Source organism: Amblyomma mixtum, chromosome 2 (genome assembly GCF_055824585.1).
Source record: "Amblyomma mixtum isolate Tamu chromosome 2, ASM5582458v1, whole genome shotgun sequence".
Taxonomy (NCBI): Eukaryota; Metazoa; Arthropoda; class Arachnida; order Ixodida; family Ixodidae; genus Amblyomma; species Amblyomma mixtum.
This window is the reverse complement of record NC_143013.1, coordinates 266062415-266204950: the sequence shown is the minus strand read 5'-3', so window position 1 is coordinate 266204950 and position 142536 is coordinate 266062415. Positions and strand designations below refer to the sequence as shown.

The following is a 142536-nucleotide window of genomic DNA, read 5'->3' as shown; positions in this document are numbered from 1 at the left end:
GCATTCATTACTGTTGCCGTTCACACTGCCGATGGCCCAGGCGATTTCATTGCTTCCTCACAGCGTTCGTTTTGGGACGCCATGTAGACCCAGGAGCGGTCAGTCCCGATGATGTGCTGTATCGACGTTGGAGTAGTCGGTGACACTAAATGGCCATTTGTAGAACTCGTTGCCGGGAGAGCATGTGCCCTTTCAAGTTCCGAGTACTGCATATTAGTGCGAAAGCATTATTCCGATTGGTAAGCACTGATCAAGATCTTGCGGCATTTGTATGCTTGCGGTGTTTGTGGGTTTGTATAGAGTGAAATAAATGAAATAGCTGCGACTGGGGTTCGAACCCGCAGCAGCGCGAACAGAAGTTTGGCTGGCCACTGCGGGAGAGTACCATGCTATCGCCGCATCCGAACACGCTTCATCTTAACCCTTTCAGGCGGCATTTTTTGTTTTTCGAACGTGAAAGACAAGCAGGTAAGTTTTTACAACGATGTGGAGAATTTCGTTCTAAGTGCCAGATTTGTTAGAAATAGTAAAGTCGAAATGTTCTCGTGTGTCAGGTAAACATCCTAGGGATCGTGGAATCACTTTGTGTTTTGAAGATTCACATTACGCTCGAAATTGAGCAAAAACAATCGATGTTGTCACTCGCAGCACAATCTGTCTGCACAAAAACGGCAGACAAAGTGCTACCTAGCTCACTGTTATGAAATATTTTCTGCATTCGCTACATGGCACAAAAAAGCAACTTATCTGCAACAAGAAGGGTGCTCAATTTGACTGAAATAATGTATTCACTGTTGAGTGCTGCAGTTTCCCAGAAAAAGCTAAGTTTGCCGCTTACACAATTGTGTACAAAGCGCCTGAAAGGGTTAAACTGCGACAGACACTCGCGCTGTACATTGCACATTGTCGTCTTCATCAACTAATACTGCTATCAAACTAATATGGCGGTAGTGACAGATGTGCGCTGCATGCGTTGGTGTGGACAACGCATGCGGCAAAAACAGGGCACTAGAGCAATACGCCTTGGTGTTGACAGCATTGCTGCAGGAATGTGCTACTGGAGCATAGGCCGCCGGCGTACGTTGGGTGAATTGGCACTGACGATGAAAAAGTTGAATACGCGCATAACTGCCTCCTTTTGTCAGTGGAAGCCTCAACTGAGCTTTTAGGTACATGACGGTGGTGTCCACTTGCAGAAAACTGATTTCGCACAATATTTCGTGCTTAGCAATGTTAAACCACCCGCGGTTTTTTTCCAACCATTCTAACTTGCTCCAGTCACTGCCCGTGTAGCCTGCAAAATCAGAGAACTTGGTTAGCGCTTCCGCATGTTCTATATAGCCAAGTTTTCGAAGTATTCGGGTTTGATATATCCTGGCTGGACTGTATAGTAAAGGACGCGGATATAGCCTGCCAGCCAAAATTTCCATATCGATGAGCTTTTCTGGATTTCGTTTCCTAATGACGATGACGAACAACGCCAGAGGGAGAGAGAGATGAGGGCGGGTAAAGATAAATGATATACCAAAGCAACTCCGAAAGGGAACCTGCTCTGGCATATCATACAGTCACTAGGGCTCACAACGCTAAACAACCCGAGCGACCACACACGCATGGGTAACAGTGTATGTGTAGACACATCTCCAGACTTATCCCTCTCTAAAAACGTCAAGGACGCAAAGTGGGTCAACGCCGGGCAAAACCCACGACAAAACTTAAAAACAAAGCAAAATAAATACGAACCACGGATTGGGACAAGTTCAGGCAACTTCGCAACAAAACAGCTCCAAAGGAGATCTCTAACCTTAGCGACAGGGTTATCTCCCTGAATGAGGATGTCAGCTCCACTAGCGTTGTGGTGCCAGTTGAGAAGGAGGAGCAGATTGCAGACTCAAAACTCTTACACCTGTGGCAGGCACAAAAAGGCCTCCAAAAACGCTGGAAGAAGCAAAAACACAACAAGCGACTACGCAAAAAGATCGCTGAAATCGAGAGGCGAATCGAGGAACATACACTTACTCTCCAAACACAACATTTATGTGAAAGCGTCAATGGACAGCTCGGAAATAAGAAGACATGGCATCTTCTAAGACACCTGATCGACCCAGAACAAACACGTCCCGTGCAACAAAGTCAACTGTACAGACTCATACATAAATATGAGGGTACAACTAAAGACCTAATCAAAGAGCTAGCAGAACGTTATCTAAACACGGATGATGGTACCACACAACCAGACTACCGGGGGACTCCTAATCCAAATTTAGACGCAGACATCACAGACGCAGAGGTCTGGTACGCAATTGGAAAACTGCGGACATCTGCGGCAGGACCAGAAAAAGTAACAAATAAGACTCTCAGGAACTTAGACGCAACGTCGATCGCGGCGGTTACAGACCTTATGAACAAATACTGGCATGCAGGCAACATACCACAAGAGTGGAAACACGCTAAAATCACTTTTATTCCTAAAGCGGGTAAGAAACTCAGCACTGAGAATCTACGCCCAATTTCATTAACATCATGCCTAGGCAAACTCATGGAGCATGTCATCCTCAACAGGCTCCAAACCTATGAGGAGGACATGAACCTCCTACCTGAAACAATGTTACGATTCAGGGCCCAACTATCTACCCAGGACATACTCTTGCAGCTTAACAAGGACATAATTGAAGCTGACGAGGGAACAGGAACGAAATCAATATTGAGTTTAGACCTTGTTAAAGCTTTCGACAACGTCACCCACAAAGCCATTTTGACAAACTTGTCAGAAATCAACCCCGGAGAAAGGACGTACAACTACATCCGATCCTTCCTCACTAACAGAACAGAAGTGATAACGGTCGGAACACTAGAGTCTGCCCCAATCACACTAGGAAGTAAAGGAACGCCACAGGGCTCCGTCCTGTCCCCTTTCCTTTTTAACCTCTTCCTCATCAAAATTCCCCCCAAACTGGCACAAATACCAGACCTACATCACATGTTCTATGCAGATGACATCACACTTTGGGTAACCAAAGGATGCGAAGGCTACATAGATGACACACTCCAAGCAGCAGTGGACATCATTGAGGCATGCGCATGGGAATCCGGCCTCACTTGTTCTGAGCAAAAATCTGAACTCTTCGTGATCCGTCGTAAACAAAGAGGTAGGCGTACCACGACATCCCCCCCGCAAATAAACGTCTATGTTAATGGACGATCTGTCAAAGAGGTACACACCATGAGAATACTGGGGTTGTATTCACAAACAAATGGAAAGAATACTGACACACTCACTGAGCTAAAACGCACGGTAGAAGCGACGGCGCGATTAATCCGCCGCATAGCTAACCGCAGACAAAGGGTGAGGGAAAGAGATTTATGCCGACTAGTGCAGGCCTTTGCGCTAAGCACTCTATGCCACCCCTTATCTCAAATTTTAGAAAGCAGAAAAGGACAAATTGGATAGCATGATACGGCAGGCCTATAAGGCTGCGTTAGGACTCCCACTAAATGCCTCAACCGAAAGGCTTATGAGGTTAGGAATACATAACACCTACAATGAACTGAAAGAAGCCCATTTAATGGCTCAAACAGCGCGATTAGCCAATTCCAGAACTGGCAGGAGTATTCTTACCAGGCTCGGAATTAACTTTCAACCTACGAATAACGATGCTAAAGTAGACTTACCCCGCGACTATCGGACGGCCCTACTAATCAAACCACTCCCCAAAAACATGCACCCCTTACACCATGAGGGTAGAAGACAAGCACGAGCCAAATCATTACATAACAAATACAGACAGTGCGCTGGAACACTTTATGTAGATGCGGCAGAATACAAACATACCAATGCCTTTGCAATTGTGGTTGTGAACGAGAACGGTGACCACATCGTCTCGGCAACAATCAAAACGAAATCCTCTGAAACGGCAGAAGAGGCGGCTATCAATAATTTCGCTAAAGGGCGAATTACAAACACCTCCCTTAGAATCCTTAACGCAACCAAATTCTCGCCAAATTATTCCGAATTGATATGGGTCCCAGCCCATTCGGGGAATCCGGGGAACGATGCAGCCCACAATAAAGCCCGAGGTTTCGTCGACCGGGCAGTGGATGAGTCTGGCTCCCTGAATTTCACTACGGACTCCATGATCACATATCATGATCTCACCAATCATTTTAAACTAGAGAGGAGAATTTTCCCCCCTCCAGACAAAAGACTTACTAAAGAACAAGAGGTTACGTGGCGTTGTCTACAGAAGAGATCGATACGCACCCCATCACTCCTCGCGCACATTTATCCAGATCTTTACGACCCAAACTGCAAACACTGTGGCCAACGAGCCACCTACGATCACATCCTGTAGGACTGCAAAATAGAGCCATCTCCGGGTGATCTAGTTACAGCTCCTTCTCTCGAGCGGTGGGAGACCGTGCTGGCTAGCTCTGACCCCAGAACGCAAGTTTTGGCGGTGGAGTGGGCTGACAAAGTCGTCAACGGCTATGTACAGTCTTTGTCAAAAGTTTAGAGCCCAGGGGGTTCACTTCCAAGCTTTATACTGGGACTCCAGGAGCATTCAGGGAAGTCCTACCTATTGCAGGAGGCAGTACCAGAAATCTTCTCATGCCCAAGAAATTTGCAGGGCTAGAGATTCATTAAGAACGACACAGTGTGGCTCAAGAGAAAACCCCCTGGGCTCCAAACTTTTGACAAAGGCTGTACTTTCGACCACTTAACGCGACTACTTAAACGTGGCACTGGACCAGTACCCGGGATCGCAACCAACCGCGGCGGCCGCGTTTTGAAGGAGGTGAAACAAAAAAGGAGCCCGCGTGCTGTGCGATGTCAGCGCACATTAAAGATCCCCAGGTGGCCAAAGTTATCTGGGACCTCCACTACGGCACCTCTTTCGTCCTTTCATCTCTCAATCTCTTCGTTATTCCTTTCCTTAGGCGCGGTTCGGGTGTCCACTGAGATATGTGGGACAGTTACTGCGTCATTCCCTTCCCTCAAAACCAACTGAAAATTGGTTTTGAGGGAAGGGAATGACGTACCAGCAGAGGTGGCTCAGCTGTTAGAGCGCTCGGCTACTGAGCCGCAGTACCCAGGTTCGAACCCTACCGCGGCGACCGCATTTCGATGGAGGTGAAATGCAAAAAGAGAGGAAGAAGCGAGGGCCAGTAGCTGTTAGCACGGAGAACGATGCAAAAGTGACCGATGTGTCACTGCCTCAATTAAGCGAAGCTTCACCCCAGAGAAGAGCCCGCTCCTAGGCAAGGGAACGCGTGAAAGCCTGCCTGCGCATAACTTTTCCTACGCCAAAGCGGACCTATGGCTGCTGGCGAAGCGCGCGCGCCCATGAACACACTCCCGACAGCGTCGTCGAGGCTTGTTTCTGTCGGACTCCCGCACCTCGCCTACACGCAACGAATACCCAGACAAGCACCAGGCGCCAGAGGGGCCGAAAGAATTCGCTGTAGGCTTCGGCAAAGCCGAACGCCAGTCACTCCCCTTTCGTAGCGAAAGCTACACTAGGCTAGCTGAAGCGCTTTTCGCGGAGCCTGGCAAAGGCCACTATACTGCGCATGCGCCGTTACCATGGCAACCAGTTGCGCTGGAGAGAGAAGTGTGCGCTGCGCGCCGTCGCTCCGCCGCAGCCGCTGCACCGAGTTCTGATTACTTCGCTATGCGCCGCACTGCGCATGAGCAGAGTCTCGCCGCGCATCCGGAAGCGATGCGCTCGCTCCTCAGGCGCGCACCATGGTAGAAGGAGAGCGGCAGTACAGACTGCGTGAAACCGAGTCTTCCTATCCGGAAGTCGTCGCATGGTACAAGGCCGGCCGACAGCGTGAAAACGAGGCGAGAAAGGCTAAGCAGCGGTCGGCCGAGACGCCCGATGAACGAGAGGAACGTAACGCGAAGAGACGCCGCCAAGCTGAACGACAACGATGGCGTGTCGCTACCGAAATGTCAGTAGACAAAACTGCTTTCGCTACGTATATCCTGGCCTGGCTGAGCTAAGCCACTGCCATTTTTTTTAAGCGAAGCCAAACGCCGTCGAGTTTCAGCTTTCGCGGGGATAGGGTAGTATGCGTTCAACAGCGGCAGGAGAAAGAAAGCGAAGATCGCTGAACGACGTGCCAGACGAGGGAGTAAACTATCCAGTTTTCGAGATGCAGGTTTTATAAGGCAGCATTGATTTCGGAATCCGTTCGTTTTATGACGGAGTGCGACGTTCGAAGCGGCGAGAGCTGCTGGTTCAGCGGTCTCGTAGCGAGGCAAGCCGCGACACAAGGTTAGGCTTAGACGCTAAGCCTCGTACGCGCACATCGAAATACGGCGAAAAAAAATTCTCCGCCAACACTGCCTCATAGTTCGACTTAAGAGCGTTAGCTACGGGAGCTTCAGGTGTTTACATCGGTGTGCTCAGCAAACGGTGAGAAGACAAATCCAAACATCCGCGGATGTTTCCTTTCCGGAAACACTCCTTCTGGATACTCCCAAGCATATACAGTAACTCTACTCCCAAGGCACGAGCAGCGCCATCTAACTAATCGATTTTGCACTACTATTGCTCAGTTCTGACTCGGACACGCAGATCCGGGTTGTGACAAGAGCGCTAGAAGTCGCCGAACGCCACGGGCTCAAGGACACTCGATGGGGCGATAACCCCACAATATCTCATACTTTTGTCGGCGGAAGTAAAGTTTATCCTACTCCTCCTGCACTACTATTGCGATTTACATCCACCTAGCCGGTATATTTCCTCGTTAAGGAAAATCATGTGCATCACAAAACGGAGAATCGTTTCACACCATTCAGAACCCCCTGTGGCAAACGGTTCAGCCGTAATGGGCGTATGAAGGTCCTCGGAATGCACGGTTGTGGGGTGGGAAGGTCGTCGGTGCGAATCCCACACATATTTTGGGCTTCATCTCAACTAGTACTTTTATCCTCAGGAACATGCCAAGTCATTTGACATCACTTCGAACCTTCTGCGTCAGATGGGTAGCCCCCAAATTTTATGCAAATTGTGACGGGGGGGGGGGGGGGGTCCCATTTCGATGCCCGCTTTACTGGCATATATATAACGCATCGAATATATATATATATATTAAGTGAGGCGCTACGCGCCCACTGTTGCTGTGTGATAGAGTGACAGTGTTCACGTAGTGGTTGTTTTGGTGGTGGTGGTGAAAAACATTTACTGTCTACTAAATTTTGACAGAGAGGTGATTGTCGTTGGGCCGTTTTGGCCCTTTTCCCTAACAATGCTACGTGGAGCCCTTTTCCGGGGCCCCATTGGCAAGCAACGCTGCCCGCGACCTTTGAACCAAGGCCTTTTGGGTCTTTAGGTCCTGACAGCCAAGCAGGGCCGCCGCCCAGTAATCTCTGGTGGGGTTTGGAGGTTGGGGGTATAGGAGGGTTTGATTGGCATGCCCAAACAATGCGGAAGGTGTCAGCCACCTCCCCACAGAACTGGCACGTGCCATCAAAGGATGTGTTGAGTTGTTTAAGCTGTGAGGGGAAAAGGCCCCCAGCAGGTTCGAGCGTCCTCCGAGGTGGGGCCCTGGAGGATCCAGAAAATCGTCCCAGACCGAGCACGTCTGTAGATGTAACAAAAATGCATGGTTTTACTTAAAACGGAATAGCAGTCACTGATTGGTAGGGAGCTGTGCGGCCGAGGGTCGAGGAGTGGCTCCGGTGTGAGATCCCGCTGCCCGTCGCCAGAAAGGCGCCGGGACCAAGTACCTCCGCAGGAATGTTCTCCCTGCGGCCGGAAGTCGGGCGCGGAGCACCAGCACCAGTGGCCCTGACGACGCACCAGAGAGGAGACAGCCGCCCAGGTCTGGACACCTGGGAACGGCCAGGAAGGCACCCTTTCTCAGCAGGGGGTTCCAGCCACGAGACGGCAGGCACGACCCGACAGCAAGGCCGGCAGGATCTCCGGGCAGGCAGCACCTGTCTGTGCCCGGCACGGCGCCCGCTCTCCGAGGCAGCGAGAGGCAGGCAGGAGACAGGAGACAGCAGGCTCCTGGTGGCGCGGAACTAGGCGAGGATGGCTTCCCCAGGCCTGGTCACCCGGGTTCCAGAAGCCGTTCAGCCGTGACCTCGCCTGCTCCGTTGCCCAAGCTCGTCTCCTCGCGCCGCTTGCGCCACGCCCCGCGTCTCTCTTCTTTTTCCTCTCCTTCCGTCTCTTTCCTAAGAGAGCGTCAGGCCGCCGCTAGTGCTGAAGGGCGCTGGTGGCGCATCACAAAGCACAGCCGGCCACAGTACAGTGTTAGTGCGTATTTTGATGAGGAGGCGCTCGTCAGCGCGATCCAGTTCCTTACAAGCGGCCGGGTTGCGCCGGTGCTCCTCCTTGTAATAATCGGTGATGTGTTTGAATGTAAGGGCCAGATTGTCTGATTGGTCATCATCGTGTTTGCGCAGGTGCAAGTAGGGGGTCCAGTAGAGGATTCTACTCGTTACGAAAACATGGGCAAGCCGCAGTGCATCCTTATTTCGTAATCCTACCCGCTTGTTGGAGACCCAGCGGACCATGCGACCCTGCGTGGGTGGTGTATAAAGAGGCCAAGGACGCGGATCTTCTTGGCCTCCCGGATCGGTCCCGAGGGGAGACATGAGCAGCGGAGTTGTGTCCCGAGAGGAGGGACGTACGTGCACAAATTCAGATTTAGCTGGGGCGCACTGGAGTCCGCAGTAGGCCGCGTAGTCGTCGACTAGGGTCGCTGCTGCTTGCAGGCAGGATTCCATGTGGCACTGGTTACCTTGCGTGGCCCAGATTGTAATGTCATCCGCATAAAGAGCGTGATATATACCGGCAGAGAAAACAATTTGGAGGGAAGATGAAGGATTGCCAATGTGAAGAGGAGGGTAGATAGGACCGCGCCTTGAGGTGTTCCCCTCGAGCTGTCTTAAATGCTGTTCGGATCATGGCATCCAGGATGGAGATTTCCCCGGCTTGGCGTTTCAGGTAGGGGAGCGTGAAGATACAGCAGCTGTCACTTCGGAGGAGGCCGAAGAGGCCTTCATTGCCCTGGCCATCACACGCACTGAGGCCCGATATGTACTATCTGATTCTACGTGGCCTGGACACATGCGCGTAATGTGAGGGCTGTGCGGTGGCCCTGAGACCTTGCACGGTGCAAACTCGCTTGCTTAATAAAGTTTTCCATCCATCCATCCATCTAAAACTGCCATACTAAATTTTGCTCGCGGGAGAGGTCACGTCCCTGCATTTCGCATACTGAACTACCTCGCCGCACACCCGCCCCGCCACGTGGAACTGATATGGGTGCCTGCCCACCCCGGGAATCCCGGAAACGAGGCCGACAACGCTTTAGCCCAAGGTTCTCTCAACCGGGCACCGGCGGCCTCCGATCTGGGGTTTTGAATCGCGCATGCACTCACTCATTCAGTGAAATGACGCAGGACCGCAAAGCCGAGCGTCGACTCCACCCCCCAATCCATCCGTCCCTCGACAATTACCATCAGACACTTTGGGGGCGACTCCAAACATGCACTTCACCCTCCCTTCCCCCTTCCTTATATACGCTCGCGCTATCACCAAGTCCACACAAACCCCTCCTGTACCCTCTGCCACCACCCCAAAGCCACTCTCGACCATATCCTTTCCCTCCGCCCGGCGGATCCTCCCCCGTGGGGCCTGGGGCACCTTACCACTTGGGAGGCATGGGAGACCCTACTGCGCTCCGAGGACCCGGCCAAGCAAGCAATCGCCGTAGGCCGGGCTGCCAGCGTCATGAGCCTCCGGGACCTGAACGTTGGAGTGCTGTGGGGCCGTGCGGGGGCCCAAGGATCTACGTGTCCCAAACCCCCATTTTCAGATATAGTTTTCAGCCCCATCACCTCGAGCCGATGGTGTATGGCCCGTGTTCCGCCTCTTGTATGCGTGTGTAGGCTTGACGGTCTAAAGAAATGGGCTTATGTTATGGAATGTTTTGTGACCATAGTTGATCCATTTGACCTTCATTTCATGAATTCAAGGCATGAAATGAAGGCGTGCTGTGTTATTGTTACTGACGCTTTGAAAGCGTGTGGAGACTGAAGCACTGGAAGCGGAGATGCTGAAACGGCTGCGACTACAAAAATACGAGCTTCTTTACACGGTAACGCGGCTACACCGACGCGGTCATGGAGCCGAAGCGTCTTTGGCACTGTGTGTTCATGCCAAGGTAAGGAACGCTCGAAAGTGGACTGACTTTTTTGCAAACCGTACGAAATTTTCACGCGTATGGAGCGGAATTATTTTGAATCTCATGTTCTACAGTAATACTTCAGACAATGTTCATATATCACGATACCTTGATCAGAAAACAGTCGTAGTATTGCTTGGAGAACGAAGAGAATTCAGTATGTTGTTGTTAGTGGCTATTTGTTGTTAAGAAAAATAAAAAAAATAAAAATAAATATGGAGGGAACAGATGTTGCTAGCCGCGGCATCAGCCATCAAAACCTGAAGCAACTGAGCTGCGGCTAGCGGGAATAAAACGTCACGTAGAGGACAGGGAGAGGGATAGAAAGGGGGGGGGGGGGGAGCGGTAGGAAGAAAGGCTAGGGGTATGGCGGCAATATACACTATGTACAAATACAGGATATAAGAATAGGTTTTCGGTTTGAGGAAAGGAAATGCAGCAGTAACTGTCTCGCATATCTCGGTGGGCACTCGAACTGTGCCGTAAGGGAAGGGATGAAGGAGGAAGTGAAAGAAGAAAATTTGGAGGACGCTTAAGTTTGCCTTTACTATGTACAGGTGAATAGCAATATTTACCTCCCGATTCTTGGCCGATCCCCCAGTGTGGGTATGTGCCATTCTATCAAAGGCTACAACAACAAGTTCGCCTTAAGTTCGCTGCTCTCTGTAGAATTTACTTGGAGATCCCCCTCGCACGACTCGGGCTTCCTCTAAATATTCCAATTCTCCTATCCTTCGGGGCAAGCGCCAAGGGATATGCCCTGAAACCAGTGTTCGATTGTATTGATGATTATATAATTTCATCTGGTAGATTCCTCTGCTAGAATGTGAATTCACTACTTTTTCTTTTCTGTATTTTTTATTTTGTACTAATTCTAGATCTAAGTCCCAAAATTATGCTGGCACGAAAGATGCGGATTCGATTCCTGCCGCGGCGGCCAAATTTCGATGAAGGTGAAATTCTAGGGGCCCGTGTGCTGTGCGATGTCAGCGCACGTTAAAGAGCCCCAGGTGGTCGAAATTTCCGGAGCCCTTCACTACGGCGTCCCTCATAGCCTCTTGAAATATACCTGCGCTTAAAAGACACGGACTGAAAGACTGTGTCTCTATCTTTCAGTCCGTGTCTTTTAAGCGCAGGTATATTTCAATATGGTAAACCAACTCGCCCAACAAACCACTCTGCTCATAGCCTCAGTTGCTTTGGGACGTTAAACCCCAATAAACCAAACCAAACCAATCAGAATACTCCACTCCTTGTACATGTGCGCATTTGTATCCGCTTTGCACCCTGGCCAATCTCCTGCCGTGGGTATGTCCTTAAGCCTGAGGACATCATCATCATCATCAAGTTCGGTTGGTTTGGTCTATGGGGTTTAACGTCCCAAAGCGGCTCAGGCTATGAGAGACGCCGTAGTGGAAGGCTCCGGAAATTTCGACCATCTGGGGTTTTTTAACGTGCACTGACATCGCACAGTACACGGGCCTCTAGAATTTCTCCTCCAAAGAAATTGAACAGCCGCGGATGAATTTCTTTTACGCCTTTTAAGAGTGTAACGCGACAGCGTCTTACCAGCGTCTTACGCGGCAGCGCTGACAAGTAATGCACGGAACGCCATCGCCCGTTCGGCGCGACGTCTTGCCCGTTGGAAACAGCTTTGCACGCAACATCGAATTTTTGAGGAAAGGAAATGCTCAGTATTGTCTCACATATCTCGGTGGACACCCGAACCGCACCGTGAGGGAAGGGAGGAAGGTTGGAGTGAAAGGAGAAAGATGTGCCAGAATGAAGGAAACAAAAATATGACTTGAGGGAAGGAAATGACGCAGTAACTGTCTCAGATATCTCGGGGGTCGTGCAGCCCCCATTATAGGTCGTCGGTTCAAATCCCTACCGCAAGCTAGGCTCTGGCTTAGAGTGCGCACTTTGGCGAATGTACTTATGTTACGCCGTTTAGCTGTGCTAGAGTGCACTTTTAGCAAGTGACTCTCTTCGTTAGTGCACTTTATTTTGCGCGCTTGACAGGGGCATTAAATATTAAGTTTATGTTGTGCGAAACGCTAAATCGTGTGCCAGCAAACGGAAAATTCTTTATTCCTTATTCAAACTGCGGCAAACGGTTGGCGTGATACGGTTTTTTTCCGACGCGTGTTGCTCACAACTACATCTACTACTACTACGACGTCTTTTGGACCGAACGAGATGTGCACGCTGTGTAATATCCGTCCGTTTCCTCTATAGGACGCCGTGTAGATACCATGCTAGCGGCGGCATTCTTGGGTTGTGCTTGGTTCATTTGGTTCATTGAAGTTTAACGTTCCAAAGCGACTCAGGCTATGAGGGAATCCATAGTGAAGGGTTCCTTCGACCACCTTCATGGGATTCTTTACCTGACATCGCACAGTAGACGGGCCTCTAGAATTTCGCCTCCATCGAAATTGGACCGCCGCGGCCGAGATCGAAGCCGCGTCTTTTGGGTCAGCAGCCGAGCGTCATAACCATCGCAGCGGCGCTTATCGCGTTGATGTCATCTATGGTGCTATATATACAGTATATGAGCTTTGCTTGTAGGTCCGTCGTGTGTCAGTGTCTTGTTTAGGGGATCTTCGAAGCACGGAGTTCAAACCGAAGATAGGAAATGGCTCTCGGAACAGTTTGCAAAAGATGCATTTCACTGCAGGGCATTTAGTACTGATTTTAATCCCACCAGACCTTGCCACTTCTATGAGAGAATATGTAAGCATGTGTCAGTCGCCAGCTGTACACAGCTGGCAATGGCCGATCGCATCCGCAGAATTATCCGTACTGCGCCGACTATCTGTGAACAGCATTTGCAAAGAGGAAAAAGAACATCCCCCCTTCACGTGGTCCAGGCTCGCGCCGGCGCAAATCCACGCGCCTTTTCCCTAGCCCGCAGCCTATTCGCAACGCCGCTCCTTCAAGACCGCCCGCCGAAGGGACAGCTGAACCAGCCATGTTCCACCTTCTGGGGAGCTTGGCCAAGCTTTTCAAGCTGCACAGGGTGCACATCGATGGCAGCGTTTTCCGCCTGCACACCGGCGCCACTGTGGCCTTCCTGATGGCATTCTGCATGCTCCTCACCGCCAAGGAGTACGTTGGCACGCCCATCGAGTGCTACTGCCCGACGCTGCCCAAGAGCGTAGTGAACTCCTTCTGCTGGGTCGAGTCTACGTTCAGCCTGCGAGCTCTGTTCAACGCCTCCTACAACGGCAGTGTCGTCTACCCTGGAGCGGGCCCCGGCAGGGGAGACCGCAAGTACCACACCTACTACCAGTGGGTCTGCTTTCTGATGTTCGCCCAGGCCCTCTGCTTCTATGCGCCGCGCTGGCTTTGGAAGGCCTGGGAAGGCGGCAAGGTACCGGCCATTGTGGACGCCCTCGACATACGCTCGTCGATCACGAAGGACCGGGCAGACCTTCGGTCGCAGATGGTAGACTTCCTCGTGGCCAACATGAATCACAACCGTTGCTACCTGATGAAGTACCTGTTCTGCGAGGCGCTTAGCGTCTTCAACGTCGTAGCTCAGGTGGGCTTCACGGACTACGTGCTGGGAGGATCGTTCCTCACCTACGGCTGGGACCTTGTCCGCTGGCATCGCGGCGAGGGACGCGAGTTCGTCAGCCCCGCGGTGATGGCCTTCCCCCGGATCGCCATGTGCTCGTTCTTCAAGTACGGAGACTCTGGCGCACTCGAGAACCGCGAGGCCGTCTGCGTCCTCCCCCTGAACATCCTCAACGAGAAGCTGTTCGCCTTCCTGTGGTTCTGGTACGCGCTCCTTCTGGTTGCCGGCGCCCTGGTGGTGATCTACCGCGTGCTGCTACTGCTGAGCGCTCCCCTCAGGCGTCGACTGCTGGGCTGGCGTTACCCGGACAATGCTCGCATCTCGGCCGTAGTGTCGGCCATGTCAGCTGGCGACGTCTTCCTCCTCAGCCTTGTAGGGCAGAATGTGGACTCTCTCGTCTTCAGCCAACTGGTTAACGAACTCTCACGAAGGCTGGTCAAGGCGGCACCTGCTGTGCCATCAGCTCCACCACCCATTTGAAAAGAAATTAGAGCAAGACAAACATTGGCTTCCCTATTTTCCAAGCGCTGCTGCGCAAATACATTTCTCTCCATATTAATCCTGTTTCGAGAATTTCTCTTCCTCTTATTTTTCTCTAGACGCCGAACGGGCCGGAACTCGGCCACTGTCATGCTTTGGTTTTGGTTTCAAGAATTCTTTCTCTCAATATCAGTGTTCGTTGACTGGGCGGACTGTACCTTGAATGTTCTAAGTGAAAGGCAGGCACAGCGAAAACTTAAGTCGTCATTCCGGTTCATCTCTTTTTCTAGGCTTCAAACCATCTTTTTCTAGGCGTCCTTACAAGTATCCGCTTGCTAACTGAGAGCTAATTCGGCCAGGTGCAAAAAAATTGGCTGTGGTTTGACCAATGGCCATCCCGAGTAGAACTGCGGAAGCAACGGCGACGGCATCTCAGGGGGCCCTTTTAACTGTCTGAAGTGCGTAGAGGCGAAAGCGTTTTCCGCACCACTTTGACTGCCTGTGTGGCACTGGTTACGTCACCACTGGATGACGTCACACAGAAATAAGTACTAAGTACTGACAAATTACTAATTGATGGTGGAACGCGAGGGCGTGTTGTAGCGCTGTCAGGGATGGATGGAAAACTTTATTAAGCAAGTGAGTTTGGACCGTACAAGGTCTCAGGGCCACCGCACAGCCCTCACATTACGCGCATGTGTCCAGGCCACGTAGGGCCATGGCACTGGCACCCCGGTTCACACAGCGAAGTTGCGCGTCCGGGTCCTGCGACGCAAGGAGGGCCTCCCATTCCTCCCATGTACCGATGGCGGGCTGTCCCTGCGGGGGAGGATCGGCAGGGCAGCCGAAGAGGATGTGGTCAAGGGTGGCGTGCGGTTCTCCGCAGAGACTGCACTCTGGGGAAACATGGTGGAAGTAGGATAGAAGCTGAGGGGTAGGAAGAGTTCGGGTCTGGAGTCGCCTCCAGAGGATTTGTTGGGAGTGGGATAGGCGGGGGTGGGGAGGGGGATAGAGTCGACGGGCAAGGCGTGCTTGTTGAGTCAGTTCTGAGAACGTGTGTGCCCGCTCCCTCGAGAAATCCCGGCTGGGGTCGCCATTTGCCCGGCAAATAAGTCCTCGGGCTATGTTATCGGCGGCCTCATTTCCGGGATTGCCAGAGTGAGCCGGCACCCACACGAGCTCAATACGCCTATCGGGATTTAGGGTGCACATTCTCAATATCTGCCACGCGGGGGGATGGACGCGTCCGCGGGCGAAGTTAAGAATGGCTGTTTTGGAATCGCTTAGTATATAAGCCGCATTGGTTTGGGCAATGGCTATTGCTATAGCTGCTTCCTCTGCTTCTTCCGGGGTACAAGGTGGGTCTATGAAATGGGTAAATGGGGGGGGCTGCTGGATGATAAGCCACAGCTACTGAACGGTCTGGACCACTCGCAGCGTCCACCCAGCGCACATCCTCTAAAGTGCCATATTCTTTATGGAGAGCTTTGGCTCGCGCGACTCGGCGGGATTGATGGTATTCAGGGTGGACATTCTTCGGAAGTGGTTTCAGGATAAGCGCGGTGTGTATGGCGCGAGGGAGAGAGATGAAGTCGGTCGTGTGTGCCGGTATGCGAATTCCCAGAGAATCCAGTATATATCGTCCAGTTTCCGTCCCAGCCAGACGAAGGTACTGTGTGTAGCGATGTGCATCTATAAGCTCTTGTATAGTGTTGTGCATTCCTAATTTTAAGAGTCTGTCCGTGCTAGTGCTCTTTGGTAGGTTTAGCGCTGCTTTCGTAGCCATGCGGATAAGAGCATTGATCTTGTCTTTATCCGAACAGGAGAGGTTCAGGTAAGGAGTGGCGTAAAGAATGCGGCTAAGCACAAAGGCATGCAGCACCTTGAGATTATCGGCTTCGTCTAAACCGGCTCGTGAATGTGAAACCCTTCTAAGAAGATGGATGACGGAGTAAGTGGACTGTTTTAGTGCTTTTAGGGTAAGGTTGTTTTTCCCCGTGTCCTGTAAATGCAGGCCAAGAATGCGGAGGGTAGGTGTTTGCGGTATGGGAGTGTCATGCAGGTAGATCGTGATGGGGGAGGTAGGGACGCGCCGCGGGCGGATTATGAGGAGTGCTGACTTTGTGGGGGAGCATTCAAGCCCAATGTTTGCCGCGTGAGTAGCGATAGTTGTAGCGGCTTCCTGAAGGGTCGATTCTATGTCACCATCCGAGCCGTATGTGGTCCAAACCGTTATATCATCCGCGTAAAGTGTGTGTCCTAAGTGCGGGATGCGGCTGAGAGCCTTGGCCAGGGGGATGAGGGTGAGGTTGAAGAGGAAGGGAGATAACACCGCCCCTTGCGGGGTACCAATGTTACCAAGCGTGAAGGGGGGGGGGGGTCTGTATATCATCTATATGCAGTGAGGCTGTGCGACCGTTTAAGAAGGCCCGTATATAGTTGTAGGTCTTAGGCCCCAACTGCAGCTCTTGGATGCCCTGCAGGATGGCGCTGTGCGTAACTTTGTCGAATGCTTTGGTGAGATCGACTGCCAGGATTGCTCTGGTGTGATGTAACATGTCACTGAGGATAGCGTGTGAAATCTGCAGTAGGGCGTCCTGTGCCGAGAGGTGGGATCGAAATCCTACCATAGTATGTGGATATAGTCCATGGGATTCCATGTGTTGCGTGAGACGGGTGAGGATGACATGCTCAAACAGTTTGCCCAAGCACGAAGTCAGCGAAATGGGACGGAGGTTTTGGGCGTTAATGGGCTTATTTGGTTTAGGAATGAAAATTATTTTCCCGTGCTTCCATTCAGCAGGTAGCGCCCCCATATCCCAGCACTCATTGAAGTAGTCGGTGAGAAGGGAAATTGAACGGTCATCTAGATTTCTGAGCATGACATTTGTGATTTGGTCCTCCCCAGGGGTTGAGTTTCGAAGCTTGATAAGGGCTGCTCTGACTTCAACCTCCATAATGGGGGCGTCGAGGGAGGGTTGATCGGGGCCTACATAGTCGGGATATGATACAGCTTGGCCCACAGTGGTATAAGTTGATTGGAGTTGGCGTAACAGTGCTTGATGATTTTGACGATTTTTATGAGTAAGTCTTTTTAGTGTGAGCCGAGTTTGCTTTTTAGCTTGAGTGGGGTCTATCATATGTCGCAAAAGATGCCAGGCCCTGGTGGAGGAGAGATTACCTCGTAATCCGTCACATAATTGGTGCCAGTTAGATTTACTGAGTGCGGCACTGTGTTCTTCTATTTGTTTCTGTAGTTGCGCTAATTTTAGCTTAAGTTTCCGATTTTGCTTCTGGGTTTTCCAGCGTGTGAGGATACTGTTCTGAGCTTGGAGTAGGTGCGCTAAGCGACTGTCTGCAACGGGAGTCTCGGGGGTGGCGTCTAATGTTTGCGTGAATGCCTGGACATCCTGTTTCAGCTCTGCCATCCATGTGTGGAGGTTAAAGGGGGATTCTAATGTTTTGGCCTCTCTGTGCTTCCGAAGATTATCCCAGCTGGTAATTCGGACACGGTAGTTTTTAGCTTTTTTGGCGAAATCAAGCTGTATAGTTATGATATAATGATCACTGCCCAGGGCCTGATTTGAGTTTGTCCACACCGGTGTGGGAAGGTTGCGACCAAAAGTAAGATCTGGGCTTGTGTCGGCAGTGACACTATTGCCGATTCTTGTAGGTGTGCTCAGGTCATTATATATGGACAGGCCGTACATCTGAAGGGTGTTGCGCAATTCCGCTCCTCTCTTGTTAGTGCGTGTGTACCCCCAGTCTACATGTGCGCAGTTGAAATCCCCTAATATAATGAGGGGGTCCTTTTTTGCAGCGTTGGAGGCGGCTTTAATTAGAGAGATTAAATCTGAGACCGGTTGCCTCGGAAGGAGGTAACAGTTGAGGATGAAAAGGGGTTGAGATCTGTGAGTGGAGGGGATTAATTCTAGGAATGTGTGAGCTACCGGCGAGGTTAGTACATGACAAGTGTATGGTACGAAATGTTGGAGATACGTGGTAACCTTGGGGTTTGGAGTGGTGTCGGAGGGTACCAGAGCGTATCCTGGCAGCGATAAATTTGTGCCAGCATCCTGAAGTGCTACTATATCAGGGGGTGTGGAGGAAGCAGAGAGGAGCTGCTGCAGGGGGTCTCGTTTCCGACGAAACCCCCTGCAGTTCCATTGTAGGATGCTTAATTGGAGATTATTGCCCGTCAACTGGGCCATGCTGGAGGGTGGGGGGGCGGAGGATGGGAGCAGCTATGGGGTTGCTAGCTGGGATATGTGAAGACATTTCAGCAATTATTTGTGGAATTTGTTGTAGAATAGCAGAAGTTACCTGACTGATAATAGTTTCTGTAAGCTTAGTGATGGCGGCTTCAATGTAATTTTGAGTCTGAGCCAGAATACTGGCTTCGAGCTGTTGGGCAAAGTTTTGTAATTTAGAATCCATGTCTGGAATGTCTTCTGGTCTGCGTTTCTTTTGTGGAGGGGGTGTGGAGGGTTGGGGTGTAGGCGAAGAGGTTTGGGGTGTTGGTGAAGGAGTGGGTGGAGAAACGGTAGGAGGGATGGAATTAATGGCTGCCCTAAGATGCCTTACCTCTTCCCGCAGGAGAGCTATCTCTTCCTCCCGCTGTGAGGTTTGGGGTGCACTGGTGGGTTTGGTCCAGGCTCGCTGGTGATCTTGATGAGGCACTAGCGGTGGAAAGTCCTTTGGCGTGGGCACTGGTTGCTTGAGTTTCGGCGCGGTCTGTCTACGAGGTGGAGGGGTCCTGGCTTTGCACGAGCCGGTACCGGTAAGATGGGAACCACCACAAAGAATGCAGCTTGGCGTGCATGGGGTCTCTTGAGGGGTGTGCTTCACGCCACACCGCGGGCAGAGTCCAGCCTTCGGGAGAGGGCACACGTCGTACCTGTGTCCAGGCTTCCTGCAGTTTGTGCAGGCATCGGGGCTTCCCTTGTATTTGGTGCAGCGGTGTACCACACACATATATTTAATTGTGTGAGGCACGGGACCTGAGGCAAAAGTTATTAAGATGGACGTTGTTTTACCCATGCGTCGGGCAGCTATAATGTTAGCGTCCGGGTTTCTGTACTGTAAGTCAGTTAGGATTTGTTCTGGTGTCTCGTTCCAGTAGGCCCGGGAAATGACGCCCTTGACTGCCGCTGGAGGGGCCGCGATGTACGCGGCTACCGGGTACTGTAGTCCATCTAAGGTAATTTGTTGAATTTTCACCAATGCCAGAGCTGTTGCCTCCGCTACCGTCGCCACTGTGAAGGTGTTGTTAGTTGGGTGGATTCTTATGTGCAACTCGCCAATCACTGAGCAGCTGAGCGTCGAGTGAAGTGCCTGCAGGATACTGGGAGCCGGAATCTTCTCCAGGGAGAGGCCGCCTCGCGGGCGAAAGACGACTCTGATGGTACCCGCCGGCAGTGCGGCGAGTTGCTTGCTTCTATGGACGACGGCGCGCGTCAGGCGTAGGAGCTGCGGCGTCTCCTTGAACGCGCTTCGGGTGTTCCCAGATGCAGCGTCCGGTGGCGCGCCGGCGTTGCTGGCGCTTGGTTTAGGTTGAACGGTGGCCGATACCGGGTGTTTTGGGGGCGAATTGGAATCCGTGGTCCGATTACGGTATGCATGGAGCACAGTTTTCCACTCACCAGGGTGGCAGTCCAATGGGTTCAAGGTCTCTCCATCCACGGGCTCCTCCATGGCTGTTGGGGAGTGAGGAACGCGGCGCGCCGGCGAGGCTCGCCTCGATGAGGCGAGGCTTAGCGCAGCGGCGTGGCTGCCAGAGACATTTTCAACAGGTAGCTCACCGAGGTCATTGGGCACATCCAAAAGATGGTAGCGATTGGGGTCTGTGAACCTTCCAGGATCCGTTGAGGGCCTTGGTGGGTCCTAGAAAGGACTTAGCTGGGCACAGGAACCAGAAATTGGCGGAGCCGATAATAAACGCGTCCGCTCACTCGGGCCCCCTAGCGGCCAAAAAAAAACCTGTCAGGGAGTCCACGGAACGTCACCACCCTTTCGGCGCGAGGCCTTGCCCTTTGAACGCAACGCTTTTTGAGGAAAGTAAATGGTGCAGTAATTCTCTGTCATCTCGGTGGACACCTCAACCGCACCGTACAGGAAGGGAAGAAGTCGGAGTGAAAGAAGAAAGAGGGGCCGTAATGAATAAAATGAAAATTGTAATTGAGGAAAGGAAATTAGGAAGTAACTGTCTCACATATCTTGCTGCACACCCTTCGTCAGTTTGTAGAGGAATAGAGGAAGTTTGAGTGAAAGAAGAAAGAGAAAGAGGGGCCGTAATGAAGAAAATGAAAATTGTAATTGAGGAAAGGAAATTAGGAAGTAACTGTCTCACATATCTTGCTGCACACCCTTCGTCCGTTTGTAGAGGAATAGAGGAAGTTTGAGTGAAAGAAGAAAGAGAAAGAGGGGCCGTAATGAAGAAAATTAAAATTGTATTTGAGGAAAGGAAATTACGCAGTAACTGTCTCACACTCGCTCCTCGCGCATGCGCAGTTGGGGCTCTCCGGGGCTCCGCGAAATCACTCACCCCTAGCGTAGTGTTGCTTCCGCAACAAACGTTATTCCACCACACAAGGGGATGACAAAAATGGAGTGACCACCGCTGGAGAAGAAAACCACCGTCGAGGGTGGTTTTCTTTTCCAGCGGTGGATGCGATATCCGGTGGTGGTGGTGGTGAAAAACTTTAATCAAAGAGAGCTTGAGGTTTAAAAAAAAAAATAAATAACCCTGCTGCATGGTCGGTATCCTTAGTCCGGGACACCGCATGACGAGGCCCCGTCTCGCGCCCGCTTGACCAGAGCCCTTTGGGACTCCAGTGTGGAGCAGTTGAGGAGGGCAGTCTCCCATGCCTCTCGGGTGGGGGTGGGGGAGGGGGGAAGTGAGGATTCTGAGTACATGCCCACACCATGTGAAAGATATCGCAGATCTCTCCACAGTGCGGGCAGCGCCCATCTGTGTTCGGATCGAAGTGTTTTGCTATTGCAGGACAGAGAAGGGTTCCTGTCTGCAGTCGCCGCAGAGTTCGCTCCTCCGCCTTACTCAGCCCCTTGGCAGGTGCCGGGTAGAGGCGGTGGCTGTCGCAATAATAAATTAGGATTTCGCGGAACCGCAGAAGCGGTTTATGAGCTTCTGAGCCATGAGAGCTAGGATGAGGAGCCCGGTGTGTGAGCGCTCGGGCGGCCGCATCAGCGGCCTCATTGCCTCGTAGACCCTGGTGGCCAGGAGCCCAGATCACTTTTGTGCGAGTTGGATCGGCGAGAGCGCGTCTTAGAATTTGCGAGGCCAGAGGTGATATTTCGCCTGCAAGATAATGTTCACAGGCCCGGCGAGAGTCTGTAATAACCGTTTTCGATTTTGGATCGGCGGCAGCGAGAGCTATTGCGACTTCCTCCGCTCGTGTTGAATTTGGGGCCCGAAAAGATAGCCCATCGACATTCATTCCCCGGTGGACTACGGCAGCCGTGAAGAATCCCGCGGGCGACGGCCCTGTGATGTCCACGTAATAGACGCCCTCTTTATACCCATATTGCCTCTCAAGCGTGCGAACCCGCGCTTGTCGTCTGCCTTCATGTGAAGCCATGTCCATGTTACGCGGGAGCGGAGCGACCAAGAGCATGTGGCGCCACAGCACCGGGATGTTCTCCGTCCCCTCTGGTATGCATGTGTGTTGGATGTGTAAGCGGTTTAGCAGGCGGCGCCCAGGCACCGTCTGCGATAGCCGCGTATATTGGTTCACGAGGTGGGCCTCCCGCAACTCCTGATAGGAGTTTACCACTCCCAACGCCTTCAGTTTGGCGTTGGAGGTAGCCACCGGAAGGTCCAGTGCTCGCTTTGTTGCCTTCCTGATGATGGCGTCAATGCGCTCGTCTTGTTGTTTGGTGGTGCGTAGGTACGGCACGGCGTAGAGGATCCGGCTGGTCACGAAGGCATAGGCGAGCCGTAGCGCGTCCCTGCCCCGCAGACCACCCCGCTTGTTGGAAACACGGCGGATCATGCGCCCTACCTGTTCACCTATGCTCTTGAGTTTCGCTATAGTAGAGTCCGGCCTAAGTTTGTTATTGATGAACAGACCCAGGATCCGGAGCTCCGCCACTTCTCTGATGGGACCGCCTGACAGAGATATGTGTAGAGACGTGTTGTCCTTGTGGTTTGTCCTGACGTGTAGAAGCTCTGATTTGGCGGGAGCACATTGGAGACCACAGTCGGCAGCATATGCTTCGACGATGGTGGCGGCCTGCTGAAGGCGGTCCTCTATCTCCCCAAGGCTCCCCTCGGTGGTCCAGATTGTAATGTCGTCTGCGTAGAGAGCGTGTTTTATGCCATCTACCTGAGCCAGTCGGCCGGGCAGGTGCATCATGGCGATGTTGAAAAGGAGCGGTGATAACACCGCCCCCTGTGGTGTACCTCGTGTACCCATAGAGTACGGGCCGTACTCCTCGTCCTCGATCCGGAGGAGTGCCTGACGCGCAGAGAGGTAGTCTCTGACATAGGCGAAGACCTTCGCCCCGCAGTTAGTGGTGTTCAAGTTAGAGAGTATGGTGGCATGTTTAACATTGTCAAACGCCCCCTTAAGATCGAGGGCGAGCATGGCCTTGTCGTTTTGTTGCATGGCTGTGGGTCGTATTATGTCCCTGTGTAGTTGGAGTAGGACATCCTGTGCAGACATGTGCGGGCGGAACCCGAACATAGTGTCTGCAAAGAGGCCCTTACCCTCCATGTATGGAGAGAGGCGATCCCGAACCATCGTCTCCATGAGCTTTCCCACACACGAGGTTAATGAGATGGGTCTCAAGTTGTCCGTAGTCAAGGCTTTACCTGCTTTGGGGATGAACGTTACAAGGGATGTTTTCCATTCGAGTGGGAGCGGACACCCATCCCAGATCTGATTTATGTATTGTAGCAAATGGAGATATGCACAGTCGGAGAGGTTCGCCAACAGTTTCACTGTTATGCGATCCCGACCCGGTGCCCCACCTCGGCGCATTTTAGCCAGGGCCGCCTTAAGGTCATGCAACTCAAAAGGGGCGTCTAAATCCTGATTTGGCTTGCCGGAGTACGTGTACTCGGGCCCAACCGGGTCGTTTGTGCGGCAGAGATACCTGTCGCACAAAGTGTCCGCAAGTTGCGCCGTCGTACCTTGGTACCCGTGCAGAGCCCGCCGGAGCTGTTTTTGCGTCTCCCCTTTCGTTTGAGAAGGGTCGATGAGGCTGCGCAAGAGACGCCAAGTCCCCTTCGAGCTCATCTGACGCGCTGCCGAGTTGCAGCGTTCTATCCAATTGGTGTCTGTGAGCTGGGCGGCATATGCCGCAACCTGCTCCGTAAGTTGTGCAATACGAGCTCTAAGCTTGCGATTCGTCTTGTGTTTCTTCTATCGTTTTGTTAAGCTCCGGCGCGCCTCCCACAGATGCAGGAGGTGATTGTCCACTGCGGGGTTCTCGTCGGTGGTATGAAGTGTTTGCGTGTGTTGTTTCTGTATGTTGGTGACCTGTGTTGCCCACTCCGCATAGCCGTCAGAGAATAGTACCGGAGGGACGTCCTGAATTCGAAATTGGTGCCAATTGGTGATTTTCGCCTGGCCCCATTTTTTACGGGCTGCCTTCGCCAAAAGCGTGATGCGGAGAAGGCAGTGGTCGCTGCCCAGGGTATCCCCCAGGTTCTCCCATGTGGCGTTTGTAGTGTTCCTAACCAGAGATAAGTCAGGACACGTGTCACGGGTGACCGAGTTGCCCACACGTGTGGGGCAAGACGGATCCGTGAGCAACGTAAGACGAAGGGTGGAGATGAGCTCCGCCAGCTTGCGTCCCCTGGATTTCTCGAAGTGATAGCCCCAATGTAGACTGGGTGCGTTGAAATCCCCAATGATCACCAGGGGTTCATTGTCAGCCGACTTGAGAGCACGATAGAAAATTTCGCTGAAAGTAACACGCGGCTTATGCGGGGGGCAATGCACATTAAGCACATGTATTGACGGGTCGCGGCGCCTGAGAGGCAGAACCCTCACCATGGTGTATTCTTGCTCAGTCTCCAGATCAAGATCGACCTGAATCGCGGTGTATGCTTTATGCACCAGGATGCAGGTCGAGGGGCCCCCCTGAAACGAGCTATACCCAGAGAATTTAGCATCATTGCCGGGCTCTTGCAAAGCAAGAAGCGCCGGCATGTCACCAAGGGACTGCAGGTAGAGCTGGAGATGTGACCGTTTTTTGCAGGCTCTGAAACCCCTGCAGTTCTATTGAATGATTTCGAATTGGTCTAATTTTTTAGCTTTCTGAGAAGGTTTGCCAGCCATATTGATGTTTTTATTTTACAGTGCTGGGTAGCCACTCGGTTCGGAGGCCGGCGCAGCCCCAGGTAGGGGTTGCATCAACGCCGCGGCTATCGGCCCGGAACCGCTTTCTTCCGCTGCCTGTCGAGGGGCTATTTTACGTTTTAGCTGCGGGGAGTCGCAGGAGAGATAATTTTTTATTTGGGAGCTGACCCAGGGCTGCACCGCCTTAAGGACAGAGTCAGTCACCTGGGCCGCAATGTCGGGAAGCATTGTAGCAAATGCGGAACTGAACATGTCCTGAAAGGACTCGCGGACCGCAATCATAATTTGGTTCGGGAGCGCTGCCACCCGCTCCTCCAACTGCTCGGCTTTACGCTCCAGGGCCTCGAAGCGGCCGGCGTCCGCGGGGGCCGAATCGACCACCGTGTCCGCGGTTTGCCGCGAGACGCTAGTTAGGCAAGATGATACTGAGGATCCGTCATCACTATCCTCGGGCTCAGCGTTCTGCATGGGCTCGGACTGCCCGGCCTGCTTAGCTTCTAATTCTTGAATTTTACGGGCGAGAATTTGATTTTGGCGCCTGAGCTCCTCTACCTGCCGCTGTAGGGCGGATTCGGTGGGGGAGGGAGGGGGGGTGGGCCCAGAGACTAACCCACTCCAACTGCTCACCTGATTTTGGCGCGGTACCAGAGGTGGGAAATCCTCGGCTTTCAGGACCGGTGGCCTCGTCGGGTTCCCGGACTTCACAAATTTTGGCGGCCCGGACTGGGCCTTCTTGGGTTCGGGCTTGGGCCCCGGGGCCTGCTTGGGTCCGGCCGTGGGCGTCTGGGCCTTTTTGGGTCCCGGCGTCTGCTTCTGCTTTGGGGTGTGTGGGCGTCCCGGCTTGACGACCTTGAGGTACTTGCCCGCGCAGCCAGGCGCTCCGGTGGGATGGCTGCCTCCGCAGATGAGGCAGCACGGGGAGCATTGATGTTCAGCTGGGCCACCGTCAGGAGCAGCAGCAACCTGAGCCCCGCAGCGTTCACAGCGTCCAGGCTGCGGCCGCGGGCAGGCGTCGGCCCGATGCCCCACCGTGCCACAGCGAGGGCAGGCAGGGATCGTTTTCTTATAGAAGCGGACGGGGAGACGCTCGCAACTATAAAGCACGGTCCGCGGCACCCTTGTCCCCACAAAGGTGACCACAGCAACCTGCGTTTTGCCCAGTTTGCGCACGGATAGTACGTTGGGGTCCTCACTGAGTTTTTTCTTGACAGTCTCAGATGTCTCGTCCGGGGAGACGGTGATGACGCCCTTGCAGAATTCGCCGGAGAGCTTAGGGTGGCCCCGGAATAGCAGCGTGCGGCCTCCGACCGGCAGCATGACGTCCCGGAGCAGCTTCTCCGCAGCTTCCACTGATTTCAGTGTGCACACGAGCACATTTTGCTCCCACACGGGCCACACTGCAAGCCCCACACTTGCGGCGTCCCCGAGGATGCTGCGAACGGCAGCGCCGACTTGTCCGGGACCTAAGGCGGCCTTCAGGTCGATGGTTTCTCGTGGCTTAAGCACCACAATGATTTCGTCTTTCCCGATGCGGGGCGTCGGGAAAGACGAAATCATTGTGGTGCTTAAGCCACGAGAAACCATCGACCTGAAGGCCGCCTTAGGTCCCGGACAAGCCGGCGCTGCCGTTCGCAGCATCCTCGGGGACGCCGCAAGTGTGGGGCTTGCAGTGTGGCCCGTGTGGGAGCAAAATGTGCTCGTGTGCACACTGAAATCAGTGGAAGCTGCGGAGCAGCTGCTCCGGGACGTCATGCTGCCGGTCGGAGGCCGCACGCTGCTATTCCGGGGCCACCCTAAGCTCTCCGGCGAATTCTGCAAGGGCGTCATCACCGTCTCCCCGGACGAGACATCTGAGACTGTCATGAAAAAACTCAGTGAGGACCCCAACGTACTATCCGTGCGCAAACTGGGCAAAACGCAGGTTGCTGTGGTCACCTTTGTGGGGACAAGGGTGCCGCGGACCGTGCTTTATAGGCGCAGTGGACCATATGCCAGGTTCCCTCAGTTCATGAATGGCAGCTTACGAGTATCCTTCAAGAGAAAAGTAACAGCTGTATCGTACCGGTACTCACCTATGGGGCAGAAACGTGGAAATGAAAATGATAGGTGCAACGTTAAGACTCCGGAAGAAGGCGGAGTGTGTGATGGAACAAACACAGGTTAATGACATCCTAGTCGAAATCAAGAGGAAGGAATGGGCTCGGGCAGGGCATGTAATCTGAAGGCAAGGTAACCGATGGCTAAACGTAACTGAGTGGATTCGAAGAGAAGCCAAGCGTAGCAGGTGGCGGCAGAAAGTTAGGTGGGTGGATGAGATTAAGAAATTTGCGGAGATAGGATCGCTGCAGCTGGCACAGGACTAGGCTAATTGGAGGTATATTAAAGATGTCTTTGTCCTGTAGTGGGCATAGTCAGGCTGATGATGATGATGATGGCCAGTGGTTGTGGACGGGTGTTTAGGCGGCGCCCCCGCATTCTCACACCAGATGATAGACCATCGAAGGGCGGGCACAGAATCTTCAGTTGCGTTTGCAGTAATGAACCCCGGCCATGGTGACGGCATTTTAATGTAGGCGGAATACAAATCAGCCAGAATGGTGTGCGGTGTCGGTGCGTGGTAAACCCGTGTGTTCGAAACGAATCCGGAGCACATCACGACAGCGAATCTTTCTCTCCTTTCACACCTTCTTTCATCTCTTCTTTCCTGGCGCGTTTCAAGTTCTCACGCTGCGTAACAGCTACACCGCCTTTTTCATAACCACCATAACTCCCACCACATCATGACTGCCGAGGAGCAGCAACCAAACGTCACCGATGAAACCGACGAAGCGTTGGCGTCAGCTAAAGTATGTGGGCGCCAGAGAGCGAAGAAGATTTTACGCCCGCCGTGAAGGATGCTGTGGAGCAGGTAGCTGCAATCAAGTTTACAAAGGAGCCAGACTACGTGAAGCGACGTCATGTGCGGCATGCCAAGTACCATTGAAGATACTCGATATGAGAGTACTTGCAGTGGAGGTAAGTCACTAAAGATAAACTAAAGAGAGCGCTGCGACGATTGTACAGGGTGGGAGACGGCAAGAACAGAAACATCAAGTGCGCGGTGAAAAGCAGGCGTGGCAAAAAAAGTTATTTTCTTCCAATTTGGGTACTGTCGGCTCTTTCTGTCGCCTACTATGAGCGACTATGCAGTGCAGCTGAGGGTACGATCAAGCACGAGAATTTGAGCTAGCTCAAATAGCATTTCGATGAAAAATAGCTGAAACATCCAAGAGACGGCTGCACTGTCCTGGACATAATCTCCTTATCTCTGCTGACGACGGCCGCCACTGTGCGGCTCTTACGAGCAGGAAATTCATGGCATGCATAATAATCTGGCGGCATCCACTTTTTGCATCAGTGATTGCAGGACACACCATGAGGGTCGCCGTTGCAGTGAAACTTTAATTTAGCATGCCTCACCCCTCCATCCTGCAATGCTACTTGGGATAATAACCCCCTCTCCCCCCCCCCCCCCCCCCCCCCCCCCTCCCAAAAAGAAATGAAAATTTGTTCTTGAGAGAAGGAATGACGCAGTAATTGTCTCACATATCTCGGTGGACACCCGAGCCGCGCCGTAAGGGAAGGTATAAAGGAAGGAGTGAAAGAAGAAAGAAAGAAAGAGGTGCCGTAGTGGACGTCTTGGGAAAAATTTCGACCACCAGCACACGGGCGCCTTTTGCGTTTCACCTCTATCGAAACGTGGCCGCCGTATTCGGTTTTGAACCCGGGTACTACGGCTCAGTAGACGGGCGCCTTAATTACTTAGCCACCGCGGCGGGTGTTAAACAGAACGCCGTATTTGTTTTCTTGATAGAGATAACTTTGCTGACCATGGGATTTGGGACGCTTAGGTCCTTGGGTCCCCGCACGACCCCACTGCAGCATACGTTCATGAGGTCATGGAGTTCCATGACGTGGGCGGCCCGGTCAGTGGCGATCTTCTGCCTGGCCGGGTCCGATGAGCGCAGCAGGACCTCCCATTCCTCCGAAGTAGGAGCTCCGGGCCCCGCGGGGGACGGTCCGCAGATCATTCAAGGAGAATGGGATTGAGAGTAGCGCAGGGGTGGATGCACTGTATACAGGAGGGTATGTATGCTCCAAGGTGGATGCGGGAGAGAGCAATAGAGGGAGGGAAAGGTGCGGGTCTGTTGATAGGACCTCGGGCGGGGTGATTGGGCGGCTTCATTGCCGGGGTTCCCAGAGTGCGCAGGCACCCAGATGAGCTCCACATGGCGGGGCGGATTTACGGCGGGCCAGCTGAGTTTACGGAAAGCAATCTCATGAACTCGCCCTCGTGCAAAATTTAAGAGCGCAGTTTATGAGTCGGTAAGGATATACCGGGAATTAGTGTATGTAAGGGCAAGAGCTATTGCCGCCTCTTTCGAGGATTCCAGGATGGATGTAGCAGGAAGGTGAAAAGTGGCGATGGGTTGGAGTGTGTGGTCAACGACTGCAATTGCCGCGCCTTCGCCCGTGCAGGATGCGTCCACCGATACGGCGTCGGCTTCCGAACCGTAGTATTTGTGGAGAGCCGTTTACACAGGCTATGGGGCGGGCCAAGTGATAGGTGGCGTGAATGTTTCGAGGGAGAGGTTTTACTTGGAGTTGTGTGTATGGAGCGGAGGACTGGCAGTAGTTTGGAGTCGGCTGCTGGTATGCGAATTTGAAGGGTGTCAAGTATGTGACGTCCTGTGAAAGACTGAGCTGGGCGAGTGTATTGCGCTTGTCTGTGGGCCTCTGTGAGTTCGTGCGTAGTGTTTTGGGGGTAAGCTGGAGAAGTTTAGCAGTTTTGTGTGTTAGGGGGAAGGCGTAGGGCCCCCTTGTAAGCTTTACGGAGCATAGCATCAAGGGTGGCACTTTCTTCTTGTCGGTGTCGGAGGCATGGGACTGTAAAGCGGAATCGACTGAGTATGAACGCATGAATGAGGCGGCACAAATCATGCTCCTTCATGACATAGTGTTTGCCGGAAACTCTACGGATGAGGTACGAGAGCGCTTCCGTCACCTGCTCGAGATAGAGAAGCCTGTCATTTTCTCCTAGTTTTGGCGTCAAAACCACCTTTCCTTTGCGCAATAAATCGTTGTTGGAAGTTAGCGTTGTGTGTGTGTGTGTGTCCTCTCTGTCCGTGACTTGGTCGTGCTACATTTTTTTTCGTATCGGTGTCAAGACCCCCCTTTTCAAGTTAGGTCCCCCACTGCTGTGCAGCCCCTCACTACTGTATAAAACAGAAGGCACGTCGCCCCCATATCAAGGTGCTCCCTTCCCTTTGCCAGTTCACCTTGTCGTGGCTTGCATGTGGAAACTCGCGCAAAACATTTGAGGTAGGTGCCAAGATCAAGCACCGATACCAGACGTATCCTTCTGGCCTGTTAAGAGGTCGGCAACACGCTACAATACGATCTTTACGTTGTGGTTCTCTTTCTGGAGTCGTTTTCTGTTGCGGCAGTTGGCATTGCATTGTTATGGCACAGCACTAAGCCAAGGACTAAAAAAAGTAGAGACGAAGCTCTGTAATGGAAGGCATGCTGTTTTCGTCTCTACTTCTTTTATCACTTCTCTTTGTGCGCTGACAGAACTATCTGGAGACCGAATGTGGTGACAATGACCTAGACGATACAGATTATTTGCCCATTTGCCAGATAGGGCGCAGACACCATCAGTGCCAGGTGGCTAGAATTGCCTTGTAAGACGCAACACAAAGGCATCGTCCGCACAGAAGATTTCCTTGGGCATGAGGACGCCAAAGCAATAATTCGTTTGGCACAACTGCAGTTGCCGGTAAAAAGAGGCTCTAGGTTCATTTACGCGCCTCACAGAGTTGCTGGAAAGCAAATGATAACACGAAGAGCTCGCATTGCTATAAAGGACTTGTCTGCACCGAAAATTTATAAACAATTTTGCCGCAAAGACCCGCACAAATCTGTGTTCCTGAGTCCTAACAAAACAGGCGTTGAGCAGCAAAACATCATGTAATAAAGGAGTAATTACTCATTGGCATCCAGCCTAGCGCAGCCATACGGCTACAAAGGAAAACATCCCCGAAGAACAATTGAAAAACATTAGTATCTTTGTATATTAGTGGCAGGGGCTGCATAAGTGTATACTGCCCTTCCTGCACAGTTAAATTTCGCCAGCAGAAATGATAATTGAAAAAATTCTTGCCCCTAGCTGACTTGCATCGTTGATAACTCTTTTTCAGGCGCAAACAAGCACGTCTCCGATTACCAGGGGCTCTTCTAAAGGCCGGCAACTTGCTTGTTGTACTCCTTCACTCTGAAGCTTCAGACAGCAGCATCATTCGTTATCTTGACCTTGTCGCGCAAATCCAAGAGCCGCTGGAAGAGCGCCTTATACTGGTACGTGGCGATACCACCGTCTTGCCCATCGTTCATGCTCGAACCGGTTAGATGCAGCCGCTGTTTGACCGCTCTTTCGTACAGGTGGTAAAACTGCGGGAAGTGCTTCAAGATTTCCTGCCTCAGAGGTTGCGGACACAACGCGGTTCCCTGCAGACAGGCGTCGACGGTGTCGCACACAGCCACTCTGATGGTCTCGTGCTGGAGGACATCGTTGTAGCAGATCTTGTCGCTAAGCCAGGTCCCCACGGCCGGTAGAACTCCGAACGGCGACCCTTTCGCTATGGGATCGTTGGTAAGCAGGGACTTGAAAGCCAACAAAAGGCTTCCGATGCATTGGGCTGCGCTCCACTGAGGCCCATCCCAGGTTCCCAGGAGGCCCAGGCATACTTTGCCGTTTTCGTAGAGATTCGGGCCGAACCGTACCCGGCCTGCATCCGTAGTCATGAGGCGTGCACGTGGTGGGCTGATCGGGTAGTCTGACGGGCACTTGATCAGGAAGTGGAAAAAGCCGCCTTCGTACGGGGTGCCAGAGGGTCCCAGGATGAGGGCGTGCACATTGGTGAGGTCGTCTTCATCCGGTGCGACGAACAGTCCCAGAGGTCTGTAGTTCTCTATCTCCCTGATGTCGTGCTTGACCCTTCGCACACAATCAGCGCTCACTTGCTCGTGTTGGTACGAGAGAGGATCCCAGAAATCTGGCGGCTGCGTGGCGGACTTGCTCCGTCTGGGACTGGTGGCGACAGCTGCTTGCTGCACCGACATGCCGTCAATTTTTCTGCTGATGGGCACCAACCAATTTCAAGCCAGAGCGACTTTCCTGCTGGCCATTAACAGGATGCGATCTTCTTCCTCATTTCATTGCAGCCGGGTATCCGCATGCCATTGCTGGCTCTTCGTCGGTACAGGAGAGAGAGAGACTCTTGAATGAAATACAGAGAATTTATCCGGCGTTTAAAAATCGCTGGCATGCTACTCTGCGTAGGGAGGGGAATTTGGGAGATAAAGGCAGAAGTAGAGCAGTGTGGAAGAGGTAAAAAAAACGAAGATAAAATGCAGCCATGAAATGGGTACTAAGGATGCAACGGCGAGTATTGATGTAACCTATGGAATGATGGAGTGCATAGTCCGACAAATGGGCTGACGAAGTTCACTGCATGAAGAATGCATGAAGGTAACGTGCAAGTGAATATAAAGCTTATCAAGATGTCCAATGTCTTTTAAATATGTAAATAGAAAGTTCATTGCAAGTCTCTGTTGCCTAAGGCAGGCTAAGGGACCTAAAACTTTGTCCATTGTTAGGGGCACTGGGCAGAGCTTCTGCATGCAATGTTCATAGTACGCACACTCGTTAGCATACGCAGGGCACTCAAGCAGGATATGTTCCACAGTTTCTATCGAGGCACAGTTGTCACAATGCGGACTGTTCATTTGTACAAAACGGTATCGCAAGCCGTTTGTATATGCAGCATTCAGACGAAGTCGGTGATAAAGTGTTTCCAGATGGCGAGGAATTCTGGGTGAGAGTCTTGATCTAAGATGTGGGTCGACTGAGTCAAGAAATTGGTACTGATGTGTCGGCAAACTCCAAAGCCGATACGTTTCTTCGGAAGCAAAACTTTTAGCCATTTGGTACGCATCAGATTTCGTGAAAAAAGTTCGAATGTATACAGGCTATGCTACAAACAGTATTCAAGACGCGCACTATATTGGAGCGGATAACATCGCCGCAGGCGCCAAGAACCATAACCATGGCAAATTTTACCTGTATTAGGGGAAAGAAAAAGAGAGGGAAGCAACATAATAAAAAGAGATATATACAACGGATTGGAGGAGCATGCATATCCCTGGAACTTGTTTTTTACGCGCAGCATACGTGAGACGCCAGTGACATCATTTGGCGCCTTATTTTGTGGTCAAACAGCCGTGCATTTATAAGTTAACAGCACCAAATATTTCCTCTTGGTTTGAGATATACCGGGCGTCTCACCTAACACTTGACACAATTTTTAAACATAAGCGTTTTCAGTTAGAAGAGCCCTTTTTTCGGCATAGCATTGTCAGCGGTGTAGTACATGAATATAGCTAAGACGAACTAACTAGCAAACTTGTTAACTAATATTGAATAGTTAACTTTTTAAGTATTGCCGTTAGGCTCCTTAATTATTGAGAGGCGTGTAGCCCAGCGTGATTAATATCCGTATCAATTTTTAGAATTTCAAAAACGTGATTATCCTCAGCGCTTTGGCCCAACGAATTCTGGCTACATCGCGCCAAAATGCATGCGCTTTCGATAAGCTTGCAGGCAAAGCAACCCCCCCTCCCCCTGGGGCGCGCCGGTTGCTAAGGAGGGGAGGAGGTTGCGATTTTACTCACCTGTCTTTTCCCTTTCGTCGGACTTCTTTATGTTAATAATCCCACACACAAAACTTGGAAGGGTATCAACATCCTTCCTGTGTTTTTTCGCAACTCTGCTGACTATTCGGCAATGAAATCGAGAGAAGCGGAATCAACATGAACAAGCGATATGAAGTGGTTCTGTTTTACGAAGACGTCATCGTCATGTGGTCACTTAAAGGACAACTGCATAGGTTTTAAAAATCTACGAGCTTAAAGGGGTCGAATGTGTGAAACTTCCAGGTAAAGCTTGCGAAGTCATTGTGGGCTAGCATCTGAAATGATGACGTAATCGACGATTAAAATTGCAGCGACCTCCAAGCTTCTCCGCAGCGCACAGCGCCCAGTGGGGGGGCGCATGATGACGTCAACGACGGTACCGGTAAGTTTTCAACGCCTAAATTCTTGCTCCGAAGAAAAAAAAACAACGCCACCGAGGGCAAAGACCGCCAAGCGATGTTTGGTAGCACCCAACGAGGCACGGCAGGGTGTGGTTGATGGCAGCGGAAATTTAATCGTCGATTACGCCATTCTTTTAAATGCTAGCTCAAAAGCACTTCGCATGCTTTACATACTACCTATATATATTTGAATCCTTTAATGGAACGAAATTCTCAAAAAGTGGTGCAGTTGCCCTTTAACTGACTTACACGTTTCGCTTGTATGCGCTCCCCTGATAGCTGCAAGTTGCGAGAGAGAAAAAAAACATGTTTGATGCTAGCTTTCTCGCACAAGACGACGGCTCTTGGTGAAGTCGACTGGAAGCCTGCCGGTGAGACATTTACGAGGATTCTCGTGATATTCAGCGGGATTTCAGTAGGTTTTTAATGACACAGTAAATACAACAAATTAGAGGAAATGTGTTGGCTCGGTGGGATCCACTGAAACAAACGGTCCAATGAGTTGATGAGTCCGATTGGACTGAACGAGCGGTATACAGGCCAATTCGAAACCATGAGTGAAGATACACATTCAAATGGGGCTGGGCAACCAGCCGCCTTGCTACTGCATTACTTTTACCGACATGGAAGACCACAGATTACCTTTGCTCGTACAGGTTGCTTCGAGCGATCACGGTGCACTCAGACCCACACAAGATCCGCCAGCATTTTCCAGAATGCAACCTCCAGGAATCATGCACGTTTCTGAGACCTTTGTTTGCTGCTTTCTGCGCGTGTGTGTTAGTTTGTAGATTGATGGCACATAAACAAAAGCTGGTGTACAAGTTCTCAGTTCGGTGAACTACACATTCCTGCCTCATCTTTATCACCCGCCACAACGGGTAACGTGGCTATTGTAATGTGCGTGTCATGAGCCAAATGCTAAACTTACACTGGGATGTAGATGAGGTCTCATCAGTGATGCTAGAAGAAACTGCTGGTTTCATATTTTAACAGTTCGCAAAACGGCGCGGGAAACACACTCTGGGCGCTGACGTTACTGCCACCTTCAGTAAGTAAAATGAATGAGTCGCATCTTGTCTTCCAGCTCGTACAATCTGTCACTTCTGTACACACTTCATAAACATCTCCGGCGTCCCTCACAGCTCGCGTGCATGCCGCCTCAGGATTTTAAATCCCACATATCGCATAACCCTCCGCCATTAGCCCCATACCTATATAAGCGCTCGCGGTGAACCATGTATTTAATGTTCTTTTTCTGAACCAGTCCCTGCGCTTTCACGTCGCTTCGATTAAATGGCATCCCACTACGAGTCTTTTAGACTACTTCGTTCACTTCCCCGACGCTTAAGGGGCACTGAGGGAAATTCCGTACAACTTTCGTTCTCAGTAAAAACCAATCCTGAAGCTCTTTCTGTCTGTGCTGATATTTTTCCTGTAGCAAAACACTTTTTTTCATTACTGAGAAAATAACATATATTTTTTTCTCGCGTCTTCATTCAAGCTCGTGACGTTTACACCAAAAATGACTTCGTGATCAATATTCCGAAGTCCACTGTGCCAACGCATGCAGTTTAGTTGCAGAACTGGCCGGCGACGGCGACACTTGTATTTCAGTTTTTTTAGTGCGAAAGCATCACTTAACACGGTTCCAACCAAATAAATATCTAGTGTGAAGCCTCGGAGTAACTCGGGTAAGTTCGGGTTAGTTCGGAGGAGCGTCGCGCAAGCTGTAGACAATGGCAAGAACGTGGGGTAAGTTCGGAAGAGCGTCTTGCAAGCTGCAGCCAATGGGAGGAAGCTGGGGTTAAGTTCGGAGGAGCGTAGCGCCAGCTGTAGCCTATGGGAGAGTGACCTTGAGTGTGACCTTGACACCCGCAAGGTCCATTGCTTTCGCACGTCTGCTAGGCTTAACTGCATTAAAACCCGACGACTTTTTTTTCTTTTTTCTAGCTCATAAAAGTTTCGATTGGAGTGAAAGTAGAGCCTTCATGATTAGAATGCGGAATGCTATCGATACAGGTCGACTTCACTTTGCCTTCAGTGTCCAGTCAACTCTCCTCTTGAGACAAGCAGTTCCCACTCTACCCAAAAACCATCCTTTTTGTCTTCCATACGCAGTACTTCGCTGTAGTGCTAAGCATTCATTAACAACAACTACCCACATTATTTGAGAAACAAAACGAAGCCCAACAACAGTAATAAAATGTACGCACAGTCACATCCGTGACCGTGAACGCCGATTGACCCTCGTGCTGGCGCGAACACTGCCCTGTCTAACATCAACGAGTTTCCTGCCTGTGCTAGAACAATCCTAAGATGAACTGAGAGCTATAGCCTCATTTCACGACAGCCTAAATGCCACGTGACAAATGCGTGGCATAAGGGGCGGCCATTAGGGCACTGCTAAGAACAAGTGGTGTCACTGTGACTTATGGACTGGACATACCCGCTAGCTCGACCCAGGGAGAAGTCGTAGCAAATTATAAGGCCCAGCACAACAATCGAGATAGGCTCTGCTCTGAGCTACCTCAACGCACGGAAAGTAACAAGCTTTGGTCCACGTTCATCTCACTACAAGTACATAAGAAGGATGTGGTGCATCGCTGGGCACTTTTCGACGTTGTCCCGTCGGTCGCGAAAACAACACACAGAGCGGTGACATCGGTTACTGTCAGTGTCACGTCACAGACGAAAAGCGTGACGTCACCGTTCAACGGCCGCCAGAATTCGGGGAGGGACGTCACTCGAAGGATGGAAAAGGACAGCGTCTCCACGAGGCGCACTCGGAGCGCTCTGGGGGCGCTCTGAGAACGCTTCCCTGGTGGGGGCATCTTGCTTTCTCGGTCAGGTTGCAGAGAAGCGCATCTTCTTAGTCCCAGAGGGAACATTTCTTCTCGGGGTTCATGTAGCTCCCCAGCGGGCAACTGAAGGCCTTCGCGAATTCATCGAAGTTCTGCAAGGCACCGTTGGACCTGCGACAACATGTCGTTAATGGTAAACAAACGCAAACCCGGATCTTACCCAAATCTGTATTGAAACGTTTTGAAAAAAGTTTTCTTCTTCAGACTGTGATTAGTAGGGAGTTCACTTAAGAGGTATATTACTTCAAGTACATGCATTCCTTTCATACGCAACGTAAGGCATTAGTGAAAGGCATGAACCTATTGCGTTCGGTTAGACCGCTTTGAGAAAGAGGACTCAAATTGGCATCTAGACTTCCTGGTCCTCCTCACTTTTATTCTGAAGACGCAGCTGCAGTGAGAACACTTCCGGTTCGTTACGACATAAAAAAAAGCGGAAAAGGAGCATACATAGGCCCGACACTGCTGGGCCTTTGCTGTGAGGGGCTTCGTCGCGTGTCCTTTACAGGCTCCCCACTGTGAACATATATACCGGTTGGAATCTATTTCTCAAAATCTCCTTCTTTTTCTATTTACTCTCTATTCATCTTCCCTTGCTATGCTTTAGGAAGGAAGTTCTAGATTGCCGGCAGAGATTACTCTCCAAGCTCTCCAAGAAAAAAGATCCGTTGTAAAGCCTGTTATTCCAGCGCATACTGACCTGTACTTGCCAGGACTGTGCGTCTCAGCCTCGTACTTCTTGTAGCCTTCATTGCTCACGACTTCGCACCAGATCTGCTCTTGCAACAGTGCGTCGAAGAATGGCGGATTCATGCGAAGAGGAATCAAAGAAAAAGCATACGTTGAAGAGTTCCCCCCAGAGGACCACCTACTCGTTCTCAAATTCACTGTGGTAATTAAGGAGAAATTACTCATCAGCATCCACCCGAGCGCAGCCAGACGGCTACAAAGGAAAGCTATACAGCTTCCACAGAAACTTCGTAGTTAACGAAAAATTCGTCCTGGTCCGAGGTTCGAACCGGAGGACACCGACTGACCGAGACAGTAGTTCTACCTAATGAGCTAACCGGGACGGCAAACATATGGTAGGGAAAGCGTGAACTGATCAGTAGCTCGGAGTGGGAAAGGTGTTGGTCCAATTCTTAGGGGAATCCCCCAAGGTGGGGTAGGTTTGTAATAAAGGAGAAATTGCTCATTAGCATCCACTCAAGCATAGCCAGAAGGCTACAAAGGAAAGCTCTAGAGCTTCTACAGAAACCTTGTAGTTAAAGAAACTCGCCCGGGTCCGAGGTTCTAACCCGGGACCACTGATTCACAGGGGCAGTCATTCTACCAATAGAGCTAACCGGGGCAGCTAGCATATGGTAGGGCGAGAGCGAATCGCAACCGCAACCGCGAGAAACGCCGTAAACGTCAGTCGAACATCAGAATATGACTACATTGCAAACACGTTCAGACACGAAGGCATCTCTGAGCATCATAATTTCTAGTCCGGGATATCGTATTTCTAGTGCATAATGAGACAGCTAGTCAGCAACTTTTTTTAGGAGCTCTTCTGATTGCCTTAAGAGTGCACCCATCACACGCAAAAAAAAAAAAAAATGACCAGTGTCTTTTAAAGCAGTCCGTATTTCGCAACTCTGCAACAATCAGGACGTGCGAAACTGCAGTACAGTCGGCGAAGCAGTACAACTGTAATACTCCACTGTAGGGCTATGGCAGATATTTTTCACCCACTTTGGGAGTCCAAGAATGCGAGTTATAGATAAGAAAAACGCACCCTTAAGGGTGCAATTTTGTTTAGAAAGCATATCCGCTTAACTTTGCCAAGCTTGACCCATAAATTTTTCGCAAGAGATATCTTCTATTCAGTGTACAGAAGCATGTGGAATATTTTGCTTCGTAGTCTTTTAAAAATGGGCCATGTATGGTTCCTGATCGTCCTTGCATTGTCGAGTTTCCCAAACTTTGAACCGACGTAATGGGATTGCTCCAACACGAAAGTTTCCGACGCCTAAACAAACCTGGGCGTATTGAACAAAGAAAACTTGTTCATTGGTCAGCCCCAGGCCAGGTAGACGCGGCTCTTGCCCGTGCTTTGCGGCCCAGCTCTTGTACGCCTGCAGTACAAAGGAAACAAAAGTAAATCATTTTAATACGCAATAAAGCATGCAGCAGCAATATTACAAGTAGCAACTTTACTAGCGGCATTTGTTGTACAGAGCAGCGCCCTTGTCGAGAAAATGAAACGCCACCGCGGGCAACATGACTAGTCCTGCTACCGAGGGCCTGTTGCCGGCAAAGCAGAGAAATTACTTCATTGCTGCTATAGTACTATCAGGGATCACCACGCTTAACCTTCTGAACTTTGTTTTTATTTTATTTTTTGAGTGATGGACAGCGCAGCGGGCTATGGCAAACATCTCGAATAATAAAAAAAAGTATGGAAAGCAAAATGATGGGTGTAACTTTGAGAGATAGGAAAGAGCGGAATGGATCAGGGAACATATGCGTGTACCAAGAATAAGAAATAGGCATGGGCAGGGCATGTAATGCGAGGCAAGATAACCGATAGTCCCTTAAGGCATTGGAGTGGATTCCAAGAGAAGGCAAGTGTAACAGGCGGCGTCAGAGAGTCAGGTTGTGAAAATTTGCGGGGGACAAACTGGCCGCAGTTGGCACAGGACAGGGTTAATTGAAGGGGCATGGAAGATTTGTTTGTCCAGCAGGTGACGTAGTTACGCTCATGATGATGATGATGATGATGATGATGATGATGATGGGATCGAAAGATGTTACACTGACACGTGTGTTTCAACAGGGCCAGCGTCTCTGCATAAGAGAGACTGGACCGTTTCGCGACGGTTCAGTCTCCGCTCGAGTGCACCTGTGCACAGGATAAGCGTAGGTGCAGAGCAACGGTGGATCGACAGGTGCGCATACAGGTGCACCTGAGTTGACGTACGAAGTGACGGGCAGACAAAATGAGAGGACACGGGAGAGTCCATGTGTAACTGTATAATGCATTTCATGAATGCCTGAGAAACGCCCGCAACCTGAGCGGCCGTAGTGACTGGTCCTTCCTGAAATCGAGTGCTTTCTCTCAGCGTGCTTCGCTCGCGTTTGTGTTTTTCCTCTAATCATATATAGTATCTTGTAAATCAGACAATCACTCAGAAATTTTTTGGTATATTGAAGCGAAAGATTCATTACGGGACCTCAGGCTTCAGTCGCGGACCGTGTAAATTTGAGCTTCAGCTGAGTTGGAGGTCAAACCATCAAAAAGAGAAAGAGAAATTGATTCAATATCCATGAATGGGAGTCGAACCCGCGGCTGCGCGAACAAATCTCTTTTAAGGGCCACTCAGCGAGACCACCAGGCTAGAAAACACGCCTCGTGTTAAACTGCACCACACACTCGCGCTGTGCATTGGAGAACGCCGTCTTCGTCAACTTCCATCTGCTCCGTCCCGCGGCACTGACTGCTCACCGTCGTCTTCTACGCAGCACAAATCCGTGCTTTCGCTCCGATTGGAATGTATTAAAAATTCTGTGTAGTTTTTATTCCTATGGTTTCGCGTGCTAACATGAAGACAGACACAATTAAGGCAAAGGATTAGGGAAGGGGACCATGCCGCTGACTTCCACCAGAAGAAGCATACGCTTGCGTAAAAAGCGAGAGAAGGGAAAGGGTGCAGTAAGAGAGAGAAGGAGGGACTCGCAACGAGAGCAGAAAAGAACAGGTCGGATCGCGCTCATCGCTGGAGCGAGTTATGGAGACTCACGTAGTATGCTTGCTTTACTGCCGTCGAGTCACAGATGTTCTCTTCCAACGTCATGTTGCCGTTCACCTGTTCAGAAACAAACAATGGTCGCGGCGTTTCAAGAAAGGCGCAAAAAGGAGCAAACCGCGCTAGTAGATTTGCTGTTATCGGATACCGATAACCTAATTTCTAACTGACCCCTAAAAACAAATCGGCGAACGGCGCTTAAATTGGCAAGAATTTCTAAAGTCGTACAAGTGGGGAACTGAAAGTTTATACACCGCTCAACTGTCACCCAGCTGAAACCACTCCAAAACTTGACAAGTTTTAGTGATAATGCCGCATATGAATCGTACTCCTTCTAAAAATTCGATATTTTTTTCTTAAAGGTGCCGCCTGGCATTTTTTTCTTTGGAAGTATTTCTGCATGTTTTACATTTGTGGTTGGTGGAGCAACTTACAAGTGAAGCTGCTGACGTTAGAGAGCGAAACAAAGATATAACAGTGCGAAGATACATTAATCAGTGTCTGTTCTGGTGCTTTCATCTAGTTCGGGAATAGCGAACGCTTCATGAACACCTTGCCAAGCGTTTTAATGTGGGTATGAGACAAACCTAAAAGAAAGCAGAGAGGAGGACGCAGAGGTACACGGAATTATGGCCACCATATTATTTCTTGCATACTTCCTAATCTCATTTTTTTTTCTTTTTCATTTGCTGATGTTTTGCCAAAGACTGCGCCCAGCGATTCATATTGGCCTACAAAATCTATCCGTAAATATTAACGCAGATAAACATTTGGCAGTCATGGTCAGTGCGAGAGTGTACACTCTAAACACGAATACGCTTACATGGGTGTAAAAAGGGAGCAAGCTGTTCTCTAGCACACTCCCTTTTATAGAACACAGTGTGTTCTATAAAGGGACAACTTTACTCCCTTTTTACTCCTTTCTGTTTAGAGTGTAGGATGGAGCTCTTGCATTGCTTTCGGCCACAGAATACAGAGTCCACACTTTGCCACTACACAAAGACTCACGTAGAGGCCGGAGTCCCAAAGGGGGAACTGCGAAAACTGGTCCACGAAGCAGCTCGCGCGTTGCCGCAGCTGCTCCAATGCGTCGTCGGGCCACCAGTTGCTGAAGTTTCCGTGCTTGTCGAACTTCTTGCCTGCGTCATTCCGGGACATTCCGCTTATTATAACCGTACGCCCGCCGCTTTAAAGACAGCACCTTCGCTCCTCTGGCTGCACCTTCTACTTTGTTGAAACACCTGTGAGCTGCGAATGCGTCACTCGGGCCACAATGGCAAATGCAGGCAGTTCACCAAAGACCCCGAGTCACCAGCATCCTAGCTCTGTAAACGCTAAATACGCTGTTTCAGACTTCTACGCGCAGATCTCGTCAGACATTCCTTACTGATCTTTACGTACCCTCCGGGCAGTTCATTGAAGAGTGAAACATGATAAGCTGCATTTTAAACATATTCTATATATCTGAAAGGTGATAATGATAGAGATGACGTATAGGCCAGTCCGTTTGCAACGGATGTACAGCCTTTGTCAAAAGTTTGGAGCCCAAGGGGTTTTGTTTTGAGCCATGCTGTGTCGTTCTTAATGGATCTCTAGCGCTCCATGTTTCCTGGACATGAGAAGATTTCTGGTACTGCCTCCTGCAATAGGTAGGACTTCCATGAATGCTCCTGGTGTCCCAGCATAAAGCTTGGAAGTAAACCCCCTGGGCTATAAACGTTTGACAAAGACTGTACATGCGCGACCATCGGTTGCAGAGGGTGCAGCATAAGATTTCTGTGCCTTCCGGAGCCTTTTTTAAACAAAACACGCTAGAAGGGCACTGATGGGTTCCAAGAACAAGTAGTGACTTCTTTCGGCAGCGTTTTGTGCCCCTTGTTGAGTCCTTGCCACTGTGGTGCCCGATGAAGGAGTAAAAGCAAGTTTGGGGCAATAGTATACGCGAGAAAAGAAAGTTCTTAGGGAAAACGGGTATCCTGCTTCCGATACCATGCATGTTTCGTACCACGAAAGTTCATAATCTCGAGTCAACAAGACTGACGTGAGCAGACCGAAAATGGTCACTTTGCGGTACACGATTTCGCGAAGCAATTGTTGTCCAGACAGCAATTAAAATTATTCGTTACGACTTTTGAGCTTCAGAGACATGCGATTTTGAAAATGAATAACTTTACTCACGATAGCAGACCGGCACGAGGGCACGCACAGCCTACATGAAGGCATGCAAGGAACGTAGAAAGCGAACCATGCTTACCAAAACCAGCAAAGCCATGCGTAATCTCGTGTCCGATGACGACGCCTATGGTGCCAAAGTTCAGGTACCTGTAATAACATGGCACGAAACACATGGACTAAATGTCAAGCGCTAAAAAAGAATTTAATAATGAGAGAATAGCCAACCACTAGTCTGCTCTAGACCTCTATAGGAGCTCAGCTTAAACTTTAATGCTTATGTAAACGACTGACAGTTGTGCTGACCAAAAAACGGTGAAAACGAACGGATGAATGCAAATAATTCTCACTCACTGCGGTCTGTCGAGGATGAGCATGGGGGAACGCAAGATCCCAGCTGGGTAAACTGCAAGCATATGGGGAAAATATGAGTTATACACTTACATCTGCCCACACCATGCACGAAGTAAATCTTTTGTGATAACGTCCCGGCAATTCATCAATCATGCTCGATGTAGGGTCGAACAGTAAGACCATATGAAGCATTGATTCATTCAGAGGGTAAACGAGAAACGCGAATTTGCCATGAGATTGCCGTGTGTAGGGTCGAACTGGAATACTATCTGAAACATTGATTTATGCAGAAAGTAAACGTAAAAACGCCACTTTGTCATGAGAGTGCCGTGTTTGCTGAGCATTTCGCACTTATTGGCACTGTGCAGTGGCTTTTGAGAATGCCACTTGATGTTAATTAACCCAGTAGTACTGTTTTATTTTCCCTATAGGCGTACTTTACCATAGTGTCTTCGAACTGTAATGAAAAAGAACAACATGGGAAGAAGAAGAATAGGTGTATATTGATCGTACTCACTAGCGTAGTTGCCTCGGATGTCATAGAACGCGTTTACGATCAGGGGATTTGTCGCCCACTCCCTATGAGGGGAAAAAAGAACAACAGTGAGAGCGAATGAAAAAATAATCGCACGCAATGACAGTGAGAAGAATTTGATTCACCTATTTCTCTCGGCAATATAATATCTCTCTGGCTCTTTCTGGCAATGTTGATGTTTGTCCATCCCCCCAAAAAGGCATTAATGGCTAAGACAATTGAATTTTAAAAGATTCCTGTCACTCGATTCGAACTCGTGAAGCCTACATCGAAAAGAACTGCTGATTGCCGTTTTGAGGTGAATGGGGGCCTCTGAGATCCGGGTCGAAAAATTCAATGTCGACGCCTGCAGTTTATTTGCAAAATCGGCCGGGGATGGCGGCACCTGCGCTCCGTTTGTTTGTCTTTTCTAGGTTACAAAAACTTCGTTTTTGGTTAGATTAAAGGTGCACTGAAGAGGAATCTGAACTTGTCTTTTTGCCGCGGGAACTCGATCTACACGTTCCAAGCTTTCTTAGAAACTGCGATTCACTGCCCTGTGTGGCCGATTTCCCCAATTAAATCGAATTAACGTCCGGCTCCCGCCTTTTTTTTTTAATTCTGCCTCGTACGGTGGGCGGAGTCGACCAACGCGTGGAGCGCCTTTCACCCAGTCCCGTGGCGGCTTGCCGCTCTGCCATCGGCGGAGTAATACGTAGTAGTCCGTAGTAGCAAATAGCCCGCGCGTATTTTTATTTCTTCGGGCTTATTTTGCGGCTATACTATCTGCGAATGAAACTATTTATTCATAGAAACCTAAAAAACAAAATAAAGCGAAAGAAAAGCCTCCACGGGACTGGCTGAAAGGCGCTCCACGCGTTAGTCGACTCCGCCCACCGTACGAGGCAGAATTTAAAAAAAAAAGGCGGGAGCCGGACGTTAATTCGTTTTAATTGGGGAAATCGGCCACACAGGGCAATAAGTCACTGTTTCTAAGAATGCTAGGAACGTGTGGATCGAGTTTCCGCGGCAAAAAGACGTGTTCAGAATCCTCTTCAGTGCACCTTTAATGTGTTATTGGAAGGCGCGACGCCCTGTTAATACAGGCCAACTTATATTTCTCGCCAGTGTCCATTTTAACACCGAAAACACAACTTTGAAGTTATTTAGGAACATAAGCTGAAGGCACGTGGCAGTTTTTAACAATACAGTGCGAATAATATCTAGCAAGAGCTTACTTTTCTTTGTCGACAGGCTTCGTAATCTTGGAGAAGTCTCTGGCAAACTCAAAGCGTCGCACCTTGAGAATGTTCACGAGAAAGTGGTCGTCGTCTATTTCAAGCTGCAAATGAAAACAAAAGTCGGTTAACGTAACATAAATGCGCATGAACATTACATTGCAAAGCAGCATCAGTCAATATGTGTGTGTCCTCCTAATACGAACGTGGTTTTTTGCGCAGTTGCTATGACTGAAACTGTGCGTTGTTTGCCTGCGTTTAGAGGTTACGCTACACTGACGTGTAACCCTCGAGTGGATTAACGTCTTGGCTATAGAATGAGATAAGCAGCAGCGCCGACTCGAAAGCGCCTTAATGCATTTGACACACGCCGATAATGCTACGCTGCGTCACGCGATCAGCGTTTCTCAGTGCTCTTACACTGTCATGTTAGCTCGCCTCACGTCTTTGAGCCCACTTTCCTGTCTTTTATTACCCTCTTCTCAGACGCAGCAGAGACAGCTGAAGACCCCGTTTCAGTTGGTTCCAGTGACTTTAGAGAGAGCTAAGTCGAAGCGCCGCCTGTCGACCCTTTTGCAAAACGAAACGCAGCGGAGAGTGGTGGTCGGGGAGGAAGCGACGTTCTGCGCCCAATCCACACCTTTAGTGAATTGCAAAGAGTCATGGGAGGTTTTGCTACGCAGCCAGGACCTCTAAGAACAAAAAGAGATCATCAGATATGCCTTCGAAGCCGCCCGGTCCCAGGGGATCTCGGCCGTCTGACAAGGACGGGATGGCGAGGCCGCCGTCCTGATTATCTGATGTAATAAAGTTTGTCTAAGCCTAACGTTCTACCGACCCGTTGAATAAGTCGTGCCGCCCTCTATCGGATGTGCAACGAAACTCCATCCCTATGAAGCCCCAGTCGATTCACTTGCAGCGTCTGCTCTCCTGTCTGTTTCGCTCCGTGGTCTTGTCATTGCGGTGTGAGTCTTTTCTGCAACAAGCTGTTTCCACCCGTGCTATGGGAAGCTACTTTTATAGTTTGTGGCAACTTTTAAAAAGGTCAGTATCTTAGAAGCGCCATCTTCATACCAAATGCAGTAACAGCAATTTGCATTCAAATGTGAACACTGTCTCCATACCTATGCGTCCACACCGATGAACTCTCTGAGAAAATGGCTGCTAACAAAAAGCACTTAATTACAGTACACCGGGAAGACACTCTGATGCCTTTACAGAGCCGCGAGTTTGTTTAGCCAAGTGACAGAAACAAAATGGCGCTTACGTCATGGTATTCTTTGTCCAACTCAACCGGATCCAGGATGAACTTCGGGAAGCCTACTTTCTGTCCCATGGCGGCCACCTACGAGTAGGAACACGTTCGCAGTTAAAAGGTGTTCTACGTCAGGTATGCTGGAATAAACCATTACGCTCGTTATCTTCGAAACTGAGAAAGGCGTTAAAGAGATCTCGAAAGGTCGCACCTTCTCCCGACATAGCTCCTTGGTCTTCTCGTCGAGAAAATGCTGCCTCGGAAAGGTTTCCACGTAGGTGTTCTTGATCTCGTCGATCAGCAGCCCTACCTGCGCAAAACATGAGGAGTCATAATTGCAGGCGCCTGTAAGGTTCAAAAATGAAAATTTATTGCCAGCACAGTAAAAAGTGATTCACTGAATAATTAATTGATTGATTGATTGACTTACTGACTGACTGACTGACTGACTGACTTATTGATTGATTGATTAATTGATTTAAATACCTTTATTTTTTAGAGCAAGGCGCAAGGCCACTGCGGAGATAAATGAGGAAAGAACGTAAGTCGGACTCGAGGTCCGAATCTGTGTGTTGTCCATTTTGTTATGGCTGGATCCGATCACAAGGGCTTAAGTCGGCACCCCTGCACCGCCCTGATTAGGCCGCTTTGGAGCCAGAGAAGACAGTAAAGACGCAATGACTGTCTTATCTTTAGGTCGAGATCTCAACCGGGAATGATCGGTTGCCAGGAATTGAAAGGCGCGGTATATATCTGTCTCACATCTAGGTGGACACCTCAACCGCGCAGTGAGAGAAGAGAGGAAAGCGGGCGCTAAAGAAGAAAGAGAGAAACAAATGTCATCGTCGAGGGCTCAAGAAAAATTTTAACGACCTGTGCAACAGCCTGATCTAAGAGCCTCAACGACAACGAGTCTAGAAGCACCTATATTATTGTTGCTTTTTTCTGTCTCGCATCACCGTAGGAACCGTTCAGATGCTGAAACCGAAACTTAAAAGAAATTCAATTGTATACTTTTTACCGGGTTTAGGCGAGTTCCACATGACGATTTTTATTTACTGTTGTCTTGCGTATTATTGTAAAGAAATAACGCACAGCCAAAATGTGGTGTCTGTATTTCTTCAAAGATTAGCTGTCGGTCCGTTTAAGTTTCGTTTCAGGCGCTTTTCAGGGAAAGTGTTTCAGGCACTCCTCAGTGTTGATCTCAGCAGTGGCTCTGTGGTGACGCATCTACCTTCACATGCGGGGAATGCTGGGCTTGAATCCCGGTACTCTATGGAATCCGCTCATTCAGTCATCATTCAACTCGTTCCATCTAATTCCTCCTCCAAGCCGTACAAGGGTTCTCGACTCACCTGATTGTCGGTTTGCATGGCGAAGTCCTGTCGGACGAACAGCGCGGCCAGGGGCATGCTGAAGCTGTCGCTGAGCAGGCGCACGCATTCCTTCCAGCGGGACAGGTAGGTGCGCTCCTCGTGGGGCCGGGGGACGCGCCGCCGGAAGTCCAGGTACAGCCGCCGGAAGTGGACATCCAGGTACGGCATGTAGGCCATCACGAACCGCCACGACAGGTAGTTGGCCAACGTCCTGCGCGCGACGCCATTTAGGGCTAGTTAATGCGACGACAGGCCTATATTGCACCGTGCACCGCGACATTCTGCTGCGCTATGTCCCGTGCGCGCTAAAAAGCCACGGGTAATCGGAATGCGCCTTTTTCATAAGATGTGGCGCCTTCTGGGGAGTGGCGAAAATTCGTCTGCTACTGGTTGAAAACAAACGCATGTGGGAGACGCAGACTCGATCTGGTTCCACGAGGACGCCTCCGAAGCAGCCCGTATGTGCTTGACAGCTGCTTCCATCTGTCGCATGCGCCTGTCACTAACATGAACTGCGTATGCGTAGTACAACCCTACTGAAAAAAAGGTCTATGGTGCAATAACCTCATAGAGGCTTCATCATAGAATATCATGCAATTTTTATGATATATCATACAATTTGTATGGTATTCTGTGACATCTCTATGATGACTGTGTGACTTTACAGAAATGTATGACATTTCTATGATAATTTTCTATGATTTGTATGATAAGTATATGATATTTGTATGACAAACTGTATGAGTTTATTGCATCATACAACTTTTTCCAGCAGGGAAGCAGGCGTTTCTTTTTTTTTTTTAAGCAATGGAACTACAGAAGAGGCGCGCCTGCGCAGAGCGGCCCTGTGAAAAAGGCGGATTTAATTCGGATCCTTCATGGGATCCTTCCACTCCGGCGCTTCTTTCTCTCTTTCACTTCCTTCTTGATCCCTTCCCTTATCGCGCGGTTGAGGTGCCCACCGAGAAATGCGATAGTTAAACTGCGCCATTTTGTTTCCTCAAAAACCAATTTTCACGCCGCGGTGGCTCATTGGTCATGGTGCTCGGCTGCTAACCTGGAAGACGCGAGTTCAATTCCGGCCGCTGCGGTCGCATTTCGATTGAGGCGAAATGTTAGAGTCCCATTTACTGTGCAGTCAGTGCACGTTAAGGAACCTCAGGGGGTCTAAATTATCCGGAGCCCTCCACTAAGGTGCCCCTCATATACTGCTTCGGTACGTTAAAGCCCATGAACCAAGCCATCTTTCCCTCTATCCTTATTCCTATGTGTATCCCTCTCTACGCCCCTTTCTTTTCCTTTTGCGTCGTCATTTGGTGCCTCGTAATTAACAGGGTGAGTAAGTTGCCAAAAGCTCAAATGCGCCAGTGAGCCAGTGAATGAGTCAAGGTGCAAGTTATCAAGAGAGCCAACAGTTGAGAGGAAGATTAAATGGATGAATAAATTTTCGAAAGAATGTGAGAAATACATGAACTCTGAATGGGAAAGAAACTAGGTTATCGTTATTTATGGGTCCTTTTCAAACGCTACATGTGCTCAGGATGCAAGGACTCTCGGTTCGATCACGGGATATGAATTCTTAGTCAAACGTCTTCAGGCCATATAGAGGTGCTTTTCAGCTATGTAGTATGTAGCTTATGGCAACCCTGCAGCTATAAATATCTACAAGGGGAGCAGGAACAATTGTCATCACATTTTAAGTCACTTCAAGCTTGAGGGATGCCCTAAGGGCTCCACTATACGCCTCAAAAGCAAACCACATGGCCCGAAGACTTTTGAGCAAAGCTGTATACCCTCTCATCCTCCTCCACCCCCCCCCCCCCCCCCCCCCCCCGTGCAGGGTAGCAAACTAGTTTATTCTCCTGGTTAACCTCCCTGCCTTTCCTTCTTCTTCTCCTCCTCCTTCTCTCCCTGTATAAGCTCACCTGGGACTGGTCCTGTTCAGGAGGTCGAACAGTCGACGCATGTAGTTGCTGTCGTTCTCGATGGTCAAGTTGAGGCTGGACTCGTCGGTATTCTGCAGACCGGCGTAGTCCATCACTCTCCGAAGGAGAGAGGTCCAGTTCAGCTGCGCAACAAACACGGCAAGACGCGGCGTGAGCGACGAAGTCGACATGACCGTCTTTTAGACCGAAAAGACTATACGCACAGCAGTCGTATCTAGCACCAATAAAAAGCAGAAGTGGAAAGTCGGGGGGATTAAGCGCGGAATAAAAACCCCTGCGGCGTCATAATGTATACGTCCAAGAACGTTTGCACAAAACTATGCACCAACTACATGCTGCTTCAACAAGAGCTGAAATCTGTTTAAACAGAACATTTTCATACTTTCCAGCGTCCTCATTATAAAACGTTGCAGAAATTCTGGCACCACTTATCGTCATGTGATTTGAAAAGGTAGTTGTTGCCAGGCCAGTACGCCTTTTCTTTTGTTCTCAGTGTGAAGTACGGCTGGCTATTACAAGGCGTTACCAAAATGGCAGCCACTACGGCTATCTAGAACTTAGAAAGGGTGTAGGTGGGATTGCAGCCTCCGCTTTTGATCTAGAGTGTCAGTATGCTACTATATTGACTCCGTGTGGGAGGACGCGACACAATACGCAATGCTTAGTGCGTTCCAGCCATAGCGTCAGAAGTGCGTCACGGAGCAGCTAAAGCGCCTGAATGCATAGAGGAACCCAGGCCTTGAATGACATAAACTGAGAAGTTTCTGAACACTGCGAAAACAGCTTAGCGCGAACAGACGCAGGGGGTAGTCATTTACGTTAGAATGATAACGATGCCAGCTCTGTGGGTAGTAATGTGTACTCAATAAACTTTATTTGATTTGATTGATTTGATAAAACAGTGCATGCGAGCGTACTGCACCATCAATAGAAAATTTACAAAGGGCAAAGCACTTGTGACATAAACATGTGAATTTTTGCATTATTTTTCATAACATTACCTGATAAAACCTGGTAACCAGCAACGCGAACAACTATAGATGCTCATTTTTCCTCATGATAGTATTATTACACCCTTTAGTGCGAAGCTTTTCTTGTTCACGTACGCAAAGAACGTATCGGTGTCTTCACATGCATGGGACGCAAAAATCAAACACACTGACACTACTCGATAATTTGCGCACAAGGGACTGTTCTAGATAACACTTATCGCAGTTTTCTGAAAGTGGCGCATCCAAACACTCATTCGCACCTCCAACGAATAAACGATCTCTTTAAGTAAGCCGAGCAATGACATGAGAAATTCCGTGCAGAGAAACTTGAAATCCAAAGCGAGTTAAGCGAGAATCAATATAACACAGCTGCTGCTTTTTATAGAGGCGAAGGTAGTGAAATAAAACGCGTAAACAGCGCTGAGGAGGAGGAGGCGAGAAAAGGAGAGAGTGAGAGCGGAGAAAGACATAACTGCGAGCAGCCGTCGGCACCTTCTTGCGGCGGGTCCGAGAGCTTATTTATAGCCTGTCACCCCGTGTGATCAAGTGTCGCCACGAAAAAAAAATAAACAAAAATAAAATGACAGTCACCAAGCGAGGGGGGGGGGGGGGGGGGGGCTGCTCTCGGTGTACAACCCCACCGCGTGCTTAGCGCTCCTTTTTGCACCCTTGGCACATAAGTGCTCCGTTTGCTGCAGTGGCCCTAATTATACGGCGGCTCACCACAGACGCCTGCCTGCTCTCCACTCCATTTCTTCGCTTTCGCTTTGCTCCCCTTACTTGTGCCCCCTCTTAGAAGTGGACCCCTTCCTTCTGACTCGTTCGTTGCTTCGGCATTATTCTTTTTTTATTATTTACGAGGCGAGACGACACCGCACGTCGGCTGACTACTGCAGCCTTTCTTTTCAGCTCTTGCACTGCGCCGACCTTTCACACATTCCTGTTCGCGCGCCTTCTGAGGCGCCGCGCAGTTCGTGTTCTTAACGCGTCCGCGCGTTCGACCTTGTTCTACTTTCTGACGACTCGCGTGCCAGTGGGTCGTCTTCTTCCCTGCAAGGCACGCCCGGAATGAGCAGTTCTCGACAAGATTATTTATCGAGCTATATTTATTCGCTATGGGGTCACTATGCCTCCGAAAGATGTGTGGTAGCTAGGAGACGGCGCCCGCAGGAGCAGGCGCCATTTGCGCACGGAGAAAGGGCAAATACAGGGTGTAGGTATGTATATGGAACTTAATTCGAACCTGCAGGTGGGCTCTAAAAGGATTCGTAGTGCATGGCCTTAGATTAATTTAGACGATCCAGGATTGTTCAATGTCGCTGATATCACACAGCTCACTGGTGGTTTTGCATTTATCCGCATCTGAAATGCAGCCTATAGCGACATCCACCGCCTTTTCCCGGCCCCTGCAAAGGGGCTGAGTAAGACGGAGGAGCGAACTTTAAGGCGCCTGCAGACAGGTACTCTACTCTGTCCTGCAATCTTAAAGCATTACGATCCTAACACGGATGGGCGATGCCCACACTGTGGGGAGACCTGTGATATCTTCCACATGGTGTGGGCATGTACTCAAAATCCCCACCTCCCCCCTTCCCCTACCCCTTCCAGAGAGGCATGGGAGACTGCCCTTCTCAACTGCTCCTCGCTTGAGTCCCAAAGGGCTCTGGTGAAACGGGCTAGAGACGGGGCATTGTCATGCGGTGTCCCGGACTAGGGACGCCGACCATGTAGCGGGGCCACTCTGTGGCTCCCAAACTCTATTTCAGAAATTAAAAGTTTTCACCACCACCACCAAGGCCAGGACTCGATCCCTAGACCTTGGGAAACCGTCGCTGATATGACAATGTACTACTCAGAAAAATCAGACATAATTTACTTTAATAAAAAAGGAGAGGCCCTTACAAAAACCACCTGTATGCAATGCAAGGTTTAGCGAAAGTCAACGCCAGAAGGTTGTGCGCGGGGTGGAGCCGGCAAGTGTTATAGCGAGTGCCACTAACAGTTACCAGTGCTTTAGGTCTCTGAACCCCCCATTCACAGCAGCGCCGCACACTAACTTTTTATTTGCCTGTATGTAGGGCCCTGGACTAATTGTGTTATGTTGTGCTGTATTATGTTATGTTACGCTGCATTGTGTTATGTGCTATGTTATGTTATGTTATGTTATGTTATGTTATGTTATGTTATGTTATGTTATGTTATGTTATGTTATGTTATGTTATGCTGTGTTGTGCTGTGTTGTGCTATGCTATGTTATGTTCCGGACTAATTGTGTTATGTTGTGCTGCATTATATTATGTTTCGTTATGTTACGCTGTGTTATGTTCAATTTTATGTTATGTTATGCCAAGCTATATTTATGTTATGCTGTGTTTGGTTGTGCTATGCTATGTTATGCTATGCTATGTAATGATATGTTATGTTATGTACCGTTACGTTACGTTATGTTATGTTATGTTATGTTATATGCATGCATCATGCATATGCATGTTATGCGCATTGCTTGATACATGTATGCACTCGTGCGCACTGAACTTTTCGTCGACCCAGCTGCAGGACACTGGACTTCTTCAGTAATTTAAACATTCTTGCGTTTATGTGTACTCGCCCCACGTCACATATATTTTATTCATTTTTTACTTAATTTCTTTAACTGTTTTCATCACTCTTTCATTACCGCCTTTCGCTTGTCCATTCGCATTTCAAATACTGTGATACTCTCCGTCTCGTCCATGCGCAATCTTGTACAAGTTTGTTTTAACAACTAAAGCCATGGATAACTTTTGGTCTGTATCGCAGCTGCGAGTGTGTGACTGCATGACATTCTTAGCAGCACCAGCGTAGCACAACCTAAGACGGGTCGTAAGTGCTGCTAGCCGCTTTATTTGAATTGTCAACGACCAAGTTATATGCGTGTTTAACGCTGCTTTCGTTTACTTTCCTTCTTTCACTTTAGTGGCGTTCTCGGCTGCCTTCTCCTGCTCTCAAGCGGTCACGTAAAGCAGCCGTTCTCGAACAATGGAACGTTTCTGTGCTCCGGTGTCAAACAAATACTGCGTTTCACGTTTTGAGGAGTCTTGATGGCTTTTAAGCCATCAAGCACCATCAACCGCAGCAGCACTGTACGGTAGCCGAAGCAGTGTTCGAGCAGGGTGATCGTGCCAGGCATGAAGGGTGACTAATGAGAATTATAATTATTAAAGCCCTTTCTCCTTTGTGTCGGTGCGGCACGAGTCGCCACGTGTCCTTCTGTGGTTTCACTACCAATACCCATAAAGCACCGTCACGTGTTATCAGTGCGACGACCTGCACTATTCCGAGTGGAGCGCTCTATCCTTATGACTTTATTCTGGTCACAATCTCTAGGAAGGGGGGTTAATATATGCATATACACGTTAGAAACACTGCCTGCATCCTCTGCGGCGACGGTGAAGTGGTTAAAGACGTCATCCGATCAAACTAACGTTCCGTGTTCCAATCCAGCACGGGACACTCAGGAATTTTTTCAGCGACAGCTGTTAAAAGAACGTTTCCCGGCTTCGCAGCTTCAGCGTTGTCGGCGCCGTCGACGTAACACCGCGCCACGCTGGCTCGTCAGCGTGCAGAGGCGTCGCGGATGACATCACTGCAACGGGTCACGCTGACTGGCCCGATCGCAGTGACGTAACGCGCATTCTACAAGAATAGAAATAACGGCTAAACGACGTTACAGCTATCATTGGATCTCCCTTATACAGTATAAACCATACTGTTGCTGTTTTTTTTTTCTTTTAGTATATGGGTACGACCACTTTTCGGACAGAAATTCAAATTGACGCCGCAATGGCTCAGTGGTTAGGTGCTCACTACTGACCCCGAAAGACGAGGGTTCGATCCCGGCCTCGGCGGTCGAATTTCGATGGAGCCGAAATTCTAGAGGCCCGCGTACTGTGCGATGTCAGTGCACGTTAAAGAACCCCAGATGGTAGAAATTCCCGGAACCCTTCACTACGGCGTCCCTCATAGCCTGAGTCGCTTTGGGACGTTAAATCCCCATAAACCAAACCATAAACCAAACAAAGTTCGAATCAGTTTCGGTGCATTTTCCCCCGAATCAGAGGAGGATGTCGGACTCAGTTCGTCGAAAATTTGAGCTGAAAGCGTTCTGTGCTAAAGAAAAACATTCCTCAAGGTTGAATTGAGGTCTACAAAGGACCGGCTTCACCGCAGAAGAGAGATGGCAATAGAAGATCGACCGAGGAGCAGGTTAGCGTCGGCGTTCTTCACGCCCTGCACCGTCTGCTGATATATTGAGCCAGGCGACGCGAGCAGTACTTGACGGAGAGCCATTGGCGCGACGGCAGCGGTCCGGAACAGGTCGCTTAATTGGACCTTCCCGTGCTCAGGGCCGTGTGGTGTGACAACCTCCGGTGAACGCGCAGCGAGCAGCGAAGCGACAGGTCGTTAGTACCGAGCCAAAATGGCTTCGGGCGCGAAAGGCAGAGGGAAGGAAAGGAAAGCGCCGATCGGGCTGCTGTTAGCGCGAGGGACCCCGTAATCAATCTCTTCATTTCTTCCCTTCTCTTTCCCCCGTCACCCCCTCCCCCCTCTCTCTCTCTCTTCCTCCTCGCTTCCCCCACGGGACGGATCGACGGTTGTCGGGTCGATCGCTGCGGGAGCTGCTCTTTTGCCGGAGGGGGCCCCGTTTTCTCTGCGTTCGGCCGTTACACGATTCTCGCTTTCGCGACCCGTGTACTTGGTGTTTGCCGAGGGGAAAGGAAGGGGAGAGAGAAGGCTGCGTGCGCGCCCCGTACACTTCCTGTTCTTCTTTTTCTTTTTTTGGTGCGTGGTTCACTCGCAAACTCCATTTCCCCTTTGGGGACGCCCGCGCGTCCCAGTTCTGTTTATCCCTCGCTTCGCTTTCATTGCGTGCTTACAGCAATTAGCGCTTTGCCCCGTCGCCGAGAGCAACTTGTTGCCTTTTCCCAAATAAAGAAAGAAGAAAAGAAAGTTTGCGATGAGAAGGAAAAGGGTTTTCGCCGCGCAAGCACCCCGGGGGAGTCGTTTGGATGAAGATATCGCGCAGCCGACTTCCGGTACCGCCGTCCCCTTCGGATTAATGCTTCCTTCTATTTCGAGTTTTTTTTTTTGCTTTTTTTGTTCCTCCCTAGAGCAACTCCACGGTGGACGTCCGGATACCGCAAAATATACGGAGGAAAATCTAGAGCTAGAAAACGCAGAGGCTAACAGAGTTCGTAGCGGGGGCCCAAAGCGTTATCGCTCGCTCTGAGCGATAGCAGCGGAGTTTGGACAGCAAGTCCCATTCGTCACGCCGTGGGGTGCGATTGACGAAGAGGGCGGCCAGTTTAAGAAACGCGAAGTGGAAGCCGCGTCGAAGCCGCGGTCAAGGTTGCCGGCTGTGAGGAATGAATGTCGCCCGAGTTCGCATCAGAGCGTCGGTTTTCTAGAAGTAAAGCAAGGGAACAGAACAAGCTCAGAGGAGGAGAAAAGAAAAATGGGAAGATACGTAGGTAATAAATCATACTATAATGTGAACAAATGATCTCCTAGATGCCCACGAGATAAATGAATTATGTCGAACTATAATAACACGTCGATGTCGGCCACCCGATGATTTAAACTACGCACCATGCGTACGACAATAACAGACGGACACCAGCGCCACCCACGACAATATATATACACGTACACATGCATGTCCCGGTGTGCCAGTTAAGTCATTCCTCGACATTCCTGACTGGTGCCTCCATCGAATGTGAGCCATCTGAATTGCATAGGTCTGCTCAAGACATTGACATAGAGTAATACGGCTAGTCATCATCATTAGCGGGACTACGCTCACTGCAGGGAACAGGCCTCTCCTATGTCTCTCCAATTAACACTGTCCTATGCCAGTTGCGGCCACTGTATCCCCGCAAACTTCTTAATCTCATCCGCCCACCTAACATTCAGCCGCCCTCTGCTACACTCGCCTTCTCTTGGAATCCACTCCGTCACCCTCAAGGACCAGCAGTTATCTTGCCTTCGCGTTATGAATGACGGTAGTTCATTCATACTGAGCTTGTCGAAAGGTACCAGACCGCTAATAAGCATGATTTTCCTTCTCCTAGCATGACGTTCAGAGACATTTAATTGATTGAGTTTATGAGTTTACGGTGGTTTAATTAACGTCCCCATGCGACTCAGGCTACGAGGGACGCCGTAGTGAAGGGCTCCCGAAATTTCGACCACCTGGGGTTCTTTAACGTGCACTGACATCGCACAATACACGAGCCTCCAGAATTTCGCCTCCATCGAAATTCGACCACCGCGGCCATTTCATTCATGGATTTCGTCTATAAATTAACTGACTGACTATATATTCGATATTGATTGATTGTATTATTTATTTATTGATTGATTGATTGATTGATTGATTGATTGATTGATTGATTGATTGATTGATTGATTGATTGATTGATTGATTGATTGATTGATTGATTGATTGAATTTTTTTTCGGGGACATCCTTTGAGAAAGTTACTGATGATGGTTTAAAGTTAGTTGTCACATGTTGTACGCTTTGCCTTGTATTGGTTTCATAGACTTCGTCAAGCTGCCTTAGCAGCTTTTATCCAGGACACCATCCAGAAATGTCTGGTGAATAAACTGAATTGAAATTGAAATTATAGAGCGGCTCCTACCTCCGGTGCCATGTCGTGCAGTTCGGTGAGCGTGACGCTGATCATGGCCGAGTCGTAGCTCCCAGACGAGTCGTTTGCCGCGCTACCATTGGAGCCCCCTGCTCCAGACCCCGGTCCGTCGAAGTCGCTTGAGTGGGAGACCTGCAGGCAACAATATTTCTCTCTAGTCAACGAGGGTAGCACAGTGGAGAACAAAGCTAAAGGCTGAGCTAACCCAAAGTTTGTGCTAACGTAGCAAACCGGCTACATTGAGGCAGAGCTTACCCCCTAAAAACGTTGTTAAAAATGTTCATACGGTGCTGCTTTTTCCAATACTCTTGCGTTGTTTCCGACGGCTTAAGTGAGGCTAGCGACTATGTCGGCTAGGTATAGAAATCAAATTTCAAGCCTTATTGATTTTCGGACCACCGTGAAGAAAAAAATAAGCACCGCCCACCCACCCGAGCTCCGGGCAATAAAATGTTGATGATTTCTCATCCGCTGCGACTTTTTGTAGCAAGACGACTTCCTGCAAAATCAGCTGGCCTTATCTGGACCGCGAGACAAGAGGCATCTTGACGTCGCAATGGGGACCCAATCACGACTCTCCCGCAAGACTCTAGCTGGTCTCGTGACATGCACTTGTGCAGAAGAAACCTGCCAGCAGCTTGCCTAATCATTAGGGTCCGCGTCTCTGTATTAGGTCTGAAACGATCTGTAAGCGCGCTCACACTTGCGGGAAAATGAGCAACGCAGAACGCTTTGCGCGCGCCGCTTCCAAGCACAAACCGGTTTTTCTCCCGCAGACTGGCTTTGCCGTTTCGCAGACCTATCAGTGCCGGGGCTGTTCATAAGCTGTTCATTTTTTGTTGCTCATTTCGCGTCCATTCTGTCTTCTGTCAGTGGTCATTCAGATAAACCCACTACTTTCAAGCGTCTGTGGCAAGTGACCCGGCCACGGGCGACCGGTCCTCTCCATTGGCTGCATATCGCAGCCCACCGTATGTATTATCCATGTATTTTTTTACGACCTCGAAAAGTTTGTTACCTTTGGCACTGTGGCTTGATACGGTTTGGCTACATCGCGCCAAAATACATGCGCTTCCGAGAAGCTTGCAGGCAAAGCAACCCTTCTGCTTTTCTAATCAATTAGCTTTAAGCGGTGACATTTTCAGTAATATTAAAAAAAAAGTGATCAACACCACAAAATAAATAAATTAATTAAATATCCCTTGTGTCCCTTGGTTTCTGTGCCTGTTGGCTTCTCTCACATATTTATAACGAGCCCCTCATTCCCCTTCTCTTGTTTGCTTCCAGTGCACGTAACTCACCGAAATAGCCCAAATTTGTTGGGCTTAGCGCCGAGGGCAACTGCTTTTTCGAAATTGTAAAAACTGGCATGGATATCACTTACGGTGGGTTACACGCCTGTCATAAATAAGGAGACTAACAATAATAGCTAAAAAGTTCACTATTAAGTATTAGTTAACCAGTCTGCTGTTTAAAAGAAAAATACAGCGCGAACAGAGACGACGGACGACGAAAAGGTACACAACACAAGCGCTGCCTCGACAGCGCTTGTGTTGTGCACCTTTTCGTCGTCCGTCGTCTCTGTTCGCGCTGTATTTTTCTTTTAAAATGAACGTAACCCAACTATTTGAGAAAGAAATGGTAATAGCGCTGCAATAAGACGTACACAAGAAAGACTGACACAGGACATGTCAGTCTTTCTTGTGTACGTCTTATTGCAGCGCTATTACCATTTATTTCTCAAATAATGCACCATCTAGCCCAAATTGACGTTCTTCTGTAACCCAACTAGCCGAACTTTCCATCCTACTACAATCAGTCTGCTAGTTAGCACGTCTTAGCTGTATTCTGATGCGCTACACCGCTGACAGTTCTCTGCCGAAAAAGCGCTCATATAACTAAAAAACTAAACTGCAGAACGCCTAAACTTTCTAAACTGCAGAACGCCTTAGCTGAAACACTCGGTATATCTGCCACATGGTCGACGTAGAGCAAGCGGTTCAATTCCAGCTTGTGTTCTTTGTGTGTCTCTACTTACGTTGGCAAACTGAATTTCGAATTCGACGACTTCTTCCATGTCTTGCTCAGGGTCCTTGGCTCCCAGCAGCCTGGCCGTCTGCACCATGGTGTCCCTGTAGAGGCGAAGAGCCTCGCGACACCGGACGTCCGTCTCGTTGAGGTAGAACTCGCTCCGTAGAACGGGGGACCCGCTGAAGATCTGCGGGAACGATGCGAAGATTTCCCCAAGTGACAGACAGCTGTAGAAGCGAGGCAACTAATAACCAGCACCGAAAAATAGTGCTACCATTAAGGCAGCAGAAGTTTTATAATATATTCTAAGGAGCTTTCGTTTCGCTCTCAAGCCAGGTCTCGACTGCTGAAGCTATGCTGGTTTATGGCTCTTGCTTACTCCCCACTGCCCCGCCGCGGTGGCTCAGTGGTTACGGCGCTCGGCTGCTGACCCGAAATACGCGGGATCGATCGCGGCCGCGGCGGCCGAATTTCGATGAAGACAAAATTCTAGATGCCCGTGTACAGTGCGATGTCAGTGCACGTTAAAGAACCCCAGGTGGTCGAAATTTCCGGAGCCCTTCACAACGGCGTCCCTCATAGCCTGAGTTGCTTTTGGACGTTAAACTCGAATAAACCAATAAACTCCTCCCTGCGGCGTTTGTTTGTTTGTTCGGGTGCGCGAATAGTATTTTTATCAAACAGAATGGAATACACATCGAATATTTGTACTAATACATGACACTTGTTCGCAAATTTGTTAAAAACGAGCAGTCGTTCGAAACACTATCACTCCATCGCTATCATCACCATCAAACCCATAGAGTTTCTTACTATTACCTAGAGGGAAAGCTGGCGGCGCTGCACTTCAGCCACCATGGACGCTCAAAGCATCATGGGGCGGTGAGCTACTTGTTGCGGGGCAGTCGTATTTTTTTGGAAACACGGAGTGGCGCTACTAAGATGTTTCATTTCGAAAACGCTGTTCGTGTGTGCGCAGACAACTTTCGCGCGAACGCAGGGTGCAAAAGCCATAGTAGTGAAAACGCAACGACACACGACGCCATACAAAGGTTTTACTCTTTTGAAATACCATTAAAAAACCTCTCGAGGGATCTGCATGCAAACTCCCATAGACGGGTTGCCAGCTTGCCCTCTAGGTAATAGTAAGAAACTCTATGATCAAACCATTACATAACGCCACAGTAAAAAGACGGAGCAGGCCTGATACAGTTAGCTGTTCTCGCTGTGTTCAAAGACGACGTGCCACAGTCTGCACAGAGGGCGCAGCGCACCTGTATGACGTGCATGGAGGTGTTCCGCTCGTCCTGTCCCACGTGCAGTTGGAAGAAGGGTTCGACACCGTGCACGCGCAGCAATGCCAGCCGCTGCTCCAGCGCCAGCGACGATCTGGTCACGGGCCTCCGCTGGTGGGCCCGCTCCAGCGAGGGCCACACGCCCAGGTAGTCCTCCCGCAGGAGCTCCTTGAGCTTGGCCACCGAGCCTTCTTCCACGTTGCCTGCGCGAGACGACCACGCGGTAGGTATACAGGGCGTCTCACCTGACAGTTTGCACAATTTTAAGGCGAAAGCCTGTAATGGCTCATACTGTCGTCCGTTAGCAGAGGGTGTCACACCTTTGGAAGCGTTTAACTCGTGCTAACTCGGGAAATAAAAAAAAAAAGATAGGAGAAAACGAATGGTTGCTGCGGGTAGAGGAGGAAGAAATAAACCTAGTAGCCACGTTTGATGACTGTAGAGTAATTAGTTAATTAATTACAGTCGAAAATGCCAAAATTGCGTCGGAATAGCGCGGACGTCGATATAACCACGGGAACGATGTGACGTCACTTCCACCGGAAGTCGTCACGGCATAGTGAAAATTATCACAGAATGGTCGGAAAAACGTCGGATTTGTGTCAAATTAGATGGGAAAATGTGTAATTAAGTGTAATGAACACTTAAGATCCCTGAAAGATGTATAATTTGGGTATCGATATGGCCACGGGAATAGTGTGACGTCACATTCACCGGAAGTCGTCACGGCATTGTGTCCCCGGCTAGACACCCTACCCCGGCTTTAGCCTCTCAACACTTTAATTGCCAGAGTGTCCTTGCAATTTTTTCAAATATAGGCTTTTTGAGTTGAAAGAGCGCTTTTTTCGGCATAGCATTGTCAGCGGTGTAGTACATCAGAATACAGCTGTGATGATAACTAGCAGGCTGGTTAACTAGTACTGAACAGTTCACTTTTTGACTATTACTGTTATGCTCCTTTATTATTAAAAGGCGTGGAGCCCACCGCAGGTAAATATCCACATCAGTTATTAAAATTTCGATAACACGGCTACCCTCGGCGCTGTGGCTTCACAAATTTTGGCTATTTCGGCTATTTCAACGAGCCACGTGTAGTGGGGAGGTTGTTTTGCCTGCAAGCTGCTCGCAAGCGCATGTATTTTGGCGCGATGTAGCCATAATTTCTTGGGCCACACTGCCGAGGGTAACCGCGCTTTGGAAATTCTAAGAACTTATTTGGACATTACTTACCGTAGGCTACGCGCCTCTTATTATTTAAGGAGCCTAACAATATTAGTTCAAAAGTTGACTGTTCAATATTAGTTAACCAGCCTACTAGTTAGCATGTCTTAGCTGTACACTGATGTGCTAAACCGCTGACAATGCTATGTCAAAAAAAAGTGCTCTTCTAACTAAAAAAGCTACTTCTTCTAACTTCTTCTAACTAAAAATTGTGTAAAGTATTAAGTGAAACACCCTGTATACGCTACAACATAGTTGCCACTTCCTCGCACCTGAAATATACAGGTTCTCTTCTTACTGCATCACAAGATTAGGTTATCGAGTGTCTAAGTGGACACAGTGGTAGTGGCGACAGCCAAAGACACATACTGTGATTTCATTATTACTATCCTTTCTTTACTGTGCGAAGTTCTATGGCCATTACATCTGCGTCTATTGAACCACGTGTCCTTTTCAATAATCGCGACTGGCGAGTCCAACGCTTTTTTGTGTTTGAAGTCCTTCGCCGCCTTCGCACTGGTTAAAAGTTTAGAAAGTATATGGGTCCATAGGTCCTTTGGAGGCCCATGGCCAAAACAAGATGATTGAGCCATACGTGCAAAAGGAGGTCCACGGGCAAAACAAGTCTATCGGGCCATGCCACGTGACGAGACAGGCAAGAGAGGAAATGCGTAGAAGTTCATCTGCTAACAGGAATGGTTATGAGGTTGGAAAAAAAAAATCGGGAAATCATATTTCTTGAATATATTCGTATTTTAAAGAAATTGAAATTTAATCAATAAAGCGATCAAAGGAAGATGAGATAAGAGAGTTACGACTACGCAAAAGAGACAATAAGTGCGCTGTGTTTGTTTGACACAGTGATGGTGCTGTTGATATCTTGCGTACCTCGGAATTGAGCAACTTTCCGGCTTTCTCATAAGCGACCTCGTGTCACGCATGTTCTCTTGATCCTCACAAAGAGTGCTCATTTCCCATGCTACTAACGTAGGTGAGGTATCTTTCATTTGGAGCGTATGCCGGTCGTTGTGGTGAAATACGGACGTTATACTCACTGGTGTTCATGCATGAGTTGTAGAGGGCTTTCACTTTGCTCACGGCGGAAGTCCTGTTAAGAGTTGTGGGCTCTTCAAGAAGCTCTGAAAAAAAACAAAACAAAGAGAAAGTGGAGCTGATGAAGTAACTTTAGCCATCTGTTAACTCCCGAAGAAACCATTTATTATCCTAGAACGTAGATTTTTTTTTTTCTCTTATTTGGTTGGTTCTCTTACAAGGCCATCAGCGAACACGCCAAGCTTTAAAAGAAAGTGGGCAAAGACAGGTCAATATTGCAAAGCGCCATATTACACACCACGTCAGAACGACAAGAGGAAGCTCATCTCCAGTTCCTTCAGCTTTGCTTTGAACGTGTGTTCATAGCTTCGGTTTAAACATCAAAACTAAAAAAAAACACGCGTCATTCATGGGGACTAGTGTCGAGGTAAACTTTTCCAAATCACTGACGACAGCTTTCAGCAGTTGTTCTATTAATGCCGCAACTCGCATCAGGCTCTTGATCCTTGCAGCACGGTGTTCTGCTGAACTAGTTGGATCGTTACGCTGAGTGATATAGCTCAGTGGTTGCTATGGCCAAACAGTGCCACGCCTACGGCTACATCGGGTCGGTCTGAAAACGCAACTAACAACGGATGCAGGAAACACGCCGCGATGATTCATTAGAAGGCGAACAAAAGCGCGACTATGAGGCGAAATACCAAGAAGAGAAGAGGGCTCGGGACCAACTAGCCCTCATGTCGACGTGGTGGAGAACCAAAGCTTACCGTCATTAGCTACTCCTGAGTAACTCACGAGACTGAGCAGTGCTTTACAACATACACAATGTATACATGCTTTGTATATGGTGGGCTTTTATGTTTACAATGGGTCTGATTTGACGTTCACGGTGGGCGTTTTATGTTCAGGCTGATTCAAAGCTAGGCAAACTCATCCCTAACGCTCTGCTGGGAAGAACCCCACGTTGCAACCCTATAGGGACTAAGTGCTCGAGCCAGTGTGAGTCGAACATTAAAGTCTACTGCGGACGCTTCGCTAATGTAAAGAAATCTTCGAAAGAAGCCGTCGGCTCCTCACAGATAGGGTTGAACGACCGTGGGCGTTCCACATTCTCGGCGCATGGCCAGCCTCACTCGATTTCCACTCGATTGTGTTGGGCCGCGCCCGTACACAATAAAACACGGCTCCGGCATAGAATGCAGCGGCAGCAGCAGCGTGGGGACTCACTCTTGAGCCGTACGAAGATGGTGTCCTGCATGCTGATGAGGACGTTGGTGTAGTAGTGGTCGTCGGGCGCCGAGTGCTGGTGCACGAAGTTGCCGCAGGCGAACGCGTCGAAGTCCTCGCACGGGTCGCGGTGCATCTGGGCGCGCTCCAAGATGGCCGCCGCTGTGGGGGGGGGAGGAGAGGCAAGGAACGATGAAAATGTAAAGAAAGAAAGAAAGAAAGAAAGAAAGAAAGAAATAAAGAAAGAAAGAAAGAAAGAAAGTCCTGGACTACTGTAGGCAGGCATACGTGTTTTGAGCACCGATGCGTTTTATTCCGGCGCTTTAGGCTGCGAATCCACTTTATACCATGTCCCTCTGTATAAAAGAATAGAACAGCTATACTTTTAAGCCCAGAGGAAGAGACAGCAAGGAACCTTTTTTTCTCACTCGGATTTAACAGCAGCGCGCCAGCTTTAGTTGTAAAGATGAGTCAGGTGTTATGTCTTTAGCTTCGCCTCCCCCCCTAGACAATCTATGTAAGATAAGATTTGGGACTTCATTGTAAGGTGCCAGTCGGGTTGTTAGATTTGTCGCTGGAGCAGCACCTCTTAGACAAGCTATATGCCGGGCCAGCATTTACGACTTGGAACAGGAAAAATTTTAGGAATTACTTTACATTTGCTTTTTGTGGACGAGTAGGTCATGTGTGCGTGTATATTCTTTTCCTTTTTTTTTCGCATGCTTCGAGGTCTATGCAACTGAATGCTACTTAACAGCATGCATATATATGTTTGCACTGCTCATACAAACACACTTGTACCGCATTTCAATAAAATTAAACATTTTGTCAAACTTGCCTCTCTTCCTGGGATATTACTTGTAGGAAAGAAGGGAGAGGAACATTGTCTCTAACCGCAAGTATTTAGTTTCGGTTGCATATTCGAAACACATTCAAAACACAGCAGAAAACATAAAGCGTTCATGAGGCATCCTTCTCCCTGAGGCTCATGGCCTTCGTTTCAGAACTCTAAGGAACGGAAAGGAAAATAAAACGAAATAAAAGATGCAGGAACCCCTCAGGCACCAGACGCTACAGAACGCTACAAATTATCCACCACCGATTTCGCACCCGAAATCACTACCGTCAGATCTCCTTCTTGGTCTCACTATCCCCGTTTCAATACCTCCTTGCGAAGGTATCAATCAATCAATCAATCAATCAATCAATCAATCAATCAATCAATCAACCAATCAATCAATCAATCAATTTTCGCAGAAAGCAAGTCTAAACAATCCTCTTCCTGTACCCTCTCTCCACCTCTTCAATCTATTAGAAACTTGACACCGTACTACTCGTGGTCATCTCTAAAGAAAAAACCGAGCAGGTCGAGTTTTTAATTAGAACGTCTTACTCCCTCCCCTTATTTTTTATTGTACTTCAATGTACGTACTATCGGCATAAAGTGATGCGCTAGCCTGCTGAAACTGCGATGGGCAGCAGTTTCACAAAGTGTACTATGCAGAAACGGTCACGCCAAAGTATTTTCGTCCAAGATCGTTCCTATGCGGAGCGGAAATGTACGACGGTTTTTTTTCACATAAAACATGCATAAAGAATGCGAAGGTTCTGCTGCCGCTTACTGGGGTAGAGCGCTTTGTTTTGTTAACCGCCTGTCTGTTCCCCCTAAAAAAGAAAGAGCTAGCCCCAACTAATGGTACCTTTGGTCAGCCGCGAACCTTTCATCGGCTGTTCAAGCTGAGACAGTCTGTGCGTGCGTATGCGTACGGGTGTGTGTGTGTGCGTGTGCGTCTATGTATGCCTGTGTGCCTGTGTTGGCCCACGTGCCGATTATTAAGAATATTGAAAAATAATTTTTAGTTTTGGCAGCATAGTTTTCCGGCAAAATATTAAGCTTACGACGAACACCTTTTTAGATTCGGCCACTGCTTGGTTGACGTCACCTTTCAGCCCCACAGTGTTGCACGCTTTTAGTGAGGCAGCTTACACTTTTGAACGCTTTACACTTTTGGTAAAAGACGGCGCCACGGTTCACAGAATCGAGAACTTTGAACCAATTATAATTTTGTCTTTCACAACAACGGGCACATGAAAAGTTCGCGAGTGTTGCGTTTCGAAGAGAGCTGACATCATGCAAAGTAGATGTAACGCAATATCAGCGCAAGAGGGAGCGCTTCGACACATATTCTCACTTAGCACCCGCGTGTTTACTTAGTCGTAAAAAAAAAAAGGAAACAGAGCGAAAGAAACACAAAAAAGGTGGCAAATGATGTTGTCTTTGACGCGAAAGGGCCTTCCTTTTTGTTTGCTAAGCTTTTTTAAGATTAAAGACGTGTAGAAAAAACACTGTGCTCCACAATTTCTGGCGGAAAACATAAGTGCGAATGATAAGGAAGGCATTTGTTTGTTTCATGTCTTCAGCAAAAGAGCGCACGAACTGCTCTCTTCGCTAAAAAGTTCACTCGTTTGCTTTGCCAGAAATTCTTTTACGGCACGAGCCTCCACGCAGTCGGCATGACAAACAAGACAGGAGTTAGTTTTGTCTTCAGGCTATATTGAGGGTATTTTTTCTTTGTTTATTTTCTTGAAGTGTTAGAAGGTGAACTGCGCGCACCCTATTGGAATTGCAAAAGAGTTACAGCCCTTACCTGCGCGTATGCATTCTGGGCTGTAGCAGGTGTTCCTGGTTAAAGGGGGTGGTGCTTCCCACCGAGTGTCTTCTGCAAAAAAAAAAAAAAAAAAAGCGAAAACCACAAAACGGCAAATTCGATCAGCAGCAAATGGCACATAAGCCGTCACAAGTAAAAACTAGGACATCGCGCATTGCATCTTTTATTGTTGTGCTAGAGCAGACTTTCGGTGTTTCCGCAATACGTAACATTGTACTTACTCAAATCGGTTGCTTCTTTTTGTCATGAAACTTCGTTGCTCGCAATTTTCGTTATTCGTCCTTTATCATTTAACTTCTACTTATTTATCTCAATATTGGATTATGTTACCTTTGGTGGTTTCGCTCAGCTGCTAGGTTTTTTTTGTGCACGCAAGCTTGTTCAGTATGCATTACATAACCCCCTTTCTTAATTTTTGTAAAGGTTTTTGTCTCAGTGTGCGGCGTTTTCGACTCGGGAGTTGAAAACTAAATCGACCCGTTAGTAAATATTGTGCTCTTCAACTGCCGAGCCAAATATGAACACACTATACTTAGAGTAAAATTAAGTCGTTGTATGACTCCCGAAAGAAGAAATAAATAAGGAAAAAACATGATCAAGGAATAACACATCCGAAGGGAACTGTACGACAGGCACTAGATTCGATCTCAAAACTCCCTAAGAAAACACAAAAACCCGGTTTTCAAATCACTCTGGGAATTCTTGTCTCTTTATAACTTTACGCGAACTAACAACTGAGCTGTTAGTTTGCGCCTATCTGTGTATGTGTTTCCTTTTTCTGTCTTATCCACCGCAACACAAGAGATTCTAATAGGTGCCAAGCCAACTGATCTGATCACAACCAGTGTTCTGAAGTTTTCGAAACCATATGATTGAAACTCTTACAATCCTTTGAACTTAGACATCAAACAAACTAATACTCTTTCTTTGTTCAAGGTCAAATTAAAGCTTTTCCTTCTTAATGTATGATTTTTTTCTGTTATTGATACTACGTATCGCGGCATCTGTGAGTGTTTTATTGTACATTCTCCTGCATTATTCTGTTTGTATTTAAATATTTCGGTAACTTATATTACTCTATGTATCTATCTATTCATTCTCTGCCTAGCTATTTAATGTGTTGTGTATTTCCTATTTTGTTGCTTATTGAAATTTATTTTCATGGCAGGTTCCGCTCGCGGTCTTGTACCACGGGACCTCTCGCTGTGTACACTTGTAAATTTGTTTGGATTCCTTAATAAACTTTCAACTTCAACCTCAACTCCTTCCACGGTTCGATAAGCCCACCGGGTGGGCTTATCGAACCACGGAAGAGTTTCGATAATATGTTTTTTTTCTGTCCATTCTATCTCTTTGGGAGCGGCGTTCGAAAACTACTCACGAACGATGTTCCAGAGGGCATAATAACACAGTCGATATCACACACACAAAAAAAAAGTCCCGTAAGAAAAACTTCGAAGTGAGTCTTTCTTAAAGAAAACATCTGTGGTGTGACATGCTCTTAAAAGAGACGCACTGATGTCTCTATCGGCGTTGAACTTTTCCATCAAAGGAAGATGTCCGTATTGTGAATCAATAAAATATAAAAAGTTTAAAAGGAGGCAGGCAACAGGCCAAGCCACCTAGACTTTGTACTAAAAAAACGCATGGTTCTGGTGTTCAAAAATGCTCAGAGTCGGCTGATACGCAGCATAGCAGAGTGCTATATTTATGTTTTTTTTTCTTATTTTTTGCGCGATGCGCTTCACGATGGCAGATCCCTCCGGGCACCTTACCCAGTCTTCCAAGTTTGTGTGAGGGCTGATTACCTGCAGTCCCTTTGTGTCGGCATGTCTGTGCGTGTTTGCTTTTCGCTCAAATAAACGACACGCCACAAAGGCCGCACTATCCAATCCCCTTTCTGTTTTGGGTTCGTTCAAGATCCCTAAGTAAGAGTGCAGCTTTATTTCGTGATCATGGCGCGCTCCTTCCTACTGATCTTTCCAAAATAGGGCGCACGCATAATACACTTAAGACACGCCACACAGCTCGTGCAAGCCGTGCGTTCTCCACGGAGCGAAAGTCTCCTGACAGCGTTAATCTCATTTGCCTGGAAGCTTTGATCTCGTTTGGTAAGTGACAGAGTTGCTACACTCCGGAGATTTTTTGTAAATAACAAAGTAAACTAAAGATAAAGTGGAGAGCGTCTACTCAGCAAAGCGGGCACGTTAACCCATGACAAAGACTGCATCGAGGCATCCCTGAAGGGGCTACACCAGGAGCTAAAGAATTACTTTTTAATAACCTAGTTTCAATATAGCGACACCGGAATTTTCTCCTTGTTGGTTTATCATTAAAGTTCATTCATTTAAAAATCGCGTGTTTGTTTATAATCCTTTACACGCCTGATTAGATGACCTACCAAGCCTGTAAAGCTTGCTTTTTCTCATAACGAGCACGCTTGCAGTGATGCATACTTCGCAGGCTTGCAGAATATCCGTGCCTAACACCACGCCGGCTGCTCTAGACTGTAAAGTGCGACCTCTACCCTTGACAACCGAAGCGTTAAATAAGCCATTTTAAATAATAAGTTTATTTGACCCACTACGGCAAAAATATCAGTCGCGTCCGAAGGGCGGTGGCGGCGTGATAAAAAAGGCTGCTATCAGAGACGCTAGTAGAGACACACCGTAGACAAAAAGTTTTAAAAAGATGTCTTGGAAGACAAAAGAAGTGGCAACTTCGCCTGAAATGCGAGCGGGGCATCGCTGGGATTCCTTTCCCCGTTTGAGTGCAAAGGCACAACACGAGGTATGACCGGTTCACCAAGTTTGTGTGAAGCTTGACCTTGAGGGTGACCTTGGCCGAACCATGAATAAATAAACGAATAAAATAAACATTGTCGCGACTGGGATTCAAACCCGCCGCGGCGCGAACAGATAAGCTTCCCTGCACACTGCCCGAGAGCCCTATACTATCGCCGCCGCGGATAACGCCTCCTGTCAAATTGCAACATATTCTCGCGCTATGCATTGCAAATCATCGCCTTCATCAACTTCGCTGCCTACTGCACGAGATGCCTTTACTACGTACAGGTGAATACCAACCTTTACCACCCGATTCTTGGCCGATCCCCCAGATTGGGTATGTGCCATTCTGTCGTAGGCTACAACAACAACAACAACACTGCACGAGAGCACTACGGTACCGGCGCAGCCGATGAAGCTTCATGTTAAACTGCAACACACTCTCGCGCTGCTCATTGCGCGTCATCGTCTTCATCAACTAACACCACTATCCAGCTAATATCGTCGCCAGACATGCCGACGACCCAGCAAAGCAAAGCCACGAGCCAACCAGGCTAAACACATGCTTTCGCACGTCTAACCGGTTTAACTACGTTAAAGCCCTACCACATTTTTTTTTTTTTTTTGCCATGCTTCAATACAAAGCGTAGGCTATCTAATGCGTCATTAGTTCGAGCAGCTATTATTCGTCGTTCGGTCGCTTCTCGTGTCGGTAAACAAAAAAGCTGCGTAGAATAATATGCGAGAGCACAACTTTCTTTTTCAATGAGCAAAATCATTTACTACTGGTTTGATTAGGTCGAGCATGCTCTGTGTTCGCTCATTTAACTGGAAAATTTGTCTGGACTCTTCACATTTAACGACAGCCCGGATGATAATATATCTGTCTATTTCGCCCACACATCGCACCCCCACAAGAAAGGCACGGAAACTTTATATAACTGTATAGGTATTCTGAAAACTTCAATAGTAACTGTATGAAAACTATACAGAGCATCTACGCACACGCGCGTATTTTACAGTGCTTAAATAAGGCTTTCTACAGGACCGCGCTCTGTTCCACTTTAAACTCGGCGATTGCGAAATGCCTCACTCCCATAACTTCGCAACTCGCGTCGTCAAAATTTCACGTTACGCCATCCTTGTGGTTGACGCCAGCGCGCTCCAGGCAGGGCATTCGTTTTTGTTTGCTTGTTTTGTACTTTTTTTCGCACTTAAGGGCAAGAAAATTGCGACCGTATGGGCCTGCTTGCGGAGAAGTTACGTAACATATTTTGCGTTCTACTTGCCATATCCGAATTTTCCCTATCTATTTATCTTTCTTGCTCTTTTCACGTTCTTTCCTTTGGCGATATTTTGAGCCCGGCACCCTATGACGTAACACCTTCGCGCGGGAGGAACGGTGGTGAGATGGCACGAAGCGAAAGTAACCTGACCGGCCACTACTCAGGCCTTTGAATTGGCAATGCCTGCTCACGCGGGCAAATAGGCGTCGACCTCCCGCAGAAGCCGATGTAGAGTGCGAAATTGAAATTTTTTTCGCTGCATGATGCGTACTCTCCGGATACTTTTATATGGACTGCATGCAAGTTTGCCGGAGCTGCTAGCGTTGGGTCAGGTTCTGGCTGGCGCCGACAAAACAGGCGCTATGCACCCTTTCATATAACATTTCACGAATCCGTTGCTCGGCAGTTTGTATTGCGGGCGGCGTCGAAAGGAGCGTCTGTCGTTGAGCGCAGAAGGTATTTGCGACATCCGCTCATAATTCTGCGGGTGTTCGCACCGTTGCGGACATAAATACGTCCTATTCCTAACGACGACCGCACGTTTTTAGTGCTGAATGTAGTAAGAAAAAAAATCCTGCAATTACTTCTTATGACAAAGAAAAAGGAAATGACGGAGGAAAAATATCTCTCTCAGACACTTTTCTGCTATTTTCTTCTATTCTTATCTCCATGTGTATTCCTCTCTATGCCCCTTTCCTTTCCTTCTGCGTCATTATTTTGTGCCTGTGAATTAAAAGGGTGAGTAATTTACCAAAGGCTCAAATGCGTCGGTGAGCCTGTGAATGAGTGAAGGTGCAAGTTAGCGAGAGAGGCAACAGTCGAGCGATTTAACGATCGCATGTCTTCTCGACAGAAGTGCTGGCTAAGTAACCAGCACTCGAGTCAGTGAAGGTCGATAAAAAAGTTGTGTGATAAAAAATTACTTGGAATGTTTACTACATTCGAATCGGAGCGAAAGCACAGATTTGTGCTACGTAGAAGACGATGTTGAGCAGGCAGTGCCGCGGTACGGAGCAGATGGAAGTTGGTGAAGACGACGCTCTCCAATGCACAGCGCGAGAGTGCGGTGCAGTTTAACACGAGGTGTGTTGGCTGCGGCGATAGCCCGCTGAGCGGCCCTGAAAGGAGATCCGTTCGCACAGCCTCTGGTTCGACTCCCAGTAATGGATATTGATTCAATTTCTGTTTATCTTTTTCATGGTTTGACCTCTAACTCAGCTGAAGGTCAAAACTAGGCACCCGGTGATCGAAGCCCGAGGTCCTGTAGTGAAGCTTTCGTTTCAAAAAGTGTACAGTTACCCAGCTGTAGCTTTAAACTTGCTGGCGTGGCAATTGCCTGCAGGATTAGTGCCGTGATCTTAGGTTTTAAGCACTTGGATGGGCGTGAAGGATGGGTGTGAAGGTGCAGCATATTTCGTTTCCTCTATATCGGCAAGCTTTTCTAGTGTGCTGTGCCGTGGCCTCAAGTGAACAAGCGGACGTTCACTGCACTGTCGTGTACAAAAGCCTACAGGACGCATTAACGATGATCAAGGCGCATATATGTCACGTTTGAGAACGATCGCCTAATTTGACTTCCACGCATGAGAGCATGCCAGTGTAACTTTCCCATATGTTGTCTGAAGCAACCGGCTTATAGCCGAACTATGGTTTCCGGTTGCTGCTCGCGCGTGCTGGAGACTTTTGTACCCGACTGTACATTGGCCACTGACAGTTTCATGGTTGCGCGCATCGTGGCTCACCTGATGAGGTGGCGATGAGGTGCACGACCAACAGTACAGCGGTGATCACAAGCAGCAGGACACAGGTGACGGTGAGCGCCCGCTCCAAGCTTGTCCGGTGCAACCACCAGTAGCAGTGACTGCGAACGTTAAAAGTGGCCTCACCTGAAGCACACACACACAGTTTGCATCATGGCCACAAGTGAGCTGCGTAGGAACCGAGCGCAAGCAGCTGACTGCGCGCCACAAATTAACCGAAGTGCAATGAATGAATGAATGAATGAATGAATGAATGAATGAATGAATGAATGAATGAATGAATGAATGAATGAATGAATGAATGAATGAATGAATGAATGAATGAATGAATGAATGAATGAATGAGAGTAAAGCGCGCTTTTAGTGCCATGCACAAAATATAGCAGGGCAAAGCTAAGAATCCAAGTCATAATACCACAAAGCAAGAAGAAATACAGATATGAGATAAGACATGGCAGCAAGAAGATTGGGCTTGCGCATACCAAACTGGGTTCAATTTCTCTGACGCACCACCGAAGAAGCTGTGAAAAAATTGAGTGCAGGAAAGTTTGTTTCGTATGCGGAGAAAATTGAAATGCTCTGAAATCAATAAATAAAAGGCACGCTACCTGTGTTCTGCACAAGGCGTGTGCTAAGAGTGCAAGAAAAGAACCAAACGTTTACTGAAACCAAACGCTGAAAATCATGAAAAGAATCCATGTGAAAAGTGAAAATGGCGCAGCTCGTAATGGAACAAAAAGTGAAAATGCTACAACTGTCTTTGTCATTTCTTTGGCAGATTGGTAGAGAGAAGGCCGGAAGATGGGTTAAATTTCTTGATAGCACTAACAAAGTGGACATGAGAATAGGGAGCCTCAATGTGCTTGGCCAACGTTTCGACAAGAAGACGCATGCAGACGAAGTCCTCTTGTCAAAACATTGGTTAGGCAGCCTAATGCTTCTCCCTCTTTTGTTCAAATTGTTTGTGTTGTCACTCCTTTGTGCAGTACGAGAGAGATATTTCTGAAAGATCTTTTTTTTTTTTAGACCAAATATTCGCTACTTTGTATGTTTTCAGTATACAGCACTAGATATAAATGGAGGTAAAGCTGGAGCGAAATAGCGGATATGTTTGGGTATCTTCCATACTGCCCCATTTATTCGCAATACCTGGCAGCAGTCAACTCGCAGTTTCAGCAAAAAAAAAAGGGACTTCTGAGGTTTCTGGGAATCTTCGCTTCCCACCATTGCCTTTCGCGGCTGCTGCCGGCACGCCACGTTGTTCTACTCTTCCCCATTCTCCCGCCTCAAGCAGCGGAGAGGGGTCTGAGTGACTAATAACTGTCATTCCACCACAGCTGCGCCCACGCTTCCCAATGACCTTTGCCATTGGTGCATTTTGGAGGGAATTCGGAACCCGATTCGGAAGCCGCGAGCCCAGAGAGACAGCGTAAGGTGCATATGCTACTGTTCTTGTCCGCCGCCATTTGCCGTTCGGGAAGGACCATTGCCTGCCCGAGCGCGCCAACACGGGGTCCTCTAACCTACAGCGGCTCGAGCCTGTCTAGTGGGATCCATCAACTTCCGACAGACGTACTTTGCGTTGATTGCCCACACTCTCTCGCAAGCGACCTAACGGTCACCACGAGAGAGAGATAATAGTACTACCGCGGGGACATTCTTCTGCAGCGGCGTGCTAGCGGCGTGCATTGCTTTTGTCGCTTCGTGCCCGCAGTGGTGCCTTGCTCTTCGAACGTCCCCGGGACGGTGTGACTGTTGCGTGTGCGTATCGCTGGAGAACAAGGTCAATAAACGTCTTCTTTGTGAACCTGGAGGCTTCTTTCTTTGCGGCGAATCGCTCTGCTCCCTGCGGAGGTTGAGTGCGCCGCAGGGCAACCACGTTCTTAGCCATGAAAGCAAAGAGTTCTGAGCCTCTCTCGCTGCTAAGTGGCTTCGTCCGTACCATGTGGCCAGAGTCTGGTCGCCACTCGCGTTCCTGCTGAAGGATCCCCATACGGGGAAAACCAGCCGTGCACACGTCGCAGACGTGAATGCCTACGAGTCACGGTCTGGCGAGCTTGCCCCGGTATACCTATCGGTATCACAGGCAACGGCGAAGGCGTAACTGATGCTACACAGTACGCAAGAATACCACGCACCGGCACGATCTCAGGCAACGGTCATCTGTGTGATTGATGCGGGACGGCGGACTCTTCCGCAACCGAATGCGTGCAGCCTCAGCTGGCGAGCTTTCTCGTCAGGCCCCACCGAAGTGAAGCACGGTTTGTCCCCCTCTTGGCAGCATGCTCAGTTCCAGATCCCCACAGTGTTTGTTTATTTTTGTAGTCCGTTTCTACGAGGCACCTTTTTGCTTCTTTCATGAGAGCGACCGGCTTGCGAGACCAATTGCGACTGTGCCCCTTGCCCTTGCTCTCTTTCCCTTCTCCTTCCCATCATCCCTCTTTCCCAGTGCAGGTTAGCCAACCAGAACACCCTTCTGGTTAACATCCCCGTCTTCCCTCTTCCTCTTTATTTCTCTCTCTCTCTGTAGTCTGTTTCTAGTTTCTTTGGTGCTGTGTCTTTCTGTTTCCTTAAGTTTTGCATGTACATATGTAAGATGCGTTTTGAATTTGCGTTCACTTTTTTTTTTTTTACTAGACTTCTTTAGCAGCTGAGCCCACTCGCGCGTGCACTTATCTTCTTGCTGTGACAGATTGTTTCTTTCGTACAGCGGGTCTTTTTCCCCTTGCGTTCCGTCTCTAGATGTGTTTAGTCGTTAAGGAGTCGGTGTCTCGCGGCGCGCCGTTGTCCTGCCGCTGCGGAGGGGAAGTTGGGGGAAGGGGGGGAACATGAAGGGTGAGTTTGTTCGTTGACCCACGATGGCCGCGGCGGTGGGAGCGCTTCGGGACATTTCGGGGCGAGGCAAGTCCGCGAGTGGCGGTGTATCTGTGTGGCTGCGCACGTGCACGACCAAGAGCAGAGACGACGCGCCTGTGAGCAGTGCCGCGTTGTGTGCTGGCTGCTTGTGCGTGAGCATGGGGACCCCTCGTTGCTGACATGAATGCCCGCGCCTACTTCAGGGGACGCGAAAGGGTGCGTTCTTCTGTGCGCGATCCACGCGTTGCGGCACATCATGTTGATCCACAGGGGCGCATGTTTTGTGCTCTGTTGCGGCCAGTTGACATCAACGGAAAGAAGACCACCGACAGTCGTCCATCTCCCCCACTGGTCCCACTAAAGTCAGCGAGCGGTGAGTCGCTGACAGGCCCAGTGGGCCGCGCCATCGATCTTTGGGAAGGCCGTCCACTAGTTGTATAGTTGTGTTCACTTCGACTTGGCTACCGAGTAAATAGTCTGAACGCGGTTATTGTTGCTGCTCTCGGATGCGTAGCTAGGAAAAAGAATTCCACGGGTCTTATTCAAAGACTGGAATTTCTCGTCGAAAGCGAGTACGAAACCTCATAGCCGCGACGAGTGCCGTGTTGCTAGCTGGATAGAGGTGAACGTAATCTGTGCGACAAGGCAGCAGCAGTGAAGGTGGAGCTTTCCATAATGTCATTCTGCGATCACCTCCTGTTGGATTGTAAAATAGAGCCATCTCCGGGGGATCTGGGAGACCGTACTGGCTAGCTTTGGCCCCAGAACGCAAGTTCTGGCGGAGGAGTGGGCTGACAAAATAGTCTGACGTCATGGAAAACTACCGCGCGCTCGCCGTCGTCGCTTCGGCGGACGCGGTTGTTGCTACGCGCGTTTGTTCTTTCACTCTTTCCTCTCATATCTTTCAACTCTCCTCTATCTGCACGTGGCAGCGAATGTGACTCCGCTGGAGCCAGTAGGCAGGTCCATACAATTTCCTTTTCACCCTTCTTTCAGTCGCGACGACAACAGTCGCATCGGCCTCGCGCCAAATATGGACAAGGGAAAATGGACAATGCCTTGACATGACTTAAGCAGCGTCTTAAGCACACCACTGTTGCGAATAAAAATGACAAAAGAAGAATGATGCGGTGTGAACAATACGGTAGTGGCAGTGGTTCAGCAGAAGTTAAAAGAAGGTGCTTGCAATGGCCAACAAAAGCTGTTTGTAGTGGTTTGAAAGATAGCTAGGCAGTCGTTAGTGTGGTCAACTGCTTGCCAGCGCACTCAAACAGAGAATGACCTGTCATTTTTTTTCCTCCGTGTATGTGTGTGTGTCTTAAAGTTTTTTTTTATATGGCTGGAAACGTTTATTGGAGATTTTTGTTGTTGTTTTGCGTGTTTTGGGACCCGCCGCACGGTTTCGCCGATGGGTAAAAGTGCAATGAAGGAAAGTTGCGGGTTTCTCAATGGGCACAGACTAACAACCACGGCGCATTCGGGCTTTGCACGAGCCAAGGGCCCCGATCAGCCGTCACTACATGCACCATCTGGGTGCGGGGACCGCCGCGGCGTATTCAATCCCCGCAGGGAGGGGAGCGACTCACCGCAAAGAAACAGACCTCCAAGTTCACAAAGGAGATATTTATTGACCTCGTCCTCCAATGATACACTAACTCAACAGTCACCCAATCCCGGGGGCGCACGAGGAGCAAGCTCCGCTGCGCGCACGAAGCGACTAGAGCAATGCGCGCCGCTAGCACGCCGCTGCCGGAGAATGTCCCCGCGGCAGTGCTGTGATCTCTCTCTCTCGTGGCGACCGCTGGGCCGTTTGCGAGAGAGCGTGGGCAATCGACAAGGCACGCCTGTCGGAGGTCGCTGTGCTTCACTAGACAGGCTCTAGTCACTGTAGGTCAGAGGGCTTCGAATTGACGAGCTCAAGTATGCACTGGTCCGAACGGCAAAGGCCGGCGGACAAAAACAGCAGCATATGCACCTTACGCTGTCTCTCTGGGCTCGCGGCCTGCAAAGCGGGTCCCGAATTCCCGCCAAAAAACACCAATGGCAAAGGCCATTGGGAAGCGTGGGCGGAGCTGTGGCGGAATGACAATTATTAGTCACTCGGGCCCCTCTCCGCCGCTTGAGGCGGGAGGAAGGGAAAGAGTAGAACAACGCGGGATGCCGGAAGCAGCCGCGAAAAGGCAACGGCGGGAAGCCAGGGTTCCCGCAGTTTAAGTCAATGAAAGTTAACGGTAAACAAAATACACTTGGCCTGGTAACAAAATCAACGTAAACAGCGCTGTGCGCCCTGTCACAATTCACCGGAAAGGGGGGGGGGGGAGGGGGGGGGGGCATTTACCTAAGCCCGACTTAATGTGCTTGGTAGGTCTGCGATGATTCATTGAGCGGCCTCGTAGTGTGTGCGCAACCTCTACCAAAAAAATAAAAAAGAAGAACTCGTAGGTGTTTTTGCGAGCGCATACCACATATTTCTCATGTTAAGCTACACCACTCCGCAAATATAAACAGCAACAGCTCTTGCAATCACGTCGCGAAGAAACAGCGTCCTAGGCATGATCGAAACGGCACGCGGCGGGCGGTGGCATATTAACTTCGACCATGCGCCTGTGGTCATTTGCACTTTTTTCTCATTTGTCACCGTCTCTTGACCTGGAGCTTAGTAGCGGGAAAACCTTCGTTACTTGCTGTACTGACACATTTTTTTAAAATTTAATTCAAGGCGTGGATGAAGCATAGGCAGAAAAGTGTTCGAGAAATTGCGACTTTATAATGATATCTTCGAAAAAATAATAAAGTTCGGGGTCACGCAAGGGTAATCATAAGAGAAAAACCGCCAAATTTCGGGAATGTATTTCCCAGCTACCCCGCACACTTTTTTTACGTCGACATAGAAATAGACTCTCCAGTTTTGCGATCAGTGAGCGTGGCAGTCGGAAACTATCGGTTTCTGGAATTCGAAGTTCTGCCACAGCCTGCACTTCATTTTTTCCAAGAAAAAGGACATCGATTGTACCACGTCGACTCCGTTTCGAAGTTTTCGGTCTAGTGCCTTTAAGGACGAAACTACGAAAAAAAAATAAAGGAACGGCGTTTTGAATGCTGGGAAACGACGTTCGACAGGTCTTGCGTCCTTACACTAAACAGTGTTTCCAGTGAAATAACCAGCCGTGCACTCTCGCTCCTTGCAAACCATGCAGCATTATGAACGGTACGCAGTCCATTTAATTCGCCATGTGGGTGAGGACGATCAGTTCTGTTTTCTTTCAAGAGATATGAAGCTTCATGGGTGCCTTCAGTAGGTCTGTTTACATGAACTCGATGGAGTCGAGTCGAGTTTGCTTGTCGGGTAAAAAACCAGTTGTCGGATTCATGTAAACGCTGTCGGGTCGAGTAAAATAAGCGGTAGAGCGATTCGAGTTAACTCGCCTGTAGGGGGTAGGTTAACTCGCTTGACCCGCCTTTCTAAAAGCATGGAGTCGAAGTGTTAGCGGGAGGGGAGAGGATAAATGCGAACCTGTTTTTCGCCTGCGCCGTCATAGTCGCGCCTCCGAGACAGCGGTACCGTGCCGCCATCTTGGAGGCTGCCACTGCCCTCTCCCGTTTGCGCTGTTTGACGCTTGGTGTCGCTGGAGTTGATGCGGTCTCCGCCGTCGAGTTGGGCTGACCTAGCTCAACTCCATCCCTTGACTCGACCCGCCGCTGTCGGGTTCATGTAAACGCCGCTAGTGTCCCTCCACACGATTCAGGAGCAGACAGGGACTTTTGAACGAAGCTGCTCTTTAAGAGAACGCAAGGGACAGCTCCATCCAATATTTGATCTCAGTAAAATACTACTGTCTGGCACGCTGTAGCTTTGTCGACGCTGGTTCGGCAGCATAAGATGCCACGAATAGCGAAAAATTTGGATTGAAAAATCAAAATTTTCCTGCCACTCGCTTCATACCGGTGACGTCATCAAGGATTCCAGTTCATCGCGGACTTCTCCACCATCGATTACAAGTGGGAAGCGGTGTGGTCTCTTCTCAGAGATCAAAAAGAACAAAAAATAGCCTTTGCCGTCATCGAAGATTGCTAGTGAAAGTGGCCTGTGCCGGCGATACCTGTATTTAATGATAGTAGCCTAGAGCTTGGTAATCTATTGATATAGGCCAATTTCACTTTGCCCCTCTGTGTACTATTAATGCAAGAACATTAAATGGCTCATTGACTCGAAAACGCGGCGGCGTTCAGAGTGTGGCGGTGTTGGTCGAAACTGTGTGACGTCATCAAAGGCGGGAAAATACGAAATGTTTCCAGTAATAGCTCATATTAATACAACTGCACCAACTATAAAGCAGTATAGTAAAATTACAACAGAATACAAATAGAATTAGGAAAGAATCGGATTTGAATTCGAATAGAACCGAAATGCTTTCGCATTATTCGTGCGCAAGTTCCTTCAGTTCCCCCGAGTAATTTATTGCAAACAACGTGTCGCGGTTGAGCCTTTCCGATCCCTGTGGGCCAATTCACCTCCCTCTTACTCGTCCTCTTGCTAACCTCCTTTCCCTTTACCCTCTCTCGGACTGTCATTCGAACGATCTCGGCCTTTCGCACAAAGCCCTCCCTAGGCAGGCAGCTTGTTAACGCCAATCAAGGCCGGAAACGTGCGGCAAGCTCGCCTCTTTTTCCCGGGAGACTCGCTGTCTCTATCCCTCCTGCTTTTTTTTCTATTTTAGTTCGTTCTCTCTTCTTTTCTTCTTTCTTCTCTTCACCGCGTGGTAAGAGCGGGGCTTCGCGGCATGTCGTCGTGCTGCTCCAATGACAGGACTATTCTCAGCGCGGACCCTTCGGCCTTACGTCACTTTCGGGCGGATTGCGCTACCGTGATATAACAAAAGGCTAAGGAATCCCGATTTGTTCATCGTTTGTAGCACGCGTCTTCAATAAGCACTGCGCAAGCAGCGGGCGCCGTAGTACATTTATATGCCACCATGTTCGCGTGAGGTTTCAAAGTACACTCTAAAACACGAATACGCCTATATGGGTGTAAAAAGAGAGTAAGCTGCCCTCTAACGCCCTCCCTTTTATAAAAGGGTGCGCGCTAGAGGACAACTTATTCCCTTTTTTACTCCTTTCTGTTTAGAGTGTACGCCGCACAAATCTCTTTTTCGTTCTTTAGACAATGTATTTACTACAGCTTCTTTCCTGCATCTGCACCTTTGCTTTCTCCCTCCGTTCGCATTAAGCAGTGGCCTTTGCCGCCGCGGTGGCTCAGTGGTTATGGTGCTCGGCTGCTGACCCGAAAGACGCGGGTTCGATCCCGGCCGCGGTGGTAGAATTTCTTTGGAGGAGAAATTCTAGAGGCCCGTGTACTGTGCGATGTCATTGCACGTTAAAGAACCCCAGGTGGTCGAAATTTCCGGAGCCCTCCACTACGGCGTCTCTCATAGCCTTAGTCGCTATGGGACGTTAAACCCCATAAACCAAACTAAACCATCATTTCGACAAGGAAGTAGTATTTTATTTATTGAAATTCCACAGTGGTCGCTATATGCTGCAGTACTCTTTTCTACGATAAAAATTGACGTTTATTTCGTCGATCGTGGCAAGTTTTCAAGAACGATGCTTCTCGGCAGTATTTTTTTTTTGGGGGGGGATTCTCCATCCTGCGTTCAATGCAACGGCGAGGGATTTTTGTTCCTTTTTATTTGCCCGCCACGTTTTGTCGGGTGTGGTATTTGGCTGCTGAGGCTAAAATCGTGGAAATGAATCCCGGTCACAACGGCCACTTTTCGATCTAAACGAAACGCAGAAACGCCCGCGTGCTTCGTGATGTCCGCGCACGCTAAAGCACTCGCTGTGGAGAAATTAATGCTGTACTCCCCTCTACGGCGCCTCTCGTGGCCTGTCTAACTTTGGGACACCACACACATCATTAGAGTAGACTGGTGGAATAAAAAAAATGGCAGTGGTTTAGGTCTGGTTAGACCTGGAGGATTGCGAAAGCAACGAGGAGAGAGAGAGAGGCGATGGAGAGCGCGCGGCAACAGCGGCGGCCCCGGCACGCTGGCGATGCGCCGCTACTATGCATGCGCAATTGGCGAGCACGGCGGCCCCGGCACCTCTGAGTCACCCGCGCAGCGACGGCGCGCCAGCTGTGCGCCGTGTGACCTCACTGTTCCTCGCGCATGCGCAGTATGGCCTTTCGTCAGCCCCGCGAAATGGCTCGGCGACTCGCGTAGTGTTGCTTTCGCAACATACTAAAACAATACTTCATCCGGTACGACATAGAAGGTCCTTAGTTCATTTCCCCGCACCTTCGGAAGAAATTTTATGTGTTTCTCTTTGCTGCAGACGTCACTATCATATGGCCTACTGCTGACGCCATGCGAGAGCATGGTGACGTCACTGAGGAAATTCGTGCCATGAACGGCGACAGACGCCGACTAATGGGAGATATAATGCTTTCGCATTAAAAAGAAGACCTCACTAGTGAAGATGCTTTATCGGCATCCATGCTCTAGTCTCTGCAGGCTATCCCGGTAGTATGAGAACGGCTGTGGCGGCAGCACCCGTTGGCGGCCTCATTGCCCTTCGACGTTTCGCAGGTAGTGGAGCATCGATGGCAAAAGTGGATCGTTGTTCGTGGGAACAATGTCGAAAAGTGATTCGTTCATGGCAAAAGAGATTTGGTTTATTGGTTTATTGGGGTTTAACGCCCCAAAGCGACTCAGGCTATGAGGGACGCCGTAGTGAAGGGCTCCGGAAATTTCGACCACCCGGGGGTTCTTTAACGTGCACTGACAACGCACAGTACACGGGCCTACATTCCCAACATTGTTTTTATCCCGACAGCTTCCAGTTTCATCATTTACCAACAAAGCTCAGCCCACAAGGTCAAACATGTCGAGCACCGCTCATGCATTCAAGGGGCTCACAAAAGACTCTCTAATGTGGTGTGTCATGGATTCTCCGCAGTAGCCCAGCTGCTATGCCGCTTATAAGTGGTAGCGCAGCTCTTGGCCGCTCATGATTATGTGGAGGAGAAGCGCGGAGAACGCCAATGCATGTGTTGAAACTTCGCTACGCAGTAAAGAAGCACTTGCGGCCGAAACTGATGTGAACCCCTCGTTGCAGACCCGAAACGACGTCATCGTCACGTGACCGAAGGCGCCGCTGCGCAAGCTGGGGCGGCAGTGGAACCCGTAGACCTTGGCACGAGACCTCCACCCTCTCCTTCCTCGTACACATATCTCGTGGTTGTCTTCGGCATACAGTGAGGTCATTACATAGCAGTGTCACGTGACTTAGTGTCATCCGTCACGTGACTCATTAAATGCGTGCAGGGACGTTTTCATCTCATTTGTAAGCAATGATTTTGAATAAGTCATGCTACTAAGTCTGTTAAATAAGTAAAACTTCCGAACATATTTCCTTCCAGTATTCTCTCTTCCACATTTCCGCCACATGCACAGCTCACGGTGCAGATCGTGTCGTATGTGAACCCTTCTTCAATGTTTATCTTTTACCTGTTTTTTTTTTCGTGTTCCCACTCATTCCTTGGTGAAACGACGAGACTGGAGTAATTGAGCTGATATGCTCTCATGCGTGCTGAAAATGTTTTCGAAAATGACTGAATATAGTCTACCTTTCGTCCAGCTCACGTTTTTTCGGCCCTTTTCCACCTGCTTAATTACCATCCCTTCCTTATCTGTCGTACTCTTTTTCCTGCCCGCATACGCTTCATTCTCTCTCCCGCTTTCTTACCGAGCTGCCCTAAACCTAAAACGTTTCTGATTTTATTATTTTCCTTCTCTTCAAGCTTCTTTTTCTTTTTAATTCAGTAAATGCGTAATGTGAGAAGAACCAAAAAAAGTCTTTTTTTGCTTCTGCGTTCGCTTTTCGCACTTCCGCCGTCAATTCGCTCAGTGCGATTTCACCTGCCGTTACACGACGGGCAAGAAAAATAATGACATACGTTATTTTGTCGTCTTGAATATTGTTATTTCGTTGCGGGCGTTCAAAGAATCGGGAGAAGATGACAACTTTTGCATTTCACATTCCCGTTATCATTCAAGCCCACTTTTTACTTTCTTTCTTTCTTTTTTCGAGATAAAAAAAAAGCACGACACACACCGCACGTATCTCGGGCATATCTCGCACACTTTCATTCCAAACTCGCTCGCGTGCGCTCGGACCGTTAGCGAGCTGCTCCGTGCCCCAGGCAAGCTCCCGAATTTGTTCTCCACCTTTTCGAGCTGAAAGCAAGTAAAAATGTATATTTAAGAAGATTATTCTGAAGCGGGCTCGCACATGCACACGTTATGCTTTCCGCGGCACGACGTTCTGCTCGGCCTCCCTGCTTCGCAATCATTCCCGCAGAAACTGCTGCAACAGTGTTCTGCACACATTACGATGTTTTTGTATGCGTGTGTGTGTGTGTTGTATTCATACCCATCCATCTGTACATCTCACCCCTTACATATTTTTGGTACTTCTTTACAAAGCGGTGAAAACTTTTTCGCTCGCTTTTCATTTTTAAACGTGATCCGAAACTCGTTTTTTCTCGTTGTTTAGTTTTTGTCCCTTTACGCAATTTTCGGTCGGCAGTAGAGCACACGGGTGCCTTGCTCCCAGTAGCGGTCGCCGCAAAAAAAAAAAGATAAAAAAACAAACCGGCGAGATTGCCTTGCGGCGTATCTGCGCTGTTTTCCGCATGCGTGACGTTAATGAGAGGAGCGACTCAAACTTTTTTTTTTTGCTTTCCTGCTTTCGGGGCTACTCACTCAAAATGAGTTTTGATGGGGAAAACTGCTTACAAAGAAACTTTATGAGGAGAAAACACGGCGCTCGCGTACGAACTCGGGTGAAATAAAGGGAGAAAAAGGAATTCGAGCGGCAATGCTTTGAAAGCTAGCTGAAAGACACACAGAAGAACGTGGCAAGGGGCTTATACCGCTGAACTATGACAGAAGGGTGATTTTCTGAAGATCGAGCTTGAGTTTCATGCGCACAGTGTCATTTCAATTAGTTGCGACTAGTAATTTCTCGTCTTTGAACGCTTTCAGACTCCGTGTACTCAGTTGCGTACTTGCCCAAGCAGTAGCTTTCCGAGAGCGCATGCCATTCTTAATACTTATTCGTTTTGTTGCTTTTTTTTGTATCACGTGCAGTAGATAATGCTTCGCAAAACTGAAAACGGGACAACACATGCTTCTATTTAGCTGTGGAAGCAGATCTTGTCATCTAGTGCAGGTATGGCAATATATGTGCAGTGCCGAAAACAAATGTCGAATAGATTCTGTATCAGTGACTACAGGTGACGAATTTTTCGCCTTTAAAAATTTTGGCTTAGCGGTTACGGCGCTCGGCTCCCGACCCGAAAGACGCGGATTCGACCCAGGCCGCGGTTGTTGAATTTCGGTGGAGGCGAAATTCTAGAGGCCCGTGTACTGTGCGATGTCAGTGCTCGTACGGTAAAGAATCCCAGGTGGTCGAAATTTCCGGAACCCGTCACTAAGGCGTCCCTTATAGCCTGGGTCGCTTTGAGACGTTAAACCTCCATAAACCATAAACCATTCTGGAGCAAGAGAGAGGAAAGAGAAAAGCACAATGCATCATCGTTTAGCGCAGCCACCGTTGCCGTGTTAGCGAATGTGCAATTTCTCTGGCGCGAGTCATTTGTATGGTGCATGCGTTATCCGATTGTTGCTTAGCAGGAATGTCTAAGTTAAGCAGCCTTGTTAAGAACAGACATGTGGCGTGACTGTGTGCGTCACAGTGTGACGCCACAGGGAGGATTGCAATTTGTGTATTGTGATGCATATATTGTGAGCTAATATGTAGGTTAATATGGTCCGCACTGAAAATTAAAAAAAAGATAAAACAAATCAACGACTGCTTCTTTAGTTAGGAAGGAGCAGCGCGCTCGGCCTTCGGCCAGCAAGATACGCACAGATAGATAGTTATAGCTAGACAGATGGATAGATGCTTGATGCCATACCCTTTCTAGCCGACTTTCAGTTGGCAGTGCCCCTACGCGGCAGCAGCTGTCAGCCATTGCTCCCGGTTGCACCTCAGCGTCCTGCTAGCCAGTATGTATATTAGTGCCATACCATTCAGTATACTCTAGATACCGCACCACCGGTGCATTCCCTGCGTCCGGAGCAATCAGAGTGTCACGTGGTCCAAAGCCAGCTTCTCTCGTGGACGCAGTGGGTTCTTTACTTTTAGGTAAAACCGCATGGTGCGAAGTTATACCCACGCGCGCTGCCACCCGGAAAGCGGCGTACGCTAATGCACCGTCGTTCATTTGAGTTCTTGAACACCTACACCGCTGCGTGTGAGAAAGGCTGCTGACGATGCTCCCAATCTGCTGACCCTGCAAAACTCTGCAAGCCTAGCTGAGCGGTTTCGTGCCGGAATTTTTCCGCCCCCGCCGAGTCTCGCTATACGTCTAAAGTCAATATAGACATTCAGGAAAATCTATCTGCGTCGGCATTCGCCAGCGTTTGTGTGAGCATTTGTGGTTTTACTATTGAAGCGATAGCAGAGTGAAGGAGCGGGTGCACTGAAGGGTGCTTGAGGTTTAGTGCAGTACTGCTAAGGCTGCAATTTCATCGAGCCGAAAGGGAACGGGAACTATTTCTTTGTCCTCCAAGAGAGTTTAACTTGTGCGGTCGACTTAAATTTGGTTGCCGACGTACGTTGCAATAAGCCCCGCGTAGCACACAGCGAAGAGGAGGGACCGCTGACGCATCCGGTGCAGAACATTTTATGTAATAGACTCGATGGAAAGAGCAACGCCGACACGCTCTGGCATTCTGCGTGAAGTGACAGGACGCGCTCCTCACAATTTGCGCAAGTATCCAGCTTAGCAGGGCTGCTCACGTCATCCAAGTATCACCCGGTGCTGTAGTCGGCTGAAAAGAGAACGGGCTTATTTCTTGATACTTAGCAGAAATGTAAATACCTTCTGACTAGCTCCTTCCTCGCACAATTCTTCCAAAACCAACTGATTCGTGCGAGGGCATCGTAAGAAATATAAGAAGCGGGTGCTTGAGCGAATTTAAAGGGGTAATATTTAAAAAGCAGGCTTTTTAATATATAAGGAAAGATTCGTGGTATTGCAGTTCCTGTGGCTGCCGAGGTACTAAAGAAAGGCCAGTGATGCTAACTAGTAGGTAGTTAAGCTAAGCTCTAACAGACAACTTTTGAACTATTTCAGGTAGGCGCCTGGATATGATCGAATGTATTTGTAGGAGGTCATTCTTTACAATCACACACAGATGCACACACACACTTTCTTTCGAAAGCAGAAGATTTGACAGCCGTCGCCGTAGCTCAGAGGTAGAGCACCGGACGCGTAATTCGGAGGTCGTGGGTTCGGTTCCCACCGGTGGCATGTGGTTGTTTTTTCTTCTGCTTTTCTAATGAATTAGCTTTAAGCGATAACATATTCAGTAATATTCTAAATTGATCAACACCACAAAATAAATAAATAAATTGGTTTGGTTTGGTTTATGGAGTTTAACGTCCCAAAGCGACTAAGGCTATGAGAGACGCCGTAGTGGAGGGCTCCGGAAATTTCGACCACCTGGGGTTCTTTAACGTGCACTGACATCGCACAGTACACGGGCCTCTAGAATTTCTCCTCCAAAGAAATTCAACCGCCGCGGCCGGGATCGAACCCGCGTCTTTCGGGTCAGCAGCCGAGCACCATAGCCACTGAGCCACCGCGGCGGCTAAATAAATAAATTAAAAATCCCCTGTGCCCCTTGGTTTCTGTGGCTGTTGGCTTCTCTCATATTTATAACGAGCCCCTCATTCCCCTTCCCTTGTTTGCTTTTATATATATATATATATATATATATATATATATTGCGATGAAAAAACTTCCTCGACTGCTGATAACATAAGGAGAGAGTTGAAGTACACTTCTTAGAGAAACATTTATTTACCGACGGTTTCGGACGGTGGACCGTCCTTCATCAGGGTAAGGCAATCTTACCCTGATGAAGGACGGTCCACCGTCCGAAACCGTCGGTAAATAAATGTTTCTCTAAGAAGTGTACTTCAACTCTCTCCTTATATATATATATATATATATATATATATATATATATATATATATATATATGGCAAGCTCGTATACCTTTTGTTTAGTAACCTAGCATTCTACCGCGGAATCCATACTGTCAGCCGTAAGAATTTCATTACTTAGTTAATTCATATTGTTTACCTTATTAAATTACAATGGCAACCGTGACAGGCGGTCCGACGGATGGCCTAAAGAGGGAGGTAATGGTGAGAACGGAGGCATGCGCAACTTAAGCGCGGTTTCACAGCAGAATTCAGGGCTATACTATAATATGGCTAAACCAAGCCTATAACAGCTGTCGCTATGTCATGGGCTAAGTCAATAAGCCTAGCTCTTCAAATTTTACAATTTCGAACACGCAGTTCTGTTCGAAGCTGTGATTAATCAAATCCTGCCTCTCAAGGCACGCCGAACCGAAACCATGCGGCCTGAGGAGTTGTTGCGGCCACATTCATATATGACATGTATGCCGCCCTTGTAACGTGCACCTGTTGTAACCTACGCTCTATAGCGAAGGTAACAACGCACACTCAATGAGCTTTATGCGCTAACGTGAACATAACCGCGTAAAAACTACCTCCAAAAGCAATTTAGCGTGTGAAAAAATTTCCTCTCGAACAAACTCTCCTACATCTGGCGGAAAGGCCGCGGGAGGTTCTACCACTCTCCTCCTCTGCAGCGCTACCGTCATTATTACTCCGTTGTTTACCGTGTTGTGCCCTGCTTCATTTCATTCAAAGTTAGCTAGGCCTGGAAAGCATAGAAATGAAGCGCGCGTGAAAAGAAAAACAAGGGCTATTCATTGTTGTGGTAATCAACGACTCTCTTAAACGACTATCTCACGCTGAATTCTACATCCAGCGTAAGCCAGGATGCTTGGAAAACTAACTTTTCTTTCGTGAATCTTCTTGGAATTTCTATTACATTTCATTTTTTTAAAAAAGAATCGGGCATAAAACTTGCACTTCTAGCTTAAATAGAATGAATTGCTTCGTGTTTACAAGACGCAGCACGCTTTCATGTTTGGGTATATGAAAAAGAAAATCTTCACTCTGTTTACTCTGAGCGCTCACAGTGAACGCCCCTCTTACAGGCCCAACCCAATTCATCACCGGGATAATAATGGGCTTCGATCTGCCCATCGTTATAAGCAGCTGTTTTCAATAACTTCTGGTAAGTTGAACTGAACTTCCGAGCAGCGATAAAACTTCCTTCACTTTCTACGCCGGAGAAAAAGTGCACAGAACATCGCAAACCTAGTGATTACGGATAGAAAGCTTGCTCTTAAACAAATAAAACCCAAGTATTAATACCAAAAAAAAGCAGGACGCATATTCAGATCAAATTATAAATATTCAGATTGTGCGCTTCATGCATGTAATTTTTGTACAGCAGAGGTTCACTTCTTGAGAGTTTTACAATAAAGGGTGTTTCACCTAAGACTTTACACAATTTTTAAAAACAGGATTTTTGAGTTAGAAGAGAGTTTTTTTCGGCAAAGCATGGTCAGCGGTGTAGTAGAACAGAATAAAGCTCAGACGTGCTAACGAGCAGGCTATTTAACTAATAAGTTAACTTTTTAACTGTTATTGTTAGACTCCTTAATTATTTACTCCACCGCAAGTACTATCTATATCAATTTTCAGAATTAATAAAATGTGGTTACCTTCGGCGCTGTAGGCCAACAAATTCTGGCTATGTCGCGTCAAAACACACGTTCTTTCGAGAAGCTTGCAGGCAAAGCAACCTCTCCAGTGCACGTAACTCACCGAAATAGCCCAAATTTGTTGGGCCACAGTGCCGAGGGTAACCGCGTTTTCTAAATTCTAAAATCTGATACGGATATTACGGTGGAATACACGTCTCTCTAATTAAATAGCCTACCAGTAGTCGTTAAAAAGTTAACTATTCATTACTAGTTAACCAGCCTGGCATTGAGCATATCTTAGCTGTATTCTGATGTACTACACCGCTGACAATGCTACGGCGAAAAAAAAAAGCGCTCTTCCAAGTCAAAAAAGCCTGTTTTTAAAAACTGTGCAAAGTCTTAGGTGAAACACCCTGCATATATAGTTCTCATTTGCATGATGTCTTCGCTCGCTTAATGCAGCGCGCTTATTCGAAGCGCGAGTGCTGAATTTACTCAGCCGAGAACATTCGGAAGACTATAAATGCACCCCTAAATACTGGCGCTCCAATTAAAGTTATATGTCCAAAGATTTTCGTCACAAAAACCAAAAGTCAAAATAGCGAAAAAGAACGGTAATCTCAGCCTTCCGCAAACGCATTACCTGCACGCTGTGCACGGAGATAGCTAATGCAAATGCGGCCTAATATTCTCATCCGAGGGACCCGGGGGCCGGGCGAAGCGTGTGGGCTTGATTCACACACACCGCGCGTATATAAGGACGTCTTCTTCCAGCTCGGAGCCAACCGGGCGCAGTCAGCAGCGCCTGGAGGCAAGACCGAGCCCGCAATCTCGAGGTCTCGGGCGCTTAGAAAGTGCGAGCCCGTCTCGTCGTTGGTCGAGCTTCGCTGAATAGGCCTGCCGCCGCCGCTCTACATACGCAGGCCGAAAGAGAGGCAGCTCCGACGAGGCCAATTTATCGCGGTGACTATACGCTCCGTGGCCGGGGGCTCCTATTAGAGCGTTCAAGACGGGACTCCTGCTGCGGAAGCGATGGGCTTTCTTCGGAACACGCCACAACTATCGCATTTGGCTATACCTCGGTCGTACGTGTGTGGGTTTCGGACTATAATACTTCCCCACGGATTTACTCAGTCTTTATCATCTTACTTTATTATTGGTAAATTGGTTTTTGAGGAAAGGAAATGGCGCAGTATCTGTCTCACATATCTCGGCGGACACCTGAATCACGCCGTAAGGGAAGGGAGGAAGGTAGGAGTGAAAGAAGAAAGAGAGAAAGAGGTGCCGTAGTGGAGGTCTCCGGAATAATTTCGATCACCTGGGGATCTTTAACATGCACTGACATCGCACAGCACACCGGCGCCTTTTGCGTTCCGCCTCCACTGAAACGCGGCCCGCCGCGGTCGGGTTTCAACCCGGGTACTCCGGCTCGGTAGACGAGCGCCTTAACCACTGAGCCATCGCGGCGGGTCTTTATCATTCGACTATCGCAAATCGAGCTCGAAAGCAGCCGAAAATTTGATCTAGTAATGTGGAGGTAGGATTAAGGGCGCCCTTTTCATTGCATGTGGTGTTGATGATTTTATTTTAATGGCAGAAGGAAAACTTAGCCAGAGACTGCCACTGTAAACGAGTTTACTCTGCACACGGAATGGGTCAACGACCTTTTTTTATTTTATCTGAACATTTCTTCCCAGAGGAAGCCGAGCACTGTGCCAGGAGAAACCTCGTGTGCTCTCAAATACCGGAAATCAACGCAAAGGCTTCTAGTTTGCACACCTGCCACCGCTTGCCGAGTAGCGCTAAACACTCAATACGAATGCAAGAATTTCGACTTTTCAATGCATTCCATGGATTTCCTAAGGGATTCGGAAATGGTGTGAGTGCATTTTATAGGCGAGATTTTTCGACGAACAGCGAGGGAGTCTGCAGCGGTAATCACTATTTTAGCGCAGGATCTCTCAGGACTCTTTACTTTTCTCAAAACTGCAAGTTTAAAATGTCCCTATTGAGATACGCGGTGTTCGCTATTAGCGACCAACAGATGGCGCCAGTTGCTGATGTCCACGAACTCTGGGTATGTGGCTAAATTGGTGGGTACCGGCGGCACCAGAATCGAGCCCCGCATCTTTCGCAACAAGACATGATGACCTGCGCATTTGTGACAGAGACTGTATTTTGATAAGGCATTTCACGCCCGCCGTCGGTTAGGTGTCGACATATCTGATATGTCGCGGAGGTCACTCGCGATTTGCCCTGCTCGTCTCGTGACGTGAGCGCGCCCAAATACGTGAAGTGTTCACGCAGGGGAGCGCAATTTTCGACTCGCATCCGAAACCTCCTCGTCCCAACGAGATTTGGTGGGTGCGGCCAGCCGCTGTCGCGCTCCCTCACTACGGCGTGTGCTCTCCGGATTCCCGCGCTGTCAGCACGATCACATCATGCTTTCTTTAGCCATAGATGCACACGACGATGTGAGCGAAGACGTCGTGGTCACGTGCGTGTCTAATATGGCTTTAGAAGCCCACAAGGATGCAGTACAGCAAAGATGGAGCCGGCGGTGGAGTGTATGCCCGTGCTTTGGGGTCACGCGAATTAGCCAGCCACGCAAACCATCTTTCGCCACAGCGAAACGCGCAAGTTGAATGGCGCCACTGAAAGTCAGTTTAGTTCTTCCGGCTCCCGTGACATATGCTCTCACCATGTAACATGGTGCACTTCTACAGGCGCATATAAAGAAGAGGCAACAGATACAGATGCGTGATGGAACGACGGCGTATAATGAGCGTAACCCAATCGCGATAAAGACTACCTTTAATCGTCGATCGGAAAATTGCTCGCAGCAATTGTCTAGGTACCACAAAAGGCAGCATGCAGAGCCCGCATCCCTGTACTATGTTGAGCAGAACTCCATTCTCTCTCCAATTGTGTCATGTTCCTTCTAGTTGCCCTTGAAATCGGGGTGCTCGGTAAGCACATTAGAAAAATATTTTATGGTGGATTTCCTTGCCTGTACGAAAAGTCCCATGGCGGAGACACGTCGGTACACGTCAGAGAAAAAGAAAACAAAAATTGCCAGGACACTTTGGCAACTTAAGTGCTGAGAAGCGAAAGCCGAGCACACTATGCCGTGACGACTTCCGGTGGATGTGACGTCACACCGTACCCGTGGCTATATCGATACCCAAATTATACATCTTTCGGGGATCTGAAGTGCACTATTCACGCTTAATTACACATTTTTCCATCTAATTTGACACAAATCTGACGTTTTTCTGAATATTCTGTGATAATTTTCACTATGCCGTGACGACGTCCGGTGGATGTGACGTCACATTGTTCCCGTGGCTATATCGACGTCCGCGCTATTTCGACGCAATTTTGACATTTTTGGCTACAATGAATTTTCTAATTAACCTACAGTGATCAAACTTGGCTTGTAGGTTCATTTTTTCTTCCTCTATCTGAAGCAACCATTGGTTTTCTATCTTTTTTAGGTGCCGAGTTAAACGCGTGTGACAGGCTTTGTTAACGGACGACAGTATGAGCCATTAAAGGCTTTCGCCTTAAAGGATGGTTGGTTTATAAACCAACCAACCAACCAACCTTAAAGGAAATGAACTACGAATGCAGCGCAAGACTCGCGTGTGGACGCAGAAGCGTGTATACTTGAACAAGGTTGCCTATAGGTCGGGCGCGCGGGCGGTTGCTGCGCTTTCGAATTTCCGGGCGAAGGAAGAAGCTCGCATAAGCCCACGCACACGAGAACAGAAGCGGTGAAAATCCCGTACGATGTTCGTAATTACCTATACTTTTCCGTCTACTTCTTGCTTTCTTTCTGTTTGTTCGTTGCTATGTGTTCGTTGTAAATTCGCGTCAACCGTTTGTTTCCCAGTTCCTGAAGCTTTGTGCACGAAAATAAAGCGTAGCTGCCTATGAACTTGCATCTGCTTCTAAACATGTAAGTTTATCTGCAGTGAAGCTCTGCCGACAATCACGAGCACCCAACGGAGTTGCTCCGTGGAAAAAAGTAGACCGTTGTTAAATCTTTTCTTGTAACCAAAACAAGGAGCTAATCATGAGGCCGAATTATAAGCTCATGAATTTTGATGTCGCTGCCTTTTTGACATCGTCAAGCACTAAAACAATAATTTTGTTCACTGGTGTGATTGGTCAGCGGAGTAATACAGGACGCCGTGGAAAGTGACCCATTGTTACCAATTGCTGCTTTTTTTTTTAATTTGCATCCCACTATAGTATTACCTAGCTCGCACTTTACTGTGCACTGACTTCATGCAATATCTACAGAAGTAAAGATTAACGATTTCTTTTGCAGACGAATTTTTCCGCGTTCGAGGAAAAGTGTGCCGAATTTTGGCGCAAAAAGCCTGAACTTTTGCGCGCGTTCGCAGTGATACGCTCAGCGTATCGGTACAAGGATACACTGAAGGAGTCGCTTAAATATATCGCACGCTAATACTGACAGTGGCCTTATTTTCTTAAAATCACTCTACTGAAGTACATAAAAGCTTTTTATTTCATTTTGTATGAGGGGTAGAAAGGTTTTAGAGTCTCGCATGCAAGCAACCCAAGCAACCAACAATGCAGGGTCTAGTCAGCGTCGGGCTCAACAAAGCCATCCAGGATCAGCGAGTCCAGCAAGCCCAGACACTGCCTCAGCGACGCGACGGTGCGAACAGTAAACCGGCTCCTGTTTCTGCTTGCACCACGCAGCCGTTAATCCCATCCGCAAACTTGAAGAGGATTAAGTGCAGCTTACCGGGGGTGTAGCTAATAAGCGCCCCCTTGCTGGCGAGTTAACCCGACCCGCTAGCGTTCACATGAGCCTGAAAATAGTTTGTATTTTTACCTGACAGAGGAGCTTAATCTGACTCCGTTGAGTTTAATTTGTAAGTTAATTTCCTTGTACTATATATAGGCCACACCACTTGGGTACTTTAAGAAATTGCTTTAACATGACCGAAATTAATGACTTCTCTAATTAGCCTTACTTGTACAAGCAGTTAGCTGTTTGTTGGTTGATAGTGATAAACAATAGAAGACGTTAAAAAGGGCGCACTTATGCTTTCAAGCACTCGCCGAAGAAGGGTTACCGCCTTACCTTTCGCACAGTACGACCGCAGAGCAAGCTTGCGGATCGCAGAGAATCTGCTAACTGGGATGTTCGTCCTTCAAGGTTTCGCGCGATCGATGTCAGCTCATGGAAGCCTATCTAAGGGCTCTCAGTAAACGGGAACTGAACTACGCATCCGTACATAAGCGACCAGTAAATCCCCTGGCGGTCAAGGCCGTGCCCCTATCAACGGTGGTGGCGGTGAAGATTTGAGAAGGACGAGAACATGTACTGCGCTTCGTTCACTATGCGTTCACTTGTTCAGTATGCGAAATTAGCCGTTTGTCCCTAATTGTGTACATGTTGTGTTTCCATCGTTCGCTCTGACTTCTGAATTATTTAAGTAGACAATAAGGAGAAATTGAAGTTGGCGTGTATGGATAGCTCCTAACCACAAAAAGACCACTCTTACTGAAAACAAAGCTCCTGTAAGGCAGAAAAGAGCAAGAAGTTAAATACAGGCATATCGCCACGCCACGGGCCAATCTCGCAAGTACAAGTGTGATGACAAAATAGCCTAAAGCGTGGAGGGCTCCGGAAATTTCGACCCCAGGTGGTCGAAATTTCCGGAGCCCTCCACTACGGCGTCTCTCATAGCCTTAGTCGCTTTGGGACGTTAAACCCCATAAACCAACCAACCAATCAACAGATCTCTGAGGCTGACAAACGTGCGTGAAGGTTACGCGTTTGATTATTGAAGTATATAAGTTTTTGTTTTTAAGTCGCTAGTGCATTTTTCTCACACGAGGAAGACGGAAAAAGGACAGCCTGAATTTTGGGAGCCAAATAAATCCTATGCTTGGTGGGGCACCTGGCGGCCAGAAGAGTTTGTGTGCATTGGTGCTTCGCGGCTAGGCTCTTTGCGTGCCTGCATGGTTTCCTTTTTGACGCGCCTAGATTTACAAGAGCGGAGCAGCAGAGGAACTCCAGGTGTCCCTCCAAGTGCTTCTCGGACCAAGTTCATGCCCCGATATGTACTATCAGCAAGAAATGAAACGCGAACAAGACAACTGAGCCAAGGACCGCAAAATAAAAAGCTCTGAGCCACGGGAAGCTCAATACAAGCTCAGGTTATTTGAATTTCGAAAGAGCTAACAGTCTTCTAGAGAAATGTTAAACAATCTCGCTTGCAGTTTCTCTCTAGGAGCTAATATTTTGGTGTTTTTGTGTTGCCACCTCAGTTTTCTTGTTCGCGTTTCATTCCTTGCTGATAGTACCTGCGACAAGGAAAACATCTGCTAATGTTGCACGAGTCTCCATGTTAATAAGCGCACCGCTCGGCGTGTTCACTCCGGCGACGTATACCAAGAGGGGCCATGGGCTGCATAACGAGCGCTACGAGGATTATTATTACAGAATTTAAAATGACTTCACCTACCAGTTTCTACGCATCAGTCGTGACAGTGATTCGGTAGTGACAGCTGCCTACACCTCGGCGTTCGCACTATCCTGCCAGGCCAAAAAAGTGGTAGGGTTTTAACGTAGTTAAACCGAGTAGACGTGCGAAAGCATGTGTTTAGCCTGGTTGGCTCTCATGGTATTGCTTTGCTGGGTCGTCGGCACATTGGGCGACGATATTAGACACTCAGGTTAAGCTGCGATCGAGGTTGAACTGTTCTGAACTATTCGCGCCGCAGATGGAAGTTGGTGAAGACGACGATGTGCAAATGCACAGCGCGAAAGTGTGTCGCATGCAGTTTAACACGAGGCGTGATCGGCTGCGGCAATAGCCTATAGTGCTCTCTTGCAGTGGTCACAGAAGCCGGTTTGTTCGCGCCACCACAGGTTCGAAACACAGTCGCGGCGGTATTTGTTTTATTTTTGCACCCTCACGGTCAGGGAGACCGCAGATCCTTGGTTGGCATCGAGCCCGTGAAGTTGGTATGCTTCGAACCTTCCTGCTCAAACTTTCTAGGAAGCATGCTAAAACAAATTCAAAGCAGCTTGCGAAATTTCATTTTTTTTTTCTTCGCTTGTGCGCTAGCAGAAATATGCGCGAAACAAATCGAGTTCTATGTTAGCCTACCATTCCCTCTTAATACTAACCATAATTCGTTTTTACAGTTCAGTTACTTTTGGGCTTTGATATTTTAAGGTAAAACGTTTACCCTCCCCTTAATGCTTCACCTTCCTTCCGATTTTTCCTCTTTGTCAGCACATGCAGAAAGTCAGCAAAAAGAACGAATCACAGAAAAAAAAAAGACACCGAAGACAAGGAGCTACTGCAGAGCCTGTCTTTTGTGACAGGCCACTTGCACTGTTTTTCTAGATATTCGTTACGCACTACCAATTAGTACAAACCCAAACTTTGTCAGACGTCAGCGTATGCGCCCGACCTGCATTAAACGAATCGCGCTAGCTGACTTTAGCCGCTGCACCAACCTTTTCATTACCTAAAGGTACGCGTTACACGAACGAAGCGAAAGGCAAATATCTCCCACTTTCCCGATTGATTCTATCGTTCTTTTTGCAAACCAAGCGAACTACGCGTGCTGTATTCGTTGCCACGGCGACAAATCTAGACGCGCCTGACGCCGCGCTGTGAGTGGGAATGCGTCTTAATGGACGAGACCATTCTTGGCCGCTGAAATAATTAAGCAGGAACGGGAAGAAAGGTTGAAGGAAGAAAGAGGAGACAAGAAAGAAAGAAAGGAAGAAAGAAAGAAAGAAGGAAAGGAAGAAAGAAAGGAAAAGAAGGAAGGAAAGGAAGAAATAAGGAAAGAAAGGAGGGAAGGAAAGAAGGAAGGAAGGAAGGAAGGAAGGAAGGAAGGAGGCAAGAAAGGAAGAAACAAATTAAGACAGAAAGAAAGAAAGAAAGAAGGCAGGAAGGAAATAAAGAAATAAATAAGACAGAGAAAGAAAGAAGGAAAGCAGGAAAGAAAGAAGAAGGAAGCAAAGAAAGAAAGAAAGAAAGAAGGAAAGAAAGAAAGAAGGAAAGAAAGAAAGGAAGGAAGAAAGAAAGAAAGAAAGAAAGAAGGAAAGAAAGAAAGAAAGAAAGAAAGAAAGAAGAAAGAAAGAAAGAAAGAAAGAAAGAAAGAAAGAAAGAAAGAAAGAAAGAAAGAAAGAAAACACGAGATAAACATGCTACCGCCGCGGAATCTGAGTCGACGAGAGCTTTGGTCGTCAAGCACTGTCGAAGCTGCTGTACACAGCAGCCTTCGATCTCCACGCTCGGTCGCCTCCGATGCGTTGCCGGCGTGGAAGCTCTACTTCGTCGTCCGTCCGGCGCGGACCTCTATTCTCTTAATTGAATTGCGCGCCTGCTTCTTCGCCGCTGCCCGGGAAGAAAGGAGGAAAACGAGGAGGAGGCCATTGATAAGTTGACTGGCCTCCTTCTCCGGGCAGTTGCAAACAGGGCAGATGCGGCGGAATGTGCGTGCCACACTTCGAGGCAGAGATGGCAAGGCAAGCACTCGGTAATCTCAGGCAGCAATCCATTGGGGTTTTTATGTTTTTATTTCCTCCTCTCTTGTTTTTCTTTGTTTCGAGTCCAAAAGAACAACACGAATAATGAAAGCAAACTGCGGCCAAGTAATGAAAACCACAGTTTTTTTTTCTGTGCCTGTCTGTATTTAAAGCGGGACAGTGAAGAAACAGCTTTATTCTATCCAGTCTCATGAAAGTATTCTGCTCTAAACTATATTCTGTGCTATCGCATGAAAGTGGCTGCAGCGATAGCCGCTTTAACTGCGAGTTAAAAATGAGCAGCGCAAGAGAAAAAGAAAAGAAAGTGGAATTCAATGCAAAAACTGCAGAATATTAGGTAACCAAGCGGGTATTTTTGTGCTTTGGGCGATCGTCCGCGTATAAGTGTACTATACTTACCAACAGACGTGACGAAGACGAACTTTGACAGACTTGTTTTCGTTTATATTTTTTATTTATGCCTACGGTGGTATTTTCTTTTTTTAAGTATTGCACTTTCATCTGACAGAAGGACAAACCGCTATATTTTTGACGGCTCGGGTAGCGTAAGCTCTATACAGGTAGTGAGCTTCAGTTCTGCAATATTATATCTCACACTTTGCTTAAATGTTTTGTGTGCATAGAATAATGTGTTTGATTCAAATAAATATTATCAGCCTTTCGTATGTATACCTTGTTTTCATTTTGTAGTTCGTGCGCATATCATGGTTTCTTTATTCCGTTTGCAGTGCCCACTTTTTTTCATTTGCGCGCCCCTAGTGATATCGTATTTTATTGGCCGTTCCCAACACTTCCAATTCTTGGCGCGAATCCTTTTTATTAGCGCGTAGGATGCCGTAGCACTTAACCTTGCGTAGTTTGTTTTGATACAGCGAACGTTGTGCATGAGCAGACGCAAGGCAAGCCCGAAGGTACAATAATAAATGCATGGCTTACTGCAAACTGCGAGAAACGCCGTGGCCAAGGGTTTCGATTAAATGCGTCCCTTAGGACAATCGAGGCATCGACCATATATGAAATCCTTCACTTCAGGATGCACGAAAACGGGTCCTCTAAGACGTTCGACGAGACCCAAGTGAGCCATGAACACAGGCATACAAAATATACTGAAATTATCGCTCTTCAAGGTCGATGAAATCAACAGGTCCCTCTTTTATAGGTTTGCGTTTGGAGCTGCGTGCCAAGTAGCAGCTTTAGCGTACGACAATCGAAAGTCAACGCATTGCTGTAAAGGTTAATCCAGGGACAACAAACGCCATGGACGAGAATGAGAAGCTATAAAGGGTTCCTTTTAACTCCGTTAAGCCATTCGTCTTTGTCAGTTGCTTTCTTTTGCCTTTTCCTTCGGGAAACAAGGTATGGAAGGAGAACGTTGTTAAATATTTACGGAGCTTTTAACCTCGCTTTCGGAGCCAACATTTCCATCCCAGCTTGTTGGTTGGTTGGTTTATGGGGTTTAACGTCCCAAAGCGACTAAGGCTATGAGAGACGCCGTAGTGGAGGGCTCCGGAAATTTCGACTACCTGGGGTTCTTTAACGTGCACTGACATCGCACAGTACACGGGCCTCGAATTTCTCCTCCAAAGAAATTAACCGCCGCGGCCGGGATCGAACCCGCGTCTTTCGGGCCAGCAGCCGAGCACCATAGCCACTGAGCCACCGCGGCGGCTGATCCCAGCTTGTGTTCAGCCCTTGGCTCACTCGCAGTTCACACTCGCACATTCAATTTAACACGGCATTGCCAGCTGCGGTTAAGCATAAACTACATGCCACGGTATTTATTTACCAGAAGTTTATAGCGTGTAGTGCGACACAAGTAGTTTTAAGATCCGGGTGGTAGGCAGAACGCGGTATTCGCGAGTAGGCTCGAACAGCACACAGCATCCAAGTATGTATTCGTCTTCCTGAGAGAGTGCGTTCCCAGAATCCTTAATAGCGCGCGATGTACGCGGTTCGATGCACACGCTGTCAGCGCGTTCTTGCGATGCTGTGAAGCGTGCCTTCACTATCGACGCGCACGATCCTTGCTAGCTAGCCAGTGGTGCGCAATTTGTGCATCTGCGAAAGGGTTCTCTGTACAACATTTGACCAGCACAGCCTGCTTTATTCAGCGTAGGCGATATGAAAACTAAATTCAGCAGGCGCCACCGAAACATCTACCTCGCTGCGTTTATAAGGCAAACTGGTGTGGAGGAGGATTCGTTTTTTTTTTTTTTTAACAGTTCGCGAAGCTTTAACTTAATTCAGGTCGAGGTCCGGTTGTTTGGAGGCCAACTTACTACCACGTATGCTAAATCCCTTTTCTTTTAATATTGTTACTTTAAGAACCACCTCGTACAAGAACATGCTAGAATACCTTTTACTATACAACTGACTCTCCGTTGCTTTGCTAAAGGAAATCAAATATATTATTTAGTTTTACTTCAAATATGTCATTTTATTTTTTTACGGAAAGTACCTGTTGTGATCATGTGTAATATTGTTTAATACATATATATTGAAAGTTATACGACCCACTGTTTTGCTGCCAAAGTTAGCGGCTGGTTGTCCCTGGTCGAGTCATGCTTTACAAGAAGCAGCTTCTACTGTGGGCATCCTGCCACCATGTACATTTTAGTGGTACGCCAGTGCGACCAGCCCGGCTGTTCTCGTTGCAAGTGACCGAGCATCAGCGCGCACCACCTCGCGAAGCGGCGCTTACCTAGAAGATGCAAGCTGCCGACACTCCACCGTTAGACTGATGACACCGTCGGTGTGTCACCCATTTGAACCACGGCGCCAAGACAGCGACTGTGGCCGGGTCATGCCGGTCGCCCGGACCGCATGCAGCAACTCTCGCTCCTCACTTCAACGACGACAGTGTATAGCCGCCGTGAGCGCGGCATTGGCGCGCAAGGGTCAAGTTCAAGCAGTCGCGGTGCACACAACTGGATGATAGCGAGCGAAACCGTGAAAACCGTAAGCGCGCGCGCGCGCTAAGGGATGAGCAGCTAGAACGAAGCGAGTGTACGCGCTGGGGAGATGCAGGCATCCGGAAAAAGCAGCATCAGCTCGCAAGCAGGTGCTGCAGGAGAGTCGTACACAGACCTGTGGTCGGGCGGTGTGAAGGTGATCTCCTCGTGCGGCGGGCGCTTTCCGTCGGCGGGCGACGATGCCATGTTGCGTGCAGGTGCGCTACGAGGCGGCGGCGCAGCAGGGCCCGGACCGCAGTCCAGCGTTGCCGCGAATGGTGCGCATCACGCCGCCGCTGCTGCACTGACTCCGCTGGCTCTACCGGCTCCGCTGCGGAGCGCCGGGATCGGACGCGCCGCGGTCGGCACCGGCGCCGGGTGCGAATTCCCCTCCGCCGTCGTGCCGGCGAGCGCCATCTCGCGGATGCGCAGGAGTAAGGGCGCGCGTGCGGGAGAGGATCTTTTAGCCGTGCGAGTCGCGGAACTACGCGTCGAAACCCGGCTGTTCCCAGCGGTCACTCTTCAAAACTTAACAAATGGTGGCGCCACCTATGGGCTAGGCATTCAGTTCATGAAGGCGCCCTGGAACAGTTTTTTTTGTTTTGTTTCCCCACATTAAACGTGCTTCTGGTCAGCGCTGAGTAGTTGGTATGATTACTGCAGATGGCGCGACAATCTGCTAAACTCAAAGTTTTGGTCCAATCAGAGTGTCAGATTTTGACACGACGATTCCGTTCCGAATTTCGCAACTTTTGTCATCTAGACCTCTGTGACAGAGACAGAGAGAGTGTCCGTGGCTTGCCATTGAAACGGAGCGAGGAATAGGAGAAGAAAGGAAGAGTAAAGAAAGTCGAACCACGCGGTGTTGAAAGGATGCGCTTGAAACGCTGGGGCCTACAGACTCCGGACCTCGACGCCACTCCTTCGTATGTCCGCAAGTAACGCGTGGCATGCGAAGGCCGCTATGCTGTGGCGGATGCACGCGCTTGATCGGGTGTGCTTTTCGACGTCGCGCAGCTGTTCTTCGTCGTCTCGAAGATGCATTCAGTGATGTAATCTAAATTCCTTACGTACACGCGTAACACTCTGGCTATGCGTAAGGCTCCGGCGACGTATTTGGCCTTTAATACACGCATATGCACCCCGATTGCAGCAACAAAGAAAACGATATACTTTCATGCCCCGCTGTACTCAAACTGCAAGTTTATTTCGTCTTCACCCGAAGGGTTTTCCGCCAGCAAGGGCAGGTCTTCACTACACTCTAGCATTGCACTCATATAAAGCTATTTTCCTAATCCTCCCTCGTCTTCGGAGTTTGTAACCTTCCCAGATTTTTCCTGTCTTTCTTTTTTTAACCGCATTTCACCTCCGCAGAATTACGGTCGCTTGCGCGGGTCGACATCGATCCCACGGCTTCATCCTAAGCAGGCGTAATGTCATAGCCTTTGAGCCTGAATTATCACGACGCTGCCGGCGCCTAGCTAAAGCCGGCACGGAATACTAAGCACAGTGAATGACAGGAGGCATATTGCCATGCTGGTGGCTTGACGTTCAGTTCTTCGTGAACTTGACGAATAGGTTAAGACGGCCAATAAAAGTGTTTTAACGTGAAAGCGTTAAGGACCCCGGGTCGCAGAAAAGCCGGTGTCGTCGCCGGCGGCCGTGAGCGAAAAATCTCAGAAGCATTAAAGACCTCTTTCTTCCTTTCTTCTACCACTCCCTCCTGTATTCTTTCCCTTGCAGCCTGGTTCGGGTGTCCACCGACATATGTGAGACAGTTACTGCGTCATTTCCTTTCCTCCAAAACCAATTTTCATGTTCATTTTGAATAAATAAAAGCCAGTAGGAAATTTTTCGAGTTGGGTCCGAATCGAATCAGGGCCCCCGGAGTGCCGGTCGAGCACGTTAACCACTCCGCCACGCCAGCTCTTTTTTTTTCTTTCATGGTATTTCTTCTACATAGTTATGTACAGGAAGGATATATATCGGTGGTTTGGAATGAACAAAGGCGCTTCTAGTGAATACGGTGTTGTCTTAGAAGGGTTCTTTAGAGACATGTACTGTGGTGTGCATTAATAATTATGAGCATGAAAGTTACAGAAGTCGCAGTTAAGCGAGTAGCAAAGTACGTTTCCGCTACTTTTTTAAATGTGAAGTCAAGACAGACAAACCCACTGACTGTCAAACCGACCACGTTAAAAAAATTCGCTGTGGCTTAGCTTGGTTAAGCCCGGTAATTGCGAAAGCAATATCCGTACCTACGCCATGGTATAGCTGGTAGTGTAGCTGGTGGTTAGACTTGTGGTGATGCATCGGTTATACAATCCAATCCAATCCAAACCCTTCCAATGCAATCCCATTCATTGCAATCCAATCTAATCCACTCCAATCCACTCCTATCCAATCCAATCCAATTCAATCCACTCCAATACAATCCAATCCACTCCTATTCAATGCAATCCAATCCAATGTAATCTAATGTAATGTAATCTAATCTAATGTAATGTAATCTAATCTAATGTAATCCAATCCAGTCCAATCTAATCTAATATAATCCAATGTAATCCAACCTAATGCAATCAAGGTCAAATGAAGGTCAATGGTGGTCACGGCCGCGGCACGGCAAAGGCGTGAAAGTGCAAGTAGTATTGCTTTCGCAATAAAAAGAAATCAGCACAGCAACGCCAACAACGCGCTGGTTTCGAGCGTATTCGTGCCAAGTGGCCAAGTATATGTGGTTTTTAGCACCTGAAACAGAACAGGTTCGGGTTCTAAGCAATAGAATAGTAATTTCAACCAAAGAACCTATTTAGACGAAGAAATCCATGGCTCTCTCTAATAGTCAGCTCTAAATGCAACTGCTTGTAGCCAATATTATTGCAAAGTCGGAAGACATAACTGCTCCTTGTAAGTAGTTCGTCCCGAAGCACGTCTCATTCACAATAACCCTATTGTTGCGGTGAGAAATATAGCGTAAATAAAAAAAGATGGCTGCGCTACACATCTGTCTCTCTGCATGCGCTTTTATTTTTACAGCAAAATAAAAATCAGCGGCGTTAATAAACTCTGAACGTGACTGCCGATGTTTCTCATTAAAGGACAATAATGGTTTTTAGTGCTAGTTCCTAGTGACGAAACAATCGCACAACTAATTCCTACGAGCTTCATGCCTGACTTGTTTTAGAGCGCAGCTCTTATGCAAATAATAAAAACTTCGCCGCGACTCGGATTGGAACCCGCAGCACGCAGAACAGGTCAGCTTTGCTGGCCACTGCACGAGAGCACTTGGCTGTCGCCGCAGTTTTTCTTATTTGCATGGAAATCATGTCCTGCTGAGCTGCCAAATTCATTACGTATACATGTACTATGCCGCAATGCAGACACACATTCTCATGTCTTCGTACACTGCACTCCACCTACACATCAAAATTGCGGAAGACATACACATTCGTCAAGAACCGGCACTTCGTCGAGAACACACTTTCGTACTGTGCATTGCACGTCGTCGCCTTCATCAACTAATATTACTATAGAACTAATATCGTCGCCAGATGTGCCAACGACCCAGCAAAGAAAAATAATGAGCCCAAAGAAGAAGGAGACACCTACGAAGCTGCGCTCAAATTTCGCATTAGGGAGTATCGTAATCCTCCTTTGAATTCTTTTAAACATAACCCCACAACGGAGTGCAGTTGCTAACCGTACAACGGCACTTCGTCGCTTTCCTAAAGAATTTTCAGCTTTGACCGCAACTTGTTGCATTGAAAACTCGTGTATCAATTGGAAACTTTGAGCTATGTTTCTTTCATTATTTTATCTTCAGCATGTTTTTTTAGATAAGAAGGGGCTCTTGTTCCTGCTGTCGCCTGTTGATGCAGGCAGTGACTATGTGACTTGCCCTCGACCTATATTTACAGGACACGGGGAAAAACAACCTTACCCTTAAAGCACTAAAACAGTCCACTTACTCCGTCATCCATCTTCTTAGAAGGGTTTCACATTCACGAGCCGGTCTAGACGAAGCAGACAATCTCAAGGTGCTGCATGCCTTTGTGCTTAGTCGCATTATTTACGCCACTCCTTACCTGAACGTCTCCTGTGCGGATAAAGATAAGATCAATGCTCTAATCCGCATGGCTACCAAAGCAGCGCTAAACCTTCCAAACCAGCGCTAAACCTACCAAAGAGCACTAGCACGGACAGGCTATTAAAATCAGGAATGCACAACACTATACAAGAACTTATAGATGCACATCGCTACACACAGTACCTTCGTCTGGCTGGCACGGAAACCGGACGATATATACTGTATTCTCTGGGAATTCGCATACCCGCACACACTACAGACTTCATCTCTCTCCCTCGTGCCATACACACCGCGCTTATCCTCAAACCCCTTCCTAAGAATGTCCACCCTGAATACCATAAATCCCGCCGAGTCGCGCGAGCCAAAGCTCTCCATAAAGAATATGGCACTTCAGAGGACGTGCGCTGGGTGGACGCCGCGTATGGTCCAGACCGTTCAGTATCTGTGGCTTATCATCCAGCAGCTTCTTCCGGGGTACAAGGGGGGGGGGGGGGTCTATGAAATGGGTAAGTGGGGGGCACTTACCCATTTCATAGACCCCCCCTTGTACCCCCGAAGAAGCAGAGGAAGTAGCTATAGCAATAGCCATTGCCGAAACTAATGCGGCTTATATAGTCAGCGATTCAAAAACAGCCATTCTTAACTTCGCCCGCGGACGCGTCCATCCCCCCGCGTGGCAGATATTGAGAATGTGCACCCTGAATTCCGATAGGCGTATTGAGCTCGTGTGGGTGCCGGCTCACTCTGGCAATTCTGGAAATGAGGCCGCCGATAACATAGCCAGAGGACTTCCTTAAATGCCTTACTTGCCGGGCAAATGGCGATCCCAGCCGGGATTTCTCGAGGGAGCGTGCACACACGTTCTCCGAACTGACTCAACAAGCACGCCTTGCCCGTCGACTCTATCCCCCTCCCCACCCCCGCCTATCACACTCCCAACAAATCCTCTGGAGGCGACTCCAGACCCGAACTCTTCCTACCCCTCAGCTTCTATCCTACTTCCGCCATGTTTCCCCAGAGTGCACTCTCTGCGGAGAATCGCACGCCACCCTGGACCACATCCTCTTCGGCTGCCCTGCTGATCCTCCCCCGCAGGGAGAGCCCGCCATCGGTACATGGGAGGAATGGGAGGCCCTCCTTGCGTCGCAGGACCCGGACGCGCAACTTCGCTGTGTGAACCGGGGTGCCAGTGCCATGGCCCTACGTGGCCTGGACACATGCGCGTAATGTGAGGGCTGTGCGGTGGCCCTGAGGCCTTGCACGGTCTAAACTCGCTTGCAATAAAGTTTTCCATCCATCCATCCATGCCCTTGGGATCCTTGTTTTCGATTTCCATCACAAAATGAAAAATCTTTTGTGTTCAAATTTATAGAAGCTCCACTTTAAGGGTAGGAGGCGACAGGTTTAATGGCTTGGTTAATTCCCATATATATGCCTTGCCGCGATGGCTCAGTGGTTATGGTGCTCAGCTGCTGGCCCGAAAGAAGCGGGTTCGATCCTGGCCGCGGCGGTAGAATTTCGATGGTGGTGGTGGTGAAAACATTTATTAAGAATGAACAGGAGGTATGTTTGGATCAGCCCGTAAGGGACCGATCCTTACAAACACTAGGTGGAGGTCCCTACCACCACCACCATCGAAATTCTACCGCCGCGGCCAGGATCGAAACCGCTTCTTTCGGGCCAGCAGCTGAGCACCATAACCACTGAGCCACCGCGGCAAGGCATATATATGGGAATTAACCAAGCCATTAAACCTGTCGCCTCCTACCCTTAAAGTGGAGCTTCTATAAATTTGAACACAAAAAATTTTTCATTATGTGATGGAAATCGAAAACAAGGATCCCAAGGGCATGGATGGATGGATGGAAAACTTTATTGCAAGCGAGTTTGGACCGTGCAAGGCCTCAGGGCCACCGCACAGCCCTCACATTACGCGCATGTGTCCAGGCCACGTAGGGCCATGGCACTGGCACCCCGGTTCACACAGCGAAGTTGCGCGTCCGGGTCCTGCGACGCAAGGAGGGCCTCCCATTCCTCCCATGTACCGATGGCGGGCTCTCCCTGCGGGGGAGGATCGGCAGGGCAGCCGAAGAGGATGTGGTCCAGGGTGGCGTGCGATTCTCCGCAGAGAGTGCACTCTGGGGAAACATGGCGGAAGTAGGATAGAAGCTGAGGGGTAGGAAGAGTTCTGGTCTGGAGTCGCCTCCAGAGGATTTGTTGGGAGTGTGATAGCCGGGGGGGGGGGGGGGATAGAGTCGACGGACAAGGCGTGCTTGTTGAAGAATGAACAGGAGGTATGTTTGGATCAGCCCGTAAGGGACCGATCCTTACAAACACTAGGTGGAGGTCCCTAGTATGGGACCCCAGTGGGGGTGGCCGCCGCCCGGGCGCGCCCGACTAATGCTTGTTGGGCCTGTAAGTCGTGGCAGCCGAGCAGGGTCGCCTCCCAGTCCTCCCGGGTTGGGTTGGGGATGGGGGAAATAGCGGGGTTGGAGGGGCAGGCCCACACCATGTGATAGGTGTCAGAAGACACTGCACTACAGTGTGGGCAGCTGCCGCTAAAGGAGGTTTCAAAATGTTTTAGCGCTGCCGGGCACAGCAAAGTATTGGTGAGAAGGCGGAGAAGGAGCCGCTCATCCGCCTTCTTCAGGCCTTTACATGGGCTAGGGTAAAGGCGAGGACAATTTTGATAATATGTTGTAATATCTTTAAATGTATAGACCGGATTAAAATCGGGTTCCTGATCGGGTGGGGAGGAGAAAACAGCCGGTGAGAGAGCGCGCCGGCGGCTGCGTCTGCTGCCTCGTTTCCTGCTAACCCCTGATGAGCAGGAGGCGGCCGCGTTTCGATGGAGGCGAAACGCAAGAGGCGCCCATGTGCTGTGCGATGTCAGTGCACGTTGAAGATCCCCAGGTGGTCGAAATTATTCCGGAGACCTCCACTACGGCACCCCTTTCTCTCTTTCTTCTTTCACTCCTACCTCACTCCTTTCCCTTACGGCGCGGTTCAGGTGTCCACCGAGATATGTGAGACAGATACTGCGCCATTTCCTTCCCTTAAAAACCAATTTACAATTTATTTATATTCTACAGGCCCGTGTACTGTGCGATGTCAGTGCACGTTTAAGAACCCCCAGGTGGTCAAAATTTCCGGAGCCCTTCACTGCGGCGTCTCTCATAGCCTGAACTGCTTTGGGACGTTAAACCCCAATAAACCAATAAACCAAACCAACCAATTCCCATATGTGCTGAAGGTTATTCTATACTTTACATTCACAGATCCCTCAGACTCCTCATACACTTCCTGGCGGAGTGGTGCAGCGGTTAAGCGATGCGCCACTGCTCTGCGATGGCAGGTGCTCACAGGCTCAGCGGTGGGCCTTCTGCGACCCAGGTTGCTCTTCCCGCGCCACCAATCATTAAGTTAACCGCCACCTGCCACGATGGGCAGTTTGCTCACTGTCCAGTGGGCAGGCTGTGATGACGCCACAAGGTCACGTGACCCAGGTGTTTTACCTGCAAGAGTCATGCCCAAGAACAACGCCGACAACGCACACACCTGATTTTCTAGCGAACGGGGCCACTAAAGTTATCGCGTTAAAACTGGCCCGGTTTGTACGTAATTTGCTTTTTAGCTTAAAGGGTATACGCCTATGAAAAGTACCGTTCGTCACTTTTTATCGTTGTGCCGCGGTGGCTAAGCGGTTATGGTGCTCGGCTGCTGACCCGAAAGACGCGGGTTCTACCCCGGCCGCGGCGGCTGAATTTCTTTGGAGGAGAAATTCTAGAGGCCCGTGTACTGTGCGATGTCAGTGCACGCTAAAGAACCCCAGGTGGTCGAAATTTCCGGAGCCCTCCACTACGCAGTCTCTGATAGCCTTAGTCGCTTTGGGACGTTAAACCCCATAAACCATAAACTTTTTATCGTTGTTGTCCCAGAATTGTGCCTACAAGAATTTATCACCACATATGAATGTGCCTTTGTGCAGGACACAAATCACAAGCTGGGGCGAAGTTCAGCGTTTGCCACGGTCCGTGTTTTATAACGATCCATTTCGTTCTCAATTTAGTTTGGTCCTCTGCATTTGTTGCTGCTCCCAATGAAATAGGACGGGCGGCACGATCTCACGCTAATCTTGGCAGAAACACATCCGTAATGCAACTTACGTGCATAAATGTGCCCCAGATCCATGCCGCACGGGTGGACTTACGCCAGCGTCAACGGACGATGTATACTGCAGCGTGAAGACATGTTTAGGACGTCCATGCGAGGTTTATAGCCGCTAATCCAATCTCTAGCGAGAAACTGTGCGGTGTTTGCGCGACGAATAGGCGAAGAAGGTCCCTGTGACTTGGCCGCACTGGATGCTGCGGCAGTATATGGTAGCAAATGGCGACACAGCGACTAGACCGGCAGTGCCTGTGGTTGACCACAGTCGGTCTATGGTTGGTCGACCGCAGCGGCGGCCTGGGGGTTTGAGCATCTTCCATGCATGCCGGAGGTGTGCAGATGCAAGCTTTCCTCTGGCCTGGTGCTCGGCTTATGTGGGGTGAATTGCTTAAAAAGGGTCTTTGACCCCTTCTTGTGTATACAAAAAAAAAAAAATGCGAGGACACACTGGCAACTATAGTGTTGAGAGGCGAGGCGAAAGCTGAGGACACTATGCCGTGACGACTTCCGGTGGATGTGACGTCACACCGCTCCCGTGGCTATATCGATACTCAAATTATACATCTTTCGGGGATCTTAAGTGTTAATTACGCTTAATTACGCATTTTCCATCTAATTTGACACAAATCCGACGTTTTTCCGAATATTCTGTGACAATTTTCACTATGCCGTGATGACTTCCGGTGAATGTGACGTCACACCATTCCCGCGGCTATATCGACGTCCGCGCTATTTCGACGCAATTTCGACATTTTTGCCTATAATTAATTAACTAATGAATATATAGTCATCAAACATGGCTTCTCGGTTCATTTTTTCCCCTCTATCTGAAGCAACCATTGGTTTTCTATTCTTGTTCCCGAGTTAAAAGCGTGTCACACGCTTTGTTAATGGACGTAAGCTATTAAAGGCTTTCGCCTTAGTACCTTGTGCCATGGCGCTCTTTGGTCAAAGCTGCCCTTGGGCGCCGCAAAAATTTATCACCTATGATAGGTCAATAGCTTCCCCATATCCTGTTGATTTCGTCACCACTGACGTCACGGCAAAATGAAAGTAAAACGAAACGAAACGTTAGGAGATACGGCCACTGGTCAGGTCATCTGACTGGACAACCTCATGCAGCCAGTGACTTAGTGGATTCAGTTTCTCCGCGATAAATTTAGCCGCAAAAAAAAAATGTTTTTCAAAACACGAGTTTGTCACAATACAATTGAGCAGTAAGCCAATACCAGGCGTGAAAGCAAAACCTGTTGTGCTCCAACACAATGAAAATGAGTAGGAACGCTTTTGGAAATAAACGTGCCAGTGAATTATTTTTACACGGAGCCAATGTGGAGGAGCTAGCATCGTAAATTTATAAACAGCAATAAACATGTGAGTTTTCTTACTTAATTCACCACCAAGAACGCGCTAACGCGAAGTTAGGTCAATGTTGCAGAAATTTCCAGCGAGGTGCGCTTCTCGTGTAGCGTGCATATTATATGAATGTCACGAGGCAGGTGTATTCCGTCGTCGCAAAGCAATGCACAGGAGATTTCATTCCTTGTCCTGAAACTGCTCCCATGACAACAAATTGCTCCCCTCTCCAAGCGTTGTTTCCAAGCGCTACTGAGATACGTACGAAGTCATGTTTTAGGTTAAAGGAAATGCAAAAAAAGAAAGATGTTTGGGCATTTTAGTGATTCCCATGAACAACAACTACAGAAAGTGGGTTTTTCTAGCCACTGAGGTATATTCGGTTGCGAAGCAGAAGAATGTTCTGGGCGAGTTTGTTCATCTCGAATAACAATAAAAAAAAAAACGGCAGCACAAATCAAAACGTGGACATGAGACAACAAACGACACGGATAGGAGCTGCGCTTCTCCTCGTCGTTAGCGTTCTCTTTATTTCGAGTATTGTTAGCGTCGCTGTTCGTTTTTTGTTTTTATTTATATTTGGCCGTGTCATGATAAAATCCTTCAGCCAATAGCTTTTGGACTTTCAATATTTCAGCACTGAATGCTTTCTTGTAGTCCATCCGGTTTACCCGTAGGGCTCCTCGGTCATCTAGTTGTTTTAAATCATACATAGGTGTTGTATATGCACACAAATAGTTCACGGAAAATATCTTCTACTCTCATTACTGGCTCGCAGTCTTCAAAATGACCTTTTGTGTCGCCGACGCTGAAACGCTAGTCGCAAGCAATACATGTGAAATGAGTTCGTTGCGTCGCTCCATCAACCATATCCCGGTTGCGGTACCACGTGTAATCGCAGTACATGCAAGCGTACAAATTGCTACCGTGCAACGTGCAAACATTAAAGTTCCGCCTGTTCGATCACCTCATGGAAAACTACGCTCATCTTGAATGTTTACCCTTTAACCACCAAATTAATTCGCGAAAAACGTACCAAAATCGACAAATTATTTGGCGATTTTTGGCACGAATGACTGTCGACAGACTTATAACACGAGCTGAAAGCGCAAAATAGGTTTCAGGGACAACTACTAAAAATTTCAATCAACGCAGTTGCCGACCGTAACTCGTCTTTGGCTGTGGGAGTGACGCAACATCGTGTCTGACGAGTGTGACTCGTCACTGGCGATATGGTACAATCTCCCGTGTTGAGTACAGCTCGGTGCTGGTGGTTAAAGAGTTGAATGAAAAGTCACTCTTCAAGAACATGCTTTAGCTTACTAAAACACAACGCTTCCCTTGTTTCTAATAATGATAATTATTATATTATTATTATCTCTTGTTTCTAGAGCGACTATAGTCGAATACGACTTAGATCAGGAGTGAAATTCTGTTTTTGAAGCTGTTTTATGAAATTGTAAACCAAACAATTTTGATTTCTTCACTTCTTCAGTCAAGTGGAACGTTGAAATGTTGATGTCGTTTACTGCTGTGATTGGCGAGCCGAGTAAAACAGCATTACTTCGGTCCACTGGTCGTTGTTACCAGTTGCCTTTTTTTTTTTTACCTGTTTCCAATCGTATGAAAGACTGTTGCGTTTTGAGATTCTGCCGCACTGCTCAAATTGGCCTCAGGTTACAGACCTCTGCAATACTTCCATAACGCTAGGATTGTATACACGAAACACAGAACGTCTTACAAATGTCTCGGAACAGCTTCAAATTTCCTCTGTGATGTTTCTTAAGCATCTGCAGTAAGACGTTTGCTGTGAAACTTCTGTGAAACATCCGTAGTAAGACGTTTGCTGTGAAACTTCTGTGAAACATCCGTAGTAAGACGTTTCCTAGAATTGTTTCTAATAAGGTAGTAATTACTCATTGGCATCCACCCAAGCGCAGCCATACGGCTACAGAGGAAAGCTAAACAGCTTTCTCAGAAACTTCGTAGCTAAAGAGAAATTCGTCCTGGTCCGAGGTTTTTTACAAATTTACTCCACCTTGGGGGATTCCCCTAAACATTTGACCAGAATTGCTTCTAACATGTGTAACTTAAAACCACGCCAAGGAAACGCGTCTAGCAATCAGCTGAGAGTTGCCGCCGTGGATTAAACATGTTGCACGGCACATAAATTAGATGGATTGAATACTGTAAACGTAGGTTAGAAACGGGCACACACCTCGTTCCACTGTACACGCTTAAACGTGTTGTCCGCCCTATCTAACCTGCGTGTTGAATGTGTTCCTATGCAGAGCGCAGAAATGCATCCTGTACGTACGTGACCGACTCTATAGCTCAGACCCAAGCAATTCTCATATGTATGCCGCGTTGGCCCCGCAGCTCAAGCACGCTGCACAGCACGTTGCGTGCCTTGCTTCGCCTGGGAACGCCGCGGGTCTCCGGCAGCTGCGCTTCCTTGCCTCGCCAGCCCCCCCCCCCCCCCCCCCCCCACCCCCCTATTCGTGCATCGCTCGCCGCGCGGTAGCAGTTCAGAGAGGGATGCAGGAGAGGGAAGTATCAGTTATTGATTTTCTTTCCCACTTTACTCCTGTCGTAACACTTCGTCGCTGCGCACGTTTTCTTTGTTCAGGCTTTTACGTTTTTTCAGCTCGCTGTTTAGCCGCGCCTTGCTTCCATCAGTTTATTGGCAGCCTTGCTTGGCTTGTCCTCGTCTTTATGAGGTTTCTCCACTCTGCTGTTATTGCATCTGCGGTTTACATGTGTGCGTGTGCGGGCGCGCGGCCCGCAAGCAGTCGAGAGCTTTCTTGCAGCAGGGTTTAATACTCACAGACACCCTTTTTTTTTCTTTTTTATTGACATGGACATAAAGGGAGATGTTGGTGCCTGATTATATGCTTATAATTATATGCTTATGCTTATTATATGCTTCGCACTTAACTAAAGACAAACACTGGAACTGGCGACATAACGCTCAGCAAAGCAAAGATACAACACACACAATTCACAAGACATATAATGCAATGAACATGCCAGAAAAGCTGACATAAATGATATCACCTAGGGACATAAAATGAGGATATACTACAATAAATAGTATGTACTAGTCCCAGTAAACGGTATGGAAGCTATGCATTAAACAGCGGCAACAATAACGATCACATACATGATAGAAACACACACACATACGAGGGGGTACCCAAAAGAAACCGGAATAATTTTTTGAATCGGCACAGCTTCTGTTTTACCGCGTTTTGCCGCTAGGAGTGTATAGAACGAGCATTTCAGAGTCAGTAAGCCGAGTGCCGTCGCTGAAGGAGGTCAGGCTAGTTTAGGCAGAATTTTAGAGTGACGACTGTTTTGTGTGAGCGTCGTTTTTGTAATGGCTGATTTTCATGAACAGCGTGCGCCGGTGAAATTCTGATTTTTTCTCGACAAAAGTGGAACGGAAACTCTTGAAATATTCAGAAAGACGTTCAAGGACGATGCTATGGGGACAACTCAAGTGTTCCTGAATTAAATCCTGAATCAAAGCAACAGTCATGCCAATGCAAAACTTCAAATTCACCTCGCCTCAAGAAAGCTCGCCAGGTGAAATCAAACCTCAAAACAATGCTGATTTGTTTTTTCGACGTGAGAAGAGTCGTCCATTCAGAATTTTTTCCGCAGGGTCAGACAGTTAACCAGGCTTTCTGCTTGTATGTTTTGAAAAGATTGGGGAACAGTGTTCGGTGGAAGCGGCCTGATTTTTGGCAGACGGGTGACTGGTTTTTCCACCACGGCAATGCCCCTGCTCACACAGCCCTGTCTGTACGACAAATTCGGACCAAAATGGCATGACCTCTGTTCCTCAACCCTCATACTCACCCGACCTTGCCACGTGCTACTTTCTTTGTTTCGTAGAATGAAAAGACAGGTGAATGGAAAGCGTTTCGCTGATGTTGCTGAGGTGAAGAAAAAAACGACGGAAGGACTGTCAAGCACCACAAAAGATGAATTTAAACAATGTTTTGAAAAATGGAATGAAAGATTCGACAAACGTATCATTGTAAGTGGAGAGTACTTTGAAGGATATTGAAGGTCTGTGCTGAAAATGTGAAAAAATAAGTTCAAACAAAAATAAGTCCGGTTTCTTTTGGGTACCCCCTCGTATATTGTGACGCTCATGAAGAGTCGATACCTACTCTGCGTGGTCAGCGTCGCTGGCTACGCCGAAGATGAGAACTGTTTGTTTGTTTGTTTGTTTGTTTGTTTGTGTGTTTGTTTGTTTGTTTGTTTGTGTGTTTGTTTGTTTGTGTGTTTGTGTGTTTGTTTGTTTGTGTGTTTGTTTGTTTGTGTGTTTGTGTGTTTATTTGTGGGGTTTAACGTCCCAAAGCGACTAAGGCTATGAGAGACGCCGTAGTGGAGGGCTCCGGAAATTTCGACCACCTGGGGTTTAACGTGCACTTACATCGCACAGTACACGGGCCTCGAATTTCCTCCACAGAAATTCAGCCGCCGCGGCCAGGATCGAACCCGCGTCTTTCGGGCCAGCAGCCGAGCACCATAGCCACTGAGCCACCGCGGCGGCTGAGCCACGAACGTGGGTGGCGCTGATGAACACTCTCAAGGTTAGGTTATTTGTAGACATAAATACCCCCGAAAGCAGAAGGTTTGACAGCCGTCGCCGTAGCTCAGAGGTAGAGCACCGGACGCGTAATTCGGAGGTCGTGGGTTCGGATCCCACCGGCGGCATGTGGTTGTTTTTTCTTCTGCTTTTCTAATCAATTAGCTTTAAGCAAGAACATATTCAGTAATATTCTTACTTGATCAACACCACAAAAAAATAAACAAATTAAAAAAATAAAAAAAATCCCCTGTGCTCCGTGGTTTCTGTGGCTGTTGGCTTCTCTCACACATATATATATATATATATATATATATATATATATATATATATATATATATATATACACAGCAACAGAAACCAAGGAACACAGGGGATTTTTTATTTATTTTGTGCTGTTGATCAATGGAGAATATTACTAAATATGGTATTGCTTAAAGATATATATATATATATATATATATATATATATATATATATATATATATATAGTGTTCTGGCAATATATATATATATATATATATATATATATATATATATATATATATATATATATATATATATATATATATATATATATTGCCAGAACACTAGAGATAAGCAACAATAACGATATCGCATACATGAAATTCATGATAGAACACATATGGTTATTTTCTTTTTGGTTCAATCTGTGTGCGTGTGTGTATGTGTGTGCGCGCGCGAAACCGTCAGCAGTGCGTATCAAAGCATCTGCCGCAATTCCTCCCTAGCCTAAAGCCCGACTCCTATTTACTTTCCGTTCGTTAGATCGAATGTACGGCGCACAGTCTCCATTTTCCATTCGAAGAACTCAATCCGAGCAACGTTCTTTGACTCGAGAGAAACGATATAGGTCGGGTCGGATCGGAGCGTTGACAGAAGCAGGCGCATTGTACAGCAATACGGCGGCCGCTTTTTCGGCGACGTCAAAAGCAGCTCCGTGCCGCACAGAGCGGTTGTTTTCCGAACCGATGACCGCCGTATTTCTCTTCTTTCGCCATCTGAGTTGTTTCTTGAGCCGCTTTGGTTTCCAGAGAGCAAACCATGGTTTTTCTTCCAGATGTCAAGAACGTCCGTAGCAATCTCAAGTCATTGTCCCAAGATGTCAAGTCTGGGACAGGATCTTTAATGCGGACTCAGCTACGAGAAAGTGACCTCGACAGCTGGCTGACTCACGAGGTCTTTGTTGACCTTACGAAGTTCGTCGCGTGTGCACTAACGCCCTTAGATGTTCAAGGCTGGCGGTAAACATTGCACGACCTTTCTCAATTCTTTTAACCTTTTCAGTTTTTTTTATCGCCAGAAGCACGAAAATACGTGGTGGCACCTCACACTCACGGCGCCTACTCCTCCATACGCGAGCAGAGATGGCACTGGGACAATCAATAACAGAAGCTGCGACACGCAAAGGACTCTGCGACAATCTCGGTATAGAAGAAGTTCACGTTCAGAACTAAGCAAAGGCAACTCACAAAACACAGCATCAAGTGGGTCACTATATACGCAGCTCTGACAGTGTAAACATGTCAGGGAAGAAAAAAAAATTATATTTTGTATTTAACACAACATTGTGACTTTTTAGCAGATATTATTTAACGTAATGTTCAAGAAACCACGTACAGCGCTCGTCGAAAGTTCTCTGGTCGCATGGTTTGCCCTTGAGCAGTATATGGCAACATTTCATCATCATCATCAGCCTGACTATGCCCACAGCAAGGCAAAGGCCTCTCCCATGTCTCTCCAATTAACCCTGTCCTGTGCCAGGTGCGGCCACCTTATCCCCGCAGACTTCTTAATCCCATCCGCTCACCTAACTTCCTGCCGCCCCCTGCTACGCCTGCCTTCTCTTGGCATCAAGTCCGTTGCTCTTAACGACCATCGGTTATCTTGCCTTCGCATTACATGCCCTGCCAAAGCTCATTTCTTCTTCTTGATTCCCTCTGTATCTTTAGGACATGTACCTGTCTCTCATATCTCGGTGGACACCTGAACCTCGCCGTAAGGGAAGGGAGGAAGATGAGAGTAAACGAAGACACCGTATTCACTAGACGCACCTTTGTTTATTCCAAACCATCGAGCTGGCATGGCGGAGTGGTTAGCGTGCTCGTCTCGCACTCCGGAGACCGTGGTTCGATTCCCCAACTCGACCAATTTCCGACTCGGTTTAATTTATTTATCTGGTCGGACAAGAAAGGTTAATTAGGCTAATTGGGTAATTAAGCAATTAACTAAACTCAGTCCCACTTACTTGGAGCATCACTATACGATCCCTTTGATTGGTTCCATGATTACTAGCCAAAGTACTATTGGCCCCGTTTGAAATTCCTGCACTGTGACGTCACCATCATTTCTACCAATTGAAACAAGGTGAGCGTAGCTACGGCGGCCACCCGATGTGTGGCTGTCGGAGTGTTGCTTTCGCAAAAAAGAGTACAATAGAGAAGAAAATAGAAACAGAACGCGTTAGCGCCGTGTGTCGACTCGGTCATCGATTTCGATGGCGTAAACTATAGCCTGCAAGACCTCAGTGCTACCCCATGAAATATAATACACCGGAGACCACGGGAGTGTTACAGTGTCGCGAAAAATGAAACCGCACGTGACCATCAGACCAAACATTGTTCCTTCTTGTTCCCAGAACGAGTGAAATTGCTTTTTTTTTTCCTTCTCTCCATCTCTTTCTTCGCTGCGGACGAGCAAACGGAAGCGAGCCTGGAGAGAAAGCGAACCACGCACGCAGCTATAGCCGCCTCTCAACCGAAACGTGACCCTCGGAGCTAACGATTTGATTTCGCCACGCCTCGAGCAACAAGCATGCTCCTTCTCTTTCATCTTCCATCTTATTCTGTCTTTCGTTTCTTCTCCCGCACTTTGCCAAGTTCGGCTTCTTTACGCGCGCCTTGTTCTGTCACGTTGAGCCTCTGCCGCTGAGTGCGCTGTCCTCTTGGCACCACGCGCTGGCGTGCTGGCCGTAAAACTGCCAAGTGCGTTGCGGCGAAGTTCTTCTCCTTTGGGAAGCCTCGGATGCATGCACGTATACACTTTCGCGCCGCGAAACAGCGGTTGAGCGTGGTGCTCTGAAAGCGGCGCTTATACCGATGTGGGTGCGAGCGAGTATTTACGATGACCCTGTGGAGGGTTGGAACGACTCGGAAAGATATCACGGCACGAAAAAAGAAAAGAGAGATCCGTTTATGCAAGATTCAGCATGAGCCAGTGCGTGCGTGCTTCCCGTTGAAACATTGCTATGCTCGGCCATGTTCGGAGACAACTAAAAAAAAGGAAGCCTTGTTAATTTTCTACTGCGTGATGTGTGTGCGTGCATGTGTGCGTGTGTTGCATTCGAGCGATTCACTGCGTGAATACAGCTTAAGCAGCCAGCTTAAAATGTAGCCGCCTCCGATTTCTGAGGGCGTCACGTACGAAGGGACACGTGTAAAGGGTAACGGAACCGAAAAAATTGGCAGTGGTTTAGCTCTGATTAAACCTGGAGGATTTCGAAAGCAACGAGGAGAGAGAAAAAGGCAATGCAGAGCGCGCGGCAGCGGCCCCGGCTCGCTAGCTATGCGCCGCTACTACGCATGCGCAACTGGCGAGCGCGGCGGTGGCACCTGAGTCACTCGCGCAGCGGTGGCGGCGGCGTGCGAGCTGTGCGCCGTGTGACGTCACTGCTCCTCGCGCATGCGCAGTATGGCCTTTCGTCAGCTCCGCGAAATGGCTCGGCGATTCGCGTAGTGTTGATTACGCAACAATATCTTGGCATTGAAGCAGATGCTATGGCTACAGTCAGCCTTATCAAGCACAGGGGCCGAAATCTCAAGCATCCCGCACCTAGGGCAGTTTTTCAGCAGGGCTGAAAGTTAAGAAAGGGGGCGCCCCTGTTACATCCTGGTAAGGGGAAGACGAATCCCCGCCTCCTCCTCTTCCCACCTTACAGAAGCATAGTAAATAAGCCAGAGACATTCGAAAAAAAATGAACATGCCCACTGACGGCAGTGTACGCAGGAGAGAGCGGTAAAGAGGCCACTCTCCCGAATGTGCCTACCCTTCCCTGGTGAAGGGCTTAAGATTAAAGGGGCCCAGAAACACAATCTTAGTTGACTGTTTGCCTGTTGATCGCATACAGTGAGTTACAATGGTGCTATTAGTGTCGGTAATACCGCGGATATTCCATTTTTTAATATTTTAATGTCCTCCAAAAAACAAATTTATGGCTCTGGTGGTGTCCCCACACAGTGGCGGGTTTTAGCAGCGGATATGACATCACCTGGCGCGAGCTTGATGATTGAACAAGCAGTAAATTGTGAATAATTGTGTGAACAAATAGAGACACATTTTTTCACCTGTCGGTGTTTTATATTAGATGAACAAAAACAACTTGTTCGTCTTAGATAAAAGCTTTGCAAAGCATGCAAAATAAAAATACACCAGGGGCTCTGGCATGGAAACAACGCTGCCATTCTCAGCAGGAACGAGTTTCAGAGAGCAAGCAACCATGGAGTGCAAACTTCCGCGACGTGCTCTGGCAGGCTGTTTTGATTGGTTGCGCCAGGTGCCGTCATTGGGAGAGCGAAATAGGAGTGGGAAGTAGTGCACTGCACGGGCTCGGGCCAGCGGGCCGGGCCGGCCCGCTACATGATTTGTTTTGCCGGACCTGGGCCGGGCCCGGGCCTGAAGTTGCGGGCCCGGGCCGGGCTCGGGCTTAAAGCTGCGGGCCCGCGCCGGGCTTGGGTCCGTACAGAAACGGCTGGTGTCCGATTTTTCATTCGCCATTGCAGAGTGAAATACACAACTGCAGCATTGAAGCTCCGACACGGATGAGCTATGAGTTATAGTACGCGCTGAGAAAAAAACTAAGCTTTATTCATTGACTTATTTATTTCCTTATTTTCACGCCGCGGTGCAGTAAGAGTAAAATTCAACCGGCCTTAATTGGCCATTGATCGTTCGTCATCCCGAAACATACCTATACACTAACAGAAATGCATTCGGGAAGAACATGTTAGTTCAGGACGCTTATGTAATACCCCCTATGTAATACCCTCGTGAAGAGGGCCTTAAGGGGTATCTTGAAATAAATAAATAAACACACACCGTGAAATACTCAAGCCTTCTAGCGCTTCGTTTCTGCAGATAGGTGACCAGTTCGGCTATGAGTTCTACCTGTGAGATCGCGTTCACTGAAAAAAATATCATCCCACTGCTTGCTAGGCAGCTTTAATGTTTATACTTTGCGGGCGGCGAAATATAACTGATTAAAATCATGGGGGAATGCAAAGTAGTCTATTACGCGCGTATGCAGCCCTTTTTATTTGGCTCTCGGAACTTCCGAGTTTATTTTTGCGCACCTACACGAGATCAATGTCCAAAAGACGGGCCTGGCGAGCACTACTCTTAATCACTTCCTTCTGAGTTAAACAGAACCAACTTTCTGCAAGCCATACTGTGGTTTCAGAACCTTTGTGGGCCAGTTTCTTATCGGTCTAGTAGCAGTCTACTTGCTCAGAGTGAGCAGTATACTTCATGCGTAACTGTGAAACGGGCCGGGCCGGGCCCGGGCTGGGCTTCACTCCGGGATTCACGCGCCGGGCCGGGCTTGCTAGAACGATAATTTAGCGGGCCCGGGCCGGGCCCGGGCTTGAAGCCGCGGGCCTGGGCCGGGCTCGGGCTTCAGGTCTCGGGCCCGGGCCGGGCTCGGGCCTCAGATTGAGGCCCGTGCAGTGCTCTAGTGGGAAGCCCCGCCAAAATCGTGTTGAGGGCAGCGTTTTTTTTGCTTGTATTTTGAAATTTCTGCATTGAATAACTCCCGTTCCTGTGCATCGATTCCTGTAATTCTTTTTAAGTCAGTATCTGTGTGACATAAAGAATCCATCTGAAGTATAGCCGGCATCCCCCCGAGCAGTGTTTCGCAGCCCCTTTAAGATTTTTCCCTGAGTTTTTTTCGCGCTATCGGCTGCTTCCGGCAGAATGACAGCGTTATGCAGCCGCACATGAAAGTGAGAAGGCGGCCAACGAGACCAAGCGCGTATCTAAGGCGCGTGAAACAGTGAAAGCACCGAAGCACGCGGAGCGTGCTGCCCGTCACGGAAAGCAGAAGCGGATGAACGCAGTAGCACGTAAAACACCAAAAGCGGCGAAAGAAGCCAATCACTGTGTCCAGCTAAGCCTGCTGATGGCGGTGCTCCTCAAGCCGCGAAAGCAACCAAAAAGTCATTGCCCGCCGCCTAACTCGAAATAGACCGAAGTGACTCTATGGAAGTGACCGAAGACAGCTGCCCGTTCAGCAACCAAAGACTAGTCCGTATCGGCTACGGCTACTGCCATCATATGAGCTCTCGTAGAAAGCGCTGCGCCTTTCCTGCAATGCATCTCATTCTTGCACTTACTTTCGACGAAAAAATAGGCTGCAACTTTTTTCTCCACTTTTACGTTCCTTACGATGTTTGTTAGAAAATTTGGCAACTTTGTCGAGCTTGTATCTATAGAAAAGCTCGAAGCAATAGTTTCGGTCATTTTGTGGTAAGATAAAAAAAAAAAGCTGCTGTTCAAAGAACATTGACGACTATTCATTGTGTCCACGTTATCTTTAGAAAAACCGCTCACCACGGCATTCACTACATCACTAATGTTTTTTCAGTGATCTTTGTTTTTTTTTTTTTCACACGTGCCGAGACGACATGCTAGCTATAGACAAAAGCAAATCCTGTTTCTTGCTAGACAAAAAAGGGCAGAAAAAAAGAGAGTGGAGTATCTAGATGAGGAAGTAGCCTAACTGGCAATGTCCTATTTGTTTTCCTTTGTCGTCGCCCTCGAGCAGTTTTAGAACACACTATAGGCCAAGCCCTTATCTCAGTGAACCAGCGCTCGCCGCTGTGCTGTGTACACATATGTGAAGCACCTGGAGCGCCTCTGATCCGACGCGGCCCATTCGCCCATTCTCTGCGGACCGGACAAATGGTTCGCAGTGCCGCCCTGAACGGCCGACCATTTGTGTACATACTTCTTCGGCTTTAAAACACCCTTTGCTACCCGTTGGCTTAAAAACTGGGACGCAGTTTGGACGGCTTTGAGCTGTGCGCAGGAAGTAAGTAGACGCAGTGGAGCGCTTCCCGGCTGCTCTGAAAAAAGAAAAGAAAAAGATAAAACGATGTGGGATTAGTGCGGGAAGGAGTCGAGGCTGCGGTTATCGCATCGCGACTGCAGGCACAGTGTTGTATACAGTGTTTGAAAGCAGAAGCTTTTGCTGCTTTCGATGAGGAAGGGGCAGAAAATAGAAAGGGAGAAGCGAAGAAATAGAGGAAATGCAAGCACGAAAAGATAAGAGGGGTGAAAAGTGAACTCCACCTATAGTGCAGCAGAGTGGACCCCGCAGTTTGCGAAGCGCTCCGAGTGCGCTGACTTCGATTCGGATAAGCGCAACGTTATACTACAGGGTTTTGAAGCCTGCTCTTCAGGTGCTTTTCGTTAGTGTCGAAAATATTACAATAAGCGAGGAAGGGGGGGCGGGGGAGGATTTTCATACGATAACTTTGAAGCACAGTTTCGTCGAGAACTGGACATTCGTCTAGCATTATTGTGCGAAAATTTTATAAATATTGGCATATTGTAAGGTACTGTTATGGAAACATTGAAGGTAATGATCCATTCTTCCCATGCGTAGCAAAATCTTCCTTTTAAAGCTTTTTCATCGTCCGCATCGAGCACTTAAGGCTGCTATATATAGAAAACCAATGGGGAACGTTTCTAGCGGTAGCAAATACGTTGATAGCAAAAAAAAATTCAAGCTGCCGATCGGAGATTTGCGGATATGTTGATTGTCATAGTGAAATCTTACAATATATAAAAAATTGCGCTCATAAACTCCTTCCCGTTGAAAAATGATTTTGTCCAGAATTGGTGGGCACTGATTGTGAACACTGGTTCACATCTTTTCCCTCGTTCGCTCCCTCACACACTCTCTTATTCAACCCCACCCCCTCCTCCTCCTTCACTGTCGTTTACCCTCTTTCTCAATCACATATCGCCACGCAGCTTAAGTTTAGAACTCGTGAAAGGGCACGAGCCTGTCGTGCCCGCTTGAAGGGATCAACCAGTAGTGGTCCATCTCTTAGGCAAAGCATGCATGTGATGACTGAATGATTTTGTCGTCTCTCCCTACATCGGTGAAGCCTATACAGGCTGAACGAAATTGAACTGCCCAACTGTCACCTGGGCCCCAATGGTCACTTGGGCCCCGTATTCAAGCTGCCTCGAGCAGCTTTTATCTCAGGTGCTCCTCCCAACATACGTCTGGTGAAATAAAAAATTCGATGGAACACTTAAGCTCCGCCGGGTATGACGCGATAGCGTAATTGATTGATTCCAATATATGCAAAATTGGTCATTCTCTACATTCATTGATCTTTGGGCATGGCACTATTGACAAAGTGGTGCAACGCGGTTAAGCGATGCGCCACTGCCCTGCAACGACAGGTGCTTAATGCAACATTTTGGGCGAGTTGGTTACCTACATTCATTATTACAGCGCAAAGACGGCACAGAACAAGAAGGGGACACAACAGCGCTGTTACATGTAAAAGAGCGCTATTGTGTCTCCTTCTTGTTCTGTGCCGTCTTTGCGCTGTAATAATGAAGACAGGTGCTGCCACCGGTGGGGGTTGTGCGAACCAATCCGGTGGGCAGGTTGTGATGACGTCGCAAGGTCACGTGACCTGGGTGGCCCGTCTACCTCCCAGGTTGCTTCGCTGGACATTTTTCGTAGATTTTCGCTCACAGTCGACGACGCCGAATGGCTCCATAACGCTATAGCGTTAAAACGAATGGACTTGAATTAAACTTCAATAAAAGCCCGTGAGGTTCTCCAACAATGTCCGCGGCGTGCCACTAAATGGGATCGCGTTGAGTTGTGCCATTCTCCCTTACAGCCACCTATATTGTTTACTATACGTCCGTGCGCCGCCATGTAGTGTGTGCCAGTAGGCAGTGTTTGTGTCTTCGGTCCGCGACATATCGTCTGCTGCCGCACGCAGCTTTGAAAATGGCAGATCATCATCCGAGGACAGCTGAACTATACACGGCGCGTTATACGAATGCCCACAGCAAATGACGCGACCTGAACGGACACAGTGCGCAGATGGCCCTGGTGAAACAAGCGTAGCGGGAACAAAAGATGAGAAACGGCTAAGTGCTTCACCGAAAGGTATATACAAGCACCGACTGTGTTCGTACGGACGGCTGTTTCAGAAGACCTTGTTCGCGTTTCTTTTAGCAGCGGGAATTCATTTAGCATTGTGTTTTGCCGTCTACTGTGCCACATGGTTTGCTCTTTTTACAACGCCCCTTTCGTGAGGTGATCAAAGAAAGAATTCTTTTGAACACGGAGATGATAAACCGTGAACTGGGATTAAGGGCGGTGCTTGGCTTTTATTCATCAACATCGTCATCGTCATCACCCTGACATTATAATAGCTGTAGAGTGTAGCACCTTTCAGCACTCATACTAGTGGCACTGTTGAATTTACCCAGTCGGCACAGCTTTGCGAACGAAAGCACAGAGCGCCAGCCAGTGGTTGGCGAGTTTGCCGTCGGCGTGGAGAAACAATTGACAAGATTGAAATGCACAACACCCGCTAGCGCGAAAGAAGAGAAAGTGTCATGTATCGCTTCTCTTAAATTTTCTGAACTCCTCACTTTCTTCCAGATTCATCTTCAGCTTCACAGTGCCAATAGTGTCAGTTCAGTTCATAAAATGTTTTAGTGCTCGCACCTGGTTTGTCTCATCTGTGGGCGTCCGGCTCGCAGGAGGCGCATTTTCAGCACGCAAAAGGTTGACCACCCCTAGTCACCGCTGCTTACCATGTAACTGCTTACCCGCTTTTCGAGACCGTACAATGCACAAAACAGAGCGATCCTGCGATACTTGTTCACTACATTGCAAAAAAACGTAAATAACGTTTGTGTATGGATATTTTCTTATTCAGTTTTCAAAAAATAAAACAGCGTTCGTTTCCAAATTTGTCTCATTTTTCCCCACTTTTCACTGGAAATTCAATCTCAGCCTGTACCTGGCACACTTCTGGAACGGTAGCACTTTTAACAGTGGATGTATTCCATTTCGTCGCGCTGAGTTAATTGCTCTTGGTTGCCTCTGACATTTGAGAAACGGACGAAATATGATTTCGGGATGTCTGCGACGGGCGTCCCTCGAGTCATTAGTCTGTGACCTCCGTGTCTTTAGAACGTAAAAATCAAAACTAAGTTCAGATATTGCTTTTATTAACCTCGTGATGTCCGGTGTATCACGTAGATTACAGACCGAAGAAATGGCGGTATTTTCTATTTGTGTTCGCAAAATAATATCAAATCCTCACAGAATTGCGCAAAGCCGCACTTCCGAGCATATGTTATTGACAACGATATGAAAGTGGCCGCTATCAGATGTGATGAAGGCGTTCTAAAATGTGTTGTGTTGGGTTCAATGGCGCATAAGCGGCTAAGGCTATCATGCGCCAAGCTCAGGGTGTAGAAAACTGTTTTATATAGGATGTTATATAAAAGTGTACATAAACGGTGGTGTAATGGGCCTAAAAAGTTATTTCGTGGTACCTAGTAAAAATAAAAGACAAAAATTTAGAAGTGCCTTATGGTAAAAGTTTCAAAGAAGGTCAGGTAACCTCAGCTGCCATCCTTGGCTGGCCAAGGATCTCGAGGTTCCTAACCGATGAAATAAGGACCTCAGCCGTCTTCTCAGGAATGAGAAAGTGGCTGAGGTGTTTCAAAAACAAGTGAGGCAATCGATTAAAATTTATAGTTTAATAAGAAAACCAGCTTCTCTTAAAAAGCTAAAAACAAAACTTATCTGAACAATTGCATTATCACCCAAGAGTAGCACTGGATGAAGAGGAATGTGTTCATTATCAAATTGAGTGAAGTACTTTCTTTGTCTTTCGAGTTTTGAGAATGACATTAAAATATGTTTAGTGCAAGGTCGCGTCTCCACATCTTTCACAAAGAGGTTTGTCTTGCTTTGTCATTAGGAAGTTATGTGTCAGATGTGTGCGTCCTATGCGGAGGCGACATAAAATTACCTCCATAAAACGTTCCTGGTGCGTACAGGTCTTCCATTCCCCGAGGACAGATTTACATAATGCAGCTTGCTGTTCAATTCATTATCCCAAGTTGTCTGCCATTTAGCCTTCAAGTTAGAATGGATTAATTTTATGCAGACTGCATGTGGTGTACTGACTTTCTTGATTTTGTGACTGCGAGCTTCTGCAGCACACAAGTCGGCTCTTTCATTTCTAACTATTCCAATATGGCTCGGCACCCAGCAGAATTTTATTGTATGCCCCTGTGTTGTGATTTTTTCTGCGTTGTGTATTATGCTCCCTATTAATGGTTCGGATGCATTTCTGGGATCTAAAGCTGTGAGCAGGCTGAGTGAATCCGTGTCGATGATGCTGTTTTCGATACTGTTACTTATTATTCTACCAACAGCTACAGAAACAGCATAACATTTGGCGGTAAAAATGGATGTACAGTTTGGCAGTCCTACTATTTTTTCCCAGTCTCCTTGTACTACCGCGCTTGCGACATAATCGGCTGTTTTTGAGCTGTCAGTGTAAAATTCTGTGTGATAAGCATATTTTTCTTGCAATGTCAAGTATTCCTGTAGTATGTGCTCGGGGACATGAGGGGCATGACCTGGAACAGGAGGGGTAATGACGTTCACAGTTTGCGCACCCTAGTGCTGCTGCTTCACAGTTCTCAGAAACGTGTTCTCGTGAGGCGCATTTTGCACATGTTTTCCGACCACGGCAGCTTTGCGAGCCTTGACCGTATCGCTGGCAGTTGAAACACCGTCGCGGGTTTGGGATGTAGTTTAGGACATTTATCTTGACATAGCCAACTTCTATTGATTCAGGCAGTACGCTTGAGCTGAACGTGAGGACAAGATATGTTTTGTTGCTATTTCTTTGTTTTCCGTTCTGATTTTGATGCGCTGAACATTGATGGCACTCTGGTCTTTCAGACCCTCGAGCATTTCTTCTTCTGTGAGTTCAAGGAAATCAGTTTCGGGAACACCCCGGACGGTGTTCGAAGATCTATGTGCAGTACTCGAGACAGGTATATCCTTGATGGACACTATGTTGGACAGTTTAGAATATTGGTCATTGTCTTTCAACTCTAGCAGGAGGTCATCACTAGGTATTTTTTTTAGCTTGTAACCCGTGCACAAGGCATAGGTTAGGATTCTTGCTACTGTGAATGGGGATATTGTTCGGGCGGTCTTATCTGTTGCTTAACTGTGAAGAACGTGAAATTTTGGGAACGTTTCTTTCGATTTGTGAAAGTACTGGGCAGTCACTTAGGTCCGCATTCTTTTTTGAGGGCGATCATTTTGTGAAGGGGGAGGAGCCATAAAAAAAAAATTAGTTTTTCGGTCATGGTGCCAGCCGTGCCAGCCACCCACCACGGAGCCCAACGAGGGAACGGGACAGGAACTTGCAAGCCAGTCCTGCCCACGCCAGCGGTACACTTAAACTATAACCAAATGTGACGCAACTCAGGGTGGTTGGCCGCACAAGGTTAACCCTAGCCGCCTATGAAAAGTGAAGAAAAAAAGAGAAAAGAGGAGAATACAGAACAGTTGTAAGAAAGAGATAGGAAAGTGATATCCCTGCAAAGATATCCCTGTGGATGCTCAGGAACCCGTGGTGTCGCAACTCACCAACATCCGCATGCAGCAGATGCCCCTGCGGTGCGTTGGAAAATAACACTCGCCCCGCCGCGGTGGCTCAGTGGTTACGGCGCTCGGCTGCTGACCCGAAAGTCGCGGGTTCGATCCCGGCCGCGGCGGCTGAATTTCGATGGAGGCGAAATTGTAGAGGCCCGTGTGCTGTGCGATGTCAGTGCACGTTAAAGAACCCTAGGTGATCAAAATTTCCGGAGCCCTTCACTACGGCGTCCTTCATAGCCTTAGTTGCTTTATGACGTTAAACCCCAATAAACCAAACCAAAATAACACTCACCGCAGAAGCTACCCGCACCACCAAACCACCTAAAATTTCACACTGCTTCATCAGTACATGAGGGAATGACGGAATAATGCTATTAGTTTGTGTTTTATGGGCGTCACTATGTCTGCGGAGTTTCTACTGAGACGTAAAAAAAAAATTTCCCAAGTCGCTCATTTAATTTTCACGGTGTAATTATGTTCTTTTTAAAAATCTCCCAGATCTTTACATCTGTGCTACGTAGGGACGTTTTCACTGCGAGGACATTGCATGTTTAAGATCATAGCTTCATTCGCTCATTATACTTCCCGACTTGCGTCGTATGAGGACAGAGTTCTGCTGCGCCGTTAAAGGTAATGGCATCACGGCTCGGCGTCGTTGCACGAACGATAAAAAAGTCCACAGAAGCAAACGACAGTATGAAATGATGAAAACAATTATAAAAGAATGATAATAGCATGAGTCTATATTGCGCTGCAACCAGACAGGAACCGGCAACCAGCTACGGCGGCTAGCCCTCTTAACCTGGCATGAAACGTCTATCTCTGGACTGTGCAGCTTGTCTACACAGGAACTCCCATTGCCGCTAACTAATGGACATCCCTCATTCGACAGACCTGTTCCCAGAAATGTAATTCTTTCCCTGTTTTTCCTGAGGTAATAGTAAGCATACGACTATATATCATCAACAGCCTGACTACGCCCACTGCAGGGCAAAGGCCTCTCCCATGTCTCTTCACTTAACCCTGTCCTTTGCCAGTTGCGGCCACCGTATCCCCGCAAACTTCTTAATCTCATCCGCCCACCTAACTTTGTGCCGCCCCCTGCTACGTTTGCCTTCTCTTGGAATCCACTCCGTTACCCTTAAGGACCAGCAGTTATCTTGCCTTCGCATTACATGCCCTGCCCAAGCCCATTTCTTCCTCTTGATTTCGACTAGGATGTCATTAACCCGCGTTTGTTCCCTCACTCACTCCGCCCGCTTCCGATCTCTTAAGGTTACACCTATTCGTACTTGTTCCGGTACTACGCCTAGCAGAGAGTGCTGCACGTACTTGTTCCGGTACTACGCCTTCCAGCAAGCTGCAGCAAAGCCCGAGAAAACAGGGCAAGCCTCGGAGACAAAGAAAAGTGTACGCGTGGTTTAGGGCCCCCCCTTTAACCTTTGGAAAGAAAAACGATCAAACGGCCCCAAGGGCGCACCGTGCGCCGCCTCTGCACTCAAATAACGGGACACAGCTCCAGGAACAAACTACGACACGCGCGCAGGCTGACAAAGCCTTCCAGCACCGGCAACGCCCCGACCTAATTTCGCTTCCACCTGCCAACGTCTTCCTTTCTTAATAAGTGTTCTTCGCCTTCTTCTTTTCTCCTCTTGTATCATTCTTCACATCTTTTCTTTTGCCTTCCAATTCGCCCCCTCCCGTGTGCGGCCGTGCATCTAGCTTTTCCTTTTTTTTTTTTCTTCTTGGTGAGAAGCTATTTTCGAATTCCTGAGCACTGGAGGATGTAATCCGTGCACGCGCTCTGAAAATGCCCGGCTCCGCTGCGAAGCCCTGCGACGACAGCTAAAGGAAAAGAAACAAGGAGAGGAGAATGATGTAAGCGTAAGAAAAATAAAATGTGTATTGAAGGAAAGAAGGAAGGAACGGCGACGAATAAATCCTGGGAGCGGCGGCGTGCGGGCGCAGCGTGGATTAGCGTGGTCCGCGGAGCCCACGGGGGACCAAGCTTGCGCAAAGCGCGCGGGTTCGATCCGTTTTTCTTCGCCCGCTAAACGCACCTGCCTGCCTCGCGCGACCTCGACCTTCGCCGCTGCTGGCAGTCACCGCCGCGCTTTGCGCGCGCGTGTGGGTGTTAGTTATTGCTGTGCGCGTTGCCTGACATGTCCGACATTCTCGGACAAAAAAAAAAAAAAAAAATTGAGTATTGAAAAATTGTACGGTACTGTTATGGAAATATTGAAGGTGATAGTCCATTCTTCCGACGTACGGCAAATTCTTTTTTTAATGCGAAAGCATTATAAGGCTATGCCGCGTCAGCAAAAAGTGTCCGCAAAACGTGTCCGCAAAACGTATCCGCAAGTTCTGTTCGCACGATTTCGTCGATTCTCTGAAGATAAATGCGTGAAAGTGTGATAGTGGTAAATAGTATGTGATAGAATGTTGGCGTGTGAAAAATTTCGCTGGTGAGATGTAATGAAATAATTAAACGCAAAAAAAAGCGAAAAAATACACTTGGATGTCAAAATAGCCATGGACATCGATATAGTACATGGACGTCAGAACAGCCACGGACGTCGATACAGCATGTGGACGTTTTGTTTTCGCATTGCTCCAATGCGGGTCGCCGCAGTGGTCTCAAAGTTTATTGTTTAAAGTTTTTCCATCGCTCGCGTCGAGCAGTTGAGACTGCAAAAACGTTAATAGCAAAAAAAAAAATGCAAGCCTGTCGACGAGAGATCTGCGGATATATTGATTGTTATACTGAACTCTTATAATGTATGAAAAAATTGCGTTCATAAAGCCTTTCCTGTTCAAAAATGCTTTTGCCTTACGCAAATTCCTTGCTTCCTTACTTCACACACTTCATTTCGATCTCAGCTGTGTTTTCTGGTTCCCTTTTATACCCTTAAATTTCTTACAGTGTAGGGTATAGATACCTCCTCCTGGTTAACCCCCCACTCATTTATCACGTCTACGGCGTAAAGCGCCGCCCTATTATGCCCTAATCGGGAATTCCCATTTTCACTCGCTGAATAATGAGCATGAGAGATTGAACATTTTGAAGCCGCCGGTAAAAAATGGCCATGGACGACTTAAGGGTGACGCTGCGTTCTAGTGGCGTGGGCATCTCTCATCCCGAAGTCCCATTTTAAAGCGGAAGCCCTTAAGCGCTCATACTCGCGGCCATGACTCTGTCCGTCTGTCCGTTAATATCTTAAGTGAAAGTCTTAACTAGTCATTACTAATCCCATCATGACTAACTAGTCATGACTAGTTAGTCATTAACCAGTCATGATTAGTTAGTCATGACTAGTCATGATGCTTAGTCGTGACTAGTTAGTCATCAACCAGTCATGACTAGTTGATCATGACTAGTTAGTCGTTAGCCAGTCACGACTAGTTACTCATGACTAGTCAGTCCTTAACCAGTGATGACTAGTCATGACTGTTTAGTCATTAACCAGTGATGACTAGTTAGTCATCAACTAATTAGTAATAACTAACTAGTCATTAGACAGTAATCCACATATTAGTAACTGCTAGTTAGTCATTAACCAATCATGAGTAGTTAGTCATGACTAGCCATCCAAGTCGCCCCTACCTGCAACGTGTGTGCCAACGGCCGTGCGGCCAAGGTTGCGCGGAAAGACTTTCGCCTCGTGCACTTTAGATCGTCAAAGTGCCCCCTGATTTTTCTTTTTATTTAAGCGCTGGTCCTTTCAAGCGCTATAACCATGTACCAAATAGCCCATCAGTCCGGTTCAGCAACGCGCTACTATCGAGCAGCCGTGGCTTTACTATACTCTAAACAGAAACGCACCTATATAAGGGAGTCAAAGGAGTAAAAAGGGGAGTAAGTTGTCTTCTAGCATGCCCTCGTTTATAAAAGGGGAGTGCACTAGAGGACAACTTACTCTCCTTTTACTCCTTTTCTGTTTAGAGTCTAAAGTTTATTCTACCGCGTGCGGCGAACCTGACGATATGATAAGAGTTGGCATGTTAGTAAACCCACTCTTGGGATGGCAGGTTATATTTAAGCTAGTTGAGGTCGGCTTAGGTGCAAAGGTCGCTGCTTCTTCTCCCAGCGAGGGGGAGAAATTAAGCATGAGAGTTTTTATCTCGCACTAGCCCGGTCACCTTTCCTTCGGGCTCGTAATGGGAAGCCTTGGCTTTTGTTGGTCCACTGCGGGTTTAACCTGACCCTGTGCTCCGCGATTTAGGCTTGGCAGGGAATGGCTGTTTGTTTTTAAACGACGCTTAGGCGCGCTTAATTGTTTACTAATATACCGGTAGCTTTTTTGTTGAATTTAGCATTCCACTTCCGTACCAAAAGCAATTATGTTAATGGGCGTGGCATGAAGTCGTCTGCAAAGGCTGAAATAAAAACTGCGCAGACTTCAGATCTGTTAAGTGCTAGATAGTGACTGGCGTACGATAGCTACTTCGTCACCTCCGGATAGCAGCCGGCGTCACTGACCATACGACATAAAATTTTACTCTTTCCCTGCCGCACCCAATGACCATCGTCAGCCCGCTAATGATGGATGCGAAAGCCAGTTTCAAACGCTTCCGCGGTGAAGCTAGAAAGCTACACTTAAGCGAAGTCCCAGAACATCGGTAGCAGCACCTCCGTTAGTTTCTTATTTGGGCCCGTTTTGCTGAATTCAGCGGCTGTTTTGAAAGGTTATTGATGTTAGCGATATTACTTCTCATTTGTGGAGTTTGAGAAATCATTTGGGCAGGATTTGATACCGCCTGCGTTACGATGGGTTCGCCCGACTGTCTCGCCCAATGGCATGCCCAATTGCAAGGACTAAAGTTATTGTTTTCTAGCCGGAAAACTGTACGGGATAGAAGTATTTTTTTTTCGGAAGTTTTTGCTATGGATATACAAAGTTAAGAGTTTCTTGTTCCTGTCGTTGTGTGTTCACAGTTTCGTTAAAATTTTGACGAAGCTCGTAGTATTAAATAGTGTGTTTAATTGGCTTCATTTTTATGCGTTGCAGTAAATGTTAAACGTCCTAGCGAAAAACATTAAGCGAAATCCCCCACAATACGGCCATTTTTCCCACTGTAGGGAGAGTTAAAACGACGAAGCCGGTGGTCATTAAGCTTGTTTGCCGCCTCCTGGTCTAAAGTCCAAAAAAATTCGCTGTGACTTAGCTTGGTTAAGCCCGGTAATTGCGAAAGAAATATCCGTACATACGCCATGGTACAGCTGGTAGTGTAGCTGGTGGTGGTGCTTGTGGTTAGACTTGTGGTGATGCATCGGTTATACAGTTCAATCCTATCAAATCCAAACTAATCCAATCAAATTCAATCCACTCCAATCCAATGTAATGCTATCCAATCCAATGCTATCCAATGCAATCCAATCCACTCCAATTCAATGAAATGCAATCCAATCCAATGTAATGTAATCCAAACTAATCCAGTCCAATCCAATGCAATCCACTCCAACACAATCCACTGCAATCCAATCCAATGTAATGTAACGTAGTCTAATCTAATCCAGTCCAATCCAATGTAATGTAACGTAATCAAATCCAATCTAATGCAATCAAGGTGAAATGAAGGTCAGTGGTGGTCACCGCCGCGGCACGATGGTGGTCACCGGCCGCGGCACGGCAAAGGCGTGAAAGTGCAAGTAGTATTGTTTTCGCAATAAAACAAACTCCCATTTATTTCCGGATAGCATAATGAAAGAAAACACTTCTTTAAACCTGGTTTGAGTGTTTATATTTAGCGAATGATGTCGCAGACTACTTACAAAAAAGTATGAAACGAAGACGAAGATACAGGGGCGATCGACAGCCCAGGTTAATCCGGATCTTCTTCGCTTTTGCGTAATCTTCGCTTTTGCGTAAAGACTATGACGCGTTGTAAATATGAACAACCTACCAGCACCAGTTTTTACCCAATTTCACTGTTGCACCTTTGGTGCCACTGGTAGGTGAGAGGAAATGGGAATTTTGGAATCGGCGTGGCACCCCTCCAATTTTCAGCACACTCGTAGGTGGCGCGAGAGGCGTTAGTGGGGTATTCAGGCGACGGAACCACGAAGACTATTCTTTTGTTTTTCATGAATCTTATATGAACCTTCCAGGACCGTTCATAGGCGCATGCATTTTTTTAGCCTTTGCACCCTACCCCTTCCAAGCTGCTTCCTCCGCAATTCTTCCTGTGCTGCGGGGAAGCCAACTCACCTGCTGAAGGATGTTAACCGTGAGCAAGCATACATGCTCAAACCAGAGAGTTACGTAATGAAGCGAATTTCTCCTGCACTTGTAACTGCTTGAGCCGACAGTCTAGTTGTTGACACGGGTGATGCGGAAATTTCAACATGGTCGACAGGGCTTGACGGGGCTCCAGAAATGCCAGATTGTATACACATTCTTCAAATGCTAGGAGTGCGTTCAGCTCAATACTTTAACAAGGAACCGGGAAGAGCAGAAGAGCTGCAGTTCTTTTTACCATAAGACCTGTGCAGAAGCAAGCTGGCATGGTACGACAGCCTCAGCACGCAAGCAAGAACTTGTGGGCTCTGCCTTATTGCAGGCATAATACAGCTGCCTGATTTGCCATTAAGTACTTTCAACAAAATATTACAGCAATGAAAATTCACACAGATAGACTTAAAATAAAATAGGGGAACGACGACTAGGCAGATGGTTAAAGCTGTAACACATATATTTAAAAATAAGGTTGGGATGACGAAGAAACACTGCTTTCCATTTCTCACTTCAGTATTTTGTCACCAGGATCACAATTGGAAGAATCATGAAGTGCAGTGTCATTCTGCTTAAGATTTCATATTCTAGTGTTCCATTGTCAAATGTAATAAACTATTAAGGATTGTTGCTGGCTAACACAATCTTCAAAATTATTTCCAAGTAATCAATGTTCTCACATTGTGATAACTGTATATGCGCTTTCTCTTGCCTGCAAAGCACTAGGAGTCCATAAAATTTTGCCCCTTGATCCTCTTTTCACTAGATGGCCATTTGGAATGTGCAGTCTTCAAGAGCACCTTGATTTCACTGTAAGCATCAGAAATTTTTGTGCGACCAAACAATTTGTGCAATCAACCAAATTAATGTGCACTCTCAGTAAAAATTTATGGAATGCAATATTTGCATAACTTGAAATTTCTTTGCAGTCTTTGCGCAGCATATGGCATGAAATAAATATATGCAGCCTATAGCCAAGCATGCAAATTACTACTGCACCATTAAATTTCAAGCAATGCACCATGGATGCTAGGAAAATAAATTTCTTCAGCAAGGTCATGTTTCGTAAACTTGCAACAGCAGATGCTTGGCAAAAAGGGTGGCAACAAGTGGGGTGAGCACTGCAGTGTTTTTGACTGAAAGCTCACTTTGCTTTTAACAGACCATAGGGAAGACATTGCTAACCACATGCCCAATGACCATTAACAACTAGCTGGCAAATGGACACCTAGCTAATGTCTTTCTACTGACCAGGATGTTACGGTCCTTTGATACAGATATGGTGTGGCCCGGCATCCGTAAATGCAGCGATTCGAATTCAGTAAACATCAGTAATGTTCGTTCCAACAGACGGGCCAGACATGGCAATGTCACATTCGTTAATAACAAAAAACTGAAAAGCCCGTTTGTGGTTAAAAAGAGATTTCAAGTAATAAAACCACCCATTTTTGTTGGCAGGAGAGCTAACCAGGTTAAGTTGCACGAAGGAATTCCTTGAGGCGATGCTGCTTTTGCCTTTGTAAAGCTGGATAGCAACACCTTTGATGAACAAGGTATAAGTAGCCTAGCCCAGTAACATCAGGCATTGCCAGTGATCCAATTCTGAAACACCATCTGTGCCAGCACTCAGAATGAGGTCACAATCCCTCAGACTTGACGATGGCCAAGAACATCAACTGACTCCGAAGACAACCCATGCATAATAAAATAGATGAAACATTTAATTCGTAAGGACATTAATAATTGGTGAAAATATTTACAAACACTTGGTCAAGAGAGGAAATACTGACTCATGAAGGTTAAAAAAAAAATGCAGATGAGAAGATGCAGGCAGCGGGGCAGGGGTACATGGTATGGGAGAGGGGTTGAGAGAAAAGTATTTCAAAGAGAACCTAAATACAACTTATAAAGGGGGGTAACTCCAAAATAATTTATTATTAAATTGTGGTTATGCAATTCACTACTCGGCAAGGAGCCGAGTTAGACTTCAGTACAAGGGTGGGGGGGGAGGGAGGGAAGATGCGACAAGGAAGGAAGGGAGGGGGAATAACAGTGCCTGAAGTGTTGGGCCACACTGAGTTCAAAAGTTTGCACAAGAACAAAGCCCTAGAAGATAAAGCCCTACACTACTGACACAAGGCAACTGAGCTGACCACTGCCAGTGCAGAAGCTTTTGCATCTTTTTCTTTCATTAATTTCATGATAATGCCCAAGACAGAAAAAAAAAAAGCTGCTTTTGACTGTGGCAACAGTGTGCGCCTGCACTGAACACAAAAGAGGCAAAGCCGATGGTTGGGTCCAATAGGTGGCAGGGAACAGCAAGTGCAGAGGCAGAAAAATTTGTTCCATTCCTTTAAAAGGTAAACTCTGAGAATCACAGCACGAAAGAAGGAATTTCAGCAGCAAAGAGGATGCAGCCCGTCGTTGCAACAATCGGCGTGGCACAAAGCTTCCCCCGCAGTCAAAACAACAACAAATATGGGAGTAGCTCGCTCGCCCATCGTCATCGGCGAGCTTAGTTTTCATTCTACTGCCTGCCAGCCTCAAGAATGCAAGTTGCTCGAGAGCTCTCCAAAAAAGACTGGAATCAACGAACAAGTTTGTTCATATGAATATATTAACTAGCTCTTAGAATAACATTTGATATACTCATAAGCAAAGGATGAGGAGAAAAAAAAACTATTTCTATGCATTTCCCACAGTCTCTTATCTCTCTCGGCCACTTGCAAGCCCTTGAGCACTAGCTGTCAGCGCAACGTCACTCTGAGGTAACAACCATATACAACAAAGGCCAATTGCACGAATCTGCAGAGTCAGTCTCAAGACAGTGAGAAAATCAGTAAGCAAAAGCATTAGCAGCCCAATCTAAAAGCTGGCCGTAGATACCATGGAATGAAGACTCGCAAAAATTATGCATCAGTCCAGTCCTTGAATATACCAAAAAGGTCATATCCAGCATTTTCCAGTTGTAAATTTCAAGGCTTAAAGCCTGCTTTGAGTTTTGTACAAACCAGAGCACGATGAAAATGCAAGAGAACATCTCTCGCTGACTGTTCGCAGAGTGCAGGCCCTCTGAAATGCTGAACAAAATTCAAACAAAAGTTTGTTACTTGAGAAACTTTAACCATGCGAGAAAAATAGACATTTCTTACTCTAAATAGCAGTGCCACTCGGCGACACTAATTCGAGGTTTCAGAAGCATTTCAAGTGACCTGCACCTGGCGAATACTCAGCCAACAGAAAAGACGCTTCTGAATAACAATGAAGAGGCCTTCAAGAGCAGAATTGGGCAGTAGTAGATAGCACAAAACAAGCAGGTGTCACAGAAACAAACATCATCCAAATGCAAGGCAGCAGAGGGGCGTCCAACAGTAATTACAAGCAGTGTGTTCGAAGCGTGGGGAAAAAAAAAAAAAAGATATCTTCAAGTGCCCCCCTCCCACATCTAGCAGACACAGACAGAGCATTCACGTATGTGTCCTTCCAGCAGTGTCAGAAAGAGCAGCCTTACAAAAATAACAAGAGTATTTGTGTGTCATCTGGGCAGAGTGCGGCAAACACAAAGAGTAAAGAGAAAACTCCTCGCTAGGTGCCTCACTCGACTGCCCCGCTAAATGCGAGGCAATATTACTATGATACAATGTGCAACAACTTTTTTTCGTCACATCTTCTTCCTGCACTTCTCAGTTTGTTTCTTTTTTTCCACAGTAGCAAGCAGCAGGCTTTGGCAGTACTTGCTGGCTTTTTCTTTCTCTCTCAGCAATCTCGCCATCTCTCGTGCGGGAAAGGAGGAGAATGAGGGCGAGAAGGGGTTACTTGCACATCTGCTACTACGTTTTTCTTTGGTATGTCACTGCTAGCGCCATGGCGTTTGCTGTCGTGAGATCCATACCACAGCGTGCGGAAACAAAACGAGTGGTTTTTGTTTCTGCCATGAGGAGGGAATTAGAGGAAGGAAAGTGATTAGAGTAAGGAAGAAAACAAGGTGGGTGGGGGAAGGGGGGTAGAGGCAGGTGGGAAGCAATAAAGTTCATTCCTCAGCCAAAAGACTGAGAGGAATTTTTTTTTTTTTCCAGTAGGCAGTAGTAGCAGCGTGAGGAGGAGAGTCAGCTTGGGACAAGCAAGTGAAAGGCTATGGTCCCCGGGAAGTGCTATCACCGGGGCATCTCATTCACCCGTTGCGTAGTCGGCCGTCTCGCGAAAAGATGCGCCACACCTCGTACACTCACTGCTCGCCACACAGTGCCCTGAAGCACCCTGCATACGCGCTCACTCACACGCTACACTGTCACCAATCACTCGCAGCCAAAGCTGCAGCATCCACACCACTGAAATCAACACTGCTTCGTGTCTGCACAAGAATGTGCTCTTCGTACCGCTACGTTCCTTTTGGTGCGCTATGTGCACAGGCATCCGCACGTGCGTGTATGCATGCGCAAGGGGGATGTCCATGCAGGGATCGAGTTCCTTCTGGAAATGTCATTTTTTGGCACGTTGGACGTTGTGCACCATCATCATCTTTGCACAGGCCCCTCACTTCGAGCAATCTCTGCAGAACGCATTCAGACGATGTCGGTAACAGGCTGGCTCAAAATGTGCAAAAGGGGCATATAGGCATCTCGGCATGAAGGCTCTTGTAGTAAGAAGATGGCAGCATAGCAGCTTCTCCCCCAGTAGTCTCCTTGATAGCTGCGTGGTTGGTCATTGGGAAAGCACGCTGAAGCTTTCTTCTTGGCTGTCGGCACAGCTTGACGGTGCTTACTGAGTGGCAAGGGGAGAGGGCTGTAGACACCAGCAATTCTCCTCGCCCCTGCCTTTACTCACAGTTCTCTGTGCTTCACAATGAATATAAAGTCCGTCGCTTGTGGTCCTTGTGTGCAGAGAGACGGCACCGCTTCACTGAGGCGCGGCGCGGCGTTTTTGTCCTTGCATTGTCCTAAGCAAAGGCTGCTCTATTTGGGTTTGTGGACGTACCGCAGCACAAGGTACCCCAGTGCACGGAAGAAGACGAGGAAGCTGATGAGTACCAACGTATTGGCCCAGATGGGCAGCGGCATGCCGTGGTCACCTATGATGTCCTCGACGGGAATGACGCTCCCACCAGTGTTGCAGGCCGTGAAGTGAGAGTTTCGTGACAGACACCTGTTGGGCAGAAAGTGAGGGCAACTCAGAAATTGCAAAACTTCTGTCTGCAATCTGCCCGCTGTCTGCAATTGCATGCATACATCACACAATGAATTGTGAAAATCTGCACAGAATATGATCTCTTCAACCTGACTACTTCCACTGCAGGGCAAAGGCCTCTCCCACGTCCCTCCAATTAACCCTGTCCTTCGCCAGCTGCGGCCACCATATCCCCGCAAACCTCTTAATCTCATCCACCCACCTAACTTTCTGCCGCCCCCTGGTTCGCTTGCCTTCTCTTGGAATACACTCCGTTACCCTCAAGGACCAGCGGTTATCTTGCCTTCGTGTTACATGCCCTGCCCAAGCCCACTTCTTCCTCTTGGTTTCGACTAGGATGTCATTAATCCGTGTTTGTTCTCTCACCCACTCCGCCCGCTTCCGATCTCTTAACATTACACCAATCATTTTTCTTTCCGTAGCTCGCTGCGTTGTCCTTAACATAAGCTGAACCCTCTTTGTTAGCCTCCATGTTTCTGCCCCATAGGTGAGTAGCGGTAAGATACAGCTGTTTAGACTTTTCTCTTGAAGGATATTGGCAAACTGCCATTCATGATCTCAGAGAACCTGCCATATGCACCCCACCTCATTCTTTTTCTTCTAGTTATTTCCCTCTCATGATCCGGATCAGCGGTCACTACCTGCCCTAAGTAGACATATTCTCTTACGACTTCTAGCAACTCGCTACCAGTTGCGAACTGCTGTTTGCTTGCAAGACTGTTGAACATTAACTTCGGTTTTGTGCATGTTAATTTTTAACCCCACCATGCCTGTCTAACTCACTGATCATGCTTTGCACTGAACATCAAGTGAACTTCAAATAAAAGCAGGGTCCTAGCATACGGGACTGGACCAATTACATCGTACACTCGTGATAAAAACCAATGCCCAACATTTCACTGAGCATGACAAAACTTGAAGGAGAAGCACAGAATTAACATCACTATTTTCAGAATTACAGCTGGCACAGCATGCCATGTCCTTTTGGCATCACTACTGAGAAGAGTACGTCCAATATAATGTTCAACTAACTACCTCAATCTTAACCTGAAGGAATTAAGAATGCCAATTCAACATATTTTCCTAGCTGCACTGCCATCACTCAGAGAGGGAGTCTGCTCAGCCTGACCAACCGCGGACAGCATTTCATTGCTTCTACCGCTGACCTAAGCATTGGCCAACACCTCTCTTACACTGCAAAGATGACGTATGACTTGATTAAAATATACCAAGAGTATCTTGTATAGCTGCTGCATCTTGACAGCTTGCATGCTACATGGTGTTTGCTTTTCTGCTTCTGCTACATGGGCATTTTCAACTGTGTTTAAACTGAACAACAATGCAACTTTTCAAATGCTAGTGAAATAAACAGCAGTGGACTGCAGTTACATGATAGTCCCCGTGGAGCTCTGTTCACCTTCCTGCTCGCACGCACCCATTTAGGATTAAAAATGTTCTTGTGTTTTGATGTTTTTATTTTATACACTTGTCTCACATTTTATTTCACTAAACTGCATTTTCTGCACAAGCTTCTTAATTAGCATCTGCCACAGCTGAACACAGCTCAGACCCAAGACAATCCTGCAAAAGCATGGTTGCTTCCGAATTCAACCGCGGGTTTTTTGGAGCCACTAAGTTCTCACAACACTTCTACTTTTCACCAGTTTTCTTCTCATGGAGCTGTATTTTGTATTTGCATGCTTATCTGCATCAATTTATTGAAAGTTGCAAGTCTGCGTCTGCATTAGCCTGGATGGCATTATTTCAAACAATTTAAAAACATAAAACAGCACAAAAAGTTGCGAACTTGGTTGATGTGATGGGACTATATATTTCCTGGAACCATGGGTCTCAATTTAAATGAAACGGCAGTTTTCACTGCTGCATATACTGCCACTCAAGTCAGGTGTTCCTAAAGAACTAGAAATACTTATAGGATGCCCACAAATGGCCCCATTATCAAAGTTCATTTTTAGGCACCTTTGAAACATCAGTGTGGCCATTTGTAAAAGACCATCTTTTAGGAGACATGCTCTTAACATGGTTTTTGTGATATGATATGACCAGAATGTCATTTCATGCACATCACAGAGATGCCAACAAGTTATTTTCTGCCAACATTCCCAATTAGACACAAATTAGACAGGCTTGCTGTACCATTTACAAGGATACAACTCAATTGTATGTGGCTCTTTTTCAAAAGATGTGTGCTCCAGTATATGCACTGAAAAAGAATGGGCTTCGGAAAGGTGCCATCTTAAGCACGCTCGTTGCTACCTAACATATTAGCATATGATGGTTGCACGAACACGGCAGAGTGGGCCAATATAGTTTTTCTAATAAATCATACCAGTGCCCACTTTGATTTCTCGTTTTTACCGTCACAGATGTGTTTATTTATTTAGCAGATGTCCGTTCCAAAACAAAAAGACATCCACTAGACATTGAATAGAAGATGTGTGGACATGCAGAGACATTCTCTGTACATTAAATATCTCAGAAGGAGTACCATATTTACTTGCATAATAGGCGCACCCCCAGTTTGGTCGCGAAAAAACAGGTTTCTTCATTTCCGTACATAATAAGTGCACCCGAACTTGGCACTGTGATCAATACTGTACAACCCCCCAGATTTTTATTTTTAACAAAGTTTTTGCTGAACTGACTACTAGTCCTCACTAGTGCTGCTGCCATCGGACCCACAGCACGTACAACGACGTCGCATGGAACAGCCCCAGACAGTTTTCAGGGATGCTCACTTTAAACGCCTGTTTGGAAAGCTCCATCTCCAGCCGGAAACCTTCCTGACTTAGGCCCGCAAAAAGCTCGCCACTAGGAGTCACATATGAAAACTTAAGCACGTCGCAGTCACAACTACGGCATTTCTTAGCCATGTCAAACTTCCAGCCTGCCGCAGGCTTGCCGTGTTCGAGAGCAAACTCTCAGCCGTGTAACTATTAAGATGCTTGCCTGTCGTGCTAAAATAGCAACGCTTGGCGGCAACACAAGAAAGCCACAACTACGATGAACTAACACGCTAACACAGATCCCGGGCCTTTGACAGCCACAAAAAAAAACTGGAGCTGGTGATGCTGATGTCGAATGGATAGCGAAAGCACGGAAAAAAATGATGATGATGAGCTCGGCCTCGGCCGCCATCCGTGGACGGCACCTGGAAGCGCCTGTGAGCGTGTGTGGCCTCCGCGATCAAGCGCCCGTTGCTCGCAGCAACGGGCTGATCGCGGAGGCCACGACACGCACATTTTGAATTCTATTCCCACGTGGGTCGCGAAAAGTTTGGGTGCGGCCCTTACATGAATCTTTTTTTTAAATATTTCCTTCGGGAAAACAGGGTACGGCCACTACATGGGTGCGTTTATGCAGTATGTTCAATTTTGCGAGTCTAAAAAATTTTCAGAAATTTTACCCCACGTAATAGGCGCACCCTCAACTTTGAGCCGGATTTTCTGGAAAAAAAGTGCGCTTATTATGCGAGTAAACACAGTACATTCTATGAACATTTGCTGGATGTAAAATGGTTTTTGCACTGTTGAAATGCCTAGCCATTCAAAACAGCCATGTTAAGAAGGAATCAGATGTCTGTGTACAATGTTAGTCATGCGCTAGGATATGTTCTTCCAGTTCCCTGGTTTTCACACAACACATAGCAGCCCTAAACAAAAAGAAATTAAAAATGCAAGCTAGACGAGTCCTATACTTACAGCCAAATGAATTAA

At 48.0% G+C, this 142536-nt stretch overlaps 4 protein-coding genes and 1 pseudogene across 7 annotated transcripts in view; 1 reads left to right on the top strand and 4 right to left on the bottom strand.

Moving 5' to 3' along the window:
* The first annotated feature begins 13126 nt into the window (after positions 1 to 13126).
* LOC149363878 (innexin inx2-like) lies at positions 13127 to 14322 on the top strand. The gene has a single exon (XM_089569994.1). The coding sequence runs from the start codon at positions 13178 to 13180 to the stop codon at positions 14264 to 14266; it is 1089 nt and encodes a 362-aa protein (XP_089426120.1). The 5' UTR covers positions 13127 to 13177; the 3' UTR covers positions 14267 to 14322.
* A 559-nt stretch (positions 14323 to 14881) lies between these two features.
* LOC149363877 (uncharacterized) lies at positions 14882 to 20238 on the bottom strand. Of its 2 annotated transcripts, none has more exons than XM_089573858.1 (2): positions 18851 to 20238; positions 14882 to 15162 (listed from the first exon to the last, which is right to left on the bottom strand). In XM_089573858.1, exons 1-2 carry the CDS (start codon positions 19958 to 19960, stop codon positions 15004 to 15006), a joined length of 1269 nt encoding a protein of 422 aa, XP_089429984.1. In that variant the 5' UTR covers positions 19961 to 20238; the 3' UTR covers positions 14882 to 15003. The 2 variants fall into 2 exon arrangements, with proteins under 2 accessions (XP_089429984.1, XP_089429985.1); XM_089573859.1 differs by having other exon boundaries at positions 14882 to 15085.
* A 10677-nt stretch (positions 20239 to 30915) lies between these two features.
* On the bottom strand, positions 30916 to 31755 carry LOC149363876 (ubiquitin-conjugating enzyme E2 Z pseudogene; annotated as a pseudogene).
* Positions 31756 to 34188: 2433 nt separating this feature from the next.
* On the bottom strand, positions 34189 to 100792 carry LOC149363875 (neprilysin-1-like). The gene is made up of 21 exons (XM_089573857.1): positions 100543 to 100792; positions 72292 to 72410; positions 66457 to 66528; positions 63809 to 63970; positions 62584 to 62667; positions 60287 to 60510; positions 59020 to 59199; positions 56973 to 57113; positions 49278 to 49420; positions 47332 to 47563; positions 46188 to 46286; positions 45989 to 46066; positions 44722 to 44825; positions 43487 to 43548; positions 42970 to 43021; positions 42698 to 42765; positions 41452 to 41582; positions 40438 to 40503; positions 38677 to 38772; positions 37353 to 37426; positions 34189 to 36763 (listed from the first exon to the last, which is right to left on the bottom strand). The coding sequence occupies exons 1-21, from the start codon at positions 100611 to 100613 to the stop codon at positions 36661 to 36663; spliced, it is 2361 nt and encodes a 786-aa protein (XP_089429983.1). The 5' UTR covers positions 100614 to 100792; the 3' UTR covers positions 34189 to 36660.
* A 34519-nt stretch (positions 100793 to 135311) lies between these two features.
* The window catches only part of LOC149363874 (uncharacterized), a 186530-nt gene continuing 179305 nt past the window's right edge, over positions 135312 to 142536 (bottom strand). For all 3 annotated transcript variants that reach the window (XM_089573854.1, XM_089573855.1, XM_089573856.1), the window contains exon 15: positions 135312 to 138757. In XM_089573854.1, coding sequence (XP_089429980.1) covers positions 138568 to 138757 — 190 coding nt within the window. In that variant the 3' untranslated portion in view covers positions 135312 to 138567. The remainder of the gene's footprint in view (positions 138758 to 142536) is intronic.

Bases quoted from the DNA above. Each gene is read 5' to 3' on its own strand.
- LOC149363878 (XM_089569994.1), top strand. From the start codon at position 13,178: ATGTTCCACCTTCTGGGGAGCTTGGCCAAGCTTTTCAAGCTGCACAGG.
- LOC149363877 (XM_089573858.1), bottom strand. From the start codon at position 19,960: ATGGAGGAGCCCGTGGATGGAGAGACCTTGAACCCATTGGACTGCCAC. The intron at 15,163-18,850 runs GTAAGGCATCTT...ATGTTTCCCCAG, and splicing joins TAGCTCTCCTGCGGGAAGAG to AGTGCAGTCTCTGCGGAGAA.
- LOC149363875 (XM_089573857.1), bottom strand. From the start codon at position 100,613: ATGGCATCGTCGCCCGCCGACGGAAAGCGCCCGCCGCACGAGGAGATC. The intron at 57,114-59,019 runs GTAAGTAGAGAC...TGTTGCCTGCAG, and splicing joins TCGAAATTCAGTTTGCCAAC to GTCTCCCACTCAAGCGACTT. The intron at 36,764-37,352 runs GTCAGTATGCGC...ATGTTGTCGCAG, and splicing joins CACAGTCCTGGCAAGTACAG to GTCCAACGGTGCCTTGCAGA.